At 33.8% G+C, this 144,179-nt stretch overlaps 4 protein-coding genes and 1 long non-coding RNA gene across 35 annotated transcripts in view; 3 read left to right on the top strand and 2 right to left on the bottom strand.

The window, feature by feature from the left end:
* Window positions 1-2,382, top strand: part of LOC127723872 (uncharacterized) — a 12,001-nt gene extending 9,619 nt beyond the window's left edge. The window contains exon 5 of the mRNA XM_052230590.1: window positions 718-2,382. Within this exon, the coding sequence (XP_052086550.1) occupies window positions 718-866 (149 nt within the window). The 3' untranslated portion in view covers window positions 867-2,382. The remainder of the gene's footprint in view (window positions 1-717) is intronic.
* Window positions 2,383-30,446: 28,064 nt separating this feature from the next.
* On the top strand, window positions 30,447-126,820 carry LOC127723211 (tudor domain-containing protein 7B-like). 30 transcript variants are annotated; one of them, XM_052229739.1, is made up of 28 exons: window positions 30,447-30,542; window positions 32,020-32,177; window positions 32,996-33,101; window positions 36,685-36,790; window positions 38,238-38,531; window positions 39,731-39,827; window positions 40,933-41,022; window positions 41,432-41,587; window positions 45,469-45,543; window positions 54,819-54,907; window positions 67,952-68,085; window positions 71,416-71,551; window positions 76,128-76,171; window positions 77,543-77,634; window positions 77,947-77,966; window positions 82,531-82,641; window positions 83,341-83,481; window positions 83,971-84,061; window positions 91,172-91,321; window positions 91,715-91,818; window positions 92,147-92,296; window positions 96,824-96,922; window positions 97,278-97,390; window positions 107,578-108,232; window positions 118,284-118,367; window positions 119,844-119,945; window positions 120,466-120,583; window positions 124,672-126,820. In XM_052229739.1, exons 2-28 carry the CDS (start codon window positions 32,075-32,077, stop codon window positions 124,890-124,892), a joined length of 3,681 nt encoding a protein of 1,226 aa, XP_052085699.1. In that variant the 5' UTR covers window positions 30,447-30,542; window positions 32,020-32,074; the 3' UTR covers window positions 124,893-126,820. The 30 variants fall into 30 exon arrangements, with proteins under 30 accessions (XP_052085699.1, XP_052085717.1, XP_052085709.1 ...); XM_052229757.1 differs by lacking the exons at window positions 30,447-30,542; window positions 77,947-77,966 and adding exons at window positions 30,617-30,636; window positions 80,963-80,982; XM_052229749.1 differs by lacking the exons at window positions 30,447-30,542; window positions 77,947-77,966 and adding exons at window positions 30,617-30,636; window positions 80,859-80,878.
* Window positions 58,903-64,905, bottom strand: LOC127723216 (BTB and MATH domain-containing protein 38-like). 2 transcript variants are annotated; one of them, XM_052229776.1, is made up of 3 exons: window positions 64,841-64,905; window positions 60,400-60,674; window positions 58,903-59,561 (listed from the first exon to the last, which is right to left on the bottom strand). In XM_052229776.1, the coding sequence occupies exons 2-3, from the start codon at window positions 60,647-60,649 to the stop codon at window positions 59,017-59,019; spliced, it is 795 nt and encodes a 264-aa protein (XP_052085736.1). In that variant the 5' UTR covers window positions 60,650-60,674; window positions 64,841-64,905; the 3' UTR covers window positions 58,903-59,016. The 2 variants fall into 2 exon arrangements, with proteins under 2 accessions (XP_052085736.1, XP_052085735.1); XM_052229775.1 differs by lacking the exon at window positions 64,841-64,905 and adding an exon at window positions 61,133-61,197.
* LOC127723217 (uncharacterized) lies at window positions 86,554-89,450 on the top strand. The gene is made up of 3 exons (XR_007991945.1): window positions 86,554-86,591; window positions 86,924-87,587; window positions 88,251-89,450. It is a non-coding gene; the product is annotated as an uncharacterized LOC127723217 (long non-coding RNA).
* LOC127723213 (E3 ubiquitin-protein ligase TRIM71-like) lies at window positions 99,722-102,629 on the bottom strand. Its single transcript, XM_052229770.1, has one exon. It carries the CDS (start codon window positions 102,300-102,302, stop codon window positions 100,230-100,232), a length of 2,073 nt encoding a protein of 690 aa, XP_052085730.1. The 5' UTR covers window positions 102,303-102,629; the 3' UTR covers window positions 99,722-100,229.
* Window positions 126,821-144,179: the final 17,359 nt, after the last annotated feature.

The raw sequence follows: 144,179 nt of genomic DNA, 5'->3' as shown, positions 1-144,179 counted from the left end.
ATCAATTGGATTGAATTCGAAACACCATTCCTCTTCGTATCTTTATGTTTGCCTTGAAGAAAGCATAGTCATTCTTAATTAATCTTAAACAATTGAGACATTTGAATTTATTTAGTTTTGCTTAATAAAAACACTTTGCGGTAGGACAAATTCTGTAAACATTTACAATTAAAAACAGCCGTAGTGAATCGCTGTTCAAATCTCATAATATCGTTGTGATCATACAAATTAAATATAAAAAGTTAAGATAATTACATGAACAATTACAATGGCGGGACCGGATACATAGACAGGGTAGTAGTCTCTCGCTATCCACATATCACTCGCCATGCAAATTCACGATCAGTCAAAATATCACAATCTATAGTAGTATACACCTACCAAAGGAACATTCAAATTCATAAGTCGAAAATAAACTGACAACGCCATGGTAAAAAAGAGAAAGACCAAAGGACAAACAACAGTATACAAAAACAGCATAGAAAATTAAAGACTGAGATACACAAAACCCACCAAAACCCGGGTGTAATCTCAAGTCCTTTAGAAGGGTAAGCCGATTTTGCTCCACATGACATATGGCACCCGTCGTGTTGCTCGTGTAAGTACAAACCCGGTTTATAAGTGCAGAAAATCAGCAAGCGAGTTCAGACAAAAACATATTGTAAAGGTCAACCAATTTTTATCATGTGCATTGTAATTTGTTTTATTTTGTAAAAGGGAGAGAGAAACTCCGTATACAGATAATATTTAAGGAAGAGCGTGATATGAAATGGACTACTGATATTCTCAATTCTTTCAAAGAAGAAAATAACGATCGCTTCAGTGGAATAGAATTCTTCCATGTATCCAGCATCAATAAAGGCTGAAAGAAACTCCATTATGTACCAAAAACAATATTGAGGCTTAGTTTCAATAGACAATATATGACTACAAATGTATTACTTTGCTGGGTCAAGTTTTATAGATTATGCGAAATATATTAGTCTTAAAAAATGTATCAAATATAACTTTCATCTCATTTTCTTTTTCTATTGTTACATTCAAACAATAATATGATTTGTTTCAAGATAATTTTACATTATATAAATAGAGATCCATAATTTAATCAACTTAGTTCTTTCAATTATTGTACACTGAAAGGACAAATGATTATAATAGTTGTATTGTAACCTTAAATCAAGGATTTTAATTAGAAGGAACAATATCAATGTTGAATATACACAATTGCATCTTAAGAATTTGAATAATAATGAATTTTGGTTTTATGTTCCTACTTTATTTTTATTTCATTTTGGGATTATTGTTTTTCCAAGTTGGTTGTAATAGTATTGGATTCTGATTTTGGCTTTGGTCGCCACTAACAGTAAAGAGTTGTTCGACATTTTTTGAATTGTACATCAAATAATTTTTGGATCTTGTTATATCATATATATATATATGAAAGATTTTAGAACAAACTTGAAAGGTTATTGCAGATAATTTCTACAAATATCCCCATGAGGGGCATAAATTTAAAACAAAATATATCCCCGAATATACTAGAAGATAAGAAGCAATATTTCTGAAATTCAAGTGCATTAATTTCTGGTATGCAATTTATTACAATGTCCTGTTGTTATTGAGTCAAAAATATTCGAAAACACTTGATGCACTTGTGCATTTCTAGAATTATTTTTTTGTAAGTGTTGCTTGTCGTGAAATACTGTTTAGTGGATATATTTCCTTTGGGATTTAGCCAAAAGCTGTTGACCAAAACACTCACGAAACATCTATGAATTTGAAAGAGCAACATTCAAATTTAGCTGGCTTGTTGTTGTTAACAATGAACAACCCCAAGGACATATATAGCATAGAAATACAAATGTATAGATTCAAAAGTGAATATTGCTAATAAGTAAAAGCATCTTTAGTAATGTGTCCTTATTACAAAAATAAATAGCATTCATATATACACAAGTAATTTCTTTATTTCACTGAGATATAAGATGTCAGAATAGATAATTTCTAACCCTTTTTTTAAGAATACTATAGACAGAAACACAAGTATGTATATAATATACATATCTACAATTCAACCTCAAAATTTGAAAAAAAATCAATACATATTAAGCCATAACAATTTCAGGTTTTCTTTTGCAAATTATTTATCTGTGTGTTGTATTTTATACTTTTTCCAGCATGTATTAACGGTTGCCAGTTTATGATATGCAAAAGTATGTAATGGATCATTATACTAATTTTAGTGTAAACTACAGCTTTACAATGAAAAAGATTTTTCGTTGGTTTTTGAATTAATTTTATGTGTTTCAATTTTGATTTGTTGATTTTGTTTTTCTTATTAAATGAATTATGAATATGTAAAATTAAAGTGTTTCCGAAAAATATTGTAAAATTACTTTTTTGAAGCTTTGTATATCATTTAGTCACCTGTTTATTATTGAGACCGTATATTTACTTTTACATGTGTTTTGACCGTTAATGTTTTGTTTGAGGTGATGGAAGATATGTTGGTGTTTAATTGACCTATATAACATCTACTTTTATTCATTACAACACCCAAGATATTTCATACAACCGAAAGGCCATTTGAAATTTAACTGATTTTTGTTTGTCGTTTCTGTACAGTTCATTACTTCTGCACAGGAAGTGGTTCCTTTCAAATATACGTTTGCATGTTTACGAAAAAAAAATATGACACGAACCAACGGCAACCACTGAACAACATGCTCCTGTCTTGTGACGGGCACATACATAATGTGGCGGGGTTAAACATGTTTAAAGGCGCCAATCCTCCCCCTAACCTGGGACAGTGGTGTAACAGTACAACATGGAAACATGCAGAAAAACATCTGACAAAAACACAGACCGGACGTGGCAGCTGGGTATACATCCTTTAAAACAAGACAAGACGCAAGTTACTGACAGCTTATTTAAAGCCAATATAACGTTTAATAAAAAAAATCATGTAACTAAGACTAAATAAGATTAGCTGTTCTTTTGACATATGGAGAAGCAAGTTAATAAAACTATATGTTTTTTTCATTATTTATACTAACAACCAAAACGTTTTCCTGCGACCTCAAAATTAATAGCGTTCTTGCCAAACAAGTGTGAGTTCTTTTGCAAGGAAAGTAAGTTTTCCAAATGTCTATATACAATTGGTTATTGTCGTTATAAGAGTCTAACCTGTTTTGTCCAGCCACTGTCAGATGCGGGACCATTTTCAGTGTCATATCATTCAAGGCTGTTTTGGTTATTCCCTTCACAATTATGTGTGGAGTTAGCACACCTCCACCTACATTGGCACAAGCATGGAATTAGAGTCACGCTTCCTCTTAAACCCGTTTTACTCTGCACATGCCTCGTTCATTAATTTTAATGCCATTTGTCTTTTTCTTCAAAATTAAAAAGACAGTGTAACTATTTATCTTTATAAAACTTGTCAATTTTTGAATTATTTTTGATAACATCCGATGAAAATTATTTTACTATGGGACGACTATTAATTGTTCGGTAAAGGGAATGGCTGCATGAGATATTTAGAATTGAACATGCTGACCTGTAGGAATTGAAGAAAATGTATTCCTGTTCAAGTCAGCATGAATAGGAATATTCTAACCAACACAATATGAGGTATAATGGTCTAAAAAATAAGCCGTACCTAGCGAAAAGTGAGAATTAATATCTCGTCCTAGAACAATACCCCCCTTTTTTCTCCACTACCACCGGAAATCAAAATAGTCGTCCCATATAATCATTAATGGAACAGTGTTGTGAACTTATAGACAGAGCGAATACTTAATTGTTCGTTTATAAATTTCAATATTAATCAAAAAGAAACTCAGGTTTCAACTCCCGCAGGCAAATTAAGTTGACCTTAGGTGGATTTGGTTATTATTATTATGTACTAGTATCTTTTTTTCTCATATAGCTCCTCAATATACATTCTCGGCTTTTAAATATTCGGCTTTGAACGTTCCTGGTGAATGTAAATCCAGAGAAGCGCTTCGGGCGCATGTAATTATTTAACGTTTTATTTTCATTTTTTAATCAACAAATTATTTTTAAAACAGACGGATATCGAATTTTCTAAAAACATGTATTAACAAGGAAAGTGTATGTTTTCTATTTGTTCCTCCTTGTCTGTTGTTGTTTTTTTTTGTTTTTTTTGGGGTTTTTTTTTTATATGTGATTGTATGGTATTTTCATGTTTTAGTTTGTCACGACGCCTTATTTTTCTGATTAAAATACTATGTTGCTAAATGCGTCTACCTCCAATTAAAAGATACTGTTGTAAGGTTACGTTCAAGAATACGTACAAGTCCATGCGCATAACATGCATTATTATATACTTATTATTTACAACTTATGTATTATTGCTATATCAAAGAATATACACTAGATTACAAAAGTACCGCGTCAGTAGTTTTGATGGAAGATAAATGACTGTCTCGTCTATATTCAATTTTTTTTCCAGACTGCTTTTGGGAGTGTTTCTTTTAATTTAGCAAAATATGACTGTACATTTTCTGGTGACATGTGCTTATAGCGGATTGCTTCCGTCGCCTCCGGTTTCTGAAGGTTGATACATCTGGAAATCTCTTTTTATGTAGTCTCCACATCATAAGTCTTGTCAGATGGGATCTTATTTTTGAATAAGATCCCTCTGTTTTGAGCCAACAGTCGAGCATAGGCTGAGCACTCAGTGGCGGATCCAGATCGGGGCGTACGCCCCCTCTTTACTTGCACTTTTTTTAGTTAAGACTGTAAAATGATTAATCATACTAGATTTCGTTAAATTTGCCATTTCCTGTATATTTTATGCGACAATTCGTTACTCGCTCGTATTTACGTGTAATTAATATATTATTGAGTATGTCAAAGTCACGTGATTCGCTACCGTGGAGTTGACCAGTACGTCGAAAAAACGTCACTAAGTCATTTTGAAATTCAAATTACAGTAACACATTGCTAAGGCCGAGGATGAGAAGCATGACGCCTTCAAAGCGACAAAGGCTGGAGCAAGAACGTATTGACTCCTATTTCACAATTCCACAACCAACATGCAGAAGGTAATACTCTATTACACTCACATGATAAAAAAAAGTTCTACAGCTATAATATCTACCTACGAAAACATGTTTAACCCCACACGCCCCAGCCCATTAATAACTTTACTGAATAATGATCCCCAGTCAGTAATCTCTAGACAGATTAAACTAAACTCTTGTTGGTATTTGAATTATTAAATATTCTTGTGTTTCTTAATGTTTTTAAAAGGAGTTTAGACTAAAGAGAGGGATGTGACTGGAGTGCCTGTTTCGCCCAACTGGTATACTGAGAACTTTTTTCAAGGACCGACTGCAACCTGCCTGCTGCGTGTGGCCGTTTGGTCTCCATTTCTTGACCGTCATTCACAAAATGTCAAATCCTTACACTTTAACTATAAAAGATACATGCCCCACGTCAGGAACCGTTAAATTGGTGCATTTTACACTTATTTTTTTTTTAACCAAAAAAAAGGTAAAAAAATTTTTTCGCTTCGCTCCACTCGGCCAAAGACTCTATTCAACGCCCCCTTTCAAAAATCCTGAATCCGCCCCTGGAGGTTAGGTTTTTTGCCAAACCTGATACATCGGGATAAACAATTAACTACATAGTCGACAAGTTTTCCTCATTGGTTTTGTCAGTGCTGACTTTGGTATATCATACATATATCAGATGCTTTCCTTATGGACATGTTGATTTCACAAATTTCCCTAAGGGCTTCTCGCATTGCATCTTTGTCCAGACTTTATTTTTTCTACTTCTTGGCATAACTGCAAAAAAAGTTGCAAAACAACAATGTAATTTAGGTTTAACCTTTTAATTTTGCATGTAGATAAAATTTATTTGTTCAGTGTTTGTTCACTGGTGTTAATATGTCCTTTGATTGAGTTAAGCTATTTCAGTTGATATTTTATTTTGTGTCTTTCTCTGTTGTGATGTTACACTATTGTTTCAGAAAAAGGATGAAAGTTTGGTACCATTAAAACGTTTAAACCCGCTGCATTTGTTTGCACCTGTCCTAAGTCAGGAATCTGATGTTCAGTAGTTGTCGTTTGTTGATGTGGTTCATAAGTGTTTCTTGTTTCTCGTTTTTTATATAGATTAGACCGTTGGTTTTCCCGCTTGAATGGTTTTTGGGGCCCTTTATAGCTTACTGTTCGGTTTGAGCCAAGGCTCCGTGTTGAAGACCGTACTGTGACCTATAATGGTTTACTTTTATAAATTGTGACTTTGATGGAGAGTTGTCTCATTGGCACTCATACCACATCTTCTTAGATCTATGATTTAAAATTGTCTGACTAGTATTACTAAGCGACTAGTAAGTAGCTCTTTTAAATGTTCTACGTTGCATATTCCTTGCAAAGAAACCCAACTGCAAGCAACGTTCTTTTTGTCTGATGAAGAAAAGTTTAAATTGATGTGTGTAACACATAACGAGCCAGTATGACACACCAGTAACAGTATTGTCAAGGGAGTTAATGAATTATATCTGGGATATAAAATATTGTCATTCCCAGTTTATATATACTTAGAATTAAGTCAGCTGACAAAAAAAGTTGAAGAACTTTATACAAGTTAAATACAGTTACGTATGTGTTCAGTTCAATTTAAATTCTTATTTCATTTAAATTCTCATATAAACGTTGGACTCTGAGGTGCGATTGGGACTCTGAAGTGCGATGGTCCGTTCGTTGATGTTCGATGGTCTATATGACGCGTGATGGCTTGTTTAAATCTACAAATGTGCAATTATTGTGAGAAACAGTTGTTTTATAGTTAGTATATAAATCATTCAGTATTGTCTATGTGTGTCTTTAGTTACAGTTGCATACTAAATAAGAGATCGTCCTCTTTGATTATCTGCATGTGGGCATAATTTTGCGTTAATATTTTATCTTAACTGGTTCCTCTCGTGAGTTACTCGTTTACCGTAATACGGTAAGAGTTCGTCTGCGGATATGCGTGTATTTAAAGAATGTCACGCTCCATCGTACGTAAAATAGAACCTGTTGTAGATTTCACTGGGAATCATCCGCCACAGAAGGTTACCATCCCCCTCTCCACCAATCACTCCCAGTTTCCCGTATTACTAAAAGTTTATAATAGATATAAGAAGATGTGGTATGAGTGCCAATGACACAACTCTCCTTCCAAGTCAAAATTTATAAAAGTACCATTATAGGTCAAAGTACGGTCTTCAACACGCAGCCTTAGCTCACACCAAACAGCAAGCTATAAAGGGCCCCAAAAATTACTAGTGTAAAACCATTCAAACGGGAAAACCAACGATCTAATCTATATAAAAAACGAGAAACAAGAACCACTTATGAACCACATCAACAAACAACAACTACTGAGCATCAGACTCCTTACTTAGGACAGGTGCAAACATTGCCCTTATTGATCCTTATTGACTTAAAAACCCAAAACACTATTTTAACTAAAAAAAAAAAAAGACTTGTATATTGAAAAGCGTCGAAAATAAAGTTTATGTAGTCGCATCTCAGAGTTACCACCATCACTTCGGCGTAGCTGTCACAATGCCACCATCGCACTTCGGCGTATTCAAAAACGCACTTCAGCTTCAAACCATCATACATCAATGTGACCACCGTAGATCGGAGTACCATCGCGAGTCCTACATACATGAAGAATATTGACTTTTCTACCATTTGTGCAAAAGTATCATCATTTCTAATATTCTATCTTATTCTGTTTCACATTCAATGTTTACTATATGTTTCCATAATCATCCGGAACAAATCGCACTGGACCGATTTCTTACATCACCGTTTTTATTGTACTACGTGACTACTTTTAATTTCTGTGACACCGTCTGCTCCAAAATTTAACAGATGTAACATGTACGACACTTAATTATTTTCTGAGGAAATCGAGACATATCACTGTCAATTTACCAAACAATACTGACTACTGTATAAACTAGGGATGTCAACTCGGTGAAGATTTACTAATCGAGTACTCGTTGGATTTACCGAGCGTTACTCGAGTACTCGCTCAGAAAAACATATACAAAATGGAAACACAAAATTAAACCCAATTTACGGATTGTGGGGAGTTGTCTTATGGAAGTAAAACCCTCAACATTAATACCTTGGACTAGATAATAGTCCCAGGAATTTTATACCATAATTAAGGTTCATCATAACAAATGGACAAAAATGGCTGTATTTCCACCTCAAAAACTACTCTGTGTACAGACAAGAACAAGACTTATATTTTTCTTCAAAATCATACACCACCAAGTAGCAATATACCCCACGAACTTGTTAATACCATCAGACAGTCGCACAAGACAATACACTCATAGTCACTCATTCAGGCACATACAGGCAAAAAAAGACTCATATAAATTTTCATTCTATCCAAGGACAATCATCCAATGGAACCTTTTACCAGTTACTGCTGTCCAATGCACCACAGTTGAAGCCTTCAGAGAACAGATTCTTACATCTGTTCTCAACCAATACTACACCATGTAATTGTAACACTTTGTAAATAGTTTTATCTTATATGTACAGTGAAAATCAAAAACAAGTTATTATTTCTTTATTTAAATTTTGATGTAAATATATATTTGTAAATTCTACCCACGCATGCACGGCACATAGTCATCAATATTATGATGGAGTGCGGAAACTGAAAGAAGAAGAAGAAGACTTACCTGTCCAGTTTGGAAAGTTTTAATGCCTGGCACCCACTAGATATATAAAAGTTAAATGCATTTTTTTTTCAGAAATATATAATCACTTTTGGATTTTGATGGGCATTTTTTTTCCCTTCTGCAGAAGGTGTAAAAATAAACTAACACCTGAATTGCTTTGATACTGTCCACTCAGTTAAACCCTTTAACTCACCTATAGTTGTGTAGATGCCTATTGTCTGTCTATTGTCCGTGTCAATCAAGGACAATCAATACAATACAATACAGTTTTTACCTGAGAGGGAGCATCTCAAAGTTTTATCCCAACTTAGTTTATTTTTACACCTTCTGCAGAAAGGAAAAAAAATGGCCATCAAAATCCAAAAAAAAGTTTATCTTTCTGAAACACAAAATGCATTTAACTTTTATATATCTAGTGGATACCAGGCATTAAAACTTTTCCAACTGGACAGGTAAGTCTGTACTCAGAGTAGTTTTTTGAGGTGGAAATACGGCCATTTTTGTCCATTTGTTATGATGAACCTTAATAGCTCATTAATTTTATTACATGTACTAATTATGTAAACAGGCAATAATCTAATCAATTAATTAATAAATATCCACAGAAAACTGATTACTAAATCAACAGTATTTGGGAATCGTAAAGAATCACATTTATCATCAACAAAGGGGTGATGATTAGGACTTTAACCATTCTCTGAGGGTCAACACAGGGTACAACGAATTTGTTCTTATTTAGAAATATTATCTTGTCAACTTTTTATTTGACAATTCAATTTATCAACTTTGTTACGTAACTAACAGTTCTGCTGACGAAAATATTTGCTCTGGCAGTAGAGAGGTCACCTTTGTAGAATGACTAGGACACGATTAGCTAAAAGTGCAGGCCTTGGAAAGGTGCTCTTGTTCATAGCGCATGAGGGGATTTTAAATGACAATTAAACTCAAACATTCGAAACGTATTTTTATTTTGATTTCACGGGAGGCGCTCTTAATAAAAAAACAATCTTAAGAAGGGAACAACATTCTAACAAAAAAAAACGATTAGTCGAGTATCATTTTGGTATTCGATACTCGGTACTACCGAGCGATACTCGAGTACTCAAGTACTCGTTGACATCCCTATTATGAACCTTTCTGGTGGAATATCATATTACAATTTTCAAAACAAGTTGTGTTTTTTATATATTCGCCGAGATTGCGGTTCAGTCACCTGGTTAAACTAGCTGAGTCAGGCTCAGCATAGTAAATTGACAACAACTTGTCTACACATCTCCTGAACAGGAAATACAACGGAGCATCGTTCGTAGCTGTTACCTTGACACTACGCAACACAGCTTGTGTGTCCTAGGCAGCAAACCAACAACGTTAAACAAACATTGCATACAGTTAGTTGATTTACATCATGGATCCCAGCCACGCGGAACAGCAAGACGAGATTCAAAACCCAGAGGAAGACGTCTCTAAAGAACAAATAGAGAATCCGTCTACTACAACACCTTGAGATGAAGATGCCGAGACTAGGCGAGTACGTGAACTCACAGAAAGGGGACAGGGAAATTTTACAGAAAAACGTGACAAGTTCTATCATGACTTAGAGGCCCTATGGTCAGACCTAGAATCTCAGTTATTGGAAACGACCACGCCTCCTAACGACCTCCAACAATTGCTAACAACACAAGATAGAATTGTACAAGCCTGTACTAATTATCGGAGGCTCACAGACGAGTACTTGAAATTTTTAAAAAATACAAGACCGTTAGACAGCCTTCAAGACATTGATACGTGTAAATTTTCAACAGATATCTGAATGTCTAAAGTTGACCTAGCAATTGAAACCTTACACGAGCATCGCATCACCCTGACAAAGGCTAAATCTACAAAAACCAAGACATCTTAGGGCAAGAAAACCTCGCACAGTGGAAGCTCCAACGTCTCTAACATGTCAAGTCTTGCACAGAGGAAGCGTGCCAAAGCAGAGACTGCCAGGTCTCAGATAGCCTTTGCTGAAAAACAGGCCTTGCTACTAAAGCAGGAGGCAATAATAGACGAACAGCCTTTTTTTCAAGCAAAATGAAATAAAGGCCGATGCTGAACAAGAAGCCATCAGAGCAGAGCAAGAAGCAATCAGAGCAGATCAAGAAACCGCAAGTAAAAAAGCCGAGGCTGCACACCTGCAAGCTGAAATGAAACGTGAGGCCGTACGCAGGAAAACTATAATGGAACAAGAGGCTGCACGTGCAATACGGGAAAAAGCCGAAATTAATATAAGAGTGCTATGAACATTCTAGAAGCACAAAGAGAAGCTGCAGCCGCAGAAGCCGAGGCTCGTATCCTGGAATACGACGGCAGCAAAGCATTTAGCGATCTCACTGACGAAACGGAAGACCCTCTCCAGCGTGTGCAAGATTTCGTCAATAAACATCATGTACCAACTGCTGTTCAGGAAGTAACAGGACCTCAAAAGATAAAACAAATTCCTGTTAAGTTTGAGCTGAGTCATGAAGCACCAGCGTTCGTGCCACCCGTGGCACTGAACTTGCCGTCACAGACATCTGCTGTCTTGCCTTCCGATACTAAGTCACCGGAAGTTACCTAAATCCAAGATCTGGGAATAGTAACCGGCATACAAAAACTAGGCCTTTCAGAGGAGATCCCTGCTGAACACCAAAAACAGGGTGTTAAAGAAGAGATCCCTGCTGAAGACCAAAAACAGGGTGTTAAAGAAGAGATCCCTGCTATACACCTGCAACCAATTAATCCTACATCAGAGATAACTAGATTTCTTCTACGCAAGGACTTCTATTCTCCCGGTTAACAAGCTTTAATGACCGGGCAGAATCCTTCCACACATGGAAAGCAAGCTTTAAAAACGTGACAGACGAGTTACAAGTTTCTGACTCGGAACAGATTGATCTTCTGATCAAGTGGCTCGGTCCAGAGTCTGCTAAACATGCCATTAGCATAAGAGCGTCGAACGCAAATTATCCTTCAAAAGGCATACAAAGATTATGGAAGAGGCTTGACGAGCGGTATGGTGCTCCAGAAATGTTGGAGACTTCTCTCACGAGTAAACTCGTCAATTTTCCAACCTTGACAAATAAAGACAATGCACGTCTCTATGAACTGTCTGATATTTTATCAGAAATAGAATATCACAAGGAAAATCCCAAGCTGGGATGCTTGCTGGCTTATTTCGACTCACCGTCTGGAATAAACCCTATCATTGAAAAACTACCCTATGGACTTCAAGAAAAGTGAATAACTAGGGCATCTAGATATAAATCGAACCACGATGTTACCTTTCCGCCTTTTACGGAGCTTTCTGCATACATCAGTGAAATAGGCAAAATTAAAAACGACCCTGGGGTTATCTTTGGATCAAAAGCCACACCTAATACAAAAGGCGCTGCGCCTAAGTTCACGTCTCACCCAAAGACTAAAGTTAGTGCTCATAAAACAGCGGTTGAGCAGCAATCTGGAGACGCCAGCAAACAAGGTCTTTGTATTCTGCACAATACAAAGCATTCCTTAAATGAATGTTGAGCGTTCCGAGTCAAGTCATTAGAGAAACGCAAAGGTCTTTTAAAACAAAACAATGTCTGTTACAAGTGTTGCGATTCCACCACACACAGAAGCCGGGAATGTGGAAGTAAATAACACACTACTGCACTTCACATCACTAAACCACAGCAACCTGCAAGTTCTCAGTCTAGCCCGCCCAGGCAAGCCTACGGCGGGGAGCCAACAGAATCGGCTGAAACTAAGTCAACCTCAGTAAACTCTACCTGTACTGAGATCTGCAAGGATACATATAGCAGGAAATCTTGTGCTAAATACTACCTGTAAATGTTTATCACAAGGATAAACAGGACAACGTTATCCGGATGTACGCCATCATCGATGACCAAAGCAACCGGTCACTAGCATCGCCCGAATTCTTCAATCTTTTCGACGTAAAAGATAAACCGGAGACCTATACCTTATCAACATGCTCTGGATTACCGGTCCTTGGTATGGTGACATGAAAATTTGAACGAGAAAAAAAAATTTAAAAAAGGTGTAAAACATCTAATTTTGTGATATGTACATGCTGTAGAACTGTTTACAACTGTGAATATGTGAATATATATGTTTGAGATAACAATTTAGTAACAATTTAGTAGTTTGTGCCAATATATACCTGTGATTAATATTCAAGGACACAAGGACTGGACATGTAAACAAATATGAACGATACTCCAAATAAAGCAGGTTTGAAAAGGGAACTCTCATTTAGTCCATCTGATATTTCTCCTTCACAAATACAAGTAGGTAAATCAGCAAAAACTATTCCAGATTCACCATCTCCAAATTCCTCCTTACAAGTCTCCGAGATGTCACAACCTACAATTATATCAGCTCAGGGCGAGACGGTGCTTCAGCTATCAGAAGTGGTACTGTCAGTAATAAACAACCCTCAGTTCGTCCAGGCAATAGTTCCCATGGTATTAGAAATAGTGCTTCTAGATATAAAACCCATGGTCGAGCAAATGGTATCTGACAAATTCAACCTTATATTGAAGCAATTGAACAAAATAATCAAGCCTTAACAACACAAAACACAATCATTAACGATCAACAAGATATAATCAACAAGTTGCAAACCAAAATAACTGATCTTGGAAAAAGGGTTGAAGAGCAAGAGCAGTACTCAAGAACAACAAGTCTTCGCTTCAACAACATCAAGATACCAACAAATGGCAATGGTAGAATAATAAAACCAATTAATACTGATTTTCTAGTTTTGCAGATCTGCAATGAGCAATTAGGTCTTGATATTAATTTAAAGGATCTTGGTAGAACACATCCAATACGAAAGGTCAAGAACGGTAAAATGTCTGTTATAGTTCGTTTCCTGTCATATAGAACTCGTCAATTGGTATTCTCAAACAAAAAGAAACTAAAAAACAACGAAGATAAACTTTTCATTTCAGAAAACCTAACAAAATACCGCTATGGGCTCCTGAAACATTTGAATGTCCTACGGTGCACCGAAAAAAATACATTCTTTTTGGACTCATGATAGTATCATAGCTAAAGAAACACCAGAATCGGATTATATCGTTATTTCGTGTAACCAGGATATCAGAGATCTAGGAGGTGAAATTTCCGATGAGGACGACGATTATTAAACTAGCTGTTTATCGCTACACGTGTATCCTTGTTTACAAACTCTATACTTGTTTACAAACTTGTCTTAAAATAGATAATAGTGAGCGTGTTCTCGACATATCAATTCTATTATTTATCTCAAATCGCTCAACCGGAAATTTTGATTTGTTCTTTAGTGACTTACCTGGGCTGTGTAACTTCAGTAATTTAAAAGTTTAAATGCTAAATTTTGTTGTGTCTGATCACAAATTTAAAGTTTTAGACCTTCTATAAGTCAAATTAAAATTAATGTAGATATTCGAATTTGAATTACTATACAAATTTCAACAGGTACAAAAATGTATAAATATATATATTCATTAATAGATTGATTGGATCTACAGTTAAAAAGTATATTATAACTTTTTTTCCAATTTTGATATTTGCGAACATACATAGATTTACAGAATACAAGTATTCCTTGTACATACACTGTTTTTTTGTTTTATATGTTCATATATTTTCATTCTTACCATTCGAAGTCAACAATTAAGTCATTTTTTCTTTGTTTAGTTTTTATACAGCCCTTTTTAAACATGTGTGTCAGATCAATTTTTGACAATGGGTAGTGACGCAATCACACATGGAATAACAACAGGGCTATTTTACGGCAAAATTAGTGGAGTACTTACAAGAAAAGCGATAAAAATACATGTCAATATATATGATGTATTTTCTTCTTTTATACTATGGCTTTGTTGCTTAGTTAAAAACCAATTATCCATGCTGAAAAACATTTTATCATTCTTGTTTATTTGTCTTATATATGTAAATATGTTGATTTTAGCAGGAGATGTTGAATCAAATCCAGGCCCTGCGAATACAGTTGACATTTCAGACCAAAGTATATCAATTTTCCACTGTAATATACGCAGTTTGAGAAACAAACTGGATTATATTTCAAATGTTATAGAAGAATTCGATATCATATTTTTTTCAGAAACTCATCTGGCCCCTTTTATTACCAACGAAAAAATAGCACTCTCGGAATTTGAAACACCAATAAGGAAATACAGGAACTCCGATGGAGGCGGAATTATTATGTATTATAAAAGTAGTATTAAAATAAAGCGGCGCCTGGATTTGGAGCATGATAGTCTAGAAATTATGTGGTTTGAGTTAAAAACAAAATTGCACGTGATATTGATAAACATTACTTATCGATCTGAACGCTTTTCACCGTCCAATTTTTGGTCGCTATACGATATGATGTTGAAAAGGGCATTAGACAAAACTAATCATATTATTTGTTTGGGTGATCTAAATAAAAAAGTCCTTCTCAACCTACCTAACTGTATCATTGATATACTAAGTATAAATGGTCTATTTAATACAATTAACGATGCTACCCATTTTGATTCACGAACTGGTTCGTTGTCCTTATTAGACCCAATATTAATAACTTTAACCATTGTCGTGACGTCAGCCTATTCATTTACCGTGGATTCATTTTCTAGAATCAACGCTTTCTAAATCTGTCGCTGAAATGGATTCACCAAATTATATTCAATTGTTTCCTTTGTGTGTCTAATTTCATTAAGTTTGAATTACCTAGCTAATTTACTGATTTCTGTTCACTAATGAAATTAATTTAAAAACTTACCTTTAATTTTTATAATATTTATATGCCTTCACTGGGAATCGAACCAGTCCTTTAAATCTGTTATGTGTGACTGACATCAACATATCGACGAAACCTCTCGGCTACCAATTGGTTACAATTTAAATGTCTATTTTATATATATAAATGAACATATGATATACATCGGTACAACGGACACACAGGGCTTGTACCTTTATATATACATAATAGGCAATCGTATAGTATAAGTAGGTAGCCGCGAGGTTAGCATGGTTAAGATCAATGAGTTAAAGAATCAAGTTAAAAGGTAGGGACTTGTCGGTTTAGGTTCGAATCCCTGTATTCTCTTTGTTGTCCCTATTCTTTATTTTTTTCTGGGTTTTTTTTTCTTATTTTGTATGTAATTGTGGATATTTTGAAATAATAATTTCACCGTTTATTTTAGGATTATTATTGGCTATTCACATATTTGAAACGAAAATTATTAAATTCAATTTGTCCATTTTTGTTTTATAAATATAGTAAGATTTCATCTGTTTTACTACATAATTTTACAAATGTTTATTCGCAAATTCCTATGCGAGTAAATCGTGATGTGCCTAGAATTAGGCTTCTTGCTAGAAATTTCGGTAACATACTTATTATATATACTTTATATGTGTTCTTTGGTCAGGTTGTTGTCTCTTTGACACATTCCCCATTTCCATTCTCAATTTTATTAGAAATAAGTTCGAATATGTTTTATTTTGTAAACACAGATAATATTCAGATGCCTGATAATTAAAAGGCAGATGTGTTGTGTTATATTTGTATTTTTCTAACCAATTAGTTGTGATCTTATATTTAGTAAGGCATCGTTGAACATAATACCATGGTTATTTAAACTCACTTACAATACCTTCTAATTAAGAAAAGGCTTTAAATTTGAAAAGACATGAACACAATAGTTTAAGTTATAGATACAATGGATAAGCGTTGATTCATGAAAAACAAACCATTCGCCCTCCAGGCGCATGGTTTCTTTTTCAAGAACCAACGCTTATTCATTGTATCTATATTCCTGATTCCATTCAATTTATTGCCTCGGGTATTATACTTATCAATAGAGACATAAGTGATCATGAAGGTACTTACATAACAGTCAGAAGCGGGTTCAGTAACTCGAAGAGTTTCAAACATACAATATGGGACTATAAAAGGGGGGATTATAATTTAATGAAACAGATGGTTTGAGAGGTCGAATGGAATAAATTACTGGATAATGATATTAACATCCATGAATCTTGCAATATATTTACGCACGAATTTTTAAAAGTGACTGAATCTTGCATTCCGAAAAAAAGAAGTAACTATTCGATCTAATGATAAAATCTGGTTTAATTAAAATCTCCGTAAAGAAATAAGAAAACGAGACAGGTTTCGGAAAATATTTAAAAAAAATAAAAGCACTACAAACGAAAAGAAATTTAAAAACCAAAGGAATCGAGTGAATAATTTGAAGAAACAAATTATACAAAATATTTATGAAAATATTAATGAAAACTTAAATGAACTCAAGCAAACAAATAGTAGAGTATATTGGAAAATCATAAACTTCTTATTAAAAGAAGACAGATCTTGAAATGATATTCCACCGATGCAAAACCCTAGTAATAATTTTGAATTTTTTATGATGCAAAAGAAAAAGTTGATATTCTAAATAGATATTTTTGTTCAATAGCTAACTAATCATTTACTTATGTACTGTGTATATATACATTTCAAGTATCAGTCATCCTCATAATTAAAGATATAAACCTAGGAAGGTGTTGACTCTCATTTATGACTGATACTCAACTAACAGCTGAAACAAAGTGAATTATCAATATGCCCGTTTTACAGTGCCCTATAGACGGCTGTGATTGGAAATCTCAGGACCTGGATGAAGCATTTGCAGCTGCTTTAACCACTGCTCTACAGATTCATGACAGAACCGTCCACCCACCTCTGACTCAACCAGCAACACACAAGTTAAAATTGGACCCACCTACTATAGCTGCAGGATGTGATCCAGATCAATGGTAGGCATTCAACAGACAGTGGAAAATGTATAAAACAGGGATGGCGATCACAGACAATGTCTTGCCCACTGCCCTTTTCTACTGCTGTGACACAAATCTTCGTACAAACATTATGCGTGACCTTCAAGGTGATGTCGCCAGTATGATAGAGACAGATCTTTTAAATGCTATCAAAAGGCTGGCCGTCAAAGACGAAAGCACACTGGTCCAACGCATTAAACTGAACAGAATAACTCAATCACCTGGGTCAAATATCAGGATTTTTTGGCCAGTCTCAGAGGCCAAGCATCACTCTGCCAGTATAAAGCCACGTGCAAAGAAATATGTTGCAACCATATATTTGATTATAGTGATGAGATAATCAAGGACAATTTAGTCAGAGGTATTGCAGACCCAGAAATTATGTCTGACCTGCTAGGTGACTCCAAGACCGATAGAACACAAGAAGAGACTGTATCATTTATTGCTCAGAAAGAGCAGGGTAAAGTCACAAGGAGAGCATTAGGAGATTCAGCTAGTGCCATGAGTGCTACATTTAATAATCAGAAACGACCCCAAGCAGCTGGAGCCAAATGTTGGGCATGTGGTGGTCCTGCTCATGGACAGAGGAATGATCGCAAGGCCAGGTCTAGATACTGTGAGGCTTGGACATTCACATGTGCTAAATGCACAGTTAAAGGTCATTACACCAAATCATGCAGCAAGTGCACTACCTGTGGAGTATGGGGCCACCGTGATGCATCTTCTAGAACCTGTGCTCAAGGTAAGGACTACAGGAACCAGCCCAATCAAGGGAGATCAACCAAAGATACAGACCAGGAACAAGTTGGTTATGTCTATGAGCAGCTGTGCACCACATCTGAACAGACAAACCAAGCATCACGTCTTGAACATCACATATTTGATGGACATTGGGTGGCTCGACCTTCAAAACCCCACCAAATGCTTCTGGTGAACATGACACCCCTGCCTGAGGACCATGCATCGTTTGGGCATCCCATGCAAGACACCTCTAAGCTTAAAACAATCACTATGTCCATGGTGGCTGATACAGGGTGCCAAAGTTCAATCATACCTTTACAATCTGCAAACAACCTTGGAATAACAGAAAAGGATCTTCTTCCAGTCAAGCTTGTAATGCGTGGAGCTATAAAGGAAGACCTTGGTGTAATTGGAGCAGTCGCAGTAAGCGTTACAACAAAAGACAGTACTAGAAATGCCATGTCAACACGTTTATTGTGTTATGTCTCTGATACCATGGAAAGAGCTTTCATTTGCAGAGAAGCACTCATATCTCTGGGGATTATTCACACTAACTTTCCTAATGTGCCAACAGTTACATCTCCAAACATTGCTGCATCTATGGAAAACTCTGAAGAAGTAACCTGCTCTTGTCCTAGACGTCGACCTTCACCACCACCTGTTCCCACAACTTTACCTCCAAGTTTGAAGGCCACAGAGGAACACGTGGAGTCACTAAAAGAGTGGCTTCTTGATTACTATGGTGCTACAACATTTAATGTCTGTGAACATTAACCTTTACCTCTTATGAATTGTGAGCCTCTCCAACTCCATGTTGATCCTAATGCCACACCGGTAGCCGTCCACAAATCAGCACTTGTTCCTATCCATTGACAGGATAAAGTTTATGCTGATCTGGAGAGGGTTGTTTGCATTGGTGTACTGGAACGAGTAAGTCAAAACACACCTACAACTTGGTGCTCAAGGATGGTGGTAACCAGCAAGGCTGATGGCACTCCAAGGCGAACCACAAAATCGACATTCTGTTTGGCAAACACATCATGTCCAAAGTCCCTTTCATCTGGCTGACCGCGTCCCTCAAGGCATGGAAAAAACAGTGACAGACGCTTGGAATGGGTACCACTCAGTGCCTTTTCGTGAAGAAGATCGCCATTTCACGACATTCATCACACCATGGGGGCGCTACAGGTACAAGGTTGCTCCACAGGGATTCATGGCCAGCGGTGACGCTTACAATCAACGATTTGACGCTATAATATCAAATTTCAACGACAAGGTTAAATGCGTGGATGACAAATGTATGTGGGCGAACTCCATTGAGGCAGCATTTTTTCAAGCATGTGAATGGCTCGACCTGTGTGCTCGTAACGCTATTACATTAAACCCAAAGAAGTTCCAATTTGCTCAAAACAATGTCAATTTTGCAGGACTTACAATCACCCAAACAAACATACGACAAAGTACCAAGTTCCTAGATGCAGTTAGCAACTTCCCAAAACCAACTGACATTACTGGTGCAAGAGCTTGGTTTGGGCTTATAAACCAAGGAGCATATATGCATTTGCCATGGCAAGACAGATGAAACCTTTTCGTGCTCTAGTGAAACCATCCACAACATTCTGCTGGACAAATGAATCAGATGAAGTTTTTCACAAATCCAAAGAGATCATTATTCAGGAGATGAAGGAAGGTGTTCGTCTTTTTGACCCTGCTCGTATGACATGCCTAGCTACCGACTGGTCTGTTGACGGAATTGGGTTCTCCTTGATGCAGAAGTACTGTCAGTGCTCAAGTAAAACCCCTACCTGCTGTAATGATGGTTGGAAATTACGTCTGGTGGTTGGCAGCAGATTCACGCATCCAGCTGAAAGCAGGTATGCTCCTATCGAAGGTGAGGCCTTGGCTGTTGTGTATGCACTTCACCAAACACGCTACTATGTTCTTGGTTGCAAAGACCTTCTTGTTGCAACTGACCACAAGCCACTACTCCAGATTCTGAATGATCGATCACTCACAGACATCGACAACAGACGACTCCTCAACCTCAAAAAGAAAACTTTAGGGTACAGGTTCACAATTCTTCATGCACCAGGCAGAAAGAACCTTGGGCCAGATGCAGCGTCAAGGTATCCTGTTGGACCACCAGATCTTCTGAACTTACCTGGTGAAGCACCTGAACTTGATTCCCTCGTTAACATGACGACTCATTATCATGATACGCTCACCAGTCTATGTCTACATACAGAGGATAATGATACAGCTAATGACACCTCCGCAGTCGCTGCTGCCACTTGTGCCTTGAATGCTGTTATCACAGTTGTTACTTGGAGCATGGTCCGTGAGGCCACAGCATCAGACCCTACATTTGTAAATCTCATCAGACAGCTGGAGGCTGGAAGACTGCAAGGAGCTACCTACAGACTTGCGTCCTTACCATTGCTTTGCATCCAGTCTATGCACTGTGGATGGTGTAGTTCTTATGGGCCAACGAATTGTTATACCACCAGTTCTTCGCAAACCAGTCCTCAATGCTCTACACGCAGCCCACCAAGGAGTCAGCGCTATGCGTGCAAGGGCCATGGACTCTGTGTATTGGCCTGAGATCACAGTAGATATTACCCGGGTGAGAGACCAGTGTGTTCAGTGCCATCAGATGGCCAAGTCAAACCCTATACAGCCACCATCTGACATAAAACCTCCGGATTATCCGTTCCAGATGATTTGCAGTGACTACTTCACATATAACAGTAATGACTATGTAGTTATTGTTGACAGGTATTCAAACTGGCCAATGGTAAACAAGTCTGAATCAGGTTCAGAGGGACTTGACAAGAGACTTCGTGAGACGTTCGTGACATTTGGCATCCCAGAAGAGTTGACGTCCGATGGAGGCCCACAGTTCACAGCAGGGAAGACTCAAGAGTTTTTAAAGGCCTGGGGGTTCGTCATTGACTTTCATCAGTTGTAAACCCACACGCTAACTGCAGGGCTGAGATAGTGGTAAAAACAGTGAAACGCATGCTGGTGGACAACATCACCGCTATTGGATCGCTGGATGTTGATAAATTCCAGAGAGCTTTACTGATGTACAGAAATTCTATTGACCCAGAGACAAAAGCATCACCAGCATTGATTCTGTTTGGACGACCCATTCGTGATGCCATTCCCATACTGATGGGTAGATATTCTCCTCACGAAACATGGACTGAGTTAATGTCTCATTGAGAGATGGCACTTGCCAAACGTCATTCGAGGGAACATGAACGGTGTGGAATGAACACACTCATCACCTGCCGACACTACAGGTTGGAGATCATGTGTACAAACAAAACTTGGTAGGCAACCATCCCAGGAGATGGGAACGCACAGGAACAGTTGTTGTAGTACGCCAATACCACCAGTATGTTATACGTGTAGATGGCACAGGCCGAGTTACTATTCACAACCGCCAGCACCTTCGAAAGTTCACTCCTTTTCAAACCAACCATACACAAGGTACTTTGATTGCACCTACTACAGTTCAACATCAGGAAGTAATCTTGAACTCTCCAACTACATCCAAGACGACACAGCCACAGGTGCCCAAGATTCCCTTGTCTTTATCACCATTTTATTTCTAATATTCATTAATGACATTGCAGATGACATGATTGGATTAAGTAGGATGTTTGCAGACGATACATCTATTGGACATACTGCTCCAGATGAACCTACTCTTCAATCTATGATAAATATCGATCTACAAAGTATTAATTCCTGGGCAAATGATTGGCTAGTTAAATTCAATCCAAATAAAACTAATATCATGTTGTTTAGTAACAAAAATTCAAAAGATAACTTGATTTTTGATTTTGGCGGAGTTCAGGTAGATACAGGTACTAGTCACAAACATTTAGGTATATTGTTTAGCAGTGACTGTAAGTGGACCAAGCATATTGATTCTTTAAAAGAAAAGGTATCAAAAAAATTAAATGTTCTTAGACGTTTGAAATTCCGACTAAAAAAGGGAAAATTTAGAAAAAATATATTTAACTTTTATTAGGCCCGTTCTAGAATATTCTTCTGAAGTTTGGGATAATTGCGGACAGTTGAATTCTGAAAGATTAGAAAAATTACAACTGGAAGCAGCACGTATTGTCACTGGTTTAACAAGCTATTCGAGCACTCAATCACTTTATTTAGAGACGGGATGGGAAAAGTTAAAGATTAGACGGGAAGTTAAGAAATTAACTTTATTTTACAAAATTATGAAAGAGGACGCCCCAGAATACTTATTAGATTTAATACCCCCTACAGTTGCAGAAACAAACAATTACAATCTACGAAACAGTCAAAATATATACCAAACCTCTAGCAGACTGTCCATTTATCAAGAATCATTTATTCCATCTAGTATTAAACTGTGGAATTCGCTCGATTTAAGTATTAGAAATGAACTGTCTTTAAATATGTTTAAATTAAAAATTAAACAGAAATATTATAAAAATAAATCAACCCCTACATATTTCACTATTGGCGTTTGATATTTAAATGTTTTGCACGCAAGATTAAGAAACAAATGCAGTGCCCTTAACATGGATCTGTATCACGCAAATATTAAACCTAACGCAATGTGTCAATGTGGTTATTTTTATGAAAATGCTCAACATTATTTCCTTTCATGTAAAATTATACAGCTCAAAGGAATATCTTATTTTTTGAACTTAGAAAAGAAAATATACCTACTGACTTGGAAACTTTAATGTACGGTAATGATATGTTTAATATGAACATAAACACGCTAATTTTTACAAAAGTGCAGAATTACATCAAAGAGACCAATCGCTTTCATAGTGTATAGACATTATGGTTAAATATATAACAATAATATTGTAATTACTTTTTGTTGACTTCGAATGAAATTGTTCATTTTTTCCAAAGACATGGATCATCAATTTGATTTTATATATAAAATCCTATCAGTTGACAACAACAGTTTAATTTAATTGCTTTAAAATAATAACTTACATTTTGAGTGAATATTTATTCCAAATTTAAAACAACCTTCTAGGTCTATCAAAAATAAATTTACGGTCAACTCGACTTTTAGAAATCGATTAGCCATGTCGTTTAAATTCTTGTTAATTTCATGTCTTCATATTAATATTGTTTATGATGTTATTATTATGTATTTTATTTTGTTCGGTTATTTATTATTTGTATGTAATGGAGAAGACGTTCTAAGTTGCAAAACTTGTGTCTAATCCTACTGTCAATGTTTTTGGACAATAAAATATGTTTGAACTAACATGCTCCGGCAGAGTAGTCACTTCCGGGAAAAGGGGAAGAGATTTTGTCATGGAATCAATAAATGGTAATGACAAATTTGACCTCCCGGTACTGATAGAATCTGATCATATTCCCAACAATAGGGACGAAATACCTACTCCTGAAGTCACAATGCATCTCCCTCATTTAAAAGAACTTAGAGGAAGCATTCCACCAATAGAGGAACACTGCCAAATTCTTCTCTTAATTGGCAGAGACCTTATAGAGGCACACCACATTCTTGACCAGCGCATAGGACCACCCAGAACTCCATATGCACAGCAATTGAAGCTGGGTTGGGTAGTGATAGGAGAGACTGGTATTAACAAGCAGCACGTACCTCTTGGATTAAACGTCAAATTCGCCAACATTTTACCTACAGGACAATCGTCAACATTTCAACCATGCACAAGCAAGTTTGACATTCGGGAAAATTACACAGACCCTGTAAAGAAAGATTTACAATCGCCACTCTTTGAAAAAACAAGGGACGATGATAAGCCTGGAATGTCATATGAAGACAAAATGTTCATGAAGCAGATGGACAACGAATTTGTGAGGGACTCGGAAGGAAGTTGGGTAGCACCGTTACCGTTCCGAGTGCCAAGACAGCCATTGCCAAGCAACAGACCACAAGCTCTTCATCGTGCTATTATGTTAGACGCCAGTCTGAATAGAAACCCAGTAAAGTGGGAACACTTTCTTACATTTATGAGTAAGATCCTAGACAATAATCATGCAGAGCTCGCTCCACCGTTAGACGACCATGAAGAGTGCTGGTATTTACCATTGTTTGGTGTCTATCACCCAAAGAAACCCGATCAGATTAGGGGTGTGTTTGATTCTTCCGCAAAATGTAACGGAGTCTCGCTTAACAGCGTCCTGCTACCAGGTCCCGACTTGACCAATGATCTCTTAGGAGTATTGCTGCGTTTCAGGAAAGAAATGGTCGCAGTAACTGCAGGCGTTCAACACATGTTTCACTGTTTTGTAGTCAGAAAAGACCACCGAAATTATCTGAGATTTTTATGGCATAAAGACAACGACCTACAAGAGAACACTGTCGAATATCGCATGAGAGTTCATGTTTTCGAAAATAGTCCGTCACCTGCCGTTGCTACGCTTGGTCTCAGAAAAGCAGATCAGGCATCAGAACAAGAGTTTGGCAGTCACGTGACTAGGCTTGCTACAAGAGATTTCTATGTCGACGACGGTCTAACGTCATGTCCTACAAAGGAGGAAGCTGTTAAGCTCACGAAGGACACACAGCAAGCATTAGCAAAATATGGAAACTTAAGGCTTCATAAGTTCGCCTCTAATTGTGCGGAAGTTATGTCTGCATTTCAAGCCAGTGATTTGGCTTCAAATCTTAAGGATCTAGACTTAGATGTCGACAGCAAATCCCTGCAACGTAGTCTTGGACTCAGCTGGGACGTAAACACCGACAACTTCTTATTTCACTTGTCATCAGAAAATAAACCGATCACTCCGACAGGCATTTTATCAACGATAAACAGCATCTACGATCCTCTTGGATTTTTAGCTCCTGTGATTTTACAAGGAAAGCTACTACTAAGGAAGATAGTATCAGAAACCGTCGATTGGGACCAACCTCTCTCTGATGAGACAGCAATTGAATGGAAATCTTGAAGAGATACTTTAATAGCTATTGAAACATTGCGCATTCCACGTACCTACGTACCGTATCTCAGCAAAACCGTCACATAGGAGTTACATGTCTTCTCTGATGCGTCAGAAAAAGCCATAGCAGCTGTTGCTTATCTACGCACGACCGACAGTGGTGGTGAACCAAACATGGGGTTCATTCTTGGGAAAGCAAAAGTTGCTACCTACAAGTGGTCACACTATTCCTCGACTTGAACTATCTGCAGCCGTATCAGCAGTTGATATCACACAAACTATCGTGGATAATTTAGATTTACACATAGACACCGTGAAATTCTACGCAGACAGTAAAGTGGTCTTAGATGACATCAGTAACGAAACAAGAAGGTTCTTTATCTACGTCGCCAATAGAGTAGAGAAAATAAGGAAATTTAGCTCTCCAAGTCAATGGAATTATGTACCAACGAACCGTAATCCCGCAGATTCGGGAACAAGGTCGGTACCAGCCCACGAAATTCATAGTAGTGAGTGCATGGTTATTGGGACCGAGACAACTTCTTTCCTCAGAACAGGAGGAGAATTCCGAGGACATATATCAACTAATAGATCCAGAGGAAGATGGAGAAATCCGCGCAACTGTTAATGTTGCAAAGACTTTTGCCACAACTGAGCGTAAAGCTATCGGAACTGAAAGATTCAACCGATTCTCCAACTGGACATCACTTGTTCGAGCAATAGCCTCTTTGGAACGTTTCTCCCGTTTACACGGGTCAAAACAGGCAGAATCGGTGACCTCTCTTGAAAGCTTTTCGAATGCCGAAAACTTCATTTTAATGTCCGCTCAGCACGAAGTTTACGGAGAAGAAATAGATAACATTCGACGCAAGGAACAAATTCATAAGCGAAGCCCAATAGCTAACCTCAATCCGTTTTTGGACAAAAGAGGACTGTTACGAGTAGGAGGCCGTATTGTCAAATCTGACTTAAACCTCCGTGAAAAGAAACCTTTGATCGTCCCTGGACGCCATCATATAGCGACACTATTAGTCCGACACTACCATGACAAGATAAAACATCAAGGACGCCACTTCACAGACGGAGCGATTCGATCCGCAGGATTGTGGATCGACGGAGCAAAACGCTTGAACTCTTCTATTATTCACAAATGTGTGACATGCCGCAAACTCAGAGGAAAAACTGAGTATCAAATCATGTCTGATTTGCCAGAGGACCGTCTTGAACCATCACCTCCGTTCACTAACGTTGGAATCCACACCTTTGGACCATGGACAATTGTTTCACGTAAAACCCGTGGTGGATACGCCAACTCCAAACGTTGGGCAATTCTATTCACCTGCTTAGTGACGAGAGCTGTTCATATCGAACTCATCGAGGAAATGAGCTCTTCAGCCTTTATAAAAGCTGTCTGAAGATTCACAGCCATTAGAGGCCAAGTCAAGATCTTTCGATCCGACCGTGGAACTAACTTTATTGGCGCAATCGATGACTTGAAAATCGACTCAGTCAACGTTGAGGACAGACCCCTTAAGAACTTTCTGTACAATTCCGGTACAACTTGGATCTTCAATCCGCCGCATTCGTCCCACATGGGTGGAGCCTGGGAGAGAATGATTGATATCGTTAGAATACTTGATTCTATGCTTTTAAATGCTGCCGGAAGGAGCCTAACGCATGACGTGCTCAATACGTTAATGGCAGAAGTTTCAGCAATAGTGAACTCTAGACTTCTGGTACCGGTATCGACAGATCCAGAGAATCCGTTAATCTTAACACCAGCTATGTTATTGACACAAAAGACCGATTACATCTTCACTTCAGATCAGCTTGGAGAATTCGACAAACGGGATCTATGTCTAGCCGAATGGAGACGTGTACAGGCTCTGGCCAGTGTTTTCTGGTCCCGTTGGAGGAAAGAGTACCTGCCGCTACTACAACAACGACGAAAATGGACCGAAGATCGCCGTGATCTCATCAAAGGAGACGCCATTCTCCTAAAGGACAAAAACCTCTGCCGTACTCAATGGCCCATCGGTGTTATAGTAAACTCATTTAAAAGTTCCGACGAACATGTCTGGAAAGCAGAAGTACGAATCATCGTAAATGGAAAAGGCACCATCTACACACGACCAATAGTGGACATGATTCTTCTCGTAGAGAACGACTGTATATAGTTTGTATCAATCATGTTAATAGTGATACTTTGGATTTATATAGTGAGATCTTCAAGTACGTTATATATTTGGAATAGTGATATCAGTTAGACATCAGACGGGGAGTATTCTGTTTCACATTCAATGTTTACTATATGTTTCCATAATCATCCGGAACAAATCGCACTGGACCGATTTCTTACATCACCGTTTTTATTGTACTACGTGACTACTTTTAATTTCTGTGACACCGTCTGCTCCAAAATTTAACACATGTAACATGGACGACACTTAATTATTTTCTGAGGAAATCGAGACATATCACTGTCAATTTACCAAACAATACTGACTACTGTATAAACCTTTCTGGTGGAATATCATATTACAATTTTCAAAACAAGTTGTGTTCTTTAATATTCGCCGAGATCGAGATTCAGTCACCCGGTTAAACTATCTGAGTCAGGCTAATCATATATCTAAACATGCCAAAAGTATGCATGATAATTTTAACCTGGTTTGAATAATAGTCCCAGATTAACATAGCCTAGTAATGAATTTATTTTCTTGTGTAAGTATTTCAATGTGTCTTTGTTTAATATTTTTAGCATCCTCAACTTTGTACATGTATATATATAATTGCATCTGTATAAAAATAAGGAGATGTGGTATGATTGCCAATGCGACAACTATATACCAAAGTTCAAATGAAACTGGATGTAAGCAATTATAGGCAACAGTACGGCCTTCAACAATGAGAAAAATCCATACCGTAAAGACAGCTATAAAGGCCCCGACATGAAAAATATCAAACAATCAATTGAGAAAACTAACGGCCTAATTTATAACAAAACAATTTACGAAACACAAATATGACAGAAATGAACCAACGGAAACCACTTAACTACAGGCTCCTGATTTAGGACAGGCACATAAAGATTGTGGCGGGGTTAATAGATATAAGAAGATGTGGTATGAGTGCCAATGAGACAACTCTCCATCCAAGTCAAAATTTATAAAAGTAAACCATTATAGGTCAAAGTACGGTCTTCAACACGGAGCCTTGGCTCACACCGAAAAGCAAGCTATAAAGGGCCCCAAAAATTACTAGTGTAAAACCATTCAAACGGGAAAACCAACGGTCTAATCTATATAAAAAAACGAGAAACGAGAAACACTTATGAACCACATCAGCAAACGACAACTACTGAACATCAGATTCCTGACTTGTTTGTGAGCGCTCAACCCTCCCCCTAACCTGGGACCTGAGTGGTGTAGCAGTACCACATAATAACACACTACTAGTATATAAATCAGTTAAAAAAAACTTAACTCATCAGATGGATACAAATAGAAATACATCTAACAAAACGCAAAGTGCACGTGGATGGGTACTTATACATCCGCACAACAAAAAGACACTTAGTACAGATCTGAGAGTACTCGCAGTTACTGAGAGCTAGTTCAAAGCCAATAACAACAAATAAAAAAAATATGTGTCAAAGATTTAAATATCAATCAGTACACATCCAAAAACCAATGAATTTTGTGTAAAGACGTCATTAATTTTTTAACAGTCAGAGAAAAACATAACCTTGTACAATGCCATACTATATGTTTCGACAGATTGTAGTACCGTGAAAGTACGTATATACATATCAGTAAAATTAAGTATTACTTTAATTTACTGATAACAAAATCAATATGTTTACCAATAAAAACAATTTTCGAAAATTGAATATAAGTCAGAAGTTCCTCTGGAAACTTTGTCAAAATTCATCGTTGCCAAATACCGTGATTCAGGATTTTAGAACAAAGGGGGCCGCCCCAAAAAAAAAAAAAACCCTGAATCCGCCTCTGGTTGGTTATTTTCTGAGTCAGAATTTTTTTTTCGGCCAAAGCGCGAACAATCTTTTCTAGTTTTTCAGCCCTATCAATCAAATTATTTTGTTCAAAATTTAACACTTTATAAAGTATGGTGGAGATCTGGATTCAGAATATTTTTGTTTATAATTTGTCCTCTGCTTGAAGAGGGTCTCATTGGGGTCTAAGCGTGACGCGGGATTGCCAATTTTTTGTAAGCGTGACACGTGAAAGTCAAATTATTGTGCCGTGAAAACGGGAAATGAAGTCTAGCGGAATATGGGAAATTACAAAATATGAGAATTGATCACGTACATAGTGTAAGCGGATACGGGATTCTGACAAAACAGTAAGCGGGATCCGGGATTAGAACCCCTAATTGTACATGGTTTTAGGCTTCTGTCCGTGTACAAATGGACATTGTCTACTCTGAAATCTTTCGGCCTTTTTAGTTTAAAAATCGGAAGCGTAACCATTGTATAATTGCTATATAAGATCAAATAAAATTACGTAAAATCGTAAAATAGCAAGATTCAAAACAGAAATACACATGCAAGAAGATATTGTTCATGATTTGTTCGCATATAGGGAAACACCTTGTAGGTTGAATTTTAAAGTTAAATAACTTTTAACTTACCTGCTTTCTTAAGTTTTCGGCCAAATTCTTTTAAAAACATGATGATTTCAGCCTTCCCATTTCGTAAAAAGTCAAATTTTAAGCATTTTCCCTTAGAATTAAACAGCATTTTTGTAAATATCCGCCAAAGGAAGTTTTTAAAGATACATTAGTTTTAGATACATGACGGAAAAGGACTGGATTATCCGCAAATCTATAATAAATTATATTTTCAATCTTAAGCTAAGGGAAGTAATTTGATCAAAAGGGACAAAGTCACGTGGTGCAAATGATTTAAATAAAGTACCTTTGATTTTGCCATATGTATTCCGATTCCCAAATTGACTATACAAATCCTTGGCTTGAACAGATTTTTTTTTTTCGTCAATTTGGGAATCGGAATATGGGAAACCATAACACCCCTTGAAGTTAAATGTTCGTTCCCTAATCATGACTGATTTGTCCACGTGTTTGTTCGCTCGTAATTTTATTTTCCCGCCTCACAAACAACGTGTTTGTCCTATTATCTCCCCTTTCCGGAAGTTTCCCAGTTTTCGCGAAACGAAAGGGAAACTAAAAGTACAATTTCTTAAAACTTCCTCAATTGAATGAAGATTGAATGTTGAATGAGGTACTGTTTTAAAGACTTTTTTCTACGTTTCCTTTCTATAACATTTAAAAACACGCCATGTAGTCAGTCTGTGTAAAGTAAATGGAAGTGTCATGTATGTATATTTCAAGTTCAGAACCAGAGATATGTCTCTGTCAGAACTAATAAGCTTTTGCATGTGGCTTTTGACTTTGTGCACCAGTAGAGTATGATTTCTCTTCCAAAACTATCACTATGTACCAACCTGGATTCCAAGCGGGATGCCTGGCACAGCAAACAAACGCTAAACCCAACTGAGCTAAAGGAGTAGTCCACTAGCTAGAGCACCTCATTGCGGGCTTGGATGGGGATATAATGTTTGTCCACCTTAACAGGTCCTACTAAAAAGCGCCCGGGGAAAAGAAAAAGCTCCCAGGGAAAAGAAAAGGCGCCCGGGAAAAATATATAGATATTGTATTGGCATGAGACAACTTTGTGTTGATGAAATACGTTATGCACATTGATTTTTTTTTAATTTTAGACAAGTAGTTTTCAAATTCAGATAATAGACCTTTGTAATATTGTATCGTTCCGACAGCAGTTTAGATGTAGCATGGTCCAAGTGTACGCCAACTTCTCTTCGCTGTATTCAGCTTCAGCAGTCAGGGGACTTACTTAAATGAGTGATTTTCTAAATCACTGATTCAAGTAACATTATGTCCATAAAGGTTGGAAGTAAGAGTTGTCTTTCTTTAATAATCACCTATTTAAGTAGTACAAATTAATCACTAGACTAAGTGATTTAATTTTATTGTAGCTTTAAATATAGAATACTAATGATCCAGGGGCTAATTATGTTGCTAAAATTATCAGAACCAACATCTGTGTTGATAGGATGACCGGGTCATGTCAGGTGATGACCTTGTACTAAATCTAGGATAATGACATAAAAATCACTTGTTTAAGTATCATACCTCAATTTCCTTCCAAAAAATCACTTCTTTAAGTATCATAATATTTTAATAACCCCCACTAATTTCAACACCCCCGAACAGTGAAATTTTGATCACGAACAGTAGAATTTTATTACATAATCTATAAGATGAAACCTTGAATTTTACAGGAAAAATAATCACACTGCTGGGAAAAATCTGTTGAGAAAGTATCAGTTCATTATGTAAAGCCATTTTTATAGCATTTTTTCAATAAAAATAGAATTTGCAGCTAAATGATTGCATCAAAGGCATAAACCTTGCTGCTTAAAAGAAGCAAAAAGTTCATTTTTTTCAATTTTACTAATGAAAAGATATTATCTAAACCTATGTGTTTAAAATTTTGGTAAAACTACAAAATCACAATTTGTGACAAAACTTTGAATTTGCTTTAAAAATCACTTATTTCAATAAGTCCCCTGACTGTTCAGTGATATAGAGCTTGTGCCTCTAGTTTGTACAGGAACAATATAGCTATATATTTCAAAATTTCAGACCATTACTATTATGATATATATTTATTGTAGTTTATTTCATGATTGTTAACGAGGGATCAGACCAGTTTACAAATTAAAATTTATCATGGAGGGCAATGAGATGGAGAAGGAGCTGAACAATGTCAAGGTCATGTTGAGGTCTGTCCTGACCTCATCAAAGGGTGGTGTGCCAGCTCATGTACTTCAGAGTAAGTAATTTATATATAGGTCATAGGTCAGTCCTGGCCTTTACAAAGGGAGGTGTGCCAGCTCTTTTTCACCAAAGTAAAGTCATTTACATATAGGTCATAAGTCAGTCCTGGCTTAAGAAATAAAAGTAACAGCTGAATCAATCATACCAATGACTAAAACGGCACAGATCCAGTAATTTTGAAAAGGGGGCTCCTGCCGCCAAACACCATGAAAGCTTCACATAATTTTAAAAAAAAATTGAAAAAATGGCGGTGGGGGCATTCCAACCCCTGGAATACCCTCACTGAATCAGCTAATGTAAATACTTTTCCATAAGTTCCTAAGTGATATTATTATAGTTCTGATAAGATTGTTTGTTTGTTTTTAACACCACTTGCATGGACCATGGCTATATCATGGGGCCAAAGTAGTGTTTATTGGTGGAGTAAGCTAAAAAAACCCAGAGAGAACACTACCTGGGCAGGAAAAGTGGAAATTCTTTTCAAATAAGATCCTACTAATTAGTGGGGTATGAACTCACAACCCCAGAGTTATCAACCAGTGAACTAGATGAACAACTTTCATCTTCAGTCGCTAAGCCCCTTGACAAAATTACTTACATGATATACATGTCTGTAGCCAGCTAAGGCTAATTCCAGAAATTTATTACTATCACAAACATTTAGCCACTAAGACTCCCTGATACAGTTACATTTATATACATGAAATAAGTTTCTTACAAAAGTTATACATGTCTGTAGCTAGTTACGGCTTATTACATTTTAACATAATTACTATGACAAACATTTGTATTGATATATATATATATGTACAGGAGACTACAGAGAAGCCACATTTGAATCCTTGCCGTACCAGAAGTTTGGTTACCGTAATCTAGATGCCTTTATTGAGAGTATGCCAGATGTTGTTAAAATAAGCAGGTAGTAAAAACATGTCTAGACATAGTAAGTTAGTTGTAGCTCTTAAGTGTTCACAAGTTTTCTGTTATTAATTAATTAACATGCAAAGGTTAAAGTTTACTTAATAAGTATATAGGATTGTCACTTTTTTTACATTGTTTGGGGCAGTTGATATTCTACAACATCTGAGCTGCGTCAGATAGAAATCGACCTTATGCTAGTGCACGTATACATGTACATGTATATGACTTTGATTGATTTTTATATGACCGCGAAAAAATTTTGGGGTCGTATATTGGTATGACGTTGACGTCGTCGTCGTCGTCCGAAGTTAAATATTTAGGGGCCAAAAAGGGGTCAAAAATAAGCATTTTTGTAACTTTGTAACTTCCAGACATAACTTGTGTGTTAGTGTATGGATCTCTCTGACATTGTACCACAAGGTTCCATATCACAAAGGGAATGCTGGGATTGATTTTGGGGGTAATTGCCTCCAAAATGTTTAGGAATAAGAGGCCAAAAAGGGGCCAAAAATAAGCATTTTTCGAGTTTCCAGACAATAACTTGTGTGTAAGTGTATGGATCTCTCTGACATTGTACCACAAGGTTCAATATCACAAAGGGAATGCATGGGATTGATTTTGGGGGTAATTGCCTCCAAATTTTAGGAATTAGGAGCCAAAAAAGGCAAAAAACAAGCATTTTTCTAGTTTCATGACAATAACTTGTGTGTAAGTGTATGGATCTTTATGAAATTGTACTACAAGGTTCCATATCACAAAGGGAAAGCTGGAATTGAGTTTGGGGGTAATTCCCCCAAAACGTTTAGGATTAAGAGGCCAAAAAGGGGCCAAAAATAAGCATTTTTGTAACTTCCAGACAATAACTTGTGTTCAAGTGTATGGATCTCTCTGAAATTGTACTGCAAGGTACCATACCACAAAGGGAAGGCTGGGATTGATTTTGGGGGTAATTGCCTCAAAATTGTAGGAATTAGGGGCCAAAAAGGGAAAAAAAAACAAGCATTTTTCTAGTTTCCAGACAATAACTTGTGTTCAAGTGTATGGATCTCTCTGAAATTGTACTGCAAGGTACCATACCACAAATGGAAGGCTGGGATTGATTTTGTGGGTAATTGCCTCAAAATTTTAGGAATTTGGGGCCAAAAAACAAGCATTTTTCTAGTTTCCAGACAATAACTTGTGTTCAAGTGTACGGATCTCTCTGAAATTGTACTGCAAGGTACCATACCACAAAGGGAAGGCTGAGATTGAGTTTGGGGGTGATGAATCATAAGGGTGTTCAAAAAATTGGGGGGGGGGGATTTTTTTTTCCTTTTTTTTCTTTAAAATTTTCCATTTTAAATTGGTTATTTCTGATTTATATATAAAAGAAAATAATAATGATATGGTTTGAATAGAAGGGACTAAACTTTAAACATAGGTTAACAGATATCTTGATATTCTTATGCATAAGGTGGATTTCCGACGCAGCTCATCTTACACAAAAAATCTGATAATCTGTTTATGGTGCAATTCAGAGTTTTTTTTCCCTATATCAGACAGTTTTACACTTGACAAAGTAAGCTGGAAAAGTTTCTTCACACATTGCGATGTTGCTGATATCTTAAGCTTCTCCTCAAACATTGAGTTGTTCTGCTCACTTTGCAAACTGAGATATGATAATTACTTAGCAACTGAGTAGGGCAATATAGGCGAAGGAAAAGACAAAAGGTTTAGTTTTTTAGCTAACCTGGCCTAAAAGTGAGCTTTTCTTGTCACTTGTCGTCCGTCATCATTGTCGTCGTTAACTTTTACAAAAATCTTCTCTGAAACCAAACTTGGCCACAATCATCATTGGGGTATTTAGTTTTAAAAATGTGTCTGATGACCCCGCTGCCGACCAAGATGGCTGACATGGCTAAAAATAGAACATAGGGGTAAAATGCAAGTTTTGTCTATTATTTTGAAAACTGTTATAAATAAAGAAAATCTGACAGGGCAAAAATGATCAGAATGATGAGCTCTACCAATTGTCCATATACATCAAAACTATAAGACAACCCCTTATAGGGGTTATTTCCCTTAAATGACAAATTTTACCATTTTTGTTCATTTTTGCCTATTATCTTGAAAACTATAATAGATAGAGAGAAACTTTAAATTGCAAAAATGATCAGCATGACAAGTTCTACAAATAACTTTGCTTGGTCGAAATCATCAGTCAACTTCTCATTTGAACAATAACTCAAAAACAATTTCTCCAATTTGCATGAAACTTTTGTCAATTGTTCATATCTATTGACTTGCGCTCCCGTTCATTTTTTTATAAATTTAGGATTTACCGTTTCCGAGTTTTGGGGTTTTATTCATTAAAAAAGGGGGGATTTTCAAGTTTTCGGACAATAACTCAAAAAAAATTTCACCAATTTGCAAGAAACTTTTGTGAAGTGTTCATATATATTGACGTGAGCTCCCTTTTGTTTTTTATAAATTTCAGATATACTGTTTCTGAGTTTTGGGGTTTTATTCATTAGAAAAGGGGAGATTTTTCAGTTTTCAGACAATAACTCAAAAACAATTTCACCAATTTCCAAGAAACTTTGGTGAATTCTTTATTTCTATCAACATGAGCTCCGTTTTGATTTTTATAAATTTCAGACTATACATTTTGGATTTATGGGGTTTTATTCATTACAAAAAGGGGGATTTTCCAATTTTCTGACAATAACTCAAAAATGCTATCAGCATCTTTTATGAAACTTTGGTAAATTGTTTATATCTATTTTTGTAAGCTCGCTTTTGATTTTTATAAATTTTCGATTTTATGTTTCCGAGTTATAAGATTTTATTTGTTTATAGTCTGACAACAGATTTACTAAGTATTACGCAACAGTAAAGTGTATTGCACAACAGCAAGAAATCTTATAACCAATTTCAAGTTCTTTGACTACATTTATTCAGAAACCTATAATATATCAAATATTTAATTACAATCCAAATTCAGACCTGTATCAAGCTTGAATATTGTGTCCATTTTTGCCCCAACTGTTCAGGGTTGGACCTCTGGGGGCGTATCCAGCTGTGCTCAGCGAAGCAGTTTTTTGCCTTATATGTTAAAAATTATAATAGATAAATAGACACTTTAATCACAAAAATGATCAACAAGGCAAGTTCTACTAACAAGTCAAATTTTGCTGATATAGTTAATAGACCGCCACTCTTTGTAGGAGCGATTGCCCTTAAATTAGGATTTTTTTTTGCCCTCTTTTGTGTTTTGAGCAAAAACTAAAGAAGAAAAAGGGACACTAAACAGACTAAATGATCAGCAATACAAGATCAACAAAACAGATTTTTGACATGAATTCTGTTCTCGTCTACAATGTTGGAGAGTGTCCTTTGTTGAATATGCACATAGACCAAGGTGAGCGACACATGCTCTTTAGAGCCTCTAGTTTGGGTTTCATTGCCTTGATATTATAAAATATTTTGATCAGCTGCAAGCCATTATAAAACATTGTTCAATATATTTCCTGCTGTGTTAGATTTAGATTTTACCCTCCTTTTAACCAATAAAAACTTGTACAATTTTATTTGATTTTTAGAACTCCAACTGGTGAAATCTATCATGCTGTAGCAGATGAGAGTACAGCTCATATTGCTAAAATGGTGTCTAAACAGCGTACTACAAAGAAGAGGAAAAGTTTAAAGGTCAGGAAAAAGTAGTGGTATAAATTATTCATATTTATTGATCAAATAAAATTGAGAATGGAAATGGGGAATGTGTCAAAGAGACAACAACCCGACCATAGAGCAGACAACAGCCGAAGGCCACCAATGGGTCAAAACACACTTTCTGCTGAGGTTCAATTTTTTTTTCTGTTTAAGTCAACAAAATACTGGAGAAAATAAGAAATTGAGTAACATGAACTCCTTCAAAAATCAAGGGATGAACTCAGATGCTCCTGAAGGGTACTAAGCTGTTTCTGCTCCACCAGTGGCATCTATCATGTTACATTGCAAGTAAATTAATTGTTTTTATTGATTGGTAAGTGTTTTAACGCCACTTTCAGCACTATTGTGCTAATTTGTGGAGGTTAGTTTTTATTGATGGAGGAAGCCAGAGAGAACTACCAACCTTTGGTAGGAAAACTGACAATCCTAGTCAAATCAGATTGGAGTCAAATGCACCTGCCATGTGCCTAATTCAAACTCAAAACCTCAGTGATGACGCGAAAGTGATAACTAGTTCGACATCTTAGACCACTTGGCCCCATATGAAACTAAGAAAAGTATTGAAATGGCAAAAGACAATAATTTTTTTTATGCCCCCGTCGTAACAGAGGGGCATTAAGTTTTACCCTTGTCCGTCTGTACGTCGTCCGTACGTACGTCCCAAAGCTGGTTTCCGTTCTCTAACTTTAGTTGCATCAACCAAATGTTATGAAACTTATACACAATGCTTATTACCACATAATACAGATCAAGTTTGAAATTGGGTGGCGTCACTTATAACGTTCTTGAGTTATTCCCCTTTATAAACATAAAAATTGCTGAATTTTTCGTTTCCGTTCTCAAACTTTAGTTTGCCTCAACCAAATATTATGACACTTATACACAATGCTTATTACCACATAATAAAGATCAAGTTTGAAATTCGGTGGCGTCACTTTTACTGTTCTTGAGTTATGCCCCTTTATAAGCATAAAAATTGCTGAATTTTTTGTTTCCGTTCTCTAACTTTAGTTTGCCTCAACCAAATGTTATGAAACTTATACACAATGCTTTTACCACAGAATACAGATCAAGTTTGAAATTGGGTGGTGTCACTTTTACTGTTCTTGAGTTATGCCCCTTTATAAACAAAAATTGCTGAATTTTTCATTACCGTTCTGAGAACTTCTCTAACTTCAGTTTGCCTCAACCAAATGTTATGAAACTTATACACAATACTTATTACCACAAAACTCAGATCAAGTACAAATTAGGGTAGCCTCACTTTTACCGTTCTTTAATTATATCCCTTTATAACTTTATTAGATATGCAAGCAGGGGCATCATCTGTGTCCCATGGACACATTCCCCATTTATTTAAATTCGGACTTTGCCAAAATGGATGTCATAGTATGTGTTTTAATATTACATTTTATTGTTACAGCCACCAAGACGGAGACCAGCGCCAAGGTCAGCACCATTCTATTCACCATGGCGGTCACAGCAACACATAGTATTGCAGCCTCTGAGACCCTGGCCTGGTAAGAGACCACCAAAGAAGACATCAAGGTCTCACGGGATGGACTATGAAGCACAGCAGTCTCAGCCACGACCTTATGGCAGGACCCTGCCTGGACAACAACACCATCACTTGACAGTACATACCGATGGAGGGAGGAGGAGAGTTGACTTCCAGGGTCCAGCTAGATTGTTACTGGAAACTCCTAATCAAAAACAGGTGTGACAAAAAAAAATAAGATTTCATAAATTCTCCTTTTGAAGTTATTCATATTATGAAAGGACTTATTTATTTATGATTGGGCAAAGTATTAATGTAACTGTAAGGTATCTTTACTCCTTTATATAGTATGTAATTAATAGACCACTTTAGAGTTATGTCCTCCACCGTAAAAGTTCGTCAATTATGCCGCCTTTATGACTTCATTTACCGGATAAAAAAGACCGCCTGTATCCCTCCACTATTAAAGACCGTCAAGCGTCTTCATGATGTCATTATGCAGGATTAACTAGAAATAATTGTTGTTCTGTAATACTTTATCACAATTCCCTAATGACAGTAGTGCTGATTATCAATTATAACTTTATTAATTTGCTGAATAATTCGTGCAATATAGCATCATATTTTTTCAACCGCTCATTCAACATGGGAATGAAGTGACAACGCCCCTAAACACACAAATGATGTTCACTAAAACTAAAGTTTTTGACGGAAATGCAAGAAACTCGAAAGTGGTCTATTGGTGTTACCAACTATGTTATTCAATGCACAATGAGTAAAATTTACATAGAGCAAATTAGCTGCAAGACTCACTTACTGTGAGATGTGATTCAAACATTTTTATGCCCCACCTAGGGGCATTATGTTTTTCAGTCTGTGGGTCCATTCGTTCTTTGGTCAAGGTAGTTTTTGATGAAGTTGAAGTCGAATCAACTTGAAACTTAGTACACATGTTACCTATGATATGATCTTTTTAATTTTAATGCCAAATTATAGTTTTGATCCCAATTTCACGGTCCACTGATCATAGAAAATGATAGTGCGAGTGGGGCATCTGTGTACTATGGACACATTCTTGTTTCAATATGAAAAAGAAGATGTTGTATGATTGCCAATGAGAAAACTCTTCACAAGAGACCAAATCACAAAGAAATTAACAACTATAGGTCACTGTACAGCCTTCAACAATGAGCAAAGCCTATACCATATAGTCAGCTATAAAAGGCCCTGAAATGACAATGGTAAACAATTCAAAAGAGAAAATTAGCGGCCTAATTTCTTGCACATTGAAATTGTTATCAAACATTTATTTTACTTTACTTTACATCACTACATTTTGTATGTTACCAAATTGACCATCATGTTTCCCATGTTTCCAACACAGCATAAGACACTTCTCATGAGACTTTTTATTTCAGACACAAAGCTACTCAGTCAACAGATTTGAGCAGCCACCAAGGTTTAGAAAACTACAAGAACAACAAACTACAACTACAGATCATCCAGTTAAAAAAGGTATCAATTAGATAAAATCTATATATAATCTAATAATTTTATTGGATATTGGATAATTTTAATGTCAAAAGATAAAAATGCTACCCTATGGAGACAATCATCATCAGCGATAATTAGCCAATCAAAATTGATATTTCCTATGGTCACTATTTCATCTCCTGATTGATGGAAACATGTCAATCAGCACAAATTTAATTTGTTTGGAACTTTTGAATTGTATTCTTCTGACTGTATATCAAAATTTAAACAATCGTGATCATGATGGATTAACTATCTCTTGCACATATTGCAAGTAGATTCTGACGCAGCCTGAGAAGAAAAGCCTTGTTTAATTCATAGCTGGTTGATAATTTCAATGATAGAGATATCATTAACATGTACCTTTTGCACAGTTTTCAAAACAGAATGCATGTAGCCACATGATGTTTCAAAGCATGCAAGGACTGTTCAACTCAGGGGGGGGGGGGGGGGGGGGTTTCTCAACCTACAAATTTGGGTACAGACCCCCCCCCCCCCCCTCCCCATTTATATATTGATTTATGCGAGAGAGAAAAAAACCTAACCATTTATATATATATTTCCCAGCATCATGACATCTTATTTCATTGAGATGTTAACCACATGGTATCTTTGATTCATATTATGTGATAAAGTTTTTACAGACATCTTAACAGAAGATGAACATGAATGACCCATTGACATATAAATTTCTACCCATTGATATATGTTACATCCGTGAAATTGCACCCCATTGATATATTTGACATTCCAAAAAAGTAACCCATACCAGTGACCGATGGCACATCTGTGTGTACCTTAGAATAGGAAGAGATCCCCCCTTTGGTTCAACTTCATCAGAAGTCCTTCACAGCTCAGAACCCTACCAATTCTGTCAGTAACTCTATGTACAACCATATGCTGAGCAACTCAAGACAGTCAAGCAAGCATGTACAGTTAATATAAAAGAACTGCACAACATTTTCATTGCTACCAGTTTAATCAAACTAAATTTAAAAAATGAATCAATTTAAATACAAGTCAAATTGTATCTGTTTTATAAGAACAAAAATCTGTTTTGACTGATTTATATTTTATTTTATTTCAGCATCACCACCAAGAGGTGCATCTTCACCATCTAGACCCCCCAAAAAGACTTCCCCAAAAACACATGTACAACCAGTGGATATGGCAAAAAGTAAGTAATAATTGATGATTCTCATGACCTAAACAATTAAAATAGCTTTAATCTTAGAAGAAAAAATCTTCCCAAAAGGAGTATGCCTCAATAGCAACATCAGTGGATTTAAGAGAACCATATATTAATGATGGATTGCATAACATGCATACATTAGCCTGTTGTTTAGAGCTAGAAATTGATGTTTTATGCTGCGTTATGCATTTCAATTTGTTTGTATGTTTTGCAGTCACCCGTTTGTTTTACTGCCTTGTCTTTACCTTGATTGATTTTAATTCTTCTTTCTTTCTTTTTAAGATTGCTATAAGTTTTTAGGTACCTTGATTGGTCACTGTACTTTTTATAAGATCAATATCATGTTTTGATTGGTTACCACACAGCCAATCATATTTTGCTTTTGTTTTTTCAGTTAAAGATGGAAAGAAATATTATGATACACTGATTGAATACTGTAAGTCTCACCATATAAGTGACCTGAAGTTTGAGACGATGCCGAGTAGGATAGGACAAGTTTACTGCTATGCCAGCTCAACCAGCATAAATCAAAGAGTCTATGGAAGTGGAGGTGAGTTTCCTGTCTCATCAGAACAGTTCCAATGAAGATTCTAACTAGAGATTCTAATGAAATATTAGACAAGTTTACCTCTACTCAAGCTGTGCTTAATTTTTGTCGAGCCTGCGACTTTTGTCCCAGAAAGCTTGACATAGGGATAGTGATCCAGCGGCGGCGGTGGCAACGGCAGCGGCGGCGTTAGCTAACTTCTTAAAAGCTTTATATTTTAGAGGGTGGAAGGTCTGGATGCTTCATACTTTGTATATGGATGCCTCATGTTACGAAGTTTCCGTCAGTCACATGTCCAATGTCCTTGACCTCATTTTCATGGTTCAGTGGTTATAGTTAAGTTTTTGTGTTTTGGTCTGTTTTTCTTATACTGTATGCAATAGGTCTACTATATTTGGTGTATGGAAGGACTGTAAGGTGTACATGTCTAGCTGGCAGGTGTCATCTGACCTTGACCTCATTTTCATGGTTCAGTGGTTATAGTTAAGTTTTTGTGTTTTGGTCTCTTTTTCTTATACTGTATGCAATAGGTCTACTATATTTGGTGTATGGAAGGACTGTAAGGTGTACATGTCTAGCTGGCAGGTGTCATCTGACCTTGACCTCATTTTCATGGTTCAGTGGTTATAGTTAAGTTTTTGTGTTTTGGTCTGTTTTTCTTATACTGTATGCAATAGGTCTACTATATTTGGTGTATAGAAGGACTGTAAGGTGTACATGTCTAGCTGGCAGGTGTCATCTGACCTTGACCTCATTTTCATGGTTCAGTGGTCAAAGTTAAGTTTTTGAGTTTTGGTCTTTTTTTCTAATACTATATGCAATAGTTCAACTATATTTGGTGTATGGAAATATTTTATGATCTATTTGTCAGTCATGCAGGTTTTTTTTACCTTGACCTCATTTTCAAGGTTCATTGCTCAGTGTTAAGTTTTTGTGTTTTGGCCTGTTTTTCATACTATAAGCAATAGGTCAACTATATTTCTCATTTTCATGGTTCATTGGTCAATGTTTAGTTTTTTGGTTAATGTTAAGTTTATGTGACAGTTGTAATAAAGCTTTATATTTAGGACTATCAACATAATGATCAATGATTAATAAAGAAGGCGAGAAATTTCAGCATGTGCACTCTTGTTTTGGTTTTGTTTGTTATCTTTGTGGATTTAAAAATTTTATGTAGATTTTTTTGATGATTACCATTCTATTTTATATATTGGTAACTTCTAAACATATCATTTTGTATACTGTTGTGTTGCTGCATTTACTCTAATTTTGTAACTCAAGCAACCAATTTTCAAAATTAATAATATTTTCAACTCAGCCATGCTTGTGTTGGTGCAATTTTTTTGACTGTCTATCTCAGTTTTTTAGCTCACCGGGGCCTGAAGGGCCCCATGTGAGCTTATGCCATCACTTGGCGTCCGTGGTCGTCTGTCGTCGTAAACTATTTCAAAAATCTTCTCCTCTGAAACTACTTGGCCAAAAACCTTCAAACTTTATCTAAATGTTCCTTAGGGTATCTAGTTTATAAATTGTATCCGAAGTTTTGATCCATAGACAAATCTGGCCACCATGACTAAAAATAGAACATAGGGGTCAAATGCAGTTTTTGGCTTACATTTTAAAAACTAAAGCTTTGAGAGCAAATCTGACGTGGGTAAAATTGTTCAATTGGTCAAGATCTATCAGCCCTGAAATTTTCAGACGAATCAAACAACCCATTGTTGGGTTGCTGCCACTCAATTGGTAGTTTTAAGGAAATTTTGCAGTTTTTTGTTATCTTGAATATTATTATAGATAGATATAAACTGTAAACAGCAATAATGTTCGGCAAAGTAAGATCTACAAAAAAGTTAATAAGACCATAATTGTCAATTGACCCCTTAAGGAGTTATTGCCCTTTAAATACAATTTTACACAATTTGTTCATCAAGTTTGCTAATATTTAAAAATTTTCTCCTCTGAAATACAGGTGAGCGATTCAGGCTCTTGAGAGCCTCTTGTTTAAATTCACTATAGATATCTTCCTATCTTTAAGCCTCATATTATTGTTATGTAGTCAGCTATAAAAGGCCCGGAAATCACAAATGTAAAATAATTCAAAAGAGAAAACTTATGGTCTAATTAATGTACAAAAATATAAATGAAAAACAGATATGTTACACAGCAACAAACGACAACCAATAAATTACAGGCTCCTGACTTGGGACAGGCACATACATTTAGAATGTGGTGGGGTTAGACATGTTAGCAAGACCCCAACCCTCACCTAACAGTGGTGTAACAGTACAACATAAGAACGAACTATAAAAATCAGTTGAAAAAGGCTTAACTCATCAGATGGATACAAATAGAAATACATCCAATAAAAACAGAGTGGACGTGACCAGATACTTGTACATCCGAACAACAAAACGACACTAAGTACAGATCTGAGAGTACTCGCCGTTACTGACAGCTAATTAAAAGCCAATAACAACTAAGAAAAAAATCATGCATCTAAAACTAAATTATCAATCAGTACACATCAATCAATAAAAATACCTTTTTATTTTTTTAGCATTAAACTTTTTTTATTACTTTTTTCGTAATAATTAGTATTTTATACCCCTAGCTGCAAAACTATTCTGAATTTTGGGTCCTCAATGTTCTTCAACTTTGTACATTATTTGGCCTAATAAAGAAACAAGCTTCTGGCATACAAGATTTTAATCTTAGTATTTATTTTTAGTTTATTTAATAGAGTACATGCTTTTGATATCATGTGAAAAAGTACAAATTGAGAGGAGAATGTGTAGATTCAAGTTTATTAGCATAACATTATATGTCAGGATTGGTGTATAGCAGATCACATCAACAATTGCCACAAGTTTTCTGCTTTTTTGCTTTTTGGGAAAACTAATTCGTTGGGAATGTTGCCAAATATAATTACCATTTCAGACTTATTAAAAGCATAAACACTGTAACCCATAGTTGCAATGTTCTACATCATTTGGTCTTTGGTGGAGAGTCGTCTCATTTGCCATCATACCACATTTTCTTATTTTTATAAGGCAGTTTACAGAAATATTATGTATACTGTCCATCTGTCTTTCAGTCGTCTACACTTCGGACAATAACTCAAAAACACTTTCACACATTTTCATGAAACTTTGGTGAATTGTTCATATCTGTTAGATTTTTATGAATTTTAGATGTTATGTTTCCAAGTTAGGGGATTTTTTTCGTAAAAAATAATGGGGGATTTTCCAGTTATCTGACTATATCTCAAAAAAGCTTTGAGTATAAATCATGAAACTTTGGTGAAAAGTTTATTTTCAGTGACATATTAAAGTTCCTTTTCGATTTTAAAAAAATTTCTGATTTTACGTTTTGGAGTATTGGGACTTTTTTTACTGGGGGGATTTTCCAGTTTTCTGAAAATAACTCAAAAGAGCTTTGAGCAGTTTTCATAAAAATGATGATTTGTGTATATTAATTGAAATAAGCTCCCTTTTGTTTCTTTTTAGATGTTTCTGTTATGATATTGCAGAGTTATGGAACTTTATTTATGTGAAAAATTGTCAAACAAACTGTCCATTTTTCACACTTTGGACAGTTACAGAATGTTATTCCTTACAAAATAGAGGTCACAAACTTAGTTAAACTAAATTAAGGTAGCTTTAATAGTGCCAAATTATCCATGTTTTGTGTCAACTGGTAACATGTGCATGTCTTTTTTTTCTTTTTCGGGGTAGGGGGGTCCATTTGAGCAGTTCTTACAGTATTTCTGGTTGATCATATTAATTCTTTTAAAGCATTAAGACGAACAAAAAAGCAATGGGCCTATCATGCACTCAGAGCACAGCTCTTTATTATATTTTACATGATTTATTATTCAATTACAGATTTATTTGGATCTAGTGTAGAAGCAGAATTTGCAGCCTGTAGAACAGCTTGTGTAGAATTAGGACTCCTTAATGGTAAATAAATAAAAAAAAACTTTATGATATTAAAACTAATTAAGTGTATTCAATTGATGTATATCTTTTTAGATGTACTCCTAATTACAACCTACCCTGTACTTTTCTAGTAATTTGCTGTTGAAATCAATAAAAAAATTAGAAAAATAGAAAAAGATTTGGGTGGCGTCACTTTTACCGTTCATGAGTTATGTTCCTTTATGACGTTATATGTAAGTGGGGGCATCATCTGCGTCCAATAGACACATTCTTCATTTATTTATTTATATCATCCTTTAGGTTTCAACAAGTTCATTGAATCCTAGAAAACATCTAACTGACTTGAGGTAAAAAAAAAAGTGATCAGTCTCGTCAGTCATGATATGAATGATTGTTATTTCTTATACCTATACCAAACAAATTGCAACTAAAATTTTCAATTACAAACATGTTTTGCTGGATCTAAATATTGACGACTTCAAGTCTAAACCTCCAGATTGCACTTGTGCTAGTTCCCAATTCACATATAATCCGGCTGGCCACGTTATTCCTGGTGACCTCAACATTGTCAATACTGTGGATTCATTATTATTCGTTGGATACCAATTTTCGTGGATTTCTTGGTTATATGTTAACCACAAAATTAAAAGTTCAACGAATGGCAAATTTACTATAGGCTTGCATGTATATTGTATGCAAACATTGTCAAAAACCACGAAATTAAATATCCACGAACATGTAAGTTTTCCTTAATCCATGAAAATTGGTACCCACGAAAATAAATGAATCCACAGTAACACTTCCCTGCGAAATGTGTTATCCAAAGGTCCGAAATATCGTGAGCCTAAATCCATCAATTGGAAATACAACTTCAAAATACTGATGGATTCAGTTGAGGATTATGCCAGGCAATGGGCTAAACACGTGAAAGAAGAAGTAGATACTCTTTCGGAATGGATTAAGGCTGTGAGGTTGTTGATACAAATCAGAATTAAGAAATTGAATGGGTCTATCAATACCCATGCTATGTCAATCTTTAAAGACCCAAATGTTGCAAAACACTTGTCCTACCTCCATGACAAATATGTTGCTGTCCCCGACATCACTAGTTGGTTGACCGTTATGGAATAACCGTTTCACAGATGATGTCGGATATGTTCCTTATGTCGTAACTACAATCCCCCTCCCTTTTCACAAATGCGACCTACCGAATTAGACTATTTACCGGGTTTGTAATAACATGAGCAACACGACGGGTGCCACAGGTGGAGCATGATCTGCTTGCCCTCCTGGAGCACCTGAGATCACCCCCATTTTTTGGTTGGGTTAGTGTTGCTTAGTCTTCAGTTTTCTATGTTGTGTCTTGTGTACTATTATTTGTCTGTTTGTCTTTTTCTATTTTAGCCATGGCGTTGTCAGTTTATTTTCAATCTATGAGTTTGACTGTCCCTCTGGTATCTTTCGCCCCTCTTTAAGTAAAGCTTAATTTTTCTGTGTGACCTTTTTCAGATTTTCTTACAGAACTTTAAATGTGTTAGTACACCATTGGTTGATGCACAACAGACTGTATGAAAGAAATGTGAGATTTTCATCCAAGATATTTTTTAAGGAAATTTCTTTGAATTTGAAATCCTTATCATAATCATCAAAAAAGTTGTAAACTAAATTTCAAATTAAGGTGGCTGGGGCGTCTTAATTAAAATCCATAGAATTTTTTTATATAATTTGTCAAAATGAAGTTTTTATCATGCTTTTTCAAAAATATAATAAAAAGTATGGGTCACCTGACTTTTTTTCACGCTACAGGTTGTGCAAAATTATAAGATTATGCATGGAAAATCCTATTTTGTGTGATAAAATGAAAACTACCTGATAGAATTTTAAGATAAAATGTGAGAAGATAGCTCTTACAACATGCTTTAAGATAAGAAAAAGAGAAAATGGGGTCACCAAACTTGTTTTCTTGCTACATATTAAAATAGTTAAATTCACATCACTTTCTAATATAAAATTACTATATCTGAGTTATCTCCCCTACTATCTGAGTTATCTCCCCTTATATGGCAAAGTTGAAAAAAAATTGAATCAAACCCAAATATGATTGTTTTTTTTTTAGAAATTACAGCCTGGAATATGATAAAACACATTATTTTCTATATTTATATCAAAAGTCTTACACATGAATTACATACTACTCTCAAAATTTGCACATTTCATTAAAGACCAACTACTTCAAAATCCAAGATGGAGGAAGACACCCGAGCCACCTTAAAGGCAATAACAATAATTTACTCAGATGTTTGGGATTATGTGATTGAAATTGGGACAGTTAAAGTCATTTATTCTTTTAATTTGGAAAGGGGCTGTTATTCTACCCCTAGTGACATACTGATAAATCTCAGCCACTGAAAAAATTAGAATAGAGGTTTTACTTTAAAATTGGAGACATCTTTAACAGTTTAACAAACTAACATTTAGATTTGTCTCCTCTAGGGTGACTCCTGACAGGATCTTATCTTAAGTAATGATAATTCTTTCTGTATTGTTATTAATGTCTGTATATGATACCCTCAAGGCTACTTAATTGGAAAAATAAAAATTTCTATTTCTATATATAGGGTACTTCTATGCATGTAGTTGTACAAGTTTATTGACCTTATTTATATCAGGACCTTGTGATTCGTGTGACTGATCATTCTATTTGTTCACTCTATCTTGATTTGATATGTACAGTGCAAAATACACTGTCCTCAATTACATGTATATACTACTGTTATGGAGAATATTAATCTATGTTTCCTGACATTTAAATAGAGACTTTCATCTGTATTTGTATGTACTGCCAACTTCTGATAATTTTATCACTGTTCCGGACTATTCAAATGAAGGTTCACCTCTGTTAAATGATAAACGTAACTATATATATTTAGAATGATAACAATAACTATTTGATAATGTTGTAAAAACACCACATTAAATTTATTTTATGTGGTGTTGAGAGATAGGAAGGGTAATGGCTTCTTCATCAAGTAATAAGGCACAAATTCAAGTGTGCACATTTTGCAAAGACGAAAAAATAACTGAGTGGATATGTTCAGATTGTGATAAACCATTATGCTATGAATGTAAAAGATGCCATTTATGGGATTTTGAAAGGACAGATCATAAAATTGTTAGGGCTGTCCTTTTGGAAAGGAAAGATCATGACATTGTGGGGGCTATTCCGTTGGAAAGGAAAGTCTATGAGAAACAAATTCTGAAGAACATTAATTGTAAGGATCACAAGGAACATTACTGTACTAACTATTGTATTGAATGCAGTTGTCTGGTATGTCCAGAATGCGTGTCTATACTCTCTTTTCATTCAGGACATACATTAAAAACTATTAATACAATTCATGAGGATACTCTGAAAGAGCTGGAGTCAGAGGAGAATCACATAAAACAAAACCTGCTTCCCCCTGTAACTCGAAAACTGAAATCATTGAAAGATTGGTCTACCTTTCATGAGAAGAAGTTTGAGGAAGAAAAGGAGAAAATTTTAAAACGGGCGGATCAATTGAAAAAATGGATAACAGAATGTTCAGACGATCTGGTGGATGAGCTAAAACAAACTTTAGTAAAAAATGCTGATGTTATCTCTCAGGAGAAAGTTAAACTAGAACAACTTCAGAGGGAATTAAAAGAAAAAATTAAACTCATTAACAAGTCCAAATTTAAAGATGATATAGAACAGATCCTAAATGATGTCAGAAATGTGTCTATCAACATGATCAATACCGCGCACATACCATTATTTGTACCAAGAGAAACTAAAAATATTTCTGTATCAAAAGAAACTAAAAAAAGCTTAATATGTGTATATAGATTTTTTGGATATTTTAGAAAAGGTGATGGAATAGCAGATGTTGAATGCAAAATAACAAGCTCATACAATTTAAAGGGTTTTCGCGATCGAAATAAAGCATACACGTATTACACATTCTACCATCCATCAGTAGCCATGGCAAGTGATGGGACAATATTGATTGGAAATAGGAAGCATCTTCTTGAAATGATTCCAGATAAATCCCCAAGAATAAAATACAGACCTATTATTACTGATATGCTATTTTTAGAGACGAATGAGCTTGTTTTTGCAGTTAAAGACACTCATGCCATTCAATTAAGGAACAAACATGATCAATTCCGAACACTTTATTCAATTCCAGATGCACACTACTCTGTTTTAGCTCTTTGTGGGAGTAGAGATGGAAATATTTTTATTCTTTATTCCAGAAGTTACACATCACTGGTTTACAGTAGGTTTAGCATGTTTGGGACATGTTACATAGCAGTAATATCTCAAAATGGAATTTTAGTTCGAACTATTACTTGTGAGGACAAATTTTTAGGTGAAAAATGTTCACCTTTGTACTTTTATTTTTCTCCATACAAATTTAAAATGAAGGAGAACACTTATAAAACAGTCTGTATAATTAATTTCTTAGAAAACAGAGTAAAAGGTTTTGGTCAAAATGGGAAGTTAAAGTGGACTTACTTTGCTAATCAACCTGTTGATGTAGAGTCTGCCCCATTAGGCAGTACTATTGTATTGGGGAAAGATGGCGATTTTGTAATTCTTGATTCTAATGGATATGTTTTGAAAAGCATTGACTTTAAATATGATCTAAATTGTTCTTTGAAGAATTTATACGGTTTTTGCTTTAAAAATGATAAAGAACTTGCCATTTTTAGTGAAGAGAAACTATATATTCTACAGTTTTCTTTTGTTGTATGAAGAGCACAGATCCAGACCAGAAATAATAAATGTTGATAATTGTGTAAAAAGTATTATTATTTATACACACATTGTTGATTTTTTTCCTTCTTAAATAGTACTCATTTTAATGTTGCATGTTCATAGTTTGTGTGTTTTGAAATTAAAATTTTAGAATTAATCAATTGTCATGTTGATGATATAAAAATGAAAACAAAACATAGAAAAAACAGTGCTGAATCTTGCAGTTTGGTGTGAGTTTGTGCTCTGTGCTAAAGGCCTCCTGTGAGATAAATCTGAGCATTTAAAGTGATATATGTTCCTTTGGATTTGTTTGGGTTATGTTTAGTGTATGTGGGAATTTATTTTGTATACCATATCTCCTTCTTCGTCCGAAGACACATTGGTTTTCGCACAATAACTTTAGTTTAAGTGAATGGATCTCTATGAAATTTTACCATAAGGTTTAATACCACAAAAGGAAGGTTGGGATTTATTTTGGGGGTTATGGTACCAACAGTTAAGGAATTAGGGGCCAAAAATAAGCATTTTTGTAACTTCCAGACAATAACTTGTGTGTTAGTGTATGGATCTCTCTGACATTGTACCACAAGGTTTCATATCACAAAGGGAATGCTGGGATTGATTTTGGGGGTAATTGCCTCAAAATTTTAGGAATTAAGGGCCAAAAAAGGGGCAAAAAACAAGCATTTTTCTAGTTTCATGACAATAACTTGTGTGTAAGTGTATGGATCTTTCTGAAATTGTACTACAAGGTTCCATATCACAAAGGGAAAGCTGGAATTGAGTTTGTGGGTAATTGCCCAAAACGTTTAGGAATAATGGGCCAAAAATAAGCATTTTTCTAGTTTCCAGACAATAACTTGTGTTCAAGTGTATGGATCTCTCTGAAATTGTACTGCAAGGTACCATACCACAAAGGGAAGGCTGGGATGGATTTTGGGGTTAATTGCCTCAAAATTTTAGGAATTAGGGGTCAAAAAGGGGAAAAAAACAAGCATTTTTCAAGTTTCAGGACAATAACTTGTGTGTAAGTGTATGGATCTTTATAAAATTGTACTACAAGGTTCCATATCACAAAGGGAAAGCTGGGTTTGAGTTTGGGGGTAATTGCCCTAAACGTTTAGGAATTTGATGCCAAAAAGGGGCCAAAAAACAAGCATGTTCCCATTTCCATTCTCAATTTTATTCTAGTTTCCAGACAATAACTAGTGTTCAAGTGTATGGATCTCTATGAAATTGCACTGCAAGGTACCATACCACAAAGGGAAGGCTGGGATTGAGTTTGGGGGTGATGAATCATAAGGGGGTTCAAAAAATTTGGGGGACTTTTATGATGTATTTAAATTGGTAATTATGGTTGCAAACTCCTTTGGAAATTTGAATTGAGATTATGACCAAATCATGAGGGAAAGATTTTTTTATTTGGAAAAGGGGGGGGGAGGTGAAAAAAAAATTATGGGGGGGAGGGGAGTTAAAAAAGAAATTGTGGGGGCAATTTTTTTTTTCATTTCAGATTTCAGAAATTGAAAATAATATTTCTTCAAATATTTCTTTTTGCAAAAAAAGGGGGGTATAAAATCTTTTTTTTTTTTTGGGGGGGGGGGGGGGGTCAATTTCGCCATACCATAGTGTATTGCACAAAAGCAAAAAATTGAATATAAATTCAAATTATATAACCAATTCTAAGTTCTTTGACTACAGTTATTCGGTGTCTTAAACCTATTATGTGCCAAATATTTAATTACAATCCAAATTCAGACCTGTATCAAGAGCAAATATTGTGTCCATTTTTGCCCCAACTGTTCAGGGTTGGACCTCTGCGGTCGTATCCAGCTGCGCTCAGCGAAGCATTTTATTGTGGTTTGGTCTATTTCACAGATACTATAAGCAATAAGGCCATTATATTTGGTGTATAGAATGATGGTAAGATGTACATGTCCCTCTGGCAGGTTTAATCTTACCTTGACCTCATTTCAAGGGTTCATTGGACAATGTTTAGTTTTTGTGGTTTGGTCTACCTCTCAGATATTACAAGAAATAGATCTGGCACGGTTCATATGACCTTGACCTCATTTCCATGGTTCATTGGTCAATGTTGAGATTTTGGTGTTTGTAATGATTGTAAGGTGTAAATGTCTATATGGTATGGTTAATATGACTGTGATCTCATTTTCCTAAAACTTAAATAAAGTCAAATTTATTTGATACTTGTAATAAAACCTTTCAAAATAAATTCAATAATCAGTAAAACAGGCGAGACATTTTAGCATGTGCACTCAAATCAGCACCAGGGGTTTCTTATGAGGACTGACACTTTCCCTTTTATAGGTATAGGTGGTACTTTTTAACCGGATTTTCTCAGGAAATATTGGTTATTGATTTGGGGATGTACGGCGGATGGGTGGCTGCCAAACAGTGTCTCCTCAATAACATGAAAACATGTGATTGAGTTATTTCTCTTTGAACAGAAATGGTTAATTATATATATAAAGTTTGATTACACTAACATGACTAATTTTCACCTGTTGATAGATAAGAGCATCTAGTAAATGTCTCACACAATTATAATTGGATTGACAGATTTATTTGAAAATTTTCTGTTTTCTAAGTGTTGATTTGATGATTATAAGCTATATAGGACTGTATAAATAAAGTTAGAAATTTACTGTTCATTATTAGACATTTTGAAGATAATCACAGATAAGTTTTAAAGATTTTTAAAAGACATTGTATTAATGATATATAAAATTTTGATTTTTTTTTTCTTTTCTTTGGTAAATTGTTTGAAGAATTTTGTGGTAGCTTTGTATGTTATTCTGTAAAAACTAATTTTCTGAATGTTTTATATATTTTTTTGTTGAAGTAAACTCCTTTAAAAACTAAGCTTATATTGTCTATTAATAAACATATATTTAGATTTCTGATTTTGGGCCCAGTTTTCAAATTTGTCCAAATGGGGTCCACAATTAAACTGTGTTTGATTTCAACATAAATTGAAAAATATATAGGGTTCTTTGAAATGCTGAATCTAAACCTGTATTTATTTTCATTATTAATTAGCTAATATCACACTGAGGTCCAAAGGGTCCTAAATTAAACTTTTGTTTAATTTCATCAAAAATTGGGATTCTTTGATATGCTGATTCTAACAATATTTTAGTGATTGCATCATATGTAATTTTAGAGTATTTAGTCATCCCTGGTTGTTTATTATGATTATTGATTATATGAATTTGAGTTATTTCCCTTTAAACAGAAATGAGTATTTCATAAAAAAAAATTTAATTCTTGGGGTTCTTTGATATGCTAATTCTTACAATATACTTAGATTTTAAATATTGAACCAAAATAGGTAAATGTCTAATTTCAAATTTTTCAGTTCTTTGACTACATTCATTTTGGGTCACAAACCTATGCAGTGTCAAATACTCAATCACAGTCCAAATTCAGAGCTGTTATAAGCTTAAATGTTGTGTCCATACTTGCTCAACTGTGCAGTGTTTGACCTCTGCAGGAAAATCCGGTTTGCTGTCACTCTGACAGCCTCTTGTCTAAATATATCATGCATAAATACATTGTAAAAGATATCTAAATTCAGGCTTTACTAATATGTAGTGTAGATTGGTGAAAGTACTGGATACAGCCTCCTAATGAAACCTAACCCCGAATAATTCAGTCGTTATATTCCACTGCTCTACGATGGCTACAGTAACGCCTGAAGGCCTTGTCAATAAAAAATCGTCAAATAATCATTCGGAATTAGCTCGGGATTTACCCATCTCGATAACATTGAGCTATTAGCTGATTGGCTCTCTCTCACAGAGAGCACCAATCAAAATCCTGGATTCGTGACACGTTTTTATTGTATAAAGGATTCAGGCCCTCGCGAGTGGGAGAGTCGATCACGGGGAGGGACTGAATTATTCGGGTTAAATGAAACCCTGAAGTTCTCCCTCTTTGCCTTTTATACATGTCATAACATGCATAATAAGGTCAATGCATTTTTGCTCCTGTCCCAAGTCAGGAGCCTCTGGCCTTTGTTAGTCTTGTATCATTTTTAATTTTAGTTTCTTGTGTATAATTTGGAGTTTAGTATGACGTCCATTATCACTGAACTAGTATACATATTTGTTTAGGGGCCAGCTGAAGGACGCCTCCGGAGGCGGGAGTTTCTCGCTGCATTGAAGACCCATTGGTGGCCTTCGGCTGTTGTCTGCTCTATGGTTGGGTTGTTGTCTGTTTGACACATTCCCCATTTCCATTCTCAATTTTATAATAGACCATATGTTGTAAAAGTATATAAACACAATAAAAAAGCTACAAAGTCCAACTACAAACAGAAAGACCATTGCCTTGAAAGAGGAAAGAAGAGAAATATGAAGTTTAATGAACATAATGAAGTCTGGGTTCCTACATCCTGGTCTTGTCAGTGACCACATGGTCAACTATCCACTGACATAATTCTTAATAATAGTATTATGTGATTTGGTTACTTTTACCTGTTTCTTTTCAGAATCACCTGTACCAACCTCAGGACAAAATATAATCTCACCAGACAATCACTCAGATTCTAACCAGGCTGTAAGGTCAAGGGTAAAACAGGTAGGTATTACTATACCCCTCAGGAGGAGAGTGTACTATTTTATGTCTATCCATCCTTCTATTCCTGTATTTTTCATTCCATCCATCCCATGAAAGTTTTGTGGCATTTTTATCTGAATCTACAAATCTAGTCTTCCTGCAATTTAGTATGGATGCATTTTCATATTCATAGCTCATCAACTCCCTGATTCCAGAATACTTCAAATTTTTGTTTGCCATCGATAGTAGGGACCATTATGTTTTCAAGTTGACACATCTTTCCATTTGTCTATCCAACATAAAACTTAATATACATGTTTTTATCATGATGTGAACTTTTTTTATTTATAATATAATATAATAAATAAAAATAAGGAGATGTGGTATTATTGCCACATATTTATTGCCAATGGCAACTATCCCCTTAAGTTCAAATGAAGTGAATGTAAGCAATTATAGGCAACTGTAAGCCCTTCAACAATGAGAAAAAACAAATACCATATAGTCTACTTTAAGAGGCCCTGATATGAAAAATTGTGAAATAATTCAACTGAGAAAACTAACACTCTAATTTACAACGAAAAACAAATATGACAGACATGAACCAACTACAACCACTGACCTACAGGCTCCTGACTTGGGACAGGCACATATAGAATGTGGCAGGGTTAAACATGTTTGAAGGCATCAGATTTATAGCCATTTATGGCTTACTATACAGTACAGGGTTTTGTCATTGTTTAAGGCCGTAAGGTGACACATATATATTTGCTCATATGGTTTTTGGCAAAAGTTTTCTCAATTGGCAATCACACCACATTTCTTTATTTTTATACTCATTTATAATTTATAACAAAACAATTAACGAAAAAAAACAGATATGACAGACATGAACCAAAAACAACCACTGAACTATAGTCTACAGACTCCTGACTTGGGACAGGCACTTATAGAATGTGACAGGGTTAATATAAAAAAGAAGATGTGGTATGATTGCCAATGAGACAACTCTCCGAAAGAGACCAAATGACACAGAAATAAACAACTATAGGTCACTGTACAGCCTTCAACAATGAGCAAAGCCCATACCGCACAGTCAGCTATAAAAGGCCCTGAAATGACAATGTAAAACAATTCAAATGAGAAAACTAACGGCCTAATTTATGTACAAAAAATAAACGAAAACAAATATGTAACACATAAACATGTTTGAAGGCACCATTTTGTCAGCTTTTTATGGCTTACTGTGGATTCATTAATATTCGTTGGATACCAATTTTCGTGGGTTTCTTGGGTACAGTTGAACCACGAATTCAAATGTACAACGAATTGCAAATTTTCTATAGGCTTTGTATGCAGAGATTATCAAAACCATGAACTCAAATATCCACGAAAGTGCAAGTTTTCATGAATCCACGAAAATTGATACCCACGATAATAAATGAATTCACAGTACTATATAGTAAGTGTTTTGTCATTGTTGAAGGCTGTAAGGTGACATGTATTTGCTCATATGGTTTTTGTGGACAGTTTTCTCAGTACAGGCGATCATACCACATTTTTTAATGCCCTACCTAGGGGCATTAGTTTTTCCGTTCTGTGTGTCCATTCGTTCGTTTGTTTGTTCGTCCTTCTGTCTGTCCCACTTCAGGCTAAAGTTTTTGGTCAAGATAGCTAGTTTTTGATAAAGTTGAAGTCCAATCAGCTTGAAACTTAGTACTCATGTTCACTATGATATGATCTTTCTAATTTTAATGCTAAATTAGAGTTTTGACCCCAATTTCACGGTCCACTGAACATAGAAAATGATAGTGCCTGAGTCAGGTTAAAGTTTTGGTCAAGGTAGTTTTTGATGAAGTTGAAGTCCAATCAACTAGAAACTTGGTACACATGTTCCCTATGATAGGATCTTTCTAATTTTAATGCCAAATTAGAGTTTTGACCCCAATTTCAAGGTCCACTGAACATAGAAAATGATAGTGGGAGTAGGGCATTCGTGTACTATGGACACATTCTTGTATATACTCATTCCAGAAAAATTGAACTGTCATAGTTATGACTTTGATAGTTACTTTCAAATGAAATAAGTTAATTCACTGAACTAAAAAAACACCAAATGTCACTGACATTTATGACATGTCAAGTCCAATTACTATTTATATGTTTATATATATTCTTATTCAAGTCCCAATTAGATAATTAGTTTCCATAATTACATACACCCTGTGCAGGCCAACATATGCCCATATAAGTAAGTTAATCTCTTGTTAATGCTGTAAGCCAGGTGTATCCCTTAACTTGTATCATAAATTTACTCATCTATCTAACCATGTCTACAATGTGTAGCAACTTTTCAACTCATTTCCATTATCATGATTATTTTTATGCAAAATTGTTGTGATTTCTCTTTTCTGTGTTGTTTTTAATTGAGGACAATTTTTTTATTTCACTTGCACAGCTCAATAATAAGGTCCATATATATTGAAATAAACATAAAAAATTACCATATAAATAGACAGTTATACTATGAAAGCTACTTAAATCTGTCATATTTTAATCAATATAAATTGATAATACAAATCAGATTTGATAACTTAGTTTCAATGTTTACCCGTCATGTACTTAACCAAAGTTATCTTATATTATCAAATATTGTTTATTGTTTATCTGTACAGATCATTTCATATATACTATGTCATTTTGTGAAAGCTGTTAAAAAAATCTATAGCATAGTCACTTAATACATGTACAAGTTTTAGTAGATCCTTAACCCGAATAAGTCAGTCCCTCCCCGTAATCGATCTCTCCTACTTGCGAGGGCTTGAATTCCTAACAAGATAAAAACTCTTCACGAATCCTGGCTTTTGATTGGTGCCCTGTAGAAGAGGTGACCAATCAGCAATCAGCTCAATTTTATCGAGATAGGTAAATCCCGAGCTAATTCCGAATGATTAATTGAAGATTTTTTATTGTCTATGCATTCAGGCGTTAATGTAGTAATCGTAGATCAGCGGAATAATACGACTGAATTATCCGGGTTAGTAGATCCTGAACACTATTGAATAATTGTTAGGGTATAACTTATCTCCAACTGAGACAATCAGGACCATGTTGTGACTGTTGTTTGTCTTTGTTTGTCTACTAGAAAGTAACCCAGGCAATGCAGTTATGAAAGACACAAGAAGATATTTATGAATATGTCTGAAAACTCATTATTTGTGAATTGAAGTTTAAAAGAATGTACCAGTTCAGTAAATAAAATGGTCTCATGATTCAAACAATCGTAGTTAGTGTTTATCAAAGACCCTTGATAGAATATACCATATAGTTAAGTTACATATGTCACTGAATTGCCAAAAAATTAACAGCACTTCTGTTGTTTGAGTGTGCCTGAGATGGAGGTATTATGGAGGTAGTATACAGATAGGCATAAAATCCTAAACCTACAGTAATGACGTAGAGGACATCCAGAAATCATTTTTTTTCAATTATTCCCCAACTTATTCACCATGAATAAACATTAGGGAGGATGCATACTTCCTTTAGGATAGAGGGCCATATTGATGATTTGATCTTGAAGAGGGAGAAGTGACACACAAAAACAGGGGGTCCCCATTTGGTATTATACATTTTCTCTATTTTCCGTAGTTCCTATTATCTTTTTAATGTTTTGTCTGTTTTGCATAATATGAAAAATGTTCATGGCTATAATTGACATTTTCCTACTATCTCCTTATATTCATTCTTTTTTAATTCAATTAATTTGGATGAGACTAATTGATTATGACACCATACCGGTGGATGAGTTAACATACTGTCATATTTTAATAGTATTGATATAAATGGTGGTAATAAAAAAAAATGTGTGTCTGGTTTTTTTTTATATTGGCAAGTTATGTCAGATACATGGACTTTGAAAGACTTCACCTATATACAAAATAAAAAAAACTAAATGCAGAGGTTATCATAATCTCAGCATTGCACACAATAAACATGATAAAAAACTTCAATGATAATATATTTTAAGATAACTTTTAATTGTTTTGAATATATTTAATAAATAATCTTGTTTTCAAATTTATGAAAGTAATAAAGTATTGCAACAAATTTAATATAAAAAAAAACTAGTATCACTTTTTGTGTTTACTCTGTGAAGGAAAGTACACTCTGACATGTTGTCCCTCTACACATAACCTCCGTATTTCCCAGCGAATTTTATCATTGCAATCACTACATGAGAAATCAAACTTCCCTTCCGTAATATGTTTATAGCACCTCTTATTAGGAGTAGTCCAAATGTCCTGAACTAATTGTAAACTTCGCTTCATATTTTCCTTTTCTACTTTCAGTTTATCACATGTGATCTCAAGTCTACTTTCACTTTGTCTTAAATCATTTGCATAATTCCTCATCATGTTTACTTTCTCACTATATATTTTGATAACAACATCCTTATCAAGAAGTTTGTATTCAGGTGAATTTTCTAGCTCCTCAACTGTCCGTGTCTTGGCAAACTCAAACGAGACTTTGAATAGATTTTTTAATCCATATTTCTGAGCTAGGTAGAGAGACTGAATTGATCTCTCCTGATTTAATAGAAATTCCTCGCATCTCTTCTTTATTCTTTCTATTTCATATTCTTCTGATAGTTCTAATAAATAACTCACATTTTCCTCTGAAAAATGAAAGGAAAAAAATACCGGTACTATCAGAACCATTCATAGAAGTAAATATGTTCAGATTTAGTTTTGCAGGGACTTTCATAAAACAGGAGACTTTTTGTTTATGTTGTTTGGTTACTGTCTCTTCATGCTCTTTTTTTGTCCTAACTTTTTATATACCTTGTATACAATTCAGTGTATTCCTGTCATCTGTTGCTCATATATGACTGACTTTCAAGTGTACAAGATTCTTATCAACTATAACTTTTTTTTACATTACTACACAAAAAAAATCATATAAACAAGGAATTATTTGAATCAGGAATCAACTAATCAACGTGCATGGCTAAGAGGGGGTTAGTTAGTTCATACTGAAATATCAGTGAAAGTAAAATAAACCTTAGCCATGCCCGAACTCTATTTAGTTGGGTTAGTTTTCATTATACATCTCATCCGTTTTCCAAAATTCAAAATTATTCCAGATTCAAACAATTCCTTGTTTATACTACATTCATTGCAACCTTAATATTTTATAAGCAACACAGGTTTATGAATGAAAGCTTAATAAGGAAAGTTTTATTTAAACAGATTGTTAGTTCATTTATCAATAATAAAATCTTTACACAAGCAAAATAAGTTTGAATGAATGATGTAATTGTTTTGTGTATTTTGGTATTTTTACTCAGATGTTAGTTTATGAAGGTAATTATAATTTTCAAATCTCGTGGAAAATGTCAGGAGTTTTCATGGGAATACTGCTTATTAATTTTGAAACCATCACATCATCACTAATTTACCCGAGGTGCAATAAGTTTCTGTGTTTTAATGGGAGGTAATTCCTATCAAACATACCAGATATAGGTTTCTGTGTTGCGTAGATACAATGCAGTAGTTCAGTAATCTCATTCAGTTTCTTGTCAGACAGAAATATTTCCTTGGCTTCCTCAGGATTCCCATAATCCTCCAGAAACATCCGCTTCCATACTCCTGACCATTCAGCTAGGTAAGATTTATGTACAAACAAGTTTGTACCGTCAACAATCAGGGTAATGTCACTGAGTTGATCTGGCTGTGTAAAATCATGGAGTACAGGATCATCCATTGCTGTTCTTCATCCTGAGTGTGATCTTTTAAATATAAATAAGAAAATTATGAAAAAAATGCTAAATGCCAAAAATCTAAATATTAAAAGTCCAAAATTACTGAAAAATAGATGAAAAACGGAAGGGATCACCAAAGAAATATGTGTTATTCTTGATTAATAGATGATTTGTATTATCAACAACAGAAAAGATGGAAAATAAGGAGTGATGTGTTTGTCCTAACTTACGTGCTGACTATGCGGTATGGGCTTTGCTCATTGTTGAAGGCTGTATGGTGACCTATAGTTTTTAATTTCGGTGTCATTTGGTCTCTTGTGGAGAGTTATCACATTGGCAATCATACCACATCTTCTTATTTTTATTTATACATACAAGCTATGTCACTGGAGATGGGTCCCATAAAATTCCTAAAGAAATCCAACTTTGTGTCTTTGAACAAAAATAAGATAGAAATATATGAGTAAGAAAGCAAAACTACTTACATGTGTTGGATCAATATATTCTATGCAGTGGGAATATGAATATTCTCAAATAACGTGTAGTAAACTGAAGTGTCATACATAGTTAGTGGTAAGTATTTAGTATATATCGGTGAGTGGGATTTAAAACAGAAAAAAATCAATATTTTACTGTGCCATTTACGCCCAAGTTTAAAAACTTGAAGAGGATTTTTAATCAATTTAATTAGTTGTAGGTAAATAAACTTCATTGAAATGTAAAGAATGGGCAGAAATGATAAATCCTTTATTAATTTTACAATGTTAAATTTCTGTAAATATGATTATTATTACATGTACTAATAAAATCTGAAAAAGAAGAATAACTCCTTTTATGCCACGCTGCGGTGGAAGGGGGCTTTCAGTGTTACCCTTGTCTGTCTGTCTGTATGTCTGTCCGTACGTATGTCCCAAAATAAGTTTCCATTCTCTAACTTTAATTAGTTTGCCTTAACCAAATGTTATGAAACTTAAACACAATGCTTATTTTCACAAAATACAGATCAAGTGCGAATTTGGATGGCGTCACTTCTACTGTTCTAGAGTTATTAGATATAAGAAGATGTGATATGAGTGCCAATGAGACAACTCTCCATCTAAGTCACAATTTAAAGTAAACCATTATAGGTCAAAGTACGGCCTTCAACACAGAGCCTTGGCTCACACCGAACAGCAAGATATAAAGGGCCCAAAAATGACTAGTGTAAAACCATTCAAACAGCAATGAACAGGAAAACAAACGGTCTAATCTATATAAAAAACGAGAAACACTTATGAACCACATCAACAACGACAACCAGTGAACGTCAGGCTCCTGACTTAGGACAGATGCAAATAAATGCAGTGGGTTTAAATGTTTTAATAGGCGCCAACCTTCACCTAACCTGAAACAAGAGTGTAACATCACAACATAGAAAGATGCCCCTTTACAAATGGAAAAATTGCTGAATTTTTTCGTTTCTGTTCTCTAACTTAAGTTTGCCTCTACCAAATGTTATGAAACTTAGACACAATGCTTATTACCAAAAAAAAAAAAAACAGATCACGTGCAAATTTGGGTGGCATCACTTTTACCGTTCTGGAGTTATGTCCCTTTATAAAGTTATATGAAAGAAGGGGCATCATCTGTGTCCCATGGACACATTCTCCATTTATTTTTAGTTCATTCTTTAGTCATTAAGTTTATTGACAAAAATATTAACAGTATTTGAGAAAAAATTACACTTTCTGAATTATAAATCAGTCTGTGCTTGCACATGACTGTCCAATAGGGAGATAATTGTGAGTGTAGATGTTAAAATCTCCAAGAAATTCAGAAGTTATCTAATATTTGAAATTGAACAATAATACTTTGAAACTAATGGTGACAATACAGTGTCCTTTCCTAAGTCCTGCAAATCTATATATATGTTTAAACTTTGAAATTATCAGGTTGGTTAATTTTAAACTGAAAGTGAAATGAAAAAAAGGGCCCTCAAGGGTTTCAGGGAAATAATTCTTCAAAACGAGGTTTAATCTAAGGAAATTGAGCTTTTCAAAATAATCTTGCAGTAAAAGAATATAGCACATATTTTGTGTCTGCATGATGCTGAAGCTGTTCAAATTTTGAGTAATTTTGACTGCAATCATGAAACTGAGAATTTCATATTGTGAAGTATTTTGTATTCACCATGTTCACTAAAACTTTGATAATTAGGGGTTATTTTTTATCTTATTTAGTTGTACTTACCTTTGAAAATTAATTATAACAACTTTTCTTTTCTCCAAAATTTTAAAAGATACAGATTTTCTTGAATATTTGTGCTTTAGAGTAAAATTAATTGTTCAATTTGAAATTCAATATAAAGCAAAGGTAACCTGCAGATTTAAGATTTCAAGTGTCTGTTTATATTAAAATCAAATAAAATGTGCACTGTAAACTTAAAAAAATTGATTTTTCAATTTACACAAATGTCAAATCACCTTTTCTTATATCCTACACAAAGATCTATTATCTTTGTATATGTTTTACTAAACTTTAGGCTCAAACTTTAAAAACAAAATAAGTTGAGTATAATTGTCACAATTCTGTTCACAATAGAAGTATTACATTTTAACAATTGTAAATATTTGTTTAAAGTATTTTATTTTTAAAGTTCTGAACTGTAATAATCTATCATTAAGGGTATCTGTAAGAATGAGGAATCTATAGACTAAAATTCTTGTTACTTCACCATAGTGGGGGTGGGGGGGGGGCTAAAATTCTTGTTACTTCACCAGTGGGGGGGGGGGACTAAAATTCTTGTTACTTCACCAGTGGGGGGGGGACTAAAATTCTTGTTGTTTCACTATATATATAGGGGGCAATGGATATTGATGCTCTCATTAATCTTTTTATCCTCGTCCTATTAAGAAGATTGTAAAATTCTGTTTTCAATCAACTAAATTTTAACTAAGCTTTATCATGTTTATGCTATTTTGAAATCATGAAAATAATTATTTATTTCAGCTCTGCTGTGAAATTTCAGCCTAATCTTTAACCAAATTGATAGTTTCAGGTTATGTGTTAATGTTGGAAGAATAGACCTTATTGCTATTTGGGAATCTGTGGCATTTGACTGAAGATTTTGAACTATTGATGTCATACAATAATATCTTTTTCTCTTTTCCCTTGTGGTGTCAAAAATTTACTGGAATGTCTGTGATGTCCAGTAGTGTTGCACAATACACAATAAGGTGTATTTTAAAAGTATCATGATGAAACTAACTACCAGAGGCCTCCAGTTATCCTGATTGTACTTTGAATATTTCTAATAAAGCCTTTTTTGGATAAAAAAAATTAAAAAATTATTGTAATCACTGGAAATGTTTTTAATTGTTACCCTAAAGAAGATGATTTTTATCAGTTAGTTAAATAATTTTAGTTCTAAGTTCATGAAGCTAATATTATTGCTGGCTTAAGCTATATGGTCCGAGTACACAGTTATTTCGTAGTGCATTTCTTTTAGACAACAAATGAAAATTAAAAAAATCCCACCTGCGCTTTCTCAATAATATTTTTACAGTGTGTTGTACTACTTTTGGGACAAATTATATCAAAATTATAGAAAACTTCATCGGCTCTAACTCAAAATATGGACAATTTTATGTTAAGGGGGTCTTGAAATCTTTTGACAGCTTCCGAAGTGCTTATTTTTAACCTTTTTCAGCTGGACCAAATCACTACTTTACTTTAAAATTCATGACCCAAATTTTTTTACAGTGTAATTTCATCCCCCTACTTGCTATTTAAGGCATAAAACATGGAGAAATAAATTTGGAAGGGGTATAAAAAAAATTGGCAAGTAACACACTGTCCACACTAGGGACTATATTTGTGGACAACGAAAATCAAAGGACGATAACTGTGTACTCGGACCATATAGTTTTCACTTTAAACTGAATTGCTCTTCATTGTTAGAAAGATGTTCATAAAATATGTGCTAGTACCTATATCTAAAGATGAATGCCATATGTAATATCTTAGACTTGTATGGCCAGTATTAGCACTCCTAGGGTGAATTCAACTGCTATAATGCATATAAAACTTAAAGACATGAAAGTCATGGTGTAAAAGTGTTAACAGTATTTAACATTATAAGAATTTGTGGAAAAGTTCATAACCGTTATAATTATAAACAAATCAAATTTTGCAGCATCAACATTTTTTCTTACCTTGAATTATTGAACATCCATATATATAAATATTTCCCAGGTAAAATCCAGGTGAGAAATTTAATTACTCTATGCTGAAAGATTTACCCAGGTATTCATTACAGAATAAATACAAATGTATACTATATAAATATAAGTCAGAAATTTAAATTTATAACATTTGTTAGATTTAATTCAATTTATGTATATAAATATATAAATGTGTTGACAGCATTGTGTGAGGAAAGTATATTTATAAAAATTATTTTTAAAAGATTTGTTATAGGTCCATTAATTTTATAGCCAGTGTAATAGTAATTACAGTTGGTATTTATAACAAGTTTGAAATGGTTGACCATGAAATTTTTTCTCTACCTTTTTCTTGGAGGAGAGTAAATATGTTCCTTTATAGGTAGCAGCATTTAAATGGTATAATATTAGGGGTGAATAAGAAAAATCAAGATAATAATTTTGTTATAGTAAAAACACCTTCAGAAGCACTTTCTTAAAAATATGAAAACTTGATCAATCAAGAAACTGTCTGTATCTGGCTTTTAAACAGTTCTTTAACATGCAAACTCTGAAAACATCTATAGGAAGAATTATTTCAAAATCAAATTCTAACTTTTTCAGAAATGTTTAAGGCCATGCAAAAATGATTGTTTGTTGCCCCTAACCCTGCCAGGTCTTATTTAACCCACCCGGTCAATTCTTTTGTGTTTCCAGATGAAGAAAAAAGATGCTCTGCTTTCATTTGACAATTTTCAATGATGCTTTTTAGAATTGACAATCTCTTAAAAGTGTGTCAACATTGCTCAATTCCTTTAGTTTCACATAGCTTATACCCCAATATAGAATGTAAAACAAGAATTTACTATCAGGTTAACAGTAATATTCTCTAGAGCTTCAACTGATTTTTCACCAAAAAAATTAAAATAAAATAAAAAAGTTTGTCCTGCCTGTTGGGCCTTAATAATTTTCCCATGAACATTAATTTTTCCATGGCCTAAGCCAAATTTAAACAATTGCATACAAGTGAGACTTTTCAAATATTTTTCATTATATTTTTCTAGTGTTCTTCTTTCCATTGTACCTTTCTAAACAACAACGTATTAAACTACATTTTTCCTGATATTAACCTCTGCCTGGGTTCTCTCCCCCTCTTTTCTCTCTGTTAGATTTACTATCAGTAAGTTATATAAGTTATGTGTATTGAAGATTTTAAAGTTTGTCTGATTTACCTTCAATGTAAACAGACTAAATCATATGTTTATTTACTTGTTATTAACATGACTAAATTATTTTATCTTTATGATCTCTTCATCCAGATTTAATAGGGTTGAACATCAAACTTATATTATGCCACAGAAATACATGTCATTTTCTAATGTTATAAATAGGGCGTTTATCTTTGCAAATAGAACCAGATTTCTACTATCCAACATTGCATCCTTTTCCCAGTGACAGTCCAAAAAGTCTGCCCTTCATCCCAGTCCTTATACTTCTTGGATTCATTAAATAACAATCAATAGTCTCAAGTAGAAATTTTTAGCTCTACCTTTAGTCATGTTTCAGTACATTTGAAATGTTAACTGAGCATGTTTTGTACTTTTGCAATAAACCAACAATTGAATATATGTAATTTTATGATAAATGCATGCAGCTCAATTGCAAGGATATTTGGTCAGGTTGTTTTGTTTTACTCGAATGCTTCATTTATACAAAAAGTAAGCACTTAAAAAGCAACAAAAATTAATAGCTATCTGTTTCTGCACTGTTTTATTTTTTTAAATCAAATTAAGATGTAAAAAATTGTGTAGATGATAACTGAGAAATATATGAATGGGTTTTGATTTTGACACGAAATATATTTATGGGGGTCGTGATTTTCCCAAGACTTCGATACATGAATGGGGGAGGATTTTTGAAATCCTAGCTGCACATTTATACCGAAAATTCTTTGAGACCCCCTTTTGGAATACATAGGGCATTTAAAAATGTAATAACACAGTGAAGGTGACTTACCTTTAAATTGTGTATTAAACAAATGATGAATTGTTTCTCCTTAATAAAATCAGCTTTATATAAATATTAACACTAAGGTCATTATAAACAGAATAAAAGTCAACTTTTAGTTACAATTTATTATACCAATATGGTTGGCATTTTGACAGAATTTCCTAATCAACTTTTATTTAATATATTTAAATTACATATTAATCCAAGATCAAAACCCGTTAGACATATTTGATCTTTGATAATGACTTCTGTTCACATTTCACTTGTACAAAACATGGAATTAGTTTGTAATAGATAATGGGTTTCAATGGGAAATGATTTATTGTTTGACAAATCGTTCCTTTCCGTTTAGTCTTCTTTTTCTACAGCTGCATAACAAATGTTTGAGACACTAAAGATTACTTGTAGTTAGTATGACTGGTATTTAAACCAAAAGTAATTTGCAACATCTCTTTTTATTCAAATCAAAACACAATAAGACTATTTCAAGTGAAAATATCCTATCTTATCTATATGACATTCAAAAAAACTTATTTTCTAATTTAAACTTTGTTTCAATCAGTTGATGGCAATAGATACAATTGTGTTGATGTGATATTTCAATCCTGTGAAATATCATACAAAGAAGACACATATTCTTATATCAAAACGATCAACACTCTTCAAAATCACAGATAAAACTTTGTTGTTATAATGTTTTGTTACCTTTTAGCTTTGCTGAATTTTCTTTTAATTGAAAAATCTGTTTTTATGAGCAAATCATTTACCGGTACCAGAATTTTTTTTAACAAAATACTAGTAGCTTGGTATGGTACTTGTAAGAAATATTTAGTACCCCCAGGTTAACATGGTTATCTAATAATCAACGACAATTAAATTGCTGATACTTTCCATCACTCTGAACGCAGATTTTGTTGACAGTTATACAATTCGAGATGTTTGGTTTCCAATGTTTCTTACAATAACTGTTTTGCACTTTTGATTGTTTTGATTTGAACAACAGAGCTTTTGTGGAAAAAACATAATTGTGTCTTACTTACTTTATTTTAAGCCTGATATGAATTTTGATTACTTTTTATAAATGCCATTGCACTATTCATTTTATATTTACAGATTCTTGAATCCAAACCAAATGGATTATGGAGCACTCGATTTCCTGTAATATACAAAGAAAGATTTCAGGAGGATCCACCCGGAAACCTTCTAGAGTTAGTGAAGGCTTGGAAAGATTTATCTCGTGTAGAATTGTAAGTCTGGAAGTGGAAATGAATCAGTCTTAAGGATGACAGATTATCAATAATTTCATAAATTAATTTTTGAACTTCATGAACTTACTTTGTGATAGTTTTGTATCACATGCAACTCAACTGAGTCAAGTAGATTAAGAATGGGGTGATGTCATAAGCTAATACCTCATTAATGTTACCTCACAGTGTTCTCCCCAGGATTTTTGGATAGCACCAGGGTAACGCGTGTGAACAGCTTGGTGAAATGATTCATACAATCAGTTGTGTCGCGTGACGTCGCTATATTTCTAGTTACTGCAGTTTTTATGTCTCTTGTTTTGTTTTAATACTGTGGTACTGTGTTATTTCAGAATATTATTGGTTAAAAAGATCAATAACCAGTTTGTATACTTTTAATATTTTTAAAAAATAAATAAAACATGATTCATTACATAATATTCATCTAAATTAAAAGTAATTAAATCTTTTATAAAATCCATGATCAATAAAAATAAAATATCATTCAAACAGGAACATATATATTGATAGATATACTGTTCCCAGATTCAAAAGAGAACAAAAATGTTCAATTTAAAAAACTTTCTAGTTTCTAGAAAGAAAGTTGTTGTATGTGAAAGGATTCTTGTCATAAGGAGATATAAAATTAACAAGAACAAAATTGTGTTATAATTTGAACCAGTTTCTATCTTAAATTTTAACAGAGACATATTATACAATGTATTATATGTCTCTGATTTTAATAAAAAGAAATTTTTGATAAATTTTAAAACATTTTGCCATAGATTTCATGTACATGTAAATATTAACCTTTCTTGTCTTTGGTGATAATCAAACATAGATACAGACTTAATACTGCACTGAAATCTAAATCTTTATTTGTCATGATCATGATGATATATTTAAAAAGAATTCCTAAATCTGTAAATTTATCTTAGGTCTATAGATCTATAAGTAACCATATTCAATGTCAACAACAAAGTCTCCCTATTTTCCCGCCTAAATGACAGGAAGTAGATATAAATAGATTTAACATGTGCTTATGGATTAAAATTGCAAGATCACTTCTGTTATTCATAAATGATCATATGGATATAGATATCCAGTTTGAAGGTACAGTCATGCATTTTATTTATAGAATAGAATAGATTGCAGTTAATTGTAAATAATCTTGAATATTCTACGTGAACTAACTGGTTCATGTGATCCTTCCCCTTTGAATTTCTTGTTGACAGTTTGAAACCGGAATATCATGCAATAATTATGTCATAATTAAAGTTAATTTTGGCCATGGTTTAATCAGAGACATATAAAACTATAATATAAGTTGAGCTAACTTTATCATGTACAAAATAATATGTACCGTCGTGTGTACAACTATCGGGTCAACACGGTTTGTTTACAAAGTATTTGCCGACTTGTCAGGTGGTGAGTGATGCCTTAAAATAGTTATCTTTGATCATAAAGTTATGATCTCTAAATTAAAACACAAAAGAATCATATAAAAAGTGTTAATTACATCGATTCAATTCATCCAATCAACAAAGGTTAACCTCATAAAGGTAAATCGATCACGTGGTGTAAACAATCCGTGTTGAACTGGTTTGAACTGGTCAAATTTCACCTGGAATTTTATACCGCATGGAAAAGATTTAACAAGTCGTTTAAAACTTTACCGATTTACGATTTTTTAACTGAAAATTTTAGCACCACGGAGAAAAATTATACATCGCGGTAAGAACGATACCACCACGGTAAAAAATTATACATTGCGGGCCCGCGGTCCTTTAAGGGTCTGGGGAGAACACTGCTCAGAAAATAGCAATAAATAGATTATCCATGGTCTTTCAAGCTTTATATGCACTTCCTTAGTAAAACACTTCATACTGTCCACAAAAGCAGAATTAAACTGGAATCTCAAATGTTGGCAGCTTCATTTGTTTGACATCATCAACCATCTTGAAACAACAATTTTGTGACAAAGTATTTCATTGTGTTAAATTGTCAGATTGATGTTATGCACTGACAGATAATAGACCTTTTCAGTGTGAGAGGAAAAAATGTTAAAAAAGTGTTTTGGTGAAATTCTGTATTTTCCCAGAAAGAAAAATGAATGAGTGCTGTTTATTTAAACTTTTCTGGGAAAATGTAGATCAATAAAAGTAGATGTGGTTTAAACATCAGTGAGACAGCAACCCAATGACCAAAAACAAAGAAACAGAAATTAATGAACAAATTGAGGTATATATTATTGTGAACATACCGTCTTTAACAATAGACAGGTGTCTATACAATATGGCATGCAAAAAATCATTGGAAGTTTATTAAACAGAGTTCCATTTGTACCAAGTCCCCCAAATAACAAAAAAAAATACAAAAAAACATCACTATAAGGTTCCAAACTTGGGACAGGCACATGGACATGTGGTGAGGTTGAACCAATTTTAGTATCTCAATCCTCTCTTTTTTATCTCTATCAGTAAAGGAACGAAAGATACATAAAAGGGTTTTATACAAAAAAAGTACTTAACTTTATAATAAAAGTTTACAAAAAACCATGTAGAAACAAAACAAAAATAACAATAATGTATTAAACAATGACCAGGTTCAGAAAGTAACCTCAAAAGCCTGCTACTTATTTTCATATCCTGAAAGGGTTGTTTTGTATTGTCAATAACACAAACAACTTGCACAACACTCTCTAAAAAACTGTTGACACAATACCAGTCTGCATCAAAATCTTTTCCAACTATTAATCCTGTCCCCTTTTCCCTAGAATGTGACCTACCGGTACCCAATTAGGCCTATTATCGGGTTTGTACTAACATGAGCAACACGACCGGTACCACATGTGGAGCAGGATCTGCTTACCCTTCCGCAGCACCAGAGATCAACCTCAGTTTTTTGTGGGGTTTGTGGTGCTCAGTCTTTAGTTTTCTATGTTGTGTTTTGTGTACTGTTGTTTGTCTTTTTCTTTTTTATCCATGGCGTTGTCAGTTTATTTTCGACTTATGAGTTTGAATGTCCCTTTGGTATCTTTCGCCTCTCATTTAATCAGAAGACAAATATTCAGACATTTTCCTTATGTGTCTAAACAAAAGTTTTGCAAAAATTTACTAGTAAAATAAAATTTTACTAGTCTTGGGCATTTGACTAGTGACTAACAGTGCAGGCTGCAATACTTTATAATTACAAAAATTACAAAACATTTTAGCAAGATACAGACAATATTTACTAGATTTTAAATTACTTGACAGAGAGTATGTTTTATTTACAGTTCTTTATATTATTGTGCATGACACAGGTTATTGACACAGTATTTTATATTTACAGTAACACATTAACACAGACAGAAGTATTCTATCCTGTAAAAGAAACATCACCACCTCCTGTACAAGCTATCCCATCTCCAAAGAAAGATGTTCCAGTTCTTACAGAAATTCCATTTCCTATCCAAAATAGTTCTCAGGTAATTCTACTTCCTGTCAAAATTAGTTCTAAAATAGCTTCATACTTTAGTTATCATTCCTGATTTTTAGGCAGTTAAGCTGCCTTATGTTACCACCCTAGATTTGTGTTCTTCCCACTGAATGGTGTAAAAAGTGCTATTGTTATTATCTAGCTGCCGATTATGTTATTAATAACTAATTGGGCACTTTTTTCATACTTTCAATTCTGGAATACAAAAAATATGACCAGAAAAACCTTAAATGATCGTCGAACAACCCAAAAGATTTGAAGTTGCACATAGGAAGTAGTGCTCAATAGAAATCCTTGTGTAGTTTATTTTCTTCTGTACTTTTGGCTAAGATGTCAAAGAACAATTGTATGAAATATTTAATCGCCGAAAATCTCTAAAGACAAGTCGTTTACATTTCCCAAATGGCAAAAGTCGTAGGAATATTGTTTGTAGGCAATACGTATTACAGTAGTCTTAAGTTGGCGGCAATTTTAACCTGGAAGACGAAATTTACGTACCTTTTAAATTTGGAGGATTCTGACGATAGAAAGGTAATTATTGTTAATCATGATATTCTTTTTGTTTGAGATGAGTGTTAATAAATTGTGTATTACATTTAAATTTCTTTCTTTTATATTATTCCGTTTTTTACATAAATGACCTTGTCAAGTATGAATGCACCAACAGGTGATGTTTACACTTGTTATTTTTGAATGAAAACCGGAAATCAAGAAGGTCACACTAATAAGCGAAAAGAAGATTATAGAGACAATAAGCGACAAGTAGAAAAAAGTTAGCGACAGGAAGAATGAATTTGCGACAAGAGGATTAATTTAGAGACAAGAAAGTTTATATACTATTAAAATAATAAATTTAAAGAAAAGTCAATTGATTACAGTTGATTTTTTTCTGTTTTGTAAAGTTTTAAATTCTGTTGCATTTAGAAGCCCTACGTACTTCTTGACACTTCTTGTCGCTTCTTGTCTCTAATTAGTGATACCTTGTAAATATGTCAATTTTGCCGAGAATGACAGTAGAATGTGATATTGATATTAGACCTAGAAAGATCGTATGATCATAGTAAGTCACACGAAAATGTAGAAAACCCATTCATATATTACTGTTTACAGGTACAGATGTCTGAAAAATGTATAAAATCAGCGAAAATCAATAAAGAGCAAATGTGGATTGGGAAATATATGCGGATAGAAGAATTCGATCTACATTATCTTGATTATGACATGAAGCAAGTTTCCGACTCTCAGGCACTTGTATATATCCATGGGAAGATTTAGGAGCTCATAATATACGTTGATAGTGGATCTTCCCATGCATAAAAACAAGTGCCTGTGGTCATGGTGGTCCGACTTTGACATTTCAATGTTTATGACATTTTTTCTAAACCAGAACTTTTTTTATTTCTGGGGCTAAAGAAAATCTTCATTCATGGCTAATTTTAAAGAAGCTATATCTTTCAATAAGTGTAAAGTCCAAGAATGTTTGACCAACCGTTTATTTATTCCAATCTTGGTATAGATCTCAAGTAACATCATGGACTTGGAGGGGGCGGGTCATTTACATTTACTAAAGGCAGGTCAACCAGACCTCACCTTTGATTCCTGTAATAGTAAGGCATTATCTGATTTGTTTCATTGTACCGTAGAATTAAATTGAACAAACTCAGTGTTCTCCACAGGGAAGCAAGTCAACTCACACTATAGCAAAGTCGTACCACGCCACCCAATTGATACCACTAAAAGTCAACTCAAATCAACATTAACTACTAAATTTTGGTATTCACAATATAATTCTGTCTGATAGACCTATCAGAGACCATGTGTCAACTTACAACAGAGGCAGACTAGAGCATACTATATTAAATGACATGTACATTGTATGTATAAAATTGAATAAAAGAAATAAAATTTAACATAATTTTATCTCTCTGACTCTCAAACTGCTCTTCTTTTTAATTTGTCAGAAATCAAACTTTGATCTGACCCTTAAAAAATAATATCCCATGATCCAATAATGATTTCTTTTCAATTTCATGGACAAAACTTGTGTAAATATATTTTATCATGATTGTATGTCTAAATAAACAATATAAATATTTGTATTTGTTTTTATTTCAGCTAAATTCCAATACTTGGCTTTAATATCCTAGAAGTGACAAGACATACAAATGTCATGTACAATACATGATACTATCTTAGTAGCTGCATTGACTAGTCATCATAATAATTCCATGACCGCTATGAAACTTTAGACCTTTTTGATGTTTTGAATATAGTTATACATGTATATTTACACATATGATCAAAGAGGGACGAAAGATACCAGAGAGACAGTCAAACTCATAGATCGAAAACAAACTGACAACGCCTTGGCCAAAAATAAAAAGACAAACAGACAAATAATAGTACAGATGACACAACATAGAAAACTAAAGACTAAGCAACACGAACCCCACCAAAAACTGGGGGTGATCTCAGGTGCTCCGGAAGGGTAGGCAGATCCTGCTCCACATGTGGCACCCGTCGTGTTGCTTATGTTATTACAAATCCGGTAAATAGTCTAATTCGGTAGGTCACATTCGTGAAAAGGGAAGGGTGTTGTAGCTACGACAGAAGGAACATATCCGATATCATCTGTGAAAGGGTTATCGTATCAATTGCGAGATATATACTCCGTATGCAGGGGCTGCTGGAATGTTGCTGCATAGAAATGGAAAGTTCACTATTGGGAAGCTGAAATCATCTCTTTTGTCGCAAAGTTTTGTTTTCAACCGATCCTCATTGTCAATTTCTAGATGTAAGTCAAGATATGAGGCAGACTTAACTGTACAAAGTACATGTCTATGAAAATTTTTACCAGGTCTTATCATATGACGACTAGTCAGACAAATTTTGGTTCAGAATTCTGACAGGAATTTTTACAAAATTGCCAGGGGTTACAACACATGAATATAATTTGTCATGGAGTTTACTGTAACGGTCCAGCTATTTTTAGAGGCTGTCTAATGATAATATCAGACCTATGATATGTCTGTGCAACTGTTACTATAAAATGTGGGAGATACATGTACATTGTATTATTGCACACTATCAATATATGTACAAGTAGTAACCCAGGTATCAGTTATATGAAGATAGTTTGAATACATAATGATGATACAATGTGTAGATACATGAAATATGTTTTATAAAGTATGTAAGAAATGAAGAATATAAACATATTAAAAAAAGACAGACAAAATATTTGTATGAAATTTGATGTAAATGTAATAGGTTGGACACTTAGAAGTACAATAATGTAAAAGAAAATTAAAAGCATTTCTAGCCAAACAACATAATCTTTTTGTGTAATATGATCCATGCATGATAAACAATAAAATTACCACACCTCAGATTGTTCCCAGTATTATTAAATCAGTTTTTGTTCCAGTGACACCTGCTGATCTAACTGAAAACTCTTAGAACATAGTGGAATTAAACTATACACCACTCTGGAAAACCTTAATTCTGATGATATTATTCCTGCATAAGAAAAATTCATTCATAAGTGTATTGCATGTATTGAGAAGTTGATAGAAGTAAGCATCTGTATGTCACATACGGCCTGTAACAATGTGCAAAACCCATACTGCATAGTATAAAGCTGTAAATGGCCTTGAAATGACAATTCCATTAAGAAAACCATCGTCCTGATATATGTACAAATCAATAATGAAAAATAAATATGATATACAGCAACAAATGACAACCACAGAATGACTTTGGACAGATACACACGTAATCTGGCAGGGCTAAACATGTTTACTGGTGCCAAACCTTCCCCTTACCTGGGACAGTGTACATATATCTTCTCAGACATTCAATCATCGAAAGGATACATATTTTAAAGTAATTTAAAAATGAATAACAAATGTTTGAAAAAAAATGGTATATTGTTAGAGAAAAGTGTGTAGGATAGTGGAAATCAGTACAGCACATGACAAAAAAAGAGATATAACAAGCTGTGATAAACAATTTAAGCAACACTGTCACAGTTTTCATCAAGTTTTTGATTAACTGCCTATAGCGCTTACAGTGCTTTGATTGAAGTTATATTATTAGTTATTGTTGATTGATTATTGGTGTTTAACGCCACAATCAGCACTATTGGCTATTGGCACTATAGGCTATAGACAACTTTTGTATTCATACACTTTCTCAATTTTCCTATGTCACAATGCTTATGTTATTACATCACAGTAAGAACCGATTGTTCGATGACGTTGTTTACACTGATTAACCTTTGGTCAACAAGTGCATCTCATTCATAAAAAACAACTCCAGATTGGTGTATTATGGCTTCCAGATCATATTGGTTGAGGGAGGAGTTCAGTGTCAGGAGACAGTCACCTACTTACAGCACAAAAAACTGACGATCCTAGTAAATTAAAAAGATAGTAGTCACACACCTTGCAACAGGCCAGGTTGGAACTGACAACCTTAGTGTTAAAAGGCTACTGATCACAGAACCAAACATAGCTGTATCTTTGTGAATAAATAGCATTATGTCTGTTTTCTCTTTATTGCAGAGAAAAGACTTCAAAATTCCACAAGGAAAAACTCTGCCATTGGGGTAAGTCTTGACATTATTGAGATGGTAAAAAGTTCTTATATAAAGGTAAAAACTCACTAGGGAATAAATGTATTTAAGAGAAACACTCAGGATTCCAACCTCACTATTTCTAGTGAGGTATTTACAGAATTAAAAGAGGGATATTTTGAAGTATTTACTTCCTAATCTTTTGCTTAGAATTATATTTTTCTTTTCATTAGAATTCTTTTTCCTTTTTTTTTTAAAGAAAAGATAAGGTAAATTACAAAAAAAATGCAAATGTTACTGGGAATTCTGTCTATTCTAAAATAAATATAATAAAATGAAACATTTAATTTGTTTATTGGTAGATAATGTTTCAGTAATTTTATAGCATAATCAATTCTTCTCAAGTGCAAAATGATCATAGAAGATCAGTTGAAGAAACCCCTTACCAATGTTGAAACCTGTAAATTTGGCATGTTTACTTTATAAGTCAAGAAAGACCAATGACCAGTCCAGATCAAACTCATTATTATAAATAAGATAAAAAATGTAATTGTTTATTATTTTAAGAGTAACGGCTGAAAGATGTAAAAAGATTTGCATCTGAATCATACAGCTTCTCCCTCTCAGTTGAACCAATCACATTTGTACAGAATTTAATTTATATACAGATATATATATCTTTGATTCTTTGGCAATTTAACCCTTTCTTGACCGATTATTTTAAAAAGTTTAATCATCATGTGGTTGCCGATGATCTAAATAGATATATGACATAGAAATTAGGAATGTGGTAGGCACTCTAAAGGGTTTTTTTGTTATCAAAAACAAATATTTAGTTAATAATCATTAGAGAAACAGATAATTACATTATACAGTTACTCAGGGATTATCAAATTTGACCATTTTTGATAACGTAACTATCTTGTTTGGATAAATCGGATAATCCACTGGTACAAATGTAAGAATATTTATATAAATAAACACAATGCATTATATTTATGCCCCTGCCGCTAGGCGAAGGGGGCATTAAGTGTTACCCTTGTACATCAATCCCAAAATTGGTTTCCTTTCTCTAACTTTGGTTTGCCTTAACCAAATGTTATTAAACTTGTTCACAATGCTTATTACCATAAAACACAGATCAAGTTTAAATTTGGGTGGCGTCACTTTAACAGTTCTTAAGTTATTTCCCCTTATAAAGTTATATGCAAAGGGGGCATCATCTGTGTCCAGTTGACACATTCTCCACTTATTTTCAAATTACTTTTCTGCACCAGAATCTTTTACGACATACAGTTGAAAAATTCTCTGTTGGTTGATTTTCAATTTTAAACAACGAAAGTTCCAACTTTTACACTTTAAATTTATAAACAGCATGGTTAATATAAGATCGATATTTTACAGAGAGAAAGTTGTTGTTTACATCACATTTATACACAGTATTGGTTGTTTTTGTGTGCAGTTAGAAGATAGTCCCATTGAGGCGATTGTAGAAGGTTTAGCCCAGATATATCAGGTAAGATAGTCCCATTGAGGAGATTGTTGAAGGTTTAGCTCAGATAGATCAGGTAAGATAGTCCCATTGAGGAGATTGTTGAAGGTTTAGCTCAGATAGATCAGGTAAGATAATCACATTGAGGAGATTGTAGAAGGTTTTGCTCAGATAGATCAGGTAAGATAGTCCCATTGAGGAGATTGTAGAAGGTTTAGCTCAGATAGATCAGGTAAGATAATCACATTGAGGAGATTGTAGAAGGTTTTGCTCAGATAGATCAGGTAAGATAGTCCCATTGAGGAGATTGTAGAAGGTTTAGCTCAGATAGATCAGGTGAGATAGTCCCATTGAGGAGATTGTTGAAGGTTTAGCCCAGATAGATCAGGTAAGATAATCACATTGAGGAGATTGTAGAAGGTTTAGCTCAGATAGATCAGGTAAGATAGTCCCATTGAGGAGATTGTTGAAGGTTTAGCCCAGATATATCAGGTAAGATAATCACATTGAGGAGATTGTTGAAGGTTTAACCCAGATAGATCAGGTAAGATAGTCCCATTGAGGAGATTGTAGAAGGTTTAGCTCAGATAGATCAGGTAAGATAGTCCCATTGAGGGGATTGTTGATGGTTTAGCTCAGATAGATCAGGTAAGATAATCACATTGAGGAGATTGTTGAAGGTTTAGCTCAGATAGATCAGGTAAGATAATCACATTGAGGAGATTGTAGAAGGTTTAGCTCAGATAGATCAGGTAAGATAATCACATTGAGGAGATTGTTGAAGGTTTAGCTCAGATAGATCAGGTAAGATAGTCCCATTGAGGAGATTGTAGAAGGTTTAGCTCAGATAGATCAGGTAAGATAGTCCCATTGAGGAGATTGTTGAAGGTTTAGCTCAGATAGATCAGGTAAGATAATCACATTGAGGGGATTGTAGAAGGTTTAGCTCAGATATATCAGGTAAGATAATCACATTGAGGAGATTGTTGAAGGTTTAGCTCAGATAGATCAGGTAAGATAGTCCCATTGAGAAGATTGTTGATGGTTTAGCTCAGATAGATCAGGTAAGATAATCACATTGAGGAGATTGTTGAAGGTTTAGCTCAGATATATCAGGTAAGATAGTCCCATTGAGGAGATTGTAGAAGGTTTAGCTCAGATAGATCAGGTAAGATAATCACATTGAGGAGATCGTAGAAGGTTTAGCCCAGATAGATCAGGTAAGATAATCACATTGAGGAGATTGTTGATGGTTTAGCTCAGATAGATCAGGTAAGATAGTCCCATTGAGGGGATTGTTGAAGGTTTAGCCCAGATATATCAGGTAAGATAGTCCCATTGAGGAGATTGTAGAAGGTTTAGCTCAGATAGATCAGGTAAGATAGTCCCATTGAGGAGATTGTTGAAGGTTTAGCTCAGATAGATCAGGTAAGATAGTCACATTGAGGAGATCGTAGAAGGTTTAGCCCAGATAGATCAGGTAAGATAATCACATTGAGGAGATTGTTGAAGGTTTAGCTCAGATAGATCAGGTAAGATAGTCCCATTGAGGAGATTGTTGAAGGTTTAGCCCAGATAGATCAGGTAAGATAGTCCCATTGAGGAGATTGTAGAAGGTTTAGCCCAGATAGATCAGGTAAGATAATCACATTGAGGAGATTGTTGGAGGATTAGCCCAGATAGATCAGGTAAGATAGTCCCATTGAGGAGATTGTAGAAGGTTTAGCTCAGATAGATCAGGTAAGATAGTCCCATTGAGGAGATTGTTGAAGGTTTAGCCCAGATAGATCAGGTAAGATAGTCCCATTGAGGGGATTGTAGAAGGTTTAGCTCAGATAGATCAGGTAAGATAGTCCCATTGAGGAGATTGTTGATGGTTTAGCTCAGATAGATCAGGTAAGATAGTCCCATTGAGGAGATTGTAGAAGGTTTAGCTCAGATAGATCAGGTAAGATAGTCCCATTGAGGAGATTGTTGAAGGTTTAGCTCAGATAGATCAGGTAAGATAGTCACATTGAGGAGATCGTAGAAGGTTTAGCCCAGATAGATCAGGTAAGATAATCACATTGAGGAGATTGTTGAAGGTTTAGCTCAGATAGATCAGGTAAGATAGTCCCATTGAGGAGATTGTTGAAGGTTTAGCCCAGATAGATCAGGTAAGATAGTCCCATTGAGGAGATTGTAGAAGGTTTAGCCCAGATAGATCAGGTAAGATAATCACATTGAGGAGATTGTTGGAGGATTAGCCCAGATAGATCAGGTAAGATAGTCCCATTGAGGAGATTGTAGAAGGTTTAGCTCAGATAGATCAGGTAAGATAGTCCCATTGAGGAGATTGTTGAAGGTTTAGCCCAGATAGATCAGGTAAGATAGTCCCATTGAGGGGATTGTAGAAGGTTTAGCTCAGATAGATCAGGTAAGATAGTCCCATTGAGGAGATTGTTGATGGTTTAGCTCAGATAGATCAGGTAAGATAGTCCCATTGAGGAGATTGTAGAAGGTTTAGCTCAGATAGATCAGGTAAGATAGTCACATTGAGGAGATTGTTGAAGGTTTAGTTCAGATAGATCAGGTAAGATAGTCCCATTGAGGAGATTGTTGGAGGATTAGCCCAGATAGATCAGGTAAGATAGTCCCATTGAGGAGATTGTTGAAGGTTTAGCCCAGATAGATCAGGTAAGATAGTCACATTGAGGAGATTGTTGAAGGTTTAGTTCAGATAGATCAGGTAAGATAGTCCCATTGAGGAGATTGTAGAAGGTTTAGCTCAGATATATCAGGTAAGATAGTCCCATTGAGGAGATTGTTGAAAGTTTAGCCCAGATAGATCAGGTAAGATAGTCCCATTGAGGAGATTGTAGAAGGTTTAGCCCAGATAGATCAGGTAAGATAATCACATTGAGGAGATTGTAGAAGGTTTAGCTCAGATATATCAGGTAAGATAGTCCCATTGAGGAGATTGTTGAAAGTTTAGCCCAGATAGATCAGGTAAGATAGTCCCATTGAGGAGATTGTAGAAGGTTTAGCCCAGATAGATCAGGTAAGATAATCACATTGAGGAGATTGTAGAAGGTTTAGCTCAGATAGATCAGGTAAGATAGTCCCATTGAGGAGATTGTAGAAGGTTTAGCTCAGATAGATCAGGTAAGATAGTCCCATTGAGGAGATTGTTGATGGTTTAGCCCAGATATATCAGGTAAGATAGTCCCATTGAGGAGATTGTAGAAGGTTTAGCTCAGATAGATCAGGTAAGATAGTCCCATTGAGGAGATTGTTGATGGTTTAGCTCAGATAGATCAGGTAAGATAGTCCCATTGAGGGGATTGTTGAAGGTTTAGCTCAGATAGATCAGGTAATTATGACATTACTATTGTGTACTGGTGTTAAGGATAGTTGCTGAATTTAGACTGAGTTGAATTTTCTTGAGTTTGTTAGGGACTATCATGTCTCCTTAAACAGGAAAACAATATAGAGATACTTTCATTGAAAAAATGATAGTATCTTTTAATAACTGTTGAAATAAGATAACTGTGAAGTATCAAAAGGGAGATAATTGATGATTTTTTGGCCATATACAAATTAGAATTATCTCCCATTGTATAATTTGATGGTTGCAGAAATGAGCTTTCAAAAAAATATAAATTTTATTGCAGGTGCATATCTGTTATATGATAAACATGAGGGTACCCAAATTGCACCAATTTTGACAATTTTTTCACCTATGTTTATGTTCCAGACAAAAGTTTCCTTTCTGTGTTTATTTTGTAGATGTATCCTTATTTTCTATATAGTTCTATCAATTTAGTTTTGAGTCCATATTGAATCATAGAAAAATCGGTTTGAACTGACCTACAAACGATCCATGATTCTGTAATGAGGAGTACCCAAATTGCATCCATGCTTAAATTCACATCCTTAAAAATCAAATGACAGATGTTTTGTTTTATTTCTTCAAATATTTAGAACAATTTGACATTAGTCCATGCTTACTATTAATTTTTTGAGAAATGGATGCTTATAACATACTTTATTTGCTCATTTTTAAAAGATGACCTTTTTGTGGACATTGCATAGCGGCGTTTTCATAGATTTTACTTTTTCAAGTGTATACTTCATCTGTTGATATATACTGTGATCGTTTTGTGTATATTTAAATATAATAACTTATGTTGAAAGAATTGTATAATGTCAAATCATAAAAATGCAAACTGTTTAGTTTCAAAGAAAACTTGTAAGATTTCCGCTGCTGTTTTTGCTGAATAGGTGCAATTTTGGTACTCAGTGCAATTTGGATACTGTGACATTATATTGCTTCATCTGTGTGATGTTTTTTTGTGGAAATTTGTTATTTGTTTGCTGTTTCATTGGTTTTGACACACAATTTCTTTCTACTCATATTACGTTCCTAGTAGGATACTGCTTTTGTAGAAGAAAGACTAAATTATGACATTTGTATAAACATGTGATTACTTTACCCCCTTTGACATAGTGGATGGTACTTAATACTCAACTTTAGTATAAAGAAATGACTTGATATTTGATTTGGAATTTTATAATGTTGAATTGTAACCGTTTTTCAGATCTGCTAAGTAGTCATCTTGTTTGACAATACGTTACTTTGAATTTTTATCATACTCAATGAGCATGGTCAATGTTTTAAAACAATATATATATATACTTTGTGTACATTGCAAGCAACTTCATACTTTTTTGGTGTTGACTATACATAATATATATATATATATATATTTAAAGTAAGAAAAATAGATGTGCTTATACAAACATTAATGGTGTATACTTTTAAAGAGAGTTTTTGAATTAAAATAATTTGATATATACATTTTAGTTTCTAAAGAGAGATATTGAATTAAGTAATTTGTAATGTGTATTTACATTTTAGGAACCAGTCCCTTTGGAAAGTGATTTAACTAAAGGAAAATTTGTGGCAGCTATGTATAGTTCAGATGACAGTTGGAGTAGAGCTGAAATCCTGTCTGAATCTCCTGAAAATGTTAGTATAGTTTCCCTAAACAACATGAAGCATATTTAAATACTTTGCATTAAGCTGGACCTTTTTCTTTCTGAGGAATGATTCTTACTTATTCTCTTTGAAGTTTGGGAACAGTTTTAGAAATTTATTGCATCTGAATTATGACCACTTTGATAAATTCTGCTTGACAGTTGTTTTATTTTTAACTGGCTTGACCAAAAGGGTCAAGTGTGTCATTCTCATCATTTGGCATCCATCCTTCTAGTCATCTGTTTACTTTGACAAAAATCTTCTTCTCTGAAACTGCTGGACCAATTGGAATCAAACTTTGTCACCATTGGGATTGGGGTATCTAGTTTAAAAATTTTGTCTGATGATCCAGCTTGCTTATCTAAATGGCTGACATGGCTAAAAATTGGTCTTCATGCAGGGAGAAAATCCAGCACCTGGAGGAGGGCTTCAGCTCGCCCATAAATAATCATGTATACTAGTTCAACAAAATCGATGCCACACTTAACTCCTAGGCATATAAATCCACGAAAAGGAAAAAACACACAAGACTAACAAAGGCTAAAGGTTCCTGACTTGGGACAGATGCAAAAATGGGGTGGGGTTAAGCATGTTTTGTGAGATCTCAACCCTCCCCCTATACCTCTAGCCAATGTCACATTAATCTGAATATACACAGTTAGTATTCATGTTAAAGTTTTATATTTACAGTCTGTGATAACAGTTTTATATGTTGATTTTGGTAATGATGAGAAGTGTAAGTCCTGTAACACACGATGGCTGTCAGAGAAATTATCAACATACCCTGTCCAAGCTATTTACTGCTCATTGTATGGTATACAGCCACTTCAGGTATCAACATGATTTTATGAAATATATTTATGCTAGAACTGTGACTTTTGTGCAGTCTAGATTTTTTTACTGCAAAAAAAAATTTCCATTTTAAATTGTAAGCTTTTATTTTTATATGCTCTTGCCAGTATGCTAACATAGAGAAGTTTTTTTTACTCCCCCTTCCCCTTTCCAGATAAAAGAAAGTGATTCTCTTTAAATGCAACCTGAAAGTTTTTTATGTATAGTCTCTGATTGTATGAAACTTTTACCATGAATTTAACAATAGGTTTGTGTATAATTTTATTTTGACAGTACCAAGAAGTTGAAGATAGTGGAGTTTTTGAAGTTTCCAATTTCATGTTCAAAATATTTTCTCTGAATAGTTATATCACATTGTAATAGAAACAGTTATAAGTTTTGTTTGATATGAATATTTTTTTTGTATCAGTATGAGTTTCATTATGAGAAAATAATGTAATAAATGTATAAACAACAATTATTTTTAAGGGAGAAGATGATTGGTCAAAAGATGCCTGGACGAAGTTTGGAGATATCGTTAAGGAAGAAGCTCTGGTGGCGATTACCCAAAGTTATACAGGTACAAAAAAAGACTTGCCTATATTATCATGATTACGAAAAATTACTGTTTAAATTCCATTTTATAAGGATGTATGCTTTACACAGTGTCTTTAATATTTTATACCGTGGATTCATTTACTGTTAACTATCGATGTCTCAAATTTTCAGATGTCGAAATTTTTCCCTGGTCCTGAACTTTGTTCAATACAAATATATGTATTTCAACTCCTGATGAGTCGAAATTTCGGTTGTGTTAAATTAGATTTACAGTCCCAAGGTTAGCAAAAGCATTTTTAATTGCCTTTACTGTATCAAACCAATACACACATGTCAAAACATGACCTCAGGGATTTAAATAGATTGACGAGTTTAACCGTTTCACAGTAATTAAATTTCCGGTAATTGACCACTGTATTGATTTATGACATTCTTTTCCCACGGAGTGTTTACTATAAAAAATTTTTGATCACCATTATGAATCATAATATCGATATGTAGTTATTGACTATGTAAAATAATTTTAAATGTTTTATAATCAATTAACTGAGATCATACATTAATGAGCTTGGATGTGCATAAAGTGAGGATTAAGTGAGCAGCTAAAAGCTACTCAATCAACGTGTTTAACCTTGTGTATTCACTTGCCAAAAAAAATCAAAATAAAAGAAAATCAAAAGAAATCAAAAATTTCTAAAATCTGAAAAATTACTTACTTATGTTAAAAAAAGGTTTTGTTTGTTTCTTTCATCTTGCCCTTGAAACAATGTAAAAAATAATTATCTCGCCGAAAACAACAGGAAAAATTATAACTGAACGAAGAAATAACAGAGACAAAAAAACATAATTTCTTTGTAATAATTATAGACAATTACACACAGATACTTAGATTTCAGACTAGAATATCGATCACCGACCCATATATATCTGAATTATTTTAGCCTTACCAAGCCAAGCTATGCAAGGGTTGTGTCCCTTGGTCTGTCAAACTTCCGGTATTTGAGATAATGAGAATCGAATGTATTATTGTGGGTACCAATTTTCATGGATATTTGATTTCATGGTTTTGTCAAAGTCTGCATACAAGTCTATTGAAAATTTGTACTTTGTTGGAACATTTAAATTCCTGGTTCACCTGTACCCACAAAATCCATTTAAATTGGTATCCCATGAATAATAATTAATCCACAGTATCTCCTCTGGATTTTCCTTAGACTATTCATTATAAACAGTTTGTTCAGTACAAATGTCCCCTTAAGGAACGACTGTAATATTTTTTCTGTCTATGAAGAAATAACATTAAAAATGTGGTGCACACTGAATAACCTGCGTAGCGTGTTATTTAAAAGTGTGCACCACATTTTTGAGGTTATTTAGAATAGACAGAAAAAATATTAGTTATTCCTTATAATTTAATTCTTAATTCCATTTTTGTCGAGCCTTCGACTTTAGTCGAAAAAGCGAGACATAGCGATCCTACATTCCGTCGGCGGCGTCCACAAATATTCACTCTGTGGTTAAAGTTTTTGAAATTTTAATAACTTTCTTAAACTATCCTTGATTTCTACCAAACTTGGACAGAAGCTTGTTTATGATCATAAGATAGTATCCAGAAGTAAATTTTGTAAAAATAAAATTCCATTTTTTCCGTATTTTACTTATAAATGGACTTAGTTTTTCTGCCGGGAAACATTACATTCACTCTGTGGTTAAAGTTTTTAAAATTTTAATAATTATCTCAAACTATCCTGGATTTGTACCAAACTTGGACAGAAGCTTGTTTATAATCATAAGATAGTATCCAGAAGTAAATTTTGTAAAAAATGACTTCTTTTAGAGAACCACTGAATGTAATGAAACCAAACATGGCATGAATGTTCCTTATGAGGTGCTGACCAAGTGTTGTTACTTTGTAGCCGATCCATCATCCAAGATGGCCGCCAGCGGGGGACTTAGTTTAACATAGGACCCTATGGGAAATGCATACAAATGACTTCTTTTAGAGAACCACTGAATGGAATGAAACCAAACATGGCATGAATGTTCCTTATGAGGTGCTGACCAAGTGTTGTTACTTTGTAGCCGATCCATCATCCAAGATGGCCGCCAGCGGGGGACTTAGTTTAACATAGGACCCTATGGGAAATACATACAAATGTCTTCTTTTAGAGAACCACTGGATGGAATGAAACCAAACATGGCATGAATGTTCCTTATGAGGTGCTGACCAAGTGTTGTTACTTTGTAGCCGATCCATCATCCAAGATGGCCGCCAGCGGGGGACTTAGTTTAACATAGGACCCTATGGGAAATGCATACGAATGACTTCTTTTAGAGAACCACTGAATGGAATAAAACCAAACATGGCATGAATGTTCCTTATGAGGTGCTGACCATGTGTTGTTACTTTGTAGCCGATCCATCATCCAAGATGGCCGCCATCGAGGAACTTAGTTTAACATAGGACCCTATGGGAAATACATACAAATGTCTTCTTTTAGAGAACCACTGGATGGAATGAAACCAAACATGGCATGAATGTTCCTTATGAGGTGCTGACCAAGTGTTGTTTCTTTGTAGCCGATCCATCATCCAAGATGGCCGCCAGCGGAGGACTTAGTTTAACATAGGACCCTATGGGAAATACATAAAATTGTCTTCTTTTAGAGAACCACTGAATGGAATAAAACCAAACATGGCATGAATGTTCCTTATGAGATGCTGACCAAGTGTTGTTACTTTGCAGTCGGTCCATCATCCAAGATGGCCGCCAGCGGGGGACTTAGTTTAACATAGGACCCTATGAGAAAAACATACAAATGTCTTCTTTTAGAGAACCACTGAATGGAATGAAACCAAACATGGCATGAATATTCCTTATGAGGTGCTCACCAAGTGTTGTTACTTTGTAGCCGATCCATCATCCAAGATGGCCGCCAGCGGGGGACTTAGTTTAACATAGGACCCTTTGGGAAATGCATACAAATGACTTCTTTTAGAGAACCACTGAATGGAATGAAACCAAACATGGCATGAATGTTCCTTATGAGGTGCTGACCAAGTGTTGTTACTTTGTAGCCGATCCATCATCCAAGATGGCCGCCAGCGGGGGACTTAGTTTAACATAGGACCCTATGGGAAATGCATACGAATGACTTCTTTTAGAGAACCACTGAATGGAATAAAACCAAACATGGCATGAATGTTCCTTATGAGGTGCTGACCATGTGTTGTTACTTTGTAGCCGATCCATCATCCAAGATGGCCGCCATCGGGGAACTTAGTTTAACATAGGACCCTATGGGAAATACATACAAATGTCTTCTTTTAGAGAACCACTGAATGGAATAAAACCAAACTTGGCATGAATGTTCCTTATGAGGTGCTGACCAAGTGTTGTTACTTTGTAGCCGATCCATCATCCAAGATGGCCGCCAGCGGGGGACTTAGTTTAACATAGGACCCTATGGGAAATGCATACAAATGACTTCTTTTAGAGAACCACTGAATGGAATGAAACCAAACATGGCATGAATGTTCCTTATGAGGTGCTGACCAAGTGTTGTTACTTTGTAGCCGATCCATCATCCAAGATGGCCGCCAGCGGGGGACTTAGTTTAACATAGGACCCTATGGGAAATGCATACTAATGACTTCTTTTAGAGAACCACTGAATGGAATAAAACCAAACATGGCATGAATGTTCCTTATGAGGTGCTGACCAAGTGTTGTTACTTTGTAGCCGATCCATCATCCAAGATGGCCGCCAGCGGAGGACTTAGTTTAACATAGGACCCTATGGGAAATACATAAAATTGTCTTCTTTTAGAGAACCACTGAATGGAATAAAACCAAACATGGCATGAATGTTCCTTATGAGATGCTGACCAAGTGTTGTTACTTTGCAGTCGGTCCATCATCCAAGATGGCCGCCAGCGGGGGACTTAGTTTAACATAGGACCCTATGAGAAAAACATACAAATGTCTTCTTTTAGAGAACCACTGAATGGAATGAAACCAAACATGGCATGAATGTTCCTTATGAGGTGCTCACCAAGTGTTGTTACTTTGTAGCCGATCCATCATCCAAGATGGCCGCCAGCGGGGGACTTAGTTTAACATAGGACCCTATGGGAAATGCATACAAATGACTTCTTTTAGAGAACCAATGAATGGAATAAAACCAAACATGGCATGAAGTTCCTTATGAGGTGCTGACCATGTGTTGGTACTTTGTAGCCGATCCATCATCCAAGATGGCCGCCATCGGGGAACTTAGTTTAACATAAGACCCTATGGGAAATACATACAAATGTCTTCTTTTAGAGAACCACTGAATGGAATGAAACCAAACATGGCATGAATGTTCCTTATGAGGTGCTGACCAAGTGTTGTTTCTTTGTAGCCGATCCATCATCCAAGATGGCCGCCAGCGGGGGACTTAGTTTAACATAGGACCCTATGGGAAATACATAAAATTGTCTTCTTTTAGAGAACCACTGAATGGAATGAAACCAAACATGGCATGAATGTTCCTTATGAGGTGCTGACCAAGTGTTGTTACTTTGCAGGCGGTCCATCATCCAAGATGGCCGACAGCAGGGGACTTAGTTTAACAAAGGACCTATGGGAAATACATACAAATGTCTTCTTTTAGAGAACCACTGAATGGAATGAAACCAAACATGGCATGAATCTTCCTTATGAGATGCTGACCAAGTGTTGTTACTTTGTAGCCGATCCATCATCCAAGATGGCCGCCAGGGGGGACTTAGTTTTACATAGGACCCTTTGGGAAATACATAAAAATGTCTTCTTTTAGAGAACCAATAAATGGAATGGAACCAAACATGGCATGAATGTTTCTTATGAGATGTTGACCAAGTGTTGTTACTTTGCAGCCGATCCATCATCCAAGATGGCCGACAGCGGGGGACTTAGTTTAACATAGGACCCTATGGGAAATACATACAATTGTCTTCTTTTAGAGAACCACTGAATGGAATTGAACCAAACATGGCATGAATGTTCCTTATGAGTTGCTGACCAAGTGTTGTTACTTTGCAGTCGATCCATCATCCAAGATGGCCGCTAGGGGGGGGGGGCTTAGTTTAACATAGGACCCTATGGGAAATACATACAAATGTCTTCTTTTAGAGTACCACTGAATGGAATGAAACCAAACATGGCATGAATGTTCCTTATGAAGTGCTGACCAAGTGTTGCTACTTTGTTGCCGATTTACTGTTCAAGATGGCCACCAGGATATTTTATTAAATAACGGGACCAATATTAATCAAAATTTGGCCTCAATCATTATTTGGGTATCTGTTATGATTTTTATCTATCTTTACATGATTTCTAAAACCAAAGTAGAGTCAGGTGAGCGACACAGGCTCTTGAGAGCCTCTAGTTCTGTATTTTACTTATAAATGGACTTAGTTTTTCTGCCAGGAAACAATACATTCACTCTGCGGTTAAAGTTTTTAAAATTTTAATAACTTTCTTATACTATTTTGGATTTGTACCAAACTTGGACAGAAGCTTGTTTATGATCAAAAGCTAGTATCTAGAAGGAAATTTTGTAAAAAAATAAATCCATTTTTTCCGTATTTTACTTTTAAATGGACTTAGATTTTCTGCCAGGAAACAGTATATTCACTCTGTGGTTAAAGTTTTTAAAATTTTAATAACTTTCTTATACTATTTTGGATTTGTACCAAACTTGGACAGAAGCTTGTTTATGATCAAATGCTAGTATCTAGAAGAAAATTTTGTTCTCTTCCAGTTAACATTACATTCAGTCTTCAGTTAAAGTTTTTAAACATTTATTAGATTCATAAACTATCCTGGATTTTTACCAAACTTGGACAGAAGCTTCTTACAATCAAAAGATAGTATCAAGAGGAATATTTTTATTGATTTACTTCTTCATTTTTGTTGAGCCTGCGATTAACAGAAAAAGTAGGCGAGACAATGGGTTCCGCGGAACCCTTACGAATTTTTAACGAGTAAATCCTGAAAAAACGTTGATGACGTCACGGTCACATGAAAAAATTATGATTATGAGCTGATAGACAAAAAACTTTCAGCCAATCAGAAGAAGTGTTACATCCAAAATTAAATTATTTAGAAACTAAACAAACAGACTTACTTTATTTTCCCAAGATATTATCTTCTATACATTATTGTTCATTCCAAAAATTTTGCAAAGTTTTTATTTTTGCGAAAAATTGTGACACAAAAATAAAAACTTACATTTTAAAAGCATTATTTCTATAAAAATAATCAACATCCTTCCTTTTATTGATCTGATAAAAAGAATAATATTATTCTTCGATACATTACAAGGCATGGTTCATGACATTCAGAAGTCAAGAAAATTTAATACAATAGTTAATTTTCACTTAAGAAGTAGAAACATGAAATACATTGTTTATATAAATATATATTTTCTGGTAGGTTAGAACCCACCCCTACTGAAAAATGGTCATTTTCAGTCTATTTTTTTATTTTAATACGACCTTGAGAGGTGAACATTGACTAAACGGTGTTTCTTTGTCATTCAAGTAGTACCTTACAGTTACAGCAGTCTATTCATACTGACTGGAAGTAAATGTGACTTGAGAATCTTGCTGGGGAATTATTATTGGCTAGCCAAGTATGCCTAAATGTCCGTTTTTACCGATTTCAGACAAAACGGTGACCTAGATTTTACAGACCACATTTCTTTTGGCCATATTATACCTCCTTGTGTTCCTGTACCATCTATGCATGTATTTATGATAATAGTTGATACCTACAGCCCATACCAGTAAAGTAGTGGCCATAAAAAGACTCCCACCCCCACCTGATTTTGGCTACTTTACACGTTTTTCCGATTTTGAACTCTAAAAAGGTCATTAAAGTTGCCATATTTTCATAATCACACATCTGAGAAGAGTTTATGGACCATGAATTGCATGGTTGAAGTCCCTGCTGTAAAGACAGTTGAGCTGGGGCAGTTCTAAAAAAGTATGGAGGTCATACAGGCCATCAAAGAATGGTAGTCGCCATCACGACTACAGGCGGGATTGGGGGCGAAGGGGTTAAATCAAATAAGTTTTCACACGTTTTTTTTGTATATTTTAAGATGATGGGATCTGTGAAGTAGACCTTTACTTAAAGAATGACAGTGAAATCTCTATTAACCAAAAGCTGATAGAACTCGGTCTGGTACGAGCTCTTGAAGAAATCGTGATAGAAGACAGCATATCAGAGGCAGAGTCTGACTTAGAACCAGGTATCTACTAACACAACAACTCCCAGAAATATTAGTGAATGCCGTCTTGCCTTTGGTGCTTGGACAGATCCTAAAAATGGGAAACTTATCAATATAATTGTAAAGCCTGATATGTTTAAAATTGGAAACCATTATTGGAGCTTTTTTTCTTATAACAGTAAAAATTGATGAAAAATAATGTTCAAGCTTCTGTGGTTATTTTCTCAAAAGTTACAGGATGTGAATGTTTGTGAGATGTAAGTTTAAGCAATGTTAACAATTTAAGTTACTTTGTAATTATTTTAACATTTAGCCACTTGCATTAAGTATTTTATCTAATTTTGATAACACAGGATTTGTATGAATTATGTTAGATATTTGTAATTATTAGTTAATAATTATATTTCATTTTAGAGCCACTAAAATTACCAGAAGAGAATGAATGGGATGTCTACATTTCTTTTATAAACCAATCCTCTAAATCTGTGGTGCTCCGACTTGTAGGAGAAAATTATTCTGTACGTATACATTTTCTTTATAAACAAATTCTCTTAACTCTGTTGTGCTCTGACTTGTGGGAGAAAATTATTCTGTATACAAACATTTCCTTTATTAACCAACTCTCAAACTGTTGTGTTCCGTAGTACTGTGACTTGTTAAAAATGCTATTCAGTATTTATTCTTAGTCAGGACAATTAACTTTCCAAGAAAAATGCACTCTAAACAATCCTCTATTGAAATTAAAGATCATTGAGTCTTTGTCCCATTTACACATTGTATAATAAAAAGTGTTCCCACTCATAGTTTTGTTTAAATTTTATTCAATATTTGATTTATAATTTATAGGAGAAACTTGATGAGTTTGACAATGAATTAGAAAAAAGTTACCAATCTTGTATGGCAGTGTGTTCTGTGGAGGAAGATGGTTTATACATAGCGCTGATAGATGAGTTATACCACAGAGTCAGAGTATTATCCATCCTGGACGACACTACGGTAGGTATTTTTTGTTATCTTTAGGTGTCTTACACATAGTGCAGTATCACTTGCATATCATGATCACATAACTTGTTATGTCGATGCCTTTTCTAGCTTGCTCTACTGTATGGGTTTTACTCATTGTTAAAGATTGTACACAGACTTATAGTTGCTAACATCTACATCCTTTGGTATCTGGTCGATAGTTTTCTCATTGGTAATCATACCATATCTCTTAATTGTCCCCTGCGCAATGCGTTGCGGGGGAAATATAAATACTGGGCGTCAGTCCGTCTGTCTGTTTGTCTGTTTGGTCTTGTTAGCGCTCTCACATGTACAATACCTGCCAGATTTTTATGAAACTTAAATCATAGGTTTATATCAGCAATGTCTTGGAGAAGTTTGAAAATCAGTGCTGATCAATTATTATACAACCGCAAAAAAATTTTTGGATCGTATAAAGGTATGATGTCATTGTCTGCGTCGTCGTCCGAAGACACATTGGTTTCCGGACAATAACTTTAGTTTAAGTGAATGGATCTCTATGAATTTTTTTAAGAAGGTTCAATACCACAAAAGGAAGGTTGGGATTGATTTTGGGGATAATGGTCCCAATGGTTTAGGAATTAGGGGCCCAAAAGGGCCCAAAACAAGCATTTTTCTAGTTTCAGGATAATAACTTGTATATAATTATTTCCGTTGCTCTGAAATTGTACCACAATGTTTAATACCACAAGTAGAATGTTGGGATTCATTTTAGGGGTTATGGGGCCAACAGTTTAGGAATTAAGGGCATACGATACAGTAGCAGGGGCAGATAATAACGTTTTCAAAACTTTTCGTGTTGTTTTCGCGACGTTGTTAATCAGAATGTTGTAATTTCGCGATGTTTCTAATAAGAACGATTACATTACGCGACGTCGCTTTAGATGTAGTCACATTTGAGGAAATCCACTGACGTCATAATCCGGATTGCGCGAATTTGAAAAAAGTACCTGCAATGAAAATGGGCCAAATCACGAGAATCATAATATGTATTCATTAATAAGAAAGTCAACAATATTATCTTCGAATGGGAAAAAAATAAAATCCACATTCTTAATTTTGTATGTCTGTTATTTCATATAGGAAATGAATAAGAGATATGAAAAACATAAGACGCCGATGAGAGAGAAACCCAACTACACAAAAAAAAACATAAGTAATTTATATAGTAACTTCACCATTTGGCTAACTCAAAATCGTAATGAGAATTGTACGGATAAATTTAACAGAAACTATCAACTAAATGACAAATAAACGTAATAAATAATGAGAGCGCATCTTACTGTTCCTGACTTTGAAAAGGTACATTAAAGAGTTTAACGGCATTTTTAGAATTTAACCCGTGGAATATATAAGTGTATGCAGAAGAATTGTCAGTTAAAATGACTCAGTTTTAAGCCCCGTATTATAGACCAAAAACAAAAACGCACCCGTTGATGTGCTAAGCATATCTTCTATGTACATATTGAGAGAGAAAAATCGGCACACAGGAATTAGGTATTTGACAGGCTAGAGTTGCAACTCACTGATGTTAAGTTACTGACCAAATACGAAGTCTTTTTGTAAAGTAGTTTCTCAGATAAGAAACAAAATATTTGTTAGACCGGACAAACAATGTGGTTGCACTCACTCCTAGATTGAAGGTATAATACAGACAAGTAATTCAATGATTATATGTACCGTAATAAAAAAAATACCCTGAAGACAAGCTTAGGTAACTAATCAATTGATACAAAATCATTAAATTTCATGCTCTGATATCGACTGCTGTATGAAATGTTATACTACACTGTAATGGAATAAGCTGACCCGATTTAATGTGGGTATGATTTTGTGTTCATGTAATGCCTATAGAGTAGGTCGTCAGTTTTCTTGTTTGAATTATTTCACATTTTCATGCCGGGGCTTTTTAAAGCTGACTATACGGTATGGTTTTTCCTTTTTTATTTTTTTTTTGTGTTGAAGGCCGTAGGGTGACCTTTAGTAGCGTTTATCTTCGTCATTTGAACTATGGTTGATAGTTGTCTCTTTTGTAATCATACCAAATGTCCTTATTTTTATATCATCCCCTTACTTTATAATTGTTGCACATTTTGTCATGTCGGGATCCTTTTGAATAATTAAAACTATGTTCAAGCTGTGTTGTCTACATGAATTATATGACTAATATCTGACAGAGATGCAAATTAATTTTTTTATTATATATATCTGTTTTGTTTCCGAACATTTCTTTTCTAAAAGTAATTTACTAGAATACTTTTCTATCCAAGTTTGAATTCGTAACAATTCATAAAGGTTTGGCAAATATGATGCTATTTTACGAGGAGCCAGCTTTATTAATTTTCATGATATATATCATTGGTTTAAAAAAAAAAAACACCTTGGCTCTACCACTGAAATTGACAATATAGTAGTGAACAGCAGGAAAGATTTCACGATGTTGTTGCGAATAAAACTTATTCCAATTTAGTTTGGCGCCTTATTGGCAAACGTACCGTTTGCCAATAAAAATTAAGGTTTATTGCTTTTATTGAAAAAACAAGCACATGGACCCCCAGTTTTTTCTTTTGCAATCGATCAGATTCTGTTTCAAGAACGCTCCGCCAAAATTTTAAGAAAAAATCAACAATAGAATTTATTCTGCACTTCTGTGTACAATGGTGTAGAAGCAAAAATATTTTCAACTTCTTTATTTCACTTGTATTAAAAGAATTTAGGATATAATTATTTATTTCAACCGTTAACTTGTTACAGCGTACTGATGCCATGGATCAAGGGAACATTTTACAAAAAACACGGTTAAATTATGACTGTTCGTTCAAAAGTATTGGTACTTTCCTTAAAAGTCCTTATTTATGAAATTTCAGGGTTTTTCCTTCAAATATGCAAATTTCGGACCAAATTATCTCAAAAGTAAGTCATGAAGGTATATTTTTCTTTGCATATTTCAAAAGTACACATCGAAATTGACCTTCTACCAAAATTTCAAGAAAAAATCAACGAGGGATCTCTACTGTATCGTATGCCCTTAAGGGCCAAAAAGGGGCCAAAAACAAGCATTTTTCTAGTTTCCAGACAATAACTTGAGTGTAAGTATATGGATCTCTCTGACATTGTACCACAAGATTCCATATAACAAAGGGAAGGCTGTGATTGAGTTTGGGGTTAATTGCCCCAAACATGTAGGAATTAGGGGCCAAAAAAAGGGCCAAAAACAAGCATTTTTCTAGTTTCCAGACAATAACTTGTGTGTAAGTGTATAGATCTCTCTGAAATTGTACTACAATGTTCCATACTACAAAGGAAAGGCTGGGATTGAGTTTTGGGGTTATTGCTCCAAGGTTTTTTTTAAAAAGTTGGGTGGGGGGGGGGGGGGAAGGGATTTTTTTTTCCAATTTTTTTAAGGGATTCATATTTTTTTTTCAAAATTTTGAATTTTTGAAAAGTTTCAAGAAGAAATCTTCAATTGCACAGTATTGCGCAATAGATTTGTAAGATCTATGACCACATTTATTTTGTGTCAGAAACCTATATTATGTAAAAAATTTGATCACAATCCAAATTCAGAAAGTATTAAGCTTGAATATTGTGTCCAAATTTGCCCAAACTGTTCAGCGAAGCATTTTATTTTTAAAAGAGTTATACCCCTTGGAACATGTGGAAACATTAATTGTATGGAAAATTGCATCGTTAGCGCTCTCATTTGTAAAATTCTTTCCATAGTTTTATGAAACTTATATCATAGGTTATTATATCAGCAATGTCTTTGACAAGTTTGAAAATCAGTGTTGATAAATTATTTTTAAAAGAGTTATGCCCCCTGGAAACATTAATTACAATTACATGGAAAATTGCATTGTTAGCACTCTAGATCTCATGTGAACAATTCTTGCCAGAATTTTATGAAACTTATGTTATAGGTTTATATTTAATAGCAATGTCTTTCAAGAGTTCAAAAATCAGTGCCAATCAATTATTTTTAAAAGAGTTATGTCCCTTGGAAATATTGATTATATGCAAAATTGCATTGTTAGCGCTCTTGTGTGAACAATTCTTGCCAGAATTTTACAAAACTTATATCATAGATTTATATCAGCAATGTCTTTGACACTATATAAAATAAGAGCTGATCAAATATTTTTAACGAGTTATGCCCCTTTGAAATATTACTTATATCGGAAATTGCATTGTATTTGCTATGAAGCCTTCATTTCTCTAAGATACTTATAAAAAGTTTTAAAGAAAAAAAGTTATTGTTAGTTATTTCACTTGTACCTTAGATAGATAAAATATGTGCAACCCAAGGGACATTGGAACTCTGGTTTTTTTTTTTTTTTTTATATTGAACTAGATTATCTTCCTGTGGTGATTACATTTGGTTATGTTAGTATGCATGTTTTTGTATGGAAACTACGATTGTTTACAATTAAATATATTGATCATGTAAACAGATATTGTGTGATTGTCCTAACATGTAAACATGATTTCTTTTGTATATAGATTGAGTGTTATTTCCTAGACCATGGTGACACAGAAAGGGTTAACAAAGATCAATTGAAATCTCTAGATCCCACAGTCAACAAACTTCTTCCATACCAGGTAAGGTCAACAAAAAAGTCATTTGCTCATTGTTGAAGGCCATATCATTATATTGACCCATAGTTGCTTACATCTACATCATTCAGACTTTGATGGATAGTTGTTTTATTGGCAATCACATCACATCTACATATTTGTATGTTAGATTTAAAATATCTACTTAATTATAGCTAAATTAGTTGTAAAGTCAAAGATCAATGATTAAGATTGATAAACAATCATCCTAGACCAGGGTGGCTCAAATATTGAACTTTACCATCATCCTGGCTCAGTGCAGGCACTTGTTGATCTCTTGATGGTATTTGGTTTTTTAACTGTCATTGACATATGCTATTGTATTATCTTTTTATTGTAGGCAATAGAAGTCTCCTTGTATGGTTTAGAGGAAATAGCAACCAACCCAACAACTGTAGACAAATTACTAGATCTAGCTCTTGCTAAAACTTGTGTGGCCGAGATTATCTCAAGGTATTTGTGGTTTTTAGAAAATGACGCAGTCAATTTTCTTTTACCATTGACCAGACTTCCAATCCGCATTCCGAACTCGTCTTGTTGTTGTCGGACAATTTTCAATCATCTTGTTGGAAATACAACTGGAACAGACTTAAATTTGTAATTTTCATTCTTTAATTTCTTAACCTGTCATACCTGCCAACTTGCACGATTCAGGCGTGAAATGCTCGATTTTGACCCCTTGTCACGATTGCACGATTTTGTTAAATTCTACTGTTCCCAATTTCGAACTTTCTCAAACTTTTCCCAAGGGAGACAACTGTGATCAGCCAATCAAAATCGTTGTTTCTCCTGATCTTTGGGTATTGTAAACTGCAAATGTGCTAAATTTTGAACTTGTCAGGAACTCAGAATATTGTAGAAATCGTGATCATGGCAGACCAATTTTCAATTACAAGAAGGTTCTTACACAGCTTAAGAAGTAAATCATGACTGGTTGACAAAGTTCAAAGATGCAGTTCAACCATAAACATAATAAACAGTAGCTAATGGACAAATTTTACACTTATGGTAACAGATCATACATGTTGTCATTCTTGAAATTAAATTACCAAATCCATTAAAGTACAATGTTCTATCTTTTAATTTTCACAAGGAATCAGATATATTTCCTTCTTTGTGCATATTTTTATATTTGAAAAGTCAACAATCACTTTAATATTCCTGTGACCAATAATCTGATAATCCACCTTTAAGGTTCATCTAATATACACCAACAAAAATGGCTGTGTTTACACCATGAAATTTTCTCTGAATGCAGACAAAACTGTGTAATTCTAATAGTTTTAAATCCTGGCAGCACCTGGCCACAACTCTTCTTTTTCCTGTGGTACATGAAAACAATAAACCGGTTTGGTACATTGTTGAGGTCTGAAAGTGACTTATAACTGCCAACAGCCACATTATTTGGACTCTGGTAGATAGTACCTCAGACTGTTATCTCATTGGCAATCACACCCCATCTCCTTATTTTATTACGGGTCAATTATTTGAAATAAATGACTACGGTACTAAACATTAAATCATTTGAAAAAAAATAATTTTGCAATAATTTATGTTGTCATTTTAAGATTTCAGTGTAAGCTTGATTACTACAGGCTCTTCACAATGAAATTAAGTTGTATAAATGGTGTCACATTGTTTGTAATTGTGAAACTAGTATAACAATACTATTGTCTAAATCTACAGAAATTGATCACGTTTAGGTAATTGAAATAACAATGTGATTATGTCACTAGGTCACCTGTAACTTATCTCTTGAATAAGGACTATGTGGGGTATAAGAGAATGCTTACTACAGGCTCTTCATAATCATTTTGTTAAATAATTCTACAAATAAGGGAAATAAATTCACATATTACTTTGAATATTGTAGATTGTTCAGGTAGTCTTGAGCTATTTCTTTGTACAGCAGAACAACTAGTAGTTATTTTCACTTCACACACATATATATATATATCTTGACAAACAAATAAAAACGCTATAGATTGTGGAAACAATTCATATCTATTCTATCAGTTACCCTACCTACCATAAACTGAACGTCGCCTAAGATTCAGTAGGTAAATTAAGTAAAAATCAAGACTTGCATCAAAAATATCCTAATATGAGAGACAATGGCGTCATTTTTACTTAGAGCTTTCAGCTCTTTGATTATTTGTTATGCTTATAGCTGCATGTAAATACAGGTGGTTGAGATATACATGTATTATTAACCATAATAATAATGTGATGCCCGTCATAATTACTTTCATCCTGTTTTTCAATATCCTAACCCACAGCACTTACAGTGCTTTGATTTGTTTTGCTAATAGCTGCATGTACAATTGTTCACTTCGACTGGCTTATCAACTAATTTTAACCATAATAAACATTCATATCTATTTATTCACAACCACATCAACTTGATTTTAATTATTTCCCTCATTGCTTGCTTGCCTCTGGTAAAAAATTTAGGTAAACCCTTAATAAATCTTGTAACCAATATCTAGAGGTATTTAGCGCTGAAGATGTTATACAGGTATTCAGCGACTGTGTAGGAGCAGCTGTGTAAACATGAATTCTGCGAGGAACATTTTCAATGAGGATTATATTGCTGTTTAGAAGTTATGACCCTTCATTGGCTTCAACATTAAAGACAATAATAAATGAAATAGAAACCTTGTTTGCAGTCATTTTGACAGCACTTCATATTGGATTGCTGTAATTTGGCATATTAACTCCATGGAAGTAGGTTCTTACAATGCATACACAGAAAATCTAGCACTTTCTTTCCAATCAAATTCATTGTCACAAAGAAAAGAAAAGGTTTTATTAGAGACAAAGTTGCTTCCAGTTACACAAAAACACAAAATAGTTCAAAGTGATGGTTGTACAACTATGTATATTAGGTTAAAATACCCACTTGATAAATCTAATGGAGTATATAAATGTAAGTCAATACAAAACTAAGCGCCTCTTTAAGTGGCCTAGATCTTAAAAATAGAAAAAGCAAAAAAACTGCATTAAAAAAAAGTTTTTTCTGTTCTGTGCTTTCCTTCAAAACAAGTAGCCAGCTAAAAAGCTAAAATAAATTATAAAAGTTTATTATAAAAACTTTGCTTAACCATGTTGGATACCTCAAACCTTTTGATTCCCATAGCATCCAATTTTTGTTGCTGTTTAATATATCATGTTCACAGGTATCTATTTCCATGGTTCATAATACATTTTGTGTAATAAGTCTAAATATATTATACTTTCAGTGCAGTTTTTCAGTATACTTTTTTTGCATAGAACATCATAGAATTCCTATTCACAGTTTGTAGACATACACTTCATGTCTGTCTGTAATAGCCACAGCCATTAGTCCAGATGGTGTACAGGCGACATCGATTGGCCGATCTCTGTTGTCGTTTATGTCTAATAGTGTTGTTACAGTATCTCCAGTCTTTGAGAACATTACCACCCGATTATTCCCAGAGTCTGCAACAATGATTTCTCCCTCTTTTGTAATTGCTATACCTTTTGGATATTTCAGTTCACCATTGTTTGATCCAAAGTCCCCCATTTTTTGCAAAAATTTTCCATGTTTATTGAACATCTTAATCTGATGGTGACCTGAATCTGACACATAAATGTTCTCCCTGTCCGTTTCTAAATATGAAGGATTGTTGAGGGATGAATTGGCGTTCCCATAGCAACCAAATTGTAAAACTATTTCTCCTGAAGGTTTGATTATACTAAGTCGTTCATATATCATATCAGAAACGGCAAGTGTCCCATCGTCAAGGGCAACAATGCCGTAAGGAAAGTGTAAGCTGTCTATAGAACGAGTTATAATTGTTTCTTTTTCTTTGCTGACCATTTTAACACATTTATCAAATTCATCGGTTATGTAAATTTCATTTTCACTTCCAGTGGTTATACACCTTGGATATCCAGTTTTTAACTGAATGCATTCCAACCAGTTTCCAAATGAATCAAATTTTTGAATGCATCCTGATCCATTTTCAGCTACCACAAGAATATCATTCTTAAGAAAAGAAATTCCAAATGGAAGATTGAGACATCCAGGAGTTTGTCCAGAGCCTCCAATTTTAAACAAAAATTTAACCTTCTTTGTTTTTTCATTTTGGTATTTTGCTGGATCATATGGTTGCCTTGGTAATGACAGTGCTGATAAACGGTGAATGCATCTTCCTAAAGGATTCTGGTTAGCAAAAAAACCTTGTAATTGGTATTTATGGTTCACCTGACAGGTATATAATGAGTTGTGTCTCCTTACAAAGGAAGATTGTAAAGAGTTATTTGCTCCTGGAATTTGTACTTTTGGGGAAAGATAGGGACGATTGCTACTGTAAGTAACACCAAGTTTACTGTTTTGAAAATTTCTGTATGTCCCTTTGTTGTGTGTAACTGCATTGAATTCAGGACCAGGCATAACAGGTTCAATCTTCACATTGATGTTCAGTATTTCATGCAAAATTTGAGAATGAGAATTATTGAGAAATTGTGAATTCCCATTTCTAATTATATTTTGCAGATTGTTTTGAATCATTTCAAACTGTTGTAAATACATATGACACCTATCTTTCTCTTTCTGTAAACTTTGATTTTGTTTTGTTTGTGGATGACATAGTTGTGTTTTGCTAAGTCTCAATTGCTTTGTTCTATGAGAGCAGATTTCATTCACATAGCTACTTCTGTTTTTACCTTCAAAGCTAGTAATATTGAAAATTTGATCTTTAAGAAAAGATATTTGGTTCTCTACATGTTTCAAACAAATTGTCATCTCTTCCCTCTCTGCCACATTTACATCATCGAGCGATGAAATGAGATGTTGTTCGTGATCCCCTAATACACAATGGAGACAGATACCAAAGTCACATGATCTACAGAAGAATTTGATTGGTTCTGTTATATGGTTTTCACAGACCCCTGTATTTTCATCTCCGTTAAAGACATCACTAAGAATGTGAGAATTTAAAACTTTAGACTTACAGTGTTTAACGCTACAGATGTTGCAGAAATACTTTTTACACTCAGAGCAGTATTTAGTTGCCAGGGCAACCGTTTCACATAACTCGCATGTGGATTTTTGTATTTTTTGCTCCTGTTCTGAAGCCAATAAAATATCATTCAGTTGATTTATACGGAAATCTTTTGGAAATCCCCTGACTCCTTCCTTAGGTATTAATGTCGGTGTTCTGCATGTTGGACAAGGTATCTGGACTTTAGATGTACCCTTAGAAACTTTGACAGTATGTATATGCTTCTTAAGACATTCCTCACAGAATGAATGTAAACATGGGAGAGCTCTGGGTGATAGTAATGTATCCAGGCAAATATTACACTTCAGAAGATATCTCTTCTCAGCACTAGCCATCACAGGTACCAGTTATGTTCCAATATTATGCTTCAGAAGAATCCCTTGTAAGCCTTAGTTTCACAGTTTAACATTTATTTTTTCTATCATATATTTGGTAGCATCTTCACACAGAATGAATCCCATAAGTTTTATATTGCACATTTTTGTTAAATGTGACTATCCACGAAAGTTTTTGTAAGTTCTCATATAGCGCTTTTTTCTAGTTTTTTCTATCCATATCTGTTGTTGTGAAACATTGTAATTTTATGAAGACGTGGACTTACATGCACACAAGTTAATTTCCTCAGTACAAATGATAACAGGCCTACTACATCAGTATGTAACAGTCAATACTGATGACAAATTTTTTTCTGCTGATGATAGTTCAATGGGGCCGAAATAAGGGTCTTTAATCTAGTACTTTAAAAAAAAAATTGATACATGTTTTGAAAATAATTTAATTGTTATAGACTCATGATATGTAAATTGTTTTGATATCAGAAGGAAATATTTCTTAGGGTTTTTCTTGATGACAGATAATTATTTCCCTATATTGAGCCCCAGATGTATATAAGGATAAGTAATCTATACCTGATGTTACTTACCTGTGTGTGTCAGCTGGACTCTGGTTGTAACATAAAATATACTTATCAATAATTTTACATCAATTGCAGTCATTGATAAATATATTAATTTTATTATGTTACTTTTTTCCTATTCGTAAAACCCAAATTTGATTTTTTTTTAACTTTAATAAGTGAGTAATGAAAAACAGCAAACATTGGATTCATCAATAATTTAATACTGGTATTTTTTGTATCCTACTAACAAATGTCAAAATTATATACAATTGATAAATAAAAAATTTGTTTAACTGGGATTATTTTAATTTTTCTTCAAAATAGCTGGATATATTTGAGCATTATCTAATAAAATATTTGTATTCTAATGGAAAGTATCAAGTTCTTAGACTCAATAAGGAGTAGGATTTCATGACACAAAATTCAACAACCATAAAGCTGAGGAACAGCACTTTTACTGCTGCTCTTTATCTCACTGTAGCCTGGGATGTGATAGATTCTATCCTATACAGTAGATTGATACTTTTTAATCAAGCAATGAAACTGACAACAAACCAACAATAAAGGGTTTTCAGTCCCATAACACATTCTATATTTGTAATATGAATTATCAGTGCACCCTGTTCTGTTTAGAGAAACTGTCTAAACAGTTTTTAGTGTAAAGATTCATGAATTATCAATAATATTTAATATTTGACATGTGCCCTTCACAGTAATATTCTACACATCAGCGAAACATTCAAATGATAGATTAGGATTTATACATAGTTTAGAACATTATATATCAGTTTCCTGCTATTGGTATTCATTGACATATCTCCGTATCTGTAATAGACAATATTTGAATGGGTGTGTATTTAAATGATAAATGTGATCAAAGGGTAGCTAGGTTTGCTAGTGGACATTAAGCAAACAACAACAGATCATTTATCAACAAGAAAAAAACTATAAACTTTGAAGAATTTCAATGTTTAATAATCAAGGTGTATTTCTAAACTTTTATATATGTGTGATAAAATTTAGTAAAATTTGGACTTTGACGTATTATATAGTTCACATTTTGTTTATATTGTTTATTCAAAGTAATTTCTATGAGAATGAAAATGAATTGGTCTAAATTTACTGTTTCAAGCTCATTTCTTGAGCATGCAATATTTCAATATATACAATATATGCCTAGTCTAGCTATTGAAAAAGGATGGCAAAATAAAAAACTGAAAAATTGGTAATGATGATGATGTGAATGTACAGCAAATTCACTTTTCTGTATCATACGGTAAAAAATATCTCAGACCTTTTGATAGATTAAAAAAAATATTTGAATTCATGTTTAAATATCTGGACGTTTGGTTTGGATTACCCAATGTTAGTAACTTAACATTTATATATGTCTTATTTTTGTTTAGATCATGCATTACCAATAACATGATGTATAACTGTACATTGATTAATCTTACTACATTGGTTTAGGTGAAACAAACAAAAATGATTGGTTTGAATAAACAAGTTTCCTGCTCTTGGTATTGATGGATATATTTTTGTATCTGTAATCAACAAGATTTGTAGGGACGTGTATTCTTAATAGATAAATATGATCAAAGGGCAGCTATGTTTACCTTTATATAACTGGTCAAAGTACAAAACAATAATCTTATCCAGGTGTTAAGACGAGGATAGCTAGGTGACTTTTTAACCCTGGTATACTGTTGGTAGATACTGTAAAATTCAGAACTAAATACATGAATTTATTATTGGTAATCACCAATTACTGGTACAAATGTGAGATTGAATTAATGTGACCGCTAAAATTTTGTAAAGGAAAATCACTACAGAAATTTTAATATTCCAACTTTGTGTCATTTTTCGCATTAGTAAAAACATCGCAATAGTCTCTGAATTCTACAGCAATATAAAACAATCTTATTGATGAGTCAACTGGGAACCCCTCTTTTTTTTTTATGATCAATGCATTTGAATGGGGACATATATTTGGAACCCCCCCCTCCTTTTCTCCTGGATTGGAACACCCCCCCCCCCCCCCCCCCACCCCATTCTTTAAAAAATGGCAATAAGAAGTGTATTTAACTTTATCGTAATTCAATGATACAATTATTTAAATCCATTGTGTAAGAAGCAGCTGTTACGTATCATTGTCAATAGATTTGTGAAAATTTGATAAATAGTGTATTAAAACCTGATATAGTATAAAATATGTCTTTTCAGATATTATCAAATGAATATAATTGTATGAGAAAAAAAACCTAGTGGCATGCTGGTATCACACATGTCACTTGAAATAAATTTCATCAATTATTAATTAAAAAACAAGGTATTATTTGAATCTTGTATAAATTTAAATTCTGGTGAAAGTAACATAAACCTTAGCCATGAACTAACCCTCTTTAGTTAGGTAAGTTTTCATCATACATTTCTTATCAATTTTCAGAATTCAATATTATTCCAGAATTTAAATATTTCCTTGTTAAAATATGTTATTACGTCTTTATGTAAAATGTATGATTAAAAGAGGATGTGGAGTAAATGTCCCCAAGCCAGCAACCCAAAGACAAAAATCATTAAAAGAGGAGATCTAGAGGGTATACTGTCTTCGCAACAATAGATGATTGTCTGTTCAATATGTCAAACTCTCAATCTTACAAAGTATCTGACAGTTGTGTTTAGTGAACAGAAACTATCTAAGACCTGTCATCAATTCCAAATTCTCTGATTAACAAAACATTAAGATTTGCTATTAAACAAGCACTGACTACATTCCTGAAACTCTTTCACAAAAAGCTTACGATTGATATTGATTTTGTTAGCTATACTGAAATATGTATGACTTACAAGTATTTTTGCACTTAAGATTTTTTGTGAAAAGAGCTGCTGATTTAGGACGGGCCCGTTTATATTTGTTGGGGTTTAACTAGTTGATATTCTTTACAAATTTTTTTTTTTTTTCTCACAGCTAAAGGTATAGGCAATGTGATTAATGGCCATATTGGCCCTTAAACCTGTTAGTTAAATGAGTTAGATTAGTACATTATAAACTATCTCAGATTCTCCGAGTCAAGTGTTGAATCTATGTATTTTAATTAAACACTACAGTTTTTGTTTAAAATAATACCTTTTGATAGAATATACAGTCAAAAAAAATTACAGTAAATTCAGGTAATGGAGATATTATGTAAAGTCTTGAATATTTTAATTTAGAAATAATATAGAGTAGATTTATTAAAAAGCAACAGGTGGCATAATCTTTTCAATTTTAATAAATTATGATTTGACAGTTTTTGGAGGTCCATGCACTGTTTCTTTTTTAAAACAATATTTTACAATAATTTAATTTTGGAAGTAACATGTCTTCTGATATCATTGGCTGAAATTTTTTGGCTATCAGCTCGTAGACATAATTTTGTCATATGACCGTGACGTCATCAACGTTTTTTCATGATTTGATTACTCCTTAAAAATAGAATTTGGAATTAAATTATAAAGGAATGACTATTTTATTTGAAATAACCTCAAAAATGTGGTGCACACTTTTAAATAACCTGTGTATATTCAGTGTGTACCAAGGCTTCCAAAACGGTCATATATTCCGGACATTTGTATAATGTCCGGTAAAAGTCCGGCTGGGCAAAGCATGAAACGGTCATCTACTTTTTTTTCTGTCTATGAAGAAATAACATCAAAAATGTGGTACACAGTCACTGTGTACCACATTTTTGATGTTATTTCTTCATAGACAGAAAAAATATTACAGTCATTCCTTAAATATTAATTGCACTATGAATTTAGCTCTTTCATTAGATAACAAGATAATGAGATAGGTTACACTTTGGCCTCCTCTTAAATTTTCAAGGTCCTTAATACAATTTATTATACTTCATGTCAAAATGCCAGATTTTGATTGGTTAATACGAGGGAGACAATTTACTCTATCCTATGGTAAATACTATATTACCCTTCACATAGACGAGACGCTTGATCAAGTGTGCGCTTTATTAAATACGGATGGTTGTTATGTACAAGACGTCATAGTTTATTACTTTGAATTTGAAATATTAATAGACAGTAATCATTGTAATAACAGAATATTCAGTATAATAAATTAAATAACACATATCTGAGAGGGTGATAGAGCAGATTGTTACCCCTCGAAAAGACATTGTCAACCTTGGCTTCGCCTCAGTTTACAATGTTTTCTCGGGGTAACAATCTGCTCTATCACCATCTCAGCTATGTGTTATTTATATAGTAATACAAGCTATGCAGTACCCTATATTTAGTTTTACATTGTCAAAATTACAATTTGCAGTTTTTCTCTCTCTTTAACTTATTGTGCGTGTTTTCCCTATATAATATGTATATATATAGAGAGAGATATGAAAATTTCATCTATCTCTACCTTCAATCAATACCAGTGGCAATATAATTTTACTTTATTTTTTCAAAAGCCACGATGATGAAAACTATGATAAAAAGTCATATGCTCAAAGTTTTATGGATAGCCTTATTATAATTGATTTTCTAATTAAAAGAAAAATTCCATGTTTAGTTTTTATTAGATTTCTAAAGGATCACACAAAAACAAATGGAAAGTCAACAGTTTTGGCAGTTACTATAAGATATATTGATCCTCCGGAGAGATTACCAAAAAGGATTAGGAATACCATTTACTTATACCATGTCCATTTCTGTATTTTCAGAGATGAAGGCTTATCTGTGATACTTTATGATACCGGTAACGATGAGGATGTAAATATAAATGAAGTCATAGCAACAGCAGTGATGGAGGAAACAGAGGCTAGAATGATGGCTGTAGGTGACTTTCAACCAGCATCAATATCAACGGAAACTTCCCCAGTGAAAGGGTTGTCATCTAAATCCAAGAATTTAGAACAAGCTTTAAATTCTTTGAAAATTTCTCAAGAAAAAAAAGCCACTTCAGACATTAATGAAGAGGAAGAAGGGGAAGAAGAAAATGGAGATTCTGAAGGATCATGGGAAACTGAGGAAGAGGAAGAGGTTGTTCCTGTTAAAGGAGCAATGAAAAAAGTGAAGGATAAAAATAGTAACATGGTCAAAATTAGCACAAAGAAAAATGTGACTACTTCTGACGAATTAAGTAATGTACAAAAATCAAAATCACAATCACCTGATTCAGAAGGTAAAAACTTGTATACCTGGAAGAAATCTGGTCAAAGGGGGGAGGCTTCAGGTGTGGATGTTGATGATGAGATGTCATTGTGGGTTCATGAGGAATATTGGAAACGCCCTCTTCCTCAGCCTATGAATATTCCAGAGAGGGGAGATTATATCGATTGTCATGTATCTAAAGTATTTGATCCCACAAATTTTGTGGTAAGTATATTTAGTTGATACTTCATAAAATGTTTTATTTACTGAAATCCTAAAAAAATGACCAGAATAAATGAGGAAGTGTAAATAACAATTTTGTCAACAAAAGAACTACCGTAGAAAGGCTTGTATAGTCCGCGGTTTTATTCTCCAAAATTGGACCTTCCAGACGGGGTGCGGACTATAGAGTACAATAAGCAAGAAATAAGAGAAAAATTTCAATTTCGCGGTCGAGGTGGTTTGTTTACGTTCCGCCATCTTTGTTATTTCTATTGTAGAGGGCGCTCTTATCATTTTTCAAACTGATAATTTTAACTCATCCATATTAATAAGTTATTTCTATTCAATATCAAATTAATACTGATAAATATAAAAACTAAACCTTTCATTACAAATTTCTCGTTTCTTTTCAATGCATTGGTTGAAATAAACTGGTATCTGCTCGAATGAAACGATACAAACATAGTGAAAAAGACAACCGTAAACCAGCTTAGAATTTGTAAACTACAAAACGAAATCGGTTATTGTTCGTTCCGTTTTGGTGTTTCATACTGACTAATATGGTTTGTATTAGCTTAAGACCCTTCAAACATTAATGTGATAGATATATTAAAGACTGTTTTACAAAAGGATGGAACTGTTTTACTTTCAAAGTCGTATTATAGTGATATCTGTTATGTACGGATTTCGACTCTCACCGGTTAATTTCTTCTTTTACACGTGCTTTTTAAACTTCCTGTTTAAACATACACAAGTTTCTAAAATGTTTTTTAAGTGAATTAAACTTATTTTAACAATCATGAAGCGTTCTAGAATCATTAACAAGCAGTTTCAGCTTCTGTTTGATGATGGAAAACAGGTTTTTCCAAGAAAATACCGAAAACGACCGCACAGGATTTGAAATTACCGGAGTTTCATTAGACCTTTTCTAACAGTTACAAAAAGTTTTTTTACCTAAAATTTCGTGGGGAGAAGGGGGTGCGGACTATGTACCACTGCGAACTATACAAGCCTTTCTACGGTATGCTTAAAATTTTTTTTTTTTTAAATTCTTGACCTTGACAAAAGTCAACTTGTTTGCATCTGACATACACAATTTAATCCTTGTATCTATGATGAGTTTATTTTCATGTATTTGTATCATATTGTAAATTGAAACTTTGCATTAACTTAATTTTAGTGAAACTATATCATATATTTCTGTTTCTTGAATAATTAATTTCATTGTTTCGGTATGTTCAGTGAAAAAACTTAAAAATTTGTATAGCTAAGTTTTTTGCAATTAATATCATTTTATGTAAATGTGTGGCATCATTTACAGGTCGCATCAATCTCAATATAGCAGTCATCAATTTACTGTTTACTTGAGAACTTTTTCAATTTTTAGCTCACCTGACCTGAAAGGTCAAGTGAGCTTTTCTCATCACTTGTCGTCCGTCGTCCGTAAACTTTTACAAAAATCTTCTCCTCTGAAACTACTGGGCCAAATTTGACCAAACTTGGCCACAATCATCATTGGGGTATCTAGTTTAAAAAATGTGTCCGATGACCCCGCCCCAAAACCAAGATGGCCGACATGCAACAAAAATAGTACATAGGGTAAAATGCAGTTTTTGGCTTATATCTCTGAAACCAAAGCATTTAGAGCAAATCTGACATGGGGTAAAATTGTTTATCAGGTCAAGATCTATCTGCCCTGAAATTTTCAGATGAATCGGACAACCCGTTGTTGGGTTGCTACCCCTGAATTGGTAATTTTAAGGAAATTTTGCCGTTTTTGGTTATTATCTTGAACATTATTATAGATAGAGATAAACTGTAAACAGCAATAATGTTCAGCAAAGTAAGATCTACAAATAAGTCAACTTGACCAAAATGGTCATTTGACCCCTTAAGGAGTTATTGCCCTTTATAGTCAATTTTTAACCATTTTTCGTAAATTTTTGTAATCTTTTACAAAAATCTTCTCCTCTGAAACTACTAAGACAAATTTAACCAAACTTGTCCACAATCATCATTAGGGTATCTAGTTTAAAAAATGTGTCCGATGACCCCGCCCCAAAACCAAGATGGCCGACATGCCACAAAAATAGTACATAGGGTAAAATGCAGTTTTTGGCTCATATCTCTGAAACCAAAGCATTAAGAGCAAATCTGATGAGGATAAAATTGTTCATTAGGTCAAGATCTATCTGCCCTGAAATTTTCAGACCAATCAGGCAACCCGTTGTTGGGTTGCTGCCCCTGAATTGGTAATTTTAAGAAAATTTTGCAGCTTTTGGTTATTATCTTGAATATTGTTATAGATAGAGATAAACTGTTAACAGCAATAATGTACAGCAAAGTTAGATCTACAAATAAGGCAACATGACCAAAATTGTCAATTGACCCCTTAAGGAGTTATTGCCCTTTATAGTCAATTTTTTACAATTTTCATAAATTTTGTAAATTTTTGTAAATTTTTACAAAGTATTTTCCACTGTAACTACCGGGCCAAGTTCATTATAGATAGAGATAATAGTAAGGAGCAAGAATGTTCAGTAAAGTAAGATCTACAAACACATCACCATCACCAAAACACAATTTTGTCGTGAATCCATCTGTGTCCTTTGTTTAATATGCACATAGACCAAGGTGAGCGACACAGGCTCTTTAGAGCCTCTAGTTTTAAAACGCAACAATATTTTGAATGGTGTCATGTAGTTATGTATTTCTATTACTACTTTATGTAAGTTGACCAATTAAGATATGGGATGTGAAATAACATTCAAATTTGAAAGGAAAAAGCCTTGTATGTAAGTCATGTAAGTGGTTGTCGATGTTTTCTGTTTGCCATATTTGTTTTTCTTCTAGTGCTTCTAGCATAAATCATGTAGTTGCTTTTTTCTAAATTATTTCACCTTTGTCATGCTGGGACCTTTTATAGCTTACTATATATGGTATTGGTTTTGCTTATTGATGAAGGAGACGCCATGCTCTATAATATTTCACATCCTTGTCCTTTTGTCTCTGATGGATATCATGTATCATTATCAAATATATTCCATCTTCTTTTTTATGCCCCCTGCAGCAGCGGATGGGGCATAAGAGTTACCCTTGTCCGTACGTACGTAAGTCCCAAAATAGTTTCCGTTCTCTAACTTTAGTTTGCCTCAACCAAATGTTATGAAACTTATACATGCGCGTAGCTATGTTTACGTCAAAACGCCCGGGCGTGCACTGGAATTTTGATAAAAATTTTCATTTTAATCTAATTAAAACAAGAATGTGTCCATAGTACAAGGAAGCCCCACTCGCACTATCATTTTCTATGTTCAGTGGACTGTAAAATTGGGGTCAAAACTAATGTGGCATTAAAATTTTTTAAAATATATCATACGGGACATGTGTACTAAGTTTCAAGTTGATTGGACTTCAACTTTATCAAAAACTATCTTGACCAAAAACTTTAAGCTGAAGCTGGACAGACGGATGAACGGACGGACGAACTGATGCACAGACCAAAAAACAAAATGCCCTTAGGTGGGGCATAATAAAAAGAACTGGTTAAACGCAAATAAGCCTTGTATTTCTTTCTTCAATGGCTTGTAATTGCGAATAAAAGTGACGAAATTTACTTTTCAACCAAATGGTATTATATCATATATGTGTTCAGTTTCTGTGAAAGTCTGAATCTACTGTGAATTCTACTCAGTTTCCTTTTATTTAAAGCAATTCATTATCTGCTGAGATGCGATATGTGGTTTGCATTTTTGTCGAACCTGTGTCATTTATTTCGCGAAAGTGAGATATAGCGATACTAAATTTCATCGGTGGCGTCAACATTTAGGTTCAGTATGTGGTTAAAGTTGTTTTTTTTAAACATTAATAATTTTGTCAAATCTTCATGAAATTTTACGGAAGTTGGACAGAAACTTTTAATGATCAAAAGAGTATCCAAGAGCATAATGATGAAATTATATGTTTAATTTTTTCGTATTTTACGGATAAAAGGAAATTCTTTTTGCAGTTATCAAGAAGATATAGTTTTGGGTTTAAAGTTTGTTACACATCTATTGTCAAACCTTCATCAGATTTTAAGAAACTTTGGCAGAAGCTTATTTATGATTAATGTCTGAAGCAAAATTTTGAAAGTATTTTTTTTTTTTTTTTCATTTTTTTCAGTATTATACTGACAGACAGACTTATCTATTAAGGCAATCAACAGACGATCCAGGATTTTTTTACATGATAAATTTATAAAAATTCATAGATTGTCATGAAACTATGGTACAAGTTTATATTCCAGATCAAGAAAAAACAAATTCTGTGATGGACTAATAAATGGACGAATACGAATTTTAATATTGTACCTTAACGTCAGTGTTTTCCATTCTGCATTTAAGCATGGTGTGCCGACCACCTTCTTTTGAAAGCCAACCACCTTTCCATTTTAGGAGGTGGTCAGCTTTTTTTCAAATTCCGGATTTTTGTCGGTTTCGCACCGTAAAAATTTAAATACTAATCGCGCCTCGCTGATTGTTTTCATTGACAAAAATGGCGGATCGTCAAATTTCAATGTTTTCTTTTATTAATCGGGGGAAGAGAAAGGCAGATGACAATGACGATGGTGATAAGGAAAATTCTAAGCTAAATAAGTCAACTAAAATGGATAGTTGTATTGGAATTGTTGAAATGGAAAAAAGTATCAAATCAACAGGAGAGGCACACAAGCGATCGCGAAGATAAACAGGTTGGGAACAATCGGTCAATCCCCCAAATGAGGGATATCACTTAAATGAGGGACTGTCTCTCTGGCAAGAGGTTATGTTAATTCTGTTGAAGAAAAGAAAAGAGAAAAACTTAGATTTTTTAACTTAAACGGGGATATTCGGACCAACTTTTCTAAAAGAAGGTCCCATTATTTTTAATGATAAAGAAGATATAAGTCCAGGAATATTACAAAATTCTTGGACATGTTTTGACCATATAATACCAAATAGATATATAGTTCTTTGGGGAAATTTACTGTAAATAAAATAAATATGTGCTCATTTGTATCTTGTTAAATATACCCCTCATAAAAGAGATAGTCATTACATTGAGAGGTTACCCCTCATTTAATAAATATGAATGTGACTTTAAATGGCTAATCGTCACAGAAGGAGGATATTACTGCTCTTTTAAAATACAGCACTAAAGCGAGGAACAGGACAGAAACTTGGATTGATAAGCTATGCATATGCAGGAGGAGGGAGTCCTACAAAAGCCATATCTGCTATCCGAGATCCGCAAAACTAATTTGTCAAATGAATGGCTAACAGTTCAATTTCATTAAATGTGAATACAATACTAATCCTTCTTTTTGTGACCCCCTCTAACAGTAAAAAACCCGGTTGGAAATGTTAAAACAAAAAAAAAAACACCTGGTTGCAAGTGATTTTTTTCAAAACACCCACCTTACCTTAGTGAAAAATGGAGAACACTGCTTAACGTCTAAGAAAATTAATTATTTCATTTTCATTATTGCTTCCATTGGTTTGATGTGTTTGAGCTTTTGATTTTGCCATTTGATTAGGGACTTTCCGTTTTGAATTTTCCTCAGAGTTCGGTATTTTTGTGATTTTACTTTTTGCATATAAAAAGGTTTTTTTGGTCGATTGATTGCTTTACCCCACGTTTCCTTTTGAAACAAATTTGAAAGTAACTGGTTTGGACATTTTCTCTGAAACCAATTAAGAAGTGAATACTTTTTTTTTGTAAATTTATGGGGGTGTAAAAGCTTTAACCAAAGTACATTTTGTATGAAGCGCAGAAGCGCTTCATTCTAAAAATGTGCCCAAGGTCAATGCTTTTACAAACTTATAAAATTACTAAAAGAAGCATTCAATGCTTATACTTACATTTTTTGCTAGGATCATGAAAACAATTTTTCTATCAAGTTTTTCTTTCATTTACCTGTGCACTTTATTGTGGAGCTCGTGTACTCATGAATGTTATATTTCATTTTCAAAGGAAGGCTAATTTCAGAATGACGAAAGATTGCTGTTAGCCAATCAAAATAACGTATTATAGTGAAACATACATGTAATGTAATTATTGACTATTAGATTCAAAATTAACGCAATGCATAAATTAGACATAAAAAATAAACCATTTAGATTCTAACGTATGTTGCTATTGATGAGTTTTAAATGAATGATGAAATCTTATTCTCGATAACCCCATCGAACCCACTACTAGCAGGTGATATGACCTGGACCGGGCGTACACGTAAAAATTACCTACCGGTAGCTACGCCACTGTTAAACACAATGCTTATTACCTCAAAACTCAGATCAAAATTCGAATTTGGGTTGCATCACTTTTACCTTTCTTGAGATGTGCCTTTATAACGTTCTATGTAAGAGGGGGCATCATTTGTGTCCCATGGACACATTTTCCATTTATTTTCTAAATTATTTCACCTTTTGTCATGCATGGACCTTTTATAACTTACTATAGGGTATATTTTGCTCATTGAAGAAGGCTATCCAGTGCCCTGTAGTTTTTTACATTCTCATCTTTTGTCTCTGGTGGATATCTTGTCCACCAGAACTAGAAATTAAAGAAACAACAGACGGCTTCCTCCGCCTCATTTTTAGACTTAAACCTCGAATTTGACATACACAGTCATCTCAGTACCAGAATCTATGACAAACGAGACGATTTTAATTTTGAAATTATCAATTTCCCCCACCTTAGCAATATACCAACTTCACATGCATATGGTATATACATTTCCCAACTTATTCGGTATTCAAGAGCTTGCAGCTCCTACTCAGACTTTGTAACTCTGTACTTATGTATATCGTCATACTTTGTACCACACAATTATTTTATTTTATTTATTAATATTACTTTTACTGTTAAGTCTGTTTTTTGTTAAATCCATTTTACGTGACTCTGTATTTATGTATCCCCTCATACTTTGAACGAAAAAATTATTTTATGTCTACCTGTGCGAATTTCAAACGCGCGATTTTACGCCAGTACTTAAAACCTTCCATCCTTTATGGATGGATTTAGCATAAATAAATAAAATCGTATAATATAAGCAAAATGAGGATTTTAAATTTGATGTATGCCTTTTTGTGCTTCTTCGTTACATTTGTTTGTTTTTATAGTGATTAAGATGATAACACAATGTTGACTGCTGTACCCCTATTTTTGACATTTTTACCTATTGTGTCTGTTTGTTTTGTTCACGCATCATTGTCAATATAATGGTATTTGATGCGACTGTCATACAAGTGAGAGGTTTAGCTAGCTATAAAACCAGGTTCAATCCACCATTTTCTACATAAGAAAATGCCTGTACCAAGTCAGGAATATGACAGTTGTGTTAGTTTTTTTGATTTTGCCATTTGATTGGGGACTTTCCTTTTTGAATTTTCAGTATTTTTGTGATTTTACTTTTTGTATCATTATCAAATACATTCTATCTCCTTTTTTGTCATTTTTGGTTAAAAAAAAACATACAAGTTTCATCAGCACTCAGTCCGATAGCTCATTAAACATGTTAAAGTAAATAGAAAATAACATACAAGTTGCATCAGTACTCAGTCTGATAGCCCGTTAAACATGTTAAAGTAAATAGAAAATAACATACAAGTTTCATCAGTACTCAGTCTGATAGCCCATTAAACATGTTAAAGTAAATAGAAAATAACATACAAGTTGCATCAGTACTCAGTCTGATAGCTCGTTAAACATGTTAAAGTAAATAGAAAATAACATACAAGTTGCATCAGTACTCAGTCTGATAGCCCATTAAACATGTTAAAGTAAATAGAAAATAACATACAAGTTGCATCAGTACTCAGCCTGATAGCCCATTAAACATGTTAAAGTAAATAGAAAATAACATACAAGTTGCATCAGTACTCAGCCTGATAGCCCATTAAACATGTTAAAGTAAATAGAAAATAACATACAAGTTTCATCAGTACTCAGTCTGATAGCTCGTTAAACATGTTAAAGAAAATAGAAAATAACATACAAGTTGCATCAGTACTCAGTCTGATAGCTCGTTAAACATGTTAAAGTAAATAGAAAATAACATACAAGTTGCATCAGTACTCAGTCTGATAGCTCGTTAAACATGTTAAAGTAAATAGAAAATAACATACAAGTTGCATCAGTACTCAGTCTGATAGCCCGTTAAACATGTTAAAGTAAATAGAAAATGACATACAAGTTGCATCAGTTCTCAGTCTGATAGCTCGTTAAACATGTTAAAGTAAATAGAAAATAACATACAAGTTGCATCAGTACTCAGTCTGATAGCCCATTAAACATGTTAAAGTAAATAGAAAATAACATACAAGTTGCATCAGTACTCAGCCTGATAGCCCATTAAACATGTTAAAGTAAATAGAAAATAACATACAAGTTGCATCAGTACTCAGCCTGATAGCCCATTAAACATGTTAAAGTAAATAGAAAATAACATACAAGTTGCATCAGTACTCAGCCTGATAGCCCATTAAACATGTTAAAGTAAATAGAAAATAACATACAAGTTTCATCAGTACTCAGTCTGATAGCCCATTAAACATGTTAAAGTATATAGAAAATAACATACAAGTTGCATCAGTACTCAGTCTGATAGCTCGTTAAACATGTTAAAGTAAATAGAAAATAACATACAAGTTGCATCAGTACTCAGTCTGATAGCTCATTAAACATGTTTAAAGTAAATAGAAAATAACATACAAGTTGCATCAGTACTCAGTCTGATAGCCCGTTAAACATGTTAAAGTAAATAGAAAATAACATACAAGTTGCATCAGTACTCAGTCTGATAGCCCATTAAACATGTTAAAGTAAATAGAAAATAACATACAAGTTTCATCAGTTCTCAGTCTGATAGCCCATTAAACATGTTAAAGTAAATAGAAAATAACATATAAGTTGCATCAGTATGTACTCAGTCTGATAGCTCGTTAAACATGTTATAGTAAATAGAAAATAACATACAAGTTGCATCAGTACTCAGTCTGATAGCTCGTTAAACATGTTAAAGTAAATAGAAAATAGCATACAAGTTTCATCAGCACTCAGTCCGATAGCTCGTTAAACATGTTAAAGTAAATAGAAAATAGCATACAAGTTTCATCAGCACTCAGTCCGATAGCACGTTAAACATGTTAAAGTAAATAGAAAATAGCATACAAGTTGCATCAGCACTCAGTCTGATAGCCCGTTAATAGCTATAGGAAGATGTGGTATGAGTGCCAATGAGACAACTCTCCATCCAAGTTACAATTTATAAAAGTAAACCATTATAGGTCAAGGTACGGCCTTCAACATGGAGCATTGGCTCACACCAAACAGCAAGCTACAAAGGGCCCCAAAAAATCACTAGTGCAAAACCACTCAAACGGAAAAAACAACGGTCAAACATGTTAAAGTAAATAGAAAATAACATACAAGTTGCATCAGCACTCAGTCCAATAGCCCGTTAAACATGTTAAAGTAAATAGAAAATAGCATACAAGTTGCATCAGCACTCAGTCCGATAGCAGGTTAAACATGTTAAAGTAAATAGAAAATAACATACAAGTTACATCAGCACTCAGTCCAATAGCCCGTTAAACATGTTAAAGTAAATAGAAAATAACATACAAGTTGCATCAGCACTCAGTCCAATAGCCCGTTAAACATGTTAAAGTAAATAGAAAATAACATACAAGTTGCATCAGTACTCAGTCTGATAGCTCGTTAAACATGTTAAAGTAAATAGAAAATAACATACAAGTTACATCAGCACTCAGTCCAATAGCCCGTTAAACATGTTAAAGTAAATAGAAAATAACATACAAGTTGCATCAGCACTCAGTCCAATAGCCCGTTAAACATGTTAAAGTAAATAGAAAATAACATACAAGTTGCATCAGTACTCAGTCCGATAGCCCTTTAAACATGTTAAAGTAAATAGAAAATAACATACAAAGAAAATATTGTAATAATGAATTATGTTTTTGAAAATATTACAATAAGCATATTAATTCTAGTCTGTTTATTATTACAGTGTATCCCGTATGGATCCATGGCAGATTTGGACCAGTTGTTGAAAGATTGTATAGAATATTTTAATCTACATTGTATAGATAGGGTAAGATGGATTATAATTAGAGTTGAGGCATAGCTGTAAAAGAGTTGCAGCCTTTAATTGAGGATTTGGCTGTCAGAAATGCAGTTTTACTGATAACCTAGAGCAGAGCCAGTAAAACAGATATTTTAGAGTGTTGAATCTCCACTGGACAGCTGCATACCTGCCAACTTTTCAAAATCTCAATTGGGGATTTTAAGGGCAAGAGGACATAATACTCCTCTTTTTTTGTCTGAAGTGTTTTTAATCTACTACTATATGGTTTGAATGAGTATGTTTGTGCTTAAATACCATTTTAACTCATTTAAATGCCTGTTTTGAGGTGTTCAGAGTATATATAAAAGAATTTCAAAATTCAGGCCAACACCTCTCCTTTGGGATATCCCCTATAAATCGGGATAGTTGGCAGGTCTGCAGCTGCAAGTCATAAAATACACAACTGGTATTTCTTTTTTAATGCAATATTTGTAAAATTTTCAAAATAAAATAATTGAAATATCCCATAAACCTGCACTGCGATTAGTGTTACGTTTTTGCCAGTGACTGAATGTCAACCTAGAAATGACAGTTGACATTATTAACCAATCAAAAAGTAGCTAAGAAACATCTTATTGTATTAAAATTGAAATATATTTTATGTTAATTATTAGTTATTAGCTCTAGAGATAAATTGACCTGGTCTTTAATGAAGTCTTAGACAAGGTAATTGACAAAGAGGTAGCCATGGGTTACTACAAACTCGAATCAAAGCCTGAATTGAAAAAAAATATATCTCTAAGTAAGAAATTAAAAATTGACTTGTAATAATTATTGTTAATATCCTCGGTCTTTGTTCCATGTAGGATGGTTCTCTGAATGGAGGGCCTACCACATCTCATTTTTATACCATTGGTCCAAAGGAGGGCTATACTGTTTACCTTTGTCTGTCTGTCAGTATGTTGATCCCTCCCATGAAATTCCATTGCATTTTTCTGAGGAACTAAGGTACAAATCAGAGCTTCCGGAAATTTGTTATCAATCTTCATTTGAACATGCTATACAGTGAAATGCAGTTTCAGATTCATATTCTCAACTTCCTGTTTACCGATTTCTTAAAGCTGGGGTATCATAGGTGAGCAATAGCTCACAGTTTTACTTGCTATATTAGCCAAAACCCTATACTGTAAATTCAGAAATTATTGCGTGCATTTATTTTTGCGATTTTGTTATTTTAGACTAAAATGCGATTTTTATTTTTGCGATATTGAGAAAAATCCTGTTTAATTCATATAGAAAATGTCAAAATGCGAGTTTAAATTATTGCGATTATTACCCTGTCGCATTTTTCGCAATAATAAAAACATCGCAATAATTTCTGAATTTACAGTATTATGAATTGAAACATTATTAGATAAGCATATTATTTCTGTGCTTACAAATTTGCATACCTATTATTCTCTAGGCAGACAACAGATTTTAAGTGTACAATTGTTTTTGCAGATATTACAACAAAAGGAAATCAAAGTAGGTCATTTATATGCAGGTCATCAAGGAGGGGCCTGGTACAGAGTGCTGATAAATAAGAGAGTAGGTCCTGGATTGGTAAGTTTAAATGAGGGTCCATCATATTGTGGTCTACTAGCTATATATAGTACTAATGCATATATCATTTTCAGCTTGCCATATGTTAGAAAAATTTTTTGTAAAAATGATATGAAGCTCAGATCAACGATTCAAAGATAACTAAAGATGTGTAATTGTTTGAAACCTCTAGATGTGGTATGATTGAAATCTCTAGATGTGATATGATTGAAACCTCTAGATGTGATATGATTGCCAATGAAACCACTCTCCAACAGAGACCAAATGACACAGAAGTTAGCATCCATAGGTCACTACTGCATTACAAGCTATTAAAGCAAGAAATGACAGATGTAAAACTATTCAAACAAGAAAACTTAAGGCCTGATGTACAAATATGATATACAGCAACAAACAATAACCAGTGAATTACAGGCTTGGGACAGCCACATACAGAATGTGAAAATTAACATGTTTCTTTTGTGATATTTAATCTTTATTATCATTATGCTATAAACAAATTTATTTATTCGTGAAACAGGTTTCTGTGTATATTGTTGATTTTGGAGAATATAATGCTATGACAGTAGAAGAAATTAAACCGTTACCATGGAGGTTTTGGAAGTTACCATTTCAAGCGTTTAAATGTAAATTACATGGTAAGGTTTGCACTTTATTTTCATTAACATTAATGCATAGAATGGATAATAAGAATAACCTGATATATTGGACAGTACAACTGACCACACCATTTAGAACCTGTAATATTGGACAGTAGAACTAACCACGCTTACCACTAGGTATAAAACCACTAATTCATAGCCCCATTGCTTTCTATGTTAAATTCTGCAATTTCAAGCATAAATGGCTACTTTGTCTTAAGTTCAAATAAAGTGGCAGTTATTTCATGTCAAAACTGTACCTTATGCTGACTTGTGCTGAAAAAATCAACATACCTTTAATTGCATATTAGAGCTTACTGGTTCCCGGAAGTTTGATAGTACAAAAACAGGAACTTCTGATCTGAACAACAGACCAAATGAGCCCTCCTATTAAAATTTCATATACTTCTTTATTATTCAAATAAAACTTTCAACAAGGGTTCTACAGTGATCCCAAGTCCCCAAGCTTTCATTTGATACTAAAACTACCCAAATATTCCCACTATTGACAAAGATACAGCTATGCGTAGGAACTATTTTGTTTAAAATATGTACTACTTTCTTGTATGTTCTTTCCGACCGGGCCTGAATTAGTGGTTCTATACCACTAGCACTTGACTCCTCTGCAAAAATGATCGACAATCAACAATGAACAAAGTGATTTAGAAAGCCATACTGAGTTATTAATCAATTAAAGCCTTTGCATGAGGTCAATACAATGATATTTCAACCTGATAGAAGTATATCGACTGAGGACGAAGTCTGAGGTCAACATATCTGTCAACCTATGACAATGAAAATGCAGGTGATGACCTGCATAGAAGAATGAAATCTCAGGTCATAATGTGTACGAACTTTTTCAAGATGAATTTCAGTATTTAGGGGACATTTTTCTTATAATTTATATCAAAGTTTCCAAAACATGTCCACATGGTTAAGTAATTTAAAATTGTACTTTTTATTATTTCATTGCACTTGGAGGCCATTGATAGATTTGTGTTACATTACCTTTATTCCTGTTCATATTCAGTCCATGGCATACAATGTGCCAATTTGTGTTTTCCTTGCATACATTTGTGCAGCTTTTAAACAGCAAAAAATATAAGAGGTTGATATTAGAGTATAATAAAATAAAGTTAAACAATTAAAGGAGGTATAGATGAAAAAAGTAATTAGGAAGGCTTAGGAATCCGGGTAAAAACGGGTTATTTTCCTAATTCCCGGGTTATTTGGTCACCTGGCGGGTGTTTCAGGTGACCCCTCAGAATTGTGAAAATCTCGGGTCACACCCGCAGGATCCGGGTCAGTTGACAGGTATGAGTCAGTATACTTCTTTAGATTGATATCCTAGTATTGACCTCATACAATGGCTACAATTGTTATATTTTTACTGTCAATTGACCGTAAATAGAGCAGAAATTCATTTGATTGGTTGTTTTATAGCATCACAAAGTATGGAGGTTGTAGATATTTTAAGAATAACTGTGCAATACCACATTTCTATCTGCTTTTTCAGCTAGTCTTTGAAAATACAGTTCTGAAAGAAATCAAATATTTAGAATATACAAAATAATGATATATGTGCACACAACATACACCATATGTTGTAAAGGTAAAATATACAATAAAAAAAAACAAACTGCAAAGTGCAGTGCATCTAGGTAGACAGAAGAAATTTGATTACTACAAAGGGACATGCATAGGGTAGATGTTTATGAGCATATAACCATCCTATGATACTAATTAATGGAAGAAGTTTCATTGCCCACACCTATAGTATGAAGGAAACGAGATGTAAAAGGTAGATTTCAGTTAGACAGCAGCTCACAGTAAATATTCAAAAGACATCTAGAGGTTAACATACATTCCTCAACAAAAGACAGGTTTCTCTACTACTGTTGATTCATTTATTTACGTGGGTACAAATTGTGGAATGTAAACTGCTGTGGATATTTGATGTCCCGGTTTAGCCAAAGTCTGCATACAAGCATATATAAAATTTGTAATTCGTTGAACATTTATATTCAAGATTTACCTATTCCCATAAAATCCATGAACAATTGGTATCCCACCAAAAGTAATGAAATCACAGTATATGGCTCAAGGTTGACCGTAGTAGATTATTGTCCCTCACTCTTGTAAAATAAAATATTGTCCCCCATAAAATATTGTCAGTCGGACCAAATTTCATAGAAAATATTGTCCACGGACGCTATTTCATAATGAAAAACAGTCCAGGACAATATTTCATTATGAAATAATGTCCCTGTCCTGTCCATGAAATTTTGTCACCTCCTTTTGGACAATATTTCACTGTGAAATTCTGTCCATGACAATATTTCATTGTGAAATACTGTTCCATGAAAATATTTCTTAATCAAATTATTACAAAATTGAAAACAGTACACTTCAGCATGCAGCATACACATTTTAATATTTATAACTGAAATTATTTTGTAAAGTAAGTATTTTATATTTAAAAATGATATTTATTTTAACACAAGCTAGTTTCAAATTTGCATAGATACTTTATAATAGATACGTTAGTAGATCAAAGAATTGTCTAATGTGAGTGCCATTATAAGTAATATACTGACAATCACTTATTTATGTTCCAATTTCAATGTACTTATAGTAGTATTAGTAAATACTAGATTAACAATTTTTTTGGGGACAGTGTTTTGGAGATACAGGAGTAACTGGAATAATGATTTGTTTTTTTTTTGTCATTATCAATCAGATAAAACACTTTAATGATTTCATTATCCAACATGATTTATGTTGATAACCTCCCCTTCATGAGACAAAATTTCATGACAATCTGTCTGTGAAATATTGTCTCAATACACATAAAATATAACCTCCCTTTAACAGGACAAAATTTCATAGTATTCATCTGTGAAATATTGTCTACCAGGTATATACAGACAAAATTTCACGATGGAAATTTGTCTTTCTCTGGACATTTTTTCATAGATGAGGACAATATTTCATGAGACATAGTCATGAAATATTGTCTTGGGGTACAATATTATGCTTTACAGTTTACACTCTCACATGTACAATCCTTGCCAGATATTTATGAAACTTATATCATAGGTTTATATCAGCAATGTCTTGGACGAGTTAGAAAATCAGTTCCGATTAATTATTTTTGAAAGAGTTATGTCCCTTTGAAATTTAATTATATGGAAAATTCATCGTTAGCGATCTCATTTCTACAATTCTTGCCTGATTTGTATGAGACTTATATCATAGGTTTGTATTAGCAATTTCTTAAAAGAGTTTGAAAATCAGTGTAGATCAATTATTTTTGAAAGAGTTATGCCCCATGGAAACATTAAATAAATGGAATATTGCATTGTTAGTGCTCTCGTGTGTACAATTCTTGCCAGAATTTTATAAAACCTATATTATAGGTTTATATTACCAATGTCTTTGATGAGTTCCAAAATCAGTGCAGATCATTTATTCAATTATTTTTAAAAGAGTTATTCCCCTTGGAAATATTAACTATATGGAAAATTGCATTGTTAGCGCTCTCATGTGTACAATTCTTGCCAGATTTTTCTGAAATTTATATTATATGTTTATATCATCAATGTCTATGACAAATTATAAAATTGGTGCTTATCAATTATTTTAAAAAGAGTTTTGCCCCTTGGAAGTATAGATTTTATGGAAAGTTGCATTGTTAACACTCTCATCATATGTACAATTCTTGCCAGAATTTTATGAAACTTATATCATAGGTCTATATCAGCAGTGATTTTGACACTTTGGAGAATAAGTGCTGATCAAATATTTTTACAGAGTTATGCCCCTTGGAAATATTAATTGTAACAGAAGTAACATTGCATTAGTTATTGCCCTTGTACCTTGGATAGATAAAATATGTGAAACATGGGGAACATTTGAACTCTGTTCTTTTATTTTATTATTGTCACATCACCAGAGGCTGGAGTTAATTTTGGTGTGTCTATAAGTTGGCTACAGACTGTGTGATCACTATGCAGGCAGTGCCTGGTTCGTTTAAAATAATCTCATTTCAGTATTTAATTATATATGTTAAACTTTTTTTACAGGTATAAAACCAGTAAAAGGAACACAGGTTTGGTCAGAAGGTGCTAAACTGAAAATGAAACAGATGGCTGAGGAAAAAGATTTAGTTGGACTAGTGTGTGGCAAAGAAGAAAATGGGGTTGTGTCTCTTAGACTTGTCGATACAGCTACTGAAAAAGATGTGTGTTTAGACGAAACTCTATTGGACCTGGAAATGGCTCAAATAATTGAACCAACTTCATGATATGCCATGTGATCTGAAATATTCAGTAGAATAGTTGAAATGTTTATTTTAACAACCTTTTTAATGAGATAATGAAGTAGATCCACACAATATTCCTCAGTCATGTGAACTATTGTTAAAGGGTTACACAGAAAACTTTAATCCTTTTAAAAAAACCTGACTGAGATTACACGATTCAATATTAGAACATTATTTTCCAATATTTTTTGTCGATGTTAGTATATCTATGCATTGTATTATTTATTTAAATGATTTCAGTTGTGCCATGAGTAATTAATGAAAGATGTGTTTTTTTTCTTCTTTTTTTTTCTTCATTACAAGAGTACATAACTGAAGTAAAAAAAGATTGTTCAGAACTAATTCACAAGAGTTACTGGGAATATTCCATTTACAAATATCTGAAAAAGGTATTATGGCGAAGTTCACCTACTTAAGAGCTTTACTTACAAAATGTCCCTTTCTTTCATGGCCAGTATTTTTGTTTGTTACATTATGTGAAAAGTTTATCGATGAAAGCAAACTTTGTGAACTGTCTTCTTAGTGCTGTATTTGTAGGATTGCTTTTACTAGTTCTCTACAGCTTAGGTTGGATTTGCTTTATCACTCTGTCCACAATGAATGGAAGTGGTCACAGAATGGGCATAAGTGTAAAAAGCACATGAGATGGTGTACATTTTATAATTAATGTAAATACAATACAACAATGCCTGTTCCAACAACAATTGATTTTTTGGGGCATCCTATGGGCATTGTTTTTAAGTTACAAGTTTCCACTTTTATGCTTTTTTTTTCTAAAACTTTACTTTTAACATCAGTTTAAGAAAAGAAGCATAAAATTGGACAAGCACTTAGGTACAGCTCAATAGACTTATATGTTAGATTATCTCTGACAGCAAGCTTACATTTTTTGTTTATTTTTGTTTAAAGATTGTAAAATGTACAATTATCAAAACCTATACCAAAAAGAATGTCATAAAGAAATGATTTATTCTTTATTCTTTAAGATTAAAAGAGAAATTTATTGTTTTTAGTCAATCTTGATATTCATCTGACAAGAATTAAATTATGAGATTTTGATAAACCATGAATATGAATTCTACCATACGCTGAATAATAGATACAGCACTCATTGGTGGATATATTAGGAGCATAGAAGGTTGCCCTCCTTTTAAATGGAAAATATATCATGTTTTAGCATAAAATCAAAAATATTTTTCAGTAAATATTCCATTTTTTCTTGAATTCACCCCCTTTCAAAAAAATCATATATCCGCCACTGGCACTGTATAGGATTTAATTAAACTCAAATCATGAGTTAAATTTTTCTACTTGATTGTATGTAGATAATCAGAATAAAGAAAGATACTTTTTCTTATTATAAACCTTGTTTTATTTCAATAAGCATGTATAGGAAATACCCAACAGTTGTTTTCATTAGCTGGTTGCATTACCTAATAATCTACAGTAGATCTACATATACCTTAAAATCACCAGTTCATAATTGTAATATGCTTAAGGACTTGGGGTAGCTTTAATATTGTGACACAAAAATGAAAATAATATTTCACATCAGCTGAAATACCTTTGTTTAAAAGGATGTTAGCTAATTACAATTACTATATGTATGTGACACTCTTGAAAATATTATCCAGAATGGGTTCTATTTCGAGACATTGAATTCCTCTACATAATATATCACCAATTTCATAGTGAACATTTTCATATTGTGTAAATTGCTGTGGTCATTTTGTCTTTAACAAGGCATTTAAACTGCTCTACATGTGTAGAGTTAAAAAGATGTATAGAATTGCTAGAAGATGGCTATTGTATGAGTATGAACACTATTTGTTTTGATATTTTAATTGTTCAGTTATATTGTTAAACCTATCACTTCAATAAATGCTTCAATAAAATGATTTACTTTTGTGTGTACAGTTTTAATCTAATGTCTTTGTATTGAAATCATAGACATGTTCATTTTTTCTGTTGTATGTGCTATTTAGAGTTTTAGGTACACATTTATAGGAAGTATGTGTATCCAACAGCACAAGGATAGTAATCATAACTATGTAGTTAAATAAAGGCAACAGTAGTATACCGCTGTTCGAAACTCATAAATCAATAGAGACAAAAACAAATCCGGGTTACAAACTAAAACTGAGGGAAACACATCAAATATAAGAGGAGAACAACGACACAACAAAAACACAACATTAAAATGTAACACACACAGAAACGAACTATAATATAACAATGGCCATATTCCTGACTTGGTACAGGACATTTTAAGAAAAAAATGGTGGGTTGAACCTGGTTTTGTGGCATGCCAAACCTCCCGCTTTTATGGCAACGTCAAACACAACACCAAAACGACAACATCACATGACAGGACCACAATACAAATAAATGGGAGAACATATAGGACAAAGAAACACACGAATAATAGCTAGCAGAAGGTACTACGCTTAAAATTCAATACGCCAGACGTGCGTCTCGTCCACACAAGACCAACCAGTGACGCTCAGATAAAAAAAGTTTGAAAGCCAAAACAAGTACAAAGCTGAAGAGCACCGATGACCAAAACTTCCAAAAAGTTGCGCCTAACACGGACAGGATTTTCTGCCTGGGACAAGAACATCCTTATTATTTAGAATAATTTATAATTTTGCAAACAGTAAATTTTATAAAATGACTATATAATAGATATACATGATAAAACCAAAGTGGGGACTAACTACAGAATAAAAACGGATACATTACATAAAACAACTTAATCCAACATATAAAATACACAGCCGAGTTAGCTAAAGCCTCAACGCACAAAGTGACGTCACATTTGAAATTCTAAAAAAACACACAAAGTGACGTCACATATGAATTTGTAAAAATATTTCCCAAAAATAAGATAGGATTAGGATTGATTCAAGATTAGATTAGTAATACTACCATTACATTTATTAATAACAATGAAAATTACAATACTTATTTATATCAAATTGTGGTAGTAATTAGATAATTAATTGTATTATCTAGCTATGTCGGTGTTTCTTCTGAATCAAACTAAACCAAATATATCGTATAAATTTCGTTGAACCAAACTAAAATCTAATAAATGAAGGAGGTGATTAATTATCTATACCATAACACACGAATATAACAGAAAATACGTTAAGACATTTGACAAAATCCGACGAGAACAACAAATATAACATCAAAATTAAATACATGAATTTGGGATAGAAAGGTACCGTGACACGTCTTATAGCAATGCGGTTTCACACTCAGCAAAACATCCATCTGTTCGTTCGTCTGTCCCACTTCAGGTTAAAGTTTTTGGTCAAGGTCGTTTTTGATGAAGTTGAAGTCCAATCTGATATGATCTTTCTAATTTTAATGCCAAATTAGAGTTTTGACCCCAATTTCGCGGTCCACTGAACATAGAAAAATGATAGTGCGAGTGGGGCATCCGTTTACTATGGACACATTCGTGTTGCCTCTAATATGGTTATGTAAATTCTATGATCTAGGTTTTATTTTACAGGTATCTGGGAAATACTCCACACTTGCATTACCTAATGATGTACAGTAGTTAAAAGAGAGGTGAAAGATACCAAAGTGACATTCAAACTCATGAGTCGAAAATAAACTGACAATGCCATGGCTAAAAAAGAAAAAGACCAATTGACAAACAACAGTTCACAAAACACAATAAAGATGAGCAACACGAAGCCCACCAAAAATAAGTTGGGTTCTCAGGTGCTGTGGAAGGGTTCCATAATAACAAAACAATACAATAAGCTTTAATTAGATTCTGTAAATTTAAACTTTCAAACATGAGCTCTTAAGAACTTGTATAACTGACAAGAAACACATACAAGTCATACAATTAAAATAAAGTAGATAAAACACACATTGAAATGCCTGTACCAAGTCAGAAATATGACAGTTGTTTTCCATTCGTTTGAGATTTTGATTTTACCATTTGTTGAGGGACTTACATTTTGAATTTTCCTTGGAGTTCGGTATTTTTGTTATTTTTTTTTATACAGCACACACAAGGCATTCATCCATATAAAACACATAACAAAAGTTCCATGAAACTATAGTTATTAAAAAGCCAGGGGCGGATTCAGGCGGGCGTGCGCCCCCCCCCCCCCCCCCTAAAATTTGCAAAGCATGGGTTGTCCTCAGCTTAATAAAGAATATTTCGATAATTTTACCTAAAAAAAATTTAACTTTGAGCCTCCCCGAAATCCTGGATCCGCCCCTGAAAGCTATTCTATGTTTGCATAAGCAATACGTTATTTAGAAGCTCTACATAAATTTCTTATGCAGCATTGTATAAGCAATAAATTTTAAAGCAGTAACATTATACTAACTAAACTATTGAACATATTAAGAATTGCAATGACATTAGTTACCAGTCCATTACATTCCATTAAGTTGTTTGAAAGATATCTGTGTTCTAAAATGGTTTAGTAACTCTTTTCACTACACGAAATCCCGGATTTGAAGAGGTATGCAAATGTTATGTAAATGTATTCAGAGACCGACATTTACATATATTTACAAACCGCTGCATTTAGTTTATCTTGTCTTTACATGTAGTAAATATCAACATTTCTTGTGCTATACCCTCCTATGGGCGGTTATGAGAGACCGCGGTTTAAAAATATATTAACACCTAATCAAACCATTTTAAAGTTTAGAATTTGCATATATTTATGACCATCTCAAAACTTTCGCAAACTTATGTATTTGTATACCTCTGCAAATGGAAATCTGTGTCATGTATTTTTCTATGATGTAAATTTATCCGCAAATGTGTTTCTTTGTTTAGGTAGCAAAGCATCATCATTCAAATAATTTTATAGGGGTTATAAAGTGTAAGGTGCATCTACATTTGCCTGGTATGTAAACCAATTCAAAACAAGAACTTTATAAAGGGGTGTAAAGCATCATTTCCTTTAATCTGCAGAGACCTGTCAAATGTATTGTAAAGGAATATTTTTGTTAGTCTTTATAGTCGGCTGAAATGTATGTCAAATCAGAATATATCAAAAGCCTTTGAACATATTCCTAAATGTATGGTAAATACATAGATTTGCAGACAATTTGTTTAATTAAGAAATGTGGTCAAATGATAATATCAATGACATGTGTAAATATATATTGGGCATATGTAACTTTGAATACATATGCAAAGAAATGATAAAGAAAGATATTTCAGACAGCTAGAAATGTATGTGTAAATATATTGGGCATATGTAACTTTGGGTATGTATGCAAAGACATTATAAAGAAAGATATTTAAGACAGCTAGAAATGTATGGTAAATAGTTATATTTGCTTTTAATTTGCTGATATATTTGAAAGGTGCAGATTATATGGACAAATATTGCCATAGCTTTTCTTGTCATGCTATGATATGACAAATATAGCTGCTTTGGGATTTGTTTTGGCATATTGGTAATATCATTTATTATACATGTATTTTAATAATTTCGTTTTAATAAAAAAAAATCGGGCCTACAAAATCGGTTCTTGATCTCTTCTCTGTTTGATGTACTGCGTGAATTTCTTTATCCATCAAAATCTTCTATTCTCGGGAAGTTATGATGGTTCATTCGCATAGCATAAAATGATCGTTTCCTTTGAGTATTTCTTTGAAACTTCTGGAATTGCACGAGTCATAATTCACTCTGTGATAAAAATATAGAATTTATTTTTTTTAAAAAGAGACATATACTACAATATGTATTATATGTTACTGCAGAGACATATATACTATATATATATATATATATATGTCTCTGGTTACTGGTAGAAATAATACACATATACAAATTAAGCCTATACAATACTAGATATGCGGCCTCAGTATCAAATTTAAAATCGGTAGCATTCGGAAGGTTATCGAGCGATTTATCAAGTTTTTATAAAAAGTCCAAGTTTCTGAAATAGTCTAGAAATATTCCTTCATCGGTATTTTAGTTGCCACATAATATTTGACACAAAACACATCTTGAGAGAATTTTTTTTTTATTAAAGAATCGGCTAGTACACATATTTAAACGTTAAATCTATTGACGAATATTTGTTATATTTGTTTTCCTTATCCGTTAAGTCCAGTCACGAGATGTTGAACTCCGTGTGCTTCATGAAGCGCCCTCTGCAAAAACTTTCTTGTGTGTGAGAAAGAAAGTTAAAAATTACAAACAAAGAACCAGTGAGTCACGTGTCATAATTGACACACAATTTACCAATGAAATCAAACAAAATCGATAGATAATATCATTCCATCGACGAGATGTCGCCCTTCCTCCGATCAACGGGGTTTATCAGCAGTTAAGTGTGACAATTATCACCTTTTACAGAAAGATCTGGTCCGAAAAGATCAATAGAAGACCACCGCTAGTATCAATATCCATCAATATAATAAGGCACACATAATTATCATTTCTTTATGATTTATAAATTGTCTTAAAACAATGCTCCCGTTGTCATTTGGTTGTGTTGTTTTTAAATACGCAAAACTAAAATAAGTCATCGAACTATCAGTCATTCGATATCTCATTTACCGCCTATTTTATCCTAAAATTTTACAGCTTTCATATGTATTTTGACAGGATTAATCTTTTTTTTTCTACCATGATCAAATAAGTTTTTTTTTTTTTTTTTGCAATAATTGCATTTAACATATACTTTGCACACATTTAAATTGAAATAACATTGAAACAAAATTGAAGGTTATATAAGTCACAAAATTGATGTGACGAAGTAAATTTGTTTTAACATAATTCAAGAAGGTTTGTAAAGGACAAATACGTATTACACTAATGTTGATAGGGGCTCGTATCATGGAAAACCTATCTTTTAAAAATATAAGACAATTGTACCCTGTACAACAAGACAAAGTCTAGACTTATAGTTTAAGCGGGAATGTATATGATTCGTATTTGAATAATGGAATATCTTGCACTTCTTTTTTATACATATTTTACGCAAAGTCTTAAAATAACTACATGTATCAATTGTCCTTTAACAGCCGAGTCTAAAACATGTATCATTGTACTTGCTTTCCACACAGGCGGAAAATAAGGAAAGAGGGGCAACATACATAAACTACGTTATTGTTAAATCGCACTGATAAGTGTTTAAAACTCTAAATATGTTGAAATATTAGTATATCTAGGCACATTTCTGATTTTACAATCTTTAACTCGCATCATGCTTATCATGACGATTCGTTGAATCTGTTAATATCAATTCCTTTGGTCCCTGGCGAATAAAAGTATTCTTCCCATTGGCTATCATACGACATCTTTTATTTTACATACAACTCCTCCGTTCACGATGTTGTAATACCTATGCAGGTTGAACTTCAGGGAGTTGGTGAACTTAGGTTCTAGTTTGTTATGACAACAGTTGTGCGCTGGTAAAAAATGCAGTTGCTATTTTCATTAACTAAGATAAAGATTGGGGTACCCCTGACCACTCTTACAATTTTCTGTAAAGTTTTCAGTAAAAAAAGAATGTTGACACATATCATATGCTATTAGAATTCAAAGACGATTCAAGTAGATCAAATAAAAATTAACCGAGCGTTCCGAGAAGGGTAAAGAGTACTCTAAGGGTTGCAAGCGCAACATGGGTTTAAAGGCTGTCAATCCTTCAAAATTTTCGACTAGATACACTCTTATAGCAGATGAGATTAATCTTTAGCACTAAGATTGTGCCAAAACTAATTTATGACAGACTGGGTGCTTCGTTTTTATCAACCAAGTTTCATTAACAATTTACACAAAAAATTACATGTGAACGTTTACAACACAAAGAAAAAAGTACAGAAATGAAAAATGCTACCCAAGACGTCAGAGTAGAGAGGAGACATGCAACATAGCCAGCGGATGAATACCATGAACGAAATGGTCCACAAAAGTAATAAGTAACCTAAAACTTGAACTATGTTAAATGAAAGTCATAAAATGAACAACCCAAAATATAAATTGTTCATTGTATAAATAATGATAATCAAACTTAATATGTACGTAACTTTTATTGTAAATCGTGACTTTTTTGTCATGTAATTTCCTGTCCGTTATTTTTTGTCCCTTATTCTTAAAATGCACTAGTAAACTTAACTGTGATTCATGAAATAACGAATAGATATCAATTTCATTTTTAATAATAAGTATAACTAGTTGACAATGTTTCCAACTATACAAAAGACTTTATGAGAGAAAATAATATATTTCAAATCTATTTGTTCCTATGAATTACGGCGCTTCTTTCTTTTAACAGTCATAGGATAAAAGAGGGTCTGGAAAGGGAGGGAGGTGGGTGTTCTTTAATTCTTAATGTTATTTACGCCATTTTTTCTCTATTCTATATAAATTTTGCCCATTATTCTCTATTCTTTATATTCTGGAAGGCCACTATTCTCTATTCTTAAATTTTTGGCCTATTTTCTTTTCCATTCTTTATTTTTTTAGCCCATTATTCTCTATTCTGTAAACTCCATCCACACCCTCATAGAAGATGTCATTCTATTTATCTACGTCTTTTTTATTTGCACTAAATTATTATGATTTTATCTCTTAATGTTAATTTTTTTTATTTTTTTTTAAAAGTAGTGTCTTTTTCTAAACTAGGTTTGTATGTTTAATTTTGCTCCAGATTTTTCTTCATTTTCAATGCAGTGTCGTATTCCCCTGCAAGTGGGCAATTTTTCTTCATAATCCAAAACTGTGTACTTACATATCAAGATAACACGATACCGAATGGCATATCTCCCGATTTCTAAAATTTTTGGCACACTTGTACTTGAATCGAGTTACATCGGAATATGCAATAAAAAAAATGGGGGTCACCATTTTTTTGTTTGTTTGTAAATTTGATTAAAAAACGTCAATTTTGACGACAAATTTACATTCGGAAAATGCCTTGTTCTAACTTTTTTTTAAATTTTTCAATAGATGGCTTTGTTGTTAGATACGGAGAAAGAATAAAAAATAACATAATATCCAGGATTGTATACTGAATCCATGCATCTAAAATGCATGTTTTTGTATTAGTTGTTATTAGCTTTCAACTAGCTGTCAGTAACTGCAAGTAATCTAAGATCTGTACTTAAAGTCTTTTGGTTGTTGGGATGTTTAAGTACCCTTCCACGTCCACTCTGTTTTTGTTATATGTATTCAATTTGTATCCATCTGATGAGTTAAGCCTTTTTTAACTGATTTATACAGTTTATTCTTATGTTGTACTGTTACACTACTGTCCCAGGTTAAACTAGTCCGCCATTCCATCTTAAGCTTCGCACCGTTAGTGTAGCGATAAGTGAACACAACAGGGGTCCAGTTTACGTCCCAGGTTAGGGGAGGGTTTGCGCCTTTCTACGAGTTTAACCTCGCCACATTCTGTATGTTCCTGTCCCGAGTCAAGTAGCCTATAATTCAGTTTGTTGCTATGTAACATATTTGTTTTTCGTTCATTATTTTGTACATAGATTAGGTCGTTAGTTTTCTCGTTTGAATTGTTTTACGTATGTCTTTTCACGGCCTTTTATAGCTGCTTATGCGGTATGGGCTTTGCTCATTGTTGGAGGCAGTACAGTGACCTATAGATGTAAATTTCAGTGTCATTTGGTCTCTTGTGGAGAGTTGTACCATTGGCAATCATACCACATCCTCTTATATTTTTTTTTATAAATATAGAAACACATATGTCATCATCCTTGTTTTTTATATATACATTGCTTCAAAGTTGACCGATACGCTTAGAATTTGACAGAAAACGTGTGACGTGACAGAATAACGTAATTTGGTAAACAGTGATATTGAGGTACAATTTGAATTGATTGATTGGTGGTTGCTCAACGTCCGGTGGCAAATATTTCATGCATTTACAGGACGATACAGTGCAATTTGAATTGTTGTGTCTGAAAAACACATTTGGTGCAGCAATCAAGAAAGGTTAAACATTCTGTTAGTTGTGAAAATTAAAAAGAAAATCAACATTCTGATACAATACACAATCTAAATATAGGATACTTTGTATGATGTAAACGTGTGGGTTGTTTGCGAAGTTAGTCGGACAAACCTTGCAAACTGTATGCCAAATTTCACTCAAATACACCAAGTTCAACATTCTGTCGTTCGTGAAAAATTCTTAAAGAAAAAATGATCCTGAGAATATATATGCACCCTCAATATAGGTAAAAAATAAATCGGCGCAATATATTTCAAAATGCCAAATTTAGCAACCTGTCATAAAAAAAAAGAAAAAATTGACAAGATGCGAATCTTGAGTGTATGTACTAACACCAGGTATATCATTTAAAAGTTTAAGCTTAAAAACTGTACATAATCCTACAAAATCAGCCGTATAAACCTATACTAGTATACGAAGTGCGGGACGGACTGTCGAAAGAAAAACAATATGATCCCAGTATTTAGCCAAGGGAACACAATTTATATTAGCATATATAATAATGTTCTATTTTATAAATTATTATAAATCATTTGGTGACAAAATATCTTTTTGTATAAGCAGTTCATAGCTGGATGGTAATTGGGAGATCTCAAATATAGCAAGCTATCATGTACGTCATTTGGTCTTTGATGAAAAGTTGTTTAATTGGCAATCATATCACATCTCCTTATGTCATAATGGTTTGCGTTTTTTCAAAACTAACAAATACGTACTAGGAGACTTAACTATGTTGCTGTTATAGCTTAAATCTTACTATTGTTGTGAACATGTGATGTCATAATTTGATAGATTTAATACTTGGATATAAGAAGATGTGGTATGAGTGCCAATGAGACAACTCTCCATCCAAGTCAAAATTTATAAAAGTAAACCATTATAGGTCACAGTACGGTCTTCACTAAATATACTTATTAACTTTCGTATTCAAGAGACCAACGAATCTTTACTAAAACTACTGTAACAGATTAGCAGTAAAAAAATACTTGTCCATCCTGCATTAGTCACGTGTTATCTATATGTCTTTGGTATTGAATGTCGTTAATTGGCCGGTTGCTGTGTATATCCCAAATTTCCATTTATGCAAATAAAGAAATAGCAACCCTTTTAATTTACATAAACACTTGTATACTTGTTAATGTAGAAAAACTCCTAATAAGACTGTGAATACTCTCGGGCTTTTCCCGACGCCTATGTGACCAATATGCCCCCCCCCCCCCCCCCCCCACAAAAAAGCACCTTTGCTAATCGTCTGTGAGTCGTTTTGTCTCCCCACTTTGTGAAAAGGTGCGTTTTTAACCAGATGTACCAGGCCTGTTCATCATGTCTAACTCAAAATACCAAAAAACACACCCGAAGACCAAAGTGCAAATGGATATGAATCTAAATTCAAAATGATTTTAAGATGTCGTTGGATGTTTGTCCCCCGCGCGACGCGTTGATGGGGACATAGAAATACCGGGCGTCCGTCCTTCCGTCCGGTCTTGTTAGCTCTCTAACGTATACAATGCTTTCCAGATTTTTATAAAACTTATATATCAGGTATATATCACCCTTGTTGCTGACAAGTTTCAAAAATCAGTGCCGTCACACTGCTTATTGCATTGAGTAAAAACAAAAAGCGACTCAAAGACAAACACCAGTTTACAAGTATACGACATAAACATGAGGATGTCAGAATGTGACAGTAAACCGGATTTATTTTTACATTTATTAATGACAAAAAGGTTTTCAAATTTTAATATGTTGTCACTGATGACAAAATGGTAGAGTTTGATATTGACGATTAACTTTACATCATTCAGCAACAACATGATTTTGATTTGAAATGAAATGCTAATCTTGATAAGAAATGTTTTAAAAATTTTGAGCCTTCGATTGGAACAAATACATGTACTGGGATTTTTTTGTATATCATTATACCTTTAAATAGGATAAAGTCAAGATCGGGAAACCAAAGGGCACCAAGATTTTTTATTAAAATTTTGAATTGGTTTAAATACTTGAATATATCATTAGAATAAAATTGATACAGGAGCAGGAAGATTATTGAAACTGATGTAGTTTTTATGTTGGTCATTTTTACATCGCGATGACCTTGAGGTCATTCCGATGTATTGCTATCGCCTAGATTTCCATTATGTAAATTAGTTTTGGGTTTGTAACCGATCTATAAACATGATAAATATGCGCACATAAACGAATGCAAAATAACATTCCTTATCGTTTGATATAAATACATCTCTTCAATGAATACTGATAAAAATATTTTTGTTTACAACATAAATTAATAATATGAAAATGTTTTGTAGTTAGATATATATATATATAAGTAAAAAATCATTGATAATATCAATGCACACGTACCGAAAAATTGTGTTAAAGCATGCGGAAGAATATCTCAAAGAACGTTTTGAAGGACCGGTAACTCTGTAATTGTTTTTGCGGGAAAATATGAATCCCTTCTCGTATCCAATCTTAGAAAAATCGAATTTTTACAGAAAAGTGTCCACCATGCACTTGCATTGCACTATTATTAGAATAGTATGATAGAATGATATACAAATGGATGCAAATCATATATGTATGTAACTGTTATTTTAATATAATATATAACAACAAATCAGTGTATACTGATTTGTATCACTACAATATAAAGTTGGATTTCCTGTCATTTATTCATCATCCACGCACGAACTTGTCTCAGAAAAAAATATATCTCTGTACATTAACCTCAGTTTCAGGTAAAGAGATATGTTGTTTTTTTTCTGAGACAAGTGCTTTTGACCATCCTCAAGAACTTGTGGTCATCCGATGTTCAGTACTTCAGTATTCTTGTTAAAACACGAAATACAGAGATTATACCTGATTCAACAATTAAATTACTTGCTTTGCATCGAATCTATTATATCTGCTATGAGAAGCGGGGAAACTAGAATGTGTTTTATATACAAAAGATAATTGTTTAAAAACAGTTTTACTGTATATAATTTCAAAATATTTTTAGATACAATGTTACAGTAACTGTTCTTATTTGTTCTTTAATTTTCTAGCATGTAAACTTTTAAATTATTTGCGTTTTTCAAAGTATTAACACGTTTTCACGAATACAAACTGCATGTTTAATTACAGAATGATACCGATGTCTTTATCTGGCATATTCTTTGCCTGCGATTGGTATATTTGTATATTATCAATCTCTTTACAACGTCTGGATTTTATTATACACAATTAGCGTTATTAGATTAATTTTGGTAATTAACACATACGGTTTTCCTTTTAAGGTACCCCGTAGTGCTAAATGATGAACCATTTCACAGTCAGGAAAATCCCTTAATTTACATACAAGTGACACATTTACCACCTATTAAGGGATAGTTGATTCATGCTCTTTCTTTATTGTATTATTAGACATTTTCAATTGTAAACATAAACATTCTGATAAAATACATGTATATGCATACTCGTGTATTTTCAAATTATAGGATCTAGCAAAACACACGCCTTGGCTCAAGTTATATTGAAATAATTAATTTATATTCTCTTGTTTAAAATGATAAAAGATCACAAATAAGCAGAAGCTAAACTAACTTTTTTCCAAGTCCACACCAAGATTGGTAGACTTTGCTCATTGTTGAAGGCCGTACGGTGACCTATAGTTGTTAATTTGTGTCATTTGGCCTCTTGTGGAGAGTTGTCTCATTGGCAATCATACCACATCTTCTTTTTTATAATTAAGCTTGGGTTGAGAAAACGTACCGTGTTTATCGATTTGATCTTATTTATTCTAGTTTAGAGTTCATTCCTGAATGACATCGTTGTTTTCATATTTTGAAGTACAAAAGGTAAAGCTGCTTACAATTTAGTACAGTGTTATTATAATAGTGCATTTCTTCCTACACCTGAGATTCATGTAGTATTTGCAACTGGACATTTACACAAATAAATTCATCAACCCATTTATTATGTGTCTATAAGATGTAAAAAACATATCAGTTTACTTTTACAATTCATCGTCTTAGTTAAAGTTTCCGTTCTGATACAAGCATGTCGAATTGTAAACTCTGCTGTAAGGAAAGTTATGAACAGTTTAAAGCATCTGTGTTTTGTTATGCAAGCAAGATCTTAAAAAAAATCCCCATTACTGTTTTAAATCTTTTCCATGGTTCTGGAGTAAAGCTTTGGAGATTTTCTTATTTATTCAAATAGAAAAAAAATTTCATCGGTCCGACATTTAAAAAGCACCCTGCCATTTTTTAATATCATTAATTATATCTTCAATCAGTTCTGTTTTGAATCGGGAAGAACAATATCTACTTCAATTCAAACATTCGCTCGGTGAGACTCTCTGAAACCATCAATACTTGAACTTTGCTGCAAAAATTAGTATATAATATTTCGATTTTTTCCGTAAATGCGAAATAATCGACACATCTTACGGCATTTACTATAGGGTCTATGGGGTCTTTCATATCTGTATTCTATGATAATTTAGGTCATATTTCTCTATTTTTTTTATATTTTATGTCCATTGTCATGATTATTTGCTATCTAATTTTTTGGGAGTAAATTTTTTTTTTTTTCTTCTTTTAGCTCTAATCACGACCCTCATTTACGTTTGTTGTGCATGCGAGATATAAACTGCAGTCTCGCAAAGCTATACCTGTGTAAAGACAACTTAACAGTATCAATGTTTCATATAATAACTATGAAGTAAATAAAATGCATTTCTTTACGTACATGAATACATCCGACAAATGTTTGCAAAAATAAGCAAATATTTGTCAGCATTTACTTTGATTGTAAATGTTTTATAAACCGCGGTCTCTCAAAACTTTGCATACGTCTGTAAATATATGTTGCAAATATCAATGTTTATTAAAATAACTATGATAATGGAAAGTATTAGTAAATAAAATACATACATAAACTATATCGACAAACGTTTGCAAATATAACACAAACATTTGACAGCATTTACTTCGGCTGTAAATGTTTTATAAACCGCGGTCTCTCAAAACTTTGCATACGTCTGTAAAGATATGTAGCAAATATTGATATTTATCAAAATATTTATGATAATGAAAAGTATTAGTAAATAAAATACACTTCTTTACATACATAAACGATATCGACAAACGTTTCCAAATATAACACAAACATTTGACAGCATTTACATTGGTTGTAAATGTTTTATAAACCGCGGTCTCTCAAAACTTTGCATACGTCTGTAAAGATATGTTGCAAATATCAATATTTATCAAAATAACTATAATACTGGAAAGTATAAGTTAATAAAATACATTTATGTACATGCATGAACGATATCGAGAAACGTTTGCAAATATAACACAAACATTTGACAGCATTTACATTGGTTGTAAATGTTTTATAAACCGCGGTCTCTCAAAACTGCCCACACCTCTGTAAATCAGTTATGCAAATTTTAAACTTTGCATACATCTCCTATCCTGGAAAGTGCATGCAAATCTAAGGCCTGTATTTACATATCTTTGGAATATGAATAAAGCTATGGAAGTAAAATAATTATCTTTAGCATATATTTGAGTACGTCCTAAATAATGCCAAAGGAATAATACATTTACATAAACATTAGTAGGTCCGCAAATATATCTGGCAGAAAGGTAGTTACATTTGTCAAACATTTACATGATTGCCCAAATTGTTGTAAATCTGCCTTTTCGTGTAGTGTTTTGCTTTGGTATTCAATACAAGAGAGCCATATAAGACAAAATTATAGTATATACCAGCTTTATTTACTAATAGAAATTTCATAGAAATACAAACACCCTTTACCCTCAGAGTATTGAAAAAAAATGTTCTGTTTCGACTTGATAAGAAAAAAAAATAGTTTTGTTCGATGATTGTTCAAGAAAAAGAAAAATTTTGAAAAAAAGTCAAACCAATAAAAAGAAACCATAACACCATGTACCTTGAAATTAAATGGTTGTTCCCTTAATGATCTATAGTAATCTATTCAAGCTTTGTTTATCTCTCAGAGGGGTTGGGTATGGGGGTTTCTATATTATGACTAGTAGGGATGAACCTCTAGAATAAGTGACCACTTTAAGCTTCATGATATATGATAATGGCATAAAATTAGATTACATAAATGATAAGGTTGCTGATTATATCATACGTATATGAAACCACTAAATTATGTGTTACTACTTGGTAAAGATGAGTTTGAAACCATAGTGACATTCGTTAATTCATCAGATATTTGGCAAATCTATTTAAACTCCATGAAATGGTGTATTAAATATGGCTATGCATGTCTATTTTTGCAACAAAAAAAGGGGTAGATTTTCAAATTTAGAAGGTTACCACATGTGGAGCAGGATCTGCTTACCCTTCCGGAGCACCTAAGATCACCTCTTGTGTTTGGTTGGGTTTGTGTTGCTCAGTTTTTTGTTTTCTATGTTGTGTTTTGTATTCAGTTGTTTGTCTTTTAGTCTTTTTCTTGTCCCCTGCACGACACGTTGCGTAAGACATTGAAATACCAGGCGTCTGTCCCTTCCAGTCTTGTTAGCGTTCTAACATGTACAATTCTTGCCAGATTTTTATGATACTTATATCAGGTTTATATCAGCAACGGCTCGAACAAGTTCGAACATTAGTGCCAGTCAACAATTTTTAAAAGAGGTGTGCACCTTGGAAAACAACTATATGGAAAATTGCATTGTTAGCGCTCTCATGTGTACAATCTTGCCAGATTTTTATGACATTTATATCAGCAATGTCTGGGACAAGTTCGAAAATCAGTGCCGATCAACAAATTTTAAAGGAGTTATGCCCTTGGAAAAATTGATTATATGGCAAGTTGCATTGTTAGCGCTCTCATGTGTACAATCTTGCCAGATTTTTATGAAACTTATATCAGCAATGTCTGGGACAAGTTAGAAAATCGGTGCCGATTAATTATTTTTAAGTTATGCCACTTGGAAATATTAATTATAGGGAAAATTGCATTGAATTTGCTCTCAATCCTTCATTTCTTTCATAAAATGTGTGCAACGCGGGGGATATTGGAACTCTGTTCTTTTATTTTGCTTTGGCGTTTTCAGTTAATTTTCGATTTAAGAGTTTGAATGTCCCTTTTGGTATATTTCGCCTCTCTTTACCGGTGGTCCTAGGGATATGTATAGAGGTGTCACTCTGTATCGAATAGTTTCCTAGTTTACGAACAAAACGTGTCGATTTGTCAGTTCCATATGATGCACCTTAGGTAATGTTGTATGAAAATAGAAAAAAAAATACAATTCAGAAATACGGTACCCATGCGCATGTGTGTTGCTTAATTTGCAGATTACTAGTACTTCGACAGTTTGATATTCATATTACTATGTTCATAAATAGCAATATAAATCAAATCAAATCAAATAATTTTATTGGTGTAAATTCCAATACAGGAATGATACCAGCTGACATTTACAAAATGCAAATACAAAAACAGACAAAAATAAACAATAAAATGCTCCGCAGGGCGCAGCTTGATACGACCGCAGAGGTCGAACCCTGAACAGTTGGGGGAAGTATGGACACAACATTCAAGCTTGATACAGCTTTGCATTTGGATTGTGATTAAATATTTGACACAGCATAGGTTTCTAACACAGAATGAATGTGGTCTAAGAACTTAAAAAATTTTAATTGGACATTCACCTATTATGGTCCAATATCCAAAATCTAAATACATGGTTAGATTCAGCATATCAAAGAACCCCAAGAATTCAATTTTTGATGAAATCAAACAAAGTTTAATTTTGGACCCTTTGGACCTCAATGTGGACCAATTTAAAAACGGGGCCCAAAATCCAAAAACTAAATACACGGTTAGATTCAGCATATTAAAGAACCCCATGAAATCAAGAATAAAACCCCATTGAAATTGGTCAAGAAATAAGCAATTTATAGGAAGTATCTTCTTTTGCACAATCTTGTGCTACTAAATATTTCTTGCTATTGCGCAATACTGTACAATTGACAATTTCTTGCTATTGCGCAATATTGTGCTATTGGATATTTCTTGCTATTGCGCAATACTGTGCAATTGAAGATTTCTTGCTATTGCGCAATACTGTACAATTGAAAATTTCTTGCTATTGCACAATACTTATTATATAATAATTTACACATCCTGTTTGGTGTGTATCTCCTAACATATCATTATTATTTGATTTTAAATATAAATCAAAAATAACCAACTTAAAATGGAAAATTTTAAAAGAAACAAAAAAGGAAAAAAAGAAAAAAAAAAGGAAAAAAAAATAAATCTCCCCCAAATTTTTTGAACCCCCTTATGATTCATCACCCCAAACTCAATCCCAGCTTTCCCTTTCTGGTATGGTACCTTGCAGTACAATTTCAGAGAGATCCATACACTTGAACACAAGTTATTGTCTGGAAACTAGAAAAATGTGTTTTTTGGCCCCTTTTTGGCCCCAAATTCCTAAACGTTTAGGGCAATTACCCCCAAACTCAAACCCAGCTTTCCCTTTGTGATATGGAACCTTGTAGTACAATTTCAGAAAGATCCATACACTTACACACAATTTATTGTCCTGAAACTTGAAAAATGCTTGTTTTTGGCCCCCTTTGGCCCCTAATTCCTAAAATATTGAGGCAATCACCCCCATCATCAATCCCAGGCTTTCCTTTGTGGTATGGTACCTTGCAGTACAATTTCAGAGAGATCCATACACTTGAACACAAGTTATTGTCTGGAAACTAGAAAAATGTGTTTTTGGCCCCTTTTTGGCCCCCAATTCCTAAACGTTTCGGCAATTACCCTCAAACTCAATTCCAGCTTTCCCTTTGTGATATGGAACCTTGTAGTACAATTTCAGAAAGATCCATACACTTACACACAAGTTATAGTCATGAAACTAGAAAAATGCTTGTTTTTTGCCCCTTTTTTGGCCCCTTATTCCTAAAATTTTGAGGCAATTACCCCCAAAATCAATCCCAGCATTCCTTTAGTGATATGGAACCTTGTGGCACAATGTCAGAGAGATCCATACACTAACACACAAGTTATGTCTGGAAGTTACAAAAATGCTTATTTTTGGCCCCTTTTTGGCCCCTAATTCCTTTACTGTTGGTACCATAACCCCCAAAATCAATCCCAACCTTCCTTTTGTGGTATTGAACCTTGTGGTAAAATATCATAAAGATCCATTCACTTAAACTAAAGTTAGAGTGCGAAAACCAATGTGTCTTCGGACGACGCTGGACGACGACGACAACGACAACGACGACGACGACGCCAAC

This window comes from Mytilus californianus, unplaced genomic scaffold (assembly GCF_021869535.1).
Source record: "Mytilus californianus isolate M0D057914Y unplaced genomic scaffold, xbMytCali1.0.p SCAF_13, whole genome shotgun sequence".
In the NCBI taxonomy this organism is placed as follows: domain Eukaryota; kingdom Metazoa; phylum Mollusca; class Bivalvia; order Mytilida; family Mytilidae; genus Mytilus; species Mytilus californianus.
Note: the sequence above shows the minus strand (reverse complement) of the source record. Positions and strands in the feature narration are given on the sequence as shown.

What these genes read in the sequence shown, in the direction of transcription:
- LOC127723211 (XM_052229739.1), top strand. Translation starts at nt 32,075, where the DNA reads ATGGAGGGCAATGAGATGGAGAAGGAGCTGAACAATGTCAAGGTCATG. An exon ending in GCCAGCTCATGTACTTCAGA is followed by an intron (nt 32,178 to 32,995) that starts GTAAGTAATTTA and finishes ATATATGTACAG; the next exon opens with GAGACTACAGAGAAGCCACA. An exon ending in CTATCCAAAATAGTTCTCAG is followed by an intron (nt 71,552 to 76,127) that starts GTAATTCTACTT and finishes TCTTTATTGCAG; the next exon opens with AGAAAAGACTTCAAAATTCC.
- LOC127723213 (XM_052229770.1), bottom strand. Translation starts at nt 102,302, where the DNA reads ATGGCTAGTGCTGAGAAGAGATATCTTCTGAAGTGTAATATTTGCCTG.
- LOC127723216 (XM_052229776.1), bottom strand. Translation starts at nt 60,649, where the DNA reads ATGGATGATCCTGTACTCCATGATTTTACACAGCCAGATCAACTCAGT. An exon ending in AACACAGAAACCTATATCTG is followed by an intron (nt 59,562 to 60,399) that starts GTATGTTTGATA and finishes TTCATTTTTCAG; the next exon opens with AGGAAAATGTGAGTTATTTA.